General features: G+C 42.4%; 2 protein-coding genes across 5 annotated transcripts; one reads left to right on the forward strand and one right to left on the reverse strand.

Moving 5' to 3' along the window:
- Positions 1 to 13285: 13285 nt before the first annotated feature.
- On the forward strand, positions 13286 to 40197 carry NSG1 (neuronal vesicle trafficking associated 1). The gene is made up of 5 exons (XM_053252900.1): positions 13286 to 13939; positions 14580 to 14731; positions 19581 to 19697; positions 36500 to 36610; positions 39149 to 40197. Exons 2-5 carry the CDS (start codon positions 14603 to 14605, stop codon positions 39347 to 39349), a joined length of 558 nt encoding a protein of 185 aa, XP_053108875.1. The 5' UTR covers positions 13286 to 13939; positions 14580 to 14602; the 3' UTR covers positions 39350 to 40197.
- Positions 40098 to 105389, reverse strand: STX18 (syntaxin 18). Of its 4 annotated transcripts, none has more exons than XM_053252898.1 (11): positions 105293 to 105389; positions 58977 to 59044; positions 57121 to 57236; positions 56957 to 57034; positions 54392 to 54458; positions 53618 to 53733; positions 47315 to 47403; positions 46279 to 46337; positions 45269 to 45338; positions 43768 to 43848; positions 40098 to 42433 (listed from the first exon to the last, which is right to left on the reverse strand). In XM_053252898.1, exons 3-11 carry the CDS (start codon positions 57227 to 57229, stop codon positions 42338 to 42340), a joined length of 765 nt encoding a protein of 254 aa, XP_053108873.1. In that variant the 5' UTR covers positions 57230 to 57236; positions 58977 to 59044; positions 105293 to 105389; the 3' UTR covers positions 40098 to 42337. The 4 variants fall into 4 exon arrangements, with proteins under 4 accessions (XP_053108873.1, XP_053108871.1, XP_053108872.1 ...); XM_053252896.1 differs by lacking the exon at positions 105293 to 105389 and adding an exon at positions 99187 to 99487; XM_053252897.1 differs by lacking the exon at positions 105293 to 105389 and adding an exon at positions 99056 to 99183.
- Between the last annotated feature and the right edge of the window lie 38790 nt (positions 105390 to 144179).

Raw genomic sequence — 144179 nt, forward strand, 5'->3', positions numbered from 1 at the left:
CAGAGAAATACTCTAGCGGCCCCAAATGCAAATTTTTTGTTGCCTTTATCGACTTAAAATCTGTGTTTGATTCTATCTCCAGATATTTATTATGGTCCAAACTTGGAAAAACAACAATAGATAAGAGATTGCTATTTTTGATGATGCAGCTTTACTCCAATTCCTCATTACGGGTTAGATATGCTATCAATGGGGCCCTAACTGATTCTATCCCCTCTACTCGAAGGGTCAGACAGGGCTGCATCTTGGCCCCGACACTGTTTAATCTCTTTATTAATGATTTGGCTCCATTTCTGGAGAGTGTGGATTCCCATGCCCCGAAGCTAGCTAACAAATGAGTGCCCATTTTACTCTATGCCGATGACGCAGCTGTGCTATCTCTCTCCAGATTAAGTCTGCAAAGACTGTTGCGCGCTTTTGCCGGCTACTGTAATGATAACAAAATAACAGTTAACTACAAAAAAACAAAGGTCCTGGTTTTCTCTAAATCCAGGAAATTATATAAATGGGTAACAAATCAGAACCACATTGAGCAGGTTTACAACTATAAATATTTAGGCATATTATTTCAATTTAATCTAAATTGGAAAACCCACAGGCTGTCTTCAATTCATAAAGCCCACAATACTCTCAGTGCCTTTTTGTGATTTTATTACTCTAAAGGGGGCCAGTTTGTTCCCATGGCACTCCAGGTATTTTGTGCTAAGATTGTGGCCCAACTACTTTTTGGAGTCCCGCTATGGATCCAGGGAGTAACAGCTGAACTGGAGAGAGTACAGCTGAACTGGAGAGAGAGTTTCTAAGAGCAATCTTTGCAGTGCCTAGGTGCATGCCTTATTCTGCTCTATGCTTGGAATCTGGGTCTTTCTCTATTGTCTGTAAAGCCTGGGAGCTTGCTTTTGCTAGATGGAGTAAACTCTGTTCAGAGATTCAGGAATGTTCTTTTTTCCAATATTTATGGGTGGATTCTTATCCCAACCCTTGGCTAACATATGTAAATAATAAAATTATGCAACTGGGCCTTTCTCCTTCAGAACTCCTTACTTGGGAATATAATAAGGTGAAGGAAATATTATTTCTCTGGTTGCATGATACTGAACGGCAGGAGCTTATGTCTTCGGCCAATAGGACTTGCTCCCCTTTACATTTTGGGATTTTGCCACCTTGGGGAGATAGAGGTGCTAATTACTTAACAATGCTGCATTTTTCTAAATTTCAGGTTTCATTTGTTCAGGCCTGGTTTAATGTGTTGCCCTCTTCTCTTTTGGAACAGAAGTTTGCTAAAGATCATCCTGTTGCGGTTTTCTGCCCTTTTGGCGTTAGGCTCCTGGAAACTGTCACCCATGTATTGCTATATTGCTCTTTATATTGGGATGCTAGAGAAGAACTTATTTCCCCTCTGTTACTCAGATTTCCCGGAAGGTGTGAGCTCTTTTATACATATTACTGCCTCGCGGATTCAAGCCCCGGGATTACAACAGTTGTAGCTAAATTTTTCTACATTGCCATCAGGTTAAGGTCCCTATTAAGTGCTTAACTGCGAGAGCTGTTTATTGTTTTTAAGTAATTTATTATGAGTGATTGTATTCTATTTTATTGTGTTTTAGCATTGTTTATTGATGGTTGTATTGAGTATATTTGTTTCTGCTGGCCAATGGCCGTAATAAAACTGATGATGACGACGGATGCAGGGGGCTTGACTAGGTTGGATGGGGCAGCTCCACAGGGAGAGGTGGCCGGGTTCTTTGGATCTTTCTGCACAATAGTAGCTCCGTCTCTGCTAACAGCTCCTGTGCCAGAGAACTCAAGAATTAGGAGAAGTGTGTGTGACTTCAAGACTGTCACTGAATGTTAGATTAATTCAATTCTGGGTTGTTATAAAGGGGAGGGATGTGTTGTATTCTGTCTAGTAATATTTTGTTTTGTTGTTGAGAAGTTTGTCCCAGTGGGGATCCTGTTGGGGTGGGTGGGGTGGAGTCAGAAAGGAAAAATGGAAAATGGAGTTGTTTCTCAACAAACCCTTAATTAAATCTATATAAGATTACTTTATGTGTATGAGGGAAGCATCTATAAAACAATGACCCGAAAAAAGCTTTTCTGGATAACACTGTGGATGCAGTGGTGACAGGGAAGTGTAAGCCTTCCATTTGCACAGCTCTTGCTTTCTCAGCATAGTCACTTGTGACTTTGTCCACCAGGGGGCAATGAAATATTCTGTACAGATATAACCAATGGGATATCTTTAAAAGAAAAACCAGTTCTGCTGGTGTGCAACTATGGACACTTTTGTACAGCACAGAACTCTGCACTGGACAGAAATCTGTTCAGCTACAGATAGAGTTAATTAGTACAACTTGATGATGGCTTGAGCAGTGATTCCTTACATCAGCTATAGAAAGAGCCAGGATGGTAACAAATGCAGATAGTTTTGGTCAATGAGGCAGCACACTGCATGATCTCAAATCTCCCCCTATTTCAGAGATTCAGTACGGTGCCCAGCAGAGAACTGGGCTGGAAGCATTGACATATAATGTCATTCTACTGAATTATGTGAATGGGCTTGACAGTCTCCTAGGGAAACTGGGAGCATTTATAATGTAATTGAATTGTTCAGACATTATAGTAGAATCGTATTTAATTGGTCATAACTTCACTTATACTATTTTGCTAGTTCAAGAATTATAATTGTTTTGTTTTAAATTGGGATGGGCGATGGAGAGGTCTCATAAAATACGTTGTTTGTTTTTATTCTTTTATTCATTTTGTTTTCATGAGAAAATCCCTGTTGCCTGATTAAAATCTTTAGCCAGGGCTGTTTCACACATAACATGACAGCAAACCTGCATTCAACAGGGGGCTATAGACGATCCTGACTCCCTTCTGAGTAAACCTACAGGAGACGCACATTTGCTATATGCATGTTTTACATTGTTAGATGTAAAACATCCTGCAAGTATACCACAGAAATGTAATGTGTGAAGAGGTCCTCAGATTTTAAGGTATTAGGAGAGTCTGTCTGTCTGTCTGTCTCTCTCTCCTTATCTATCTGAGCAGCTTTAAATATGTATTTGAATATACACCTGGTTTGCCACCTTGGGTTTGTCTTTTAAGTGTACAGACCACAGAAGTTCAATATCATCTAGGAAACAAACTATACAATATTCAGTTACCTCCAAGCGTCTGTGTGCTGTGCCAGAGAGAGATCGAGAGAGATCTTAATTTTGCCTGAAGTGTGAATCTCATAAGTGCCTTTTATTCTGCTTTACAGTGCAGTTTTCAGTGGACATATTGGCAGTGGGGTTCTGTTGGCTGTGATGCATTTGGGTGTTTTTCCACTGTAGGATCGTAATGGAAACCATATCTGTTTATGGAATTCAATAATACAGCTCTTGTAATGTCTCTGTTTTTACAAGCCAATTACGTTCAATTGATTTTCAGCTGTAGCTGTGATCATTGAAATTGCTGTTATGTTAATTCTTATTTGTACAGTAAGATGGTCATCTGAGTTGAACAGAGTATGTGCTACCAAAAAATAAGGCTCGCTTGCTAGATTGGCCCAGAAGTCCAACTAATCCAGCATTCTGATTGTGAGAGAAGCCAGATTCCTCCTGAAGTGCTCACACATGGCATTAAAGTAATGCTTGTCCCTCTTTTTTGTCCTTGGCATCTGTTACTTGGTTATACTGCCAGGTACCTTATCCAGCTCCTCCCAGCGGAATCTACCTATCTGACTAGATCAGCTGGGAGGGCTCTGCTCTGCATGCCAACACTTGCATATTGTGTGGAGGGGTGGTGTGTGTGTATATTTGTGTGTGTGTATGTACACACACACACACACACACACACACTTTCTGCCCATCTGTTTCATTGAGTGAGCTCAAATTTTATTATGATAGATAAATGTTATTTTTACATCCTTCATATTGTTCACTTTCCATTGTTTGGTTTTCTTGCTCTTGAGTGTTTTTTATTTGTGAAACAGCTCAGCTTTATCTCCCCATCTTAAGGCTAACAAAATGTATTTGTTGCTGCTAATACTACTATTTACTAGTGAGAAGCTTACCCAGTGATGGGAATGCGTATGGAAATGTATCTATAAACATGGCGTATGTCTAAGGGATGGGGTGGTGGTGGATGACCATCTCAACTTCCTCTCAGCTGGCTTTGTCCTATCTTTGTTTTCCTTGGCTTCAGGGGTTGCAGATCTCCCCTGAAACATTTGAAGAGTTTGCTCTTAGAATGATTTTCCACCCCCCAGAAGATATTATCCCCGCCAAGATTGAGGAGTTCCTCCTCAAATTTTCCCTCTCTCTATTTGGCTTGTTTTCTCCCTGGAACACTCAATCTTGTGCTAGCTTCCTCAAGTCCTGTACTGTCAGTTATGTTCTGACACAGTAGCTGTAATGTTCTTGACTCTTAGCTTAGGAACTACTAAGATTAGCAGTCTGTTCCTTTCTTTTGTGTGAATTATATTAATACTAATAATTCAAATAGGCCAGAGAGGAGGAAACAAAGCTGATGTGACAAAAGCAAATATTTCCTAAAGCCAGAAAAAACAGTGCTGTTTCTCTATGCAGTTCCTAAGAGGAAGGGTATCTGCGAGGATCTCTTCCAGGTGAAACACTACAGGTTTCCCAAACACAGTGTGCTACCTTCATCTCTTGCTCAGCTTTCAGATGATACCTCTTCTGTCCATAACAGAAAAATAGTTCAGGAGGTAGATAGACATATTATCATGGCTACAATGTTTGTTCAATCAATCAATCAGATTAATCAATTTAAAAATCCACTTAGCTTCAGCAACAGCACCTGTTGTTCCCATAACATTAGCTAACTTTCTTCTTTATCCATAACATTTGTTTTTATAAAGTGGATTCATAAGGCTGCCAAGCAACTAGTCCTAATTTCTGCAGCTATTCATGTAACTGTGGAAACTTGGTAATGCTGGGCTTAACAAATAGTCAGAAGCGATGAATGGCAGCCTCTGGTTAGAGCCATCATACAGTAAGCTTTTAAGCAAATGCCATGCGGTTATCGGTTGTCCAAAGCTATTCCAAGAAACCCATTTATTAAACCATTCTGTCTCATGCTCTTTTCCCTGGAGACAATTGATTTTCCCTTCTGCTTCTCAAGAAGCATGAGACAAAATACATTTTCCTTCATTTAATCAGGTGTTGGTGTGGTTTTTGGTGTGGGGTGGGGTTTTTTTTGGGGGGGGGCATTATCAACAGTGCTTATGACAATGTCACTGGCACAGCACCAAGAAATCCATTTCATTAGCTAACCCGCCAACTGAATGGCTGTCTGCAACAACACAATTAACCCAATATGGTGTCATGTCTCAGACCTAAACACTTTGGGCAGATATTCTGAGTCAGAAGAGTCCCTTATGGATGTGGGTTAGTGAGAGTTTGTCTCAGGGATCTCAAAGACTTCAGAATGGCTTGAATTCAGTCCAAGGAAGGGTGCTTTGCAAGTCACCCTGATGAGAACTCAAAACCTTACTTTGTTCTAGGGACCAAAGATTCAGACTCCTCAAGCCAAAGAAGCAGAACCCATAGCTCCATTACACATTGTTACTAGCTGAGCTTATTCTGCCCAGCTCCCCAAAGCCTCCCTGTTGTTTACAGCTACATTTCCAGGCTTGGAGATTGCACTTTTGCTATGCTCAGGAGCTGCACTGCAATGCAAGCTCCCAGTTTGTTATACATGGGGACAAGTTGCTTAGTTGGCAGTGGACTGGTCACCCCTAGATTTGGGCTGCAAGTAACACAAATTGCAAAGGGGATTAGCTTCACACACCCTCTCTCCCTATGTGGGGGTCCGGCTAAGCAGATACCAGAACTAGCTAATGCAAGTTATCACAAGTTTTCTACGTAGGATGAACTCTAAAATTCCCCTCATTCTCTTGCAAGAGAGATAAAACCTGATGCTAATGGAGCAATTAGGCCAGGAAGGGAAGTCAGATAAGACAAGTGCAGCAGCAGACTCCCTTACAATAGGGATGAGTCAGTGACATAATCTGGAAAATGCACTCATCGAAACTTTTGATAGAATTATTGGGAAAGTTAGTCTCAGCACAGGATACTCTTATGATGCACCTGCATACCCTAGTTTTCATTACAAGCAGCCTTGAATACAATAGGTGGTTCACACACCTTCCTACCCAGGAAGGACTGTTGGGCACTATGCATTCCAAGAAGCCTGAATGGGCTATTCAGCAAAGTATGACAAAAGAAAGGTTAAAGAAAAGAAAATGTGCCTCAAGGCACATTTTGGGATTTAAGTATCCCTAACTCCATGACCCAGTGTGCTCCCTTGTGCTTTACACTTGGGACTCCCATCAGACTGCAACAAGCAAGCTTGGGGTTCCCCTCTCTATCACACTGCGGACTCCATTGCAACAAGGACTTCAGCAAGACCATCTTCGTGCTCCCCTTGTGCTTTACATTGGGAACTCCATAGCAACAAGAACTCCTGCAGACCACCTTGGTGTTCCCCTCTCCATTGGAACCACCTGTGCTGAAATCACTACCTGGATTGGTCTGTGTGCCCCTCCAGACAAAATCCCTAGCAGGTGTAGGGAGCTGGGTCCACTGAGACACTTATCTTGTGGGCATCCCACTTCTGCAACCCTCCTGCCTTTTTACCTTGATGTCCCTGAAGGATGTGAGTCTCCTGCTGCTCGAAGCCCCGTTGCCTAGAGACAGGTACAGTATAGCGGTTGTCCGGCTCTCAGGACCCCAATCTATCACTTTGATTCAAACTTCCCCCCTCTTAGTCTCTCCTCTTGCCTGACTGGGAATTTACACACAATCTGGAACTTTAAACTAAATGTGCCTCATAACAGTCTGTTTTTAAACATATTTGTATTACTTTTATGCTAGGATTGCCTAGTAACTTAGAGTTATTGCTTTTATATGTTTTTCTTACAATAAACTCCTTTTGTTAATTAGAACCTCTCTCCCAAGACGATTTTCTTGAGTTCAGGCACTTGCACAAATTAAAACTGCTTGGAGCTGTCTCACCCTTTTTGAGCTAAATTCCCCACATTTGCCCGAACTGGAAGTGTTGACCAATCATCTCCGAGGCAGTTCCATCAACATCATTTAAAGTATTCAAGCCCTTTCTCTGCTCTATGAGCAGAAAAGACAACAGGCTCATCTGAAGGTTACCCATTGACATCACAGTACAAGGCTGGGGCTCTGTCCCTTAAATTCTGGCTGAATCTCAGCTATGGAGTAGGGCTTGGGCATGTAGTAGGCTTTCACTGCTGTCCTCCAGGTGCACAAATGAGCTTAGAGCCAAAATACCTGTGACCTGAAGTATTTTGTAGTTGGATTTCCCAATGTTTTTCTTTACTTCAAAGCATCCACAGGGGGTTGTTAATTTGATCAGGAAGCAGTGCTGAGGTTAGCCCCTTCCCCATGAAGTTTCCTTGATTGAAATCCTCCACCAAGCTGCTATCAGCCCTGCCTTGCGGGGTGAGGGGGAAGATATTCCCAAACTTTGTTGCCGGAAACCCTAATACCTGCAACTTGTTGCTGGATTCTCTCCACAGGTCAGTCTCCTCTAGGCCTGGGCTCACAACACTGCTAGAACAGAACATGTTAGCAATGCACTTTATGCATTTTCAGCTGACATTAAGGAAGTGTTTGGAGTCTAAAAATTACTTGATAGGAACACATTTGTTGCCTTAGTCAAGATGTAGAGGTAGTAAATCTATCAGTCACTGGCTGAGCTGTTATTTGGTCAGATAATGTCCATTGTTTTTCGGACTCTGTAGGGAATAACTCTCTCAATGGCTTTAGAGAGGCCCAAAGAGGGCCTAAGGACATAAGATGGTGTTAGTTGTTGGCAGAAAAGAGAAGGGGAGAAGAGACAGGAGACCTGACCAGGACTGACTCAGTTGTCAGTTGCCTGAAGTAACTAGGACAGGTCAAGCAATGGGTTAAAAAGCAAGAACTTGAAGGAAACTTTGGTTGGTACAAGCACAGAGGTGATGAAGGGGAAACTGTGGGTGGTAGAAACATGGAGGTGATAAAAGGAGGCAGCATGAAAGCTAGAAAGGACAGGAGGAAAGTTGTTAGTTCAAAGAGAGTGGACAGAGACCTTTTAGATACTGAAAGGTATTGACTAGGAAGCCAGAGTGGCTTGCCCCCTCCCCTTATGCCTTGTGGTGTCTGAGGCAAAATGGCATTCCTTTTCCTGCTAATTATTCCACTATCCACCAGGAAGGCCTCCTTTTCATGTTTCAATGACATGCTCATGAGCCATGCAAGAGCATCAATGGAAAGGGAAATTAATTCCAACACAGCACTTAATTTCTAAAATGAATGGGCCAGGACCAGAAAATCATTAAATCTGTCTTAGAAGTCCATATTGTCCTCCAAATGTTATATGTGGTGGCTTGTGATTACTCAGTGATGAGAGAAGAATGCTCTGCACATTTTGGACCCCCTTTTAAAAAGAACAATGCCATGAGCTTCAGGACTATGTTCTAACACTGACAATAGATTTTGGAGCTCTGTTTTGGATGCAGTTAAGCCCTGCTCCTAGTGACAAAGTGAAGACCAATCAACAGTTAATGAACAGAAACTGATTTTATTGCTATTGGAATTAATAAGGCTAAACGAGCTCTAATCCAAGTTCTTCGAGGTGGATCAGTAGGGGGCATAATATTGAGACAAACAATCTCTTCCAAAGAACAAATGTATAGCTTTACATTTCCTTTGGCTAGTTCACACTTCACTTGCATATATATCTCTTGATTTTTGTATATGCAAGTTGGAGTGGGTTGGAGCTCCATAGTAGGGCACCTGCATGGCATACATTCAGCCCCTGGCATCTAAAGCAGCATATTCTTTCTAAGTATCTGTAGGCTGCCTTTATCACTGGACATTGTATTCAAAACCAACCTTCCTTACAACATCCTGTATCAATTTGGCAAATTCAGAAGTCAACTAATTGTGCTTTTCTGTTGTGAGTATGCACTTACTTAGGAGTAAATTACACTGGACTGAGTGGAACTTGCTTCTGTGTAAGCATGCATAGAAACATTCTGCAGCCTATAAGGCTTTTCTGTACTGTGATTTCCCCTGAACTCCCTACAACATTGATATGATTGGAGGGTTGCCAACATTCCATTGTTTGAATAAGGGACACAAGGTGGGAGTTTGCAGAAGCCTGAGTGGTATATGTGTTTTTACCATTTTCAGCTTACAACTTAGATTGCTTCTCCCATGCTTATTGATATAACCATGGTTAGTCAAAATGAGTGTGATACAATTTTGTTTTCTAGAAACAGAAGTGTTGTTAGCCAGTAAAAATGGGTTTCACACATGAGCACTATCTAGTAGTCATCACTTGCATGATTTTCATGATTCCAATACCTGGAGAATGGTAAGTTAGCCAATCATTGATGGCTGTTAATGTTTTCATTAATGTCCCCAATATGGGACTGTTGGCAACCCTAAGCCTGCAGGCCATCAGAACCACAGACTACTCTAGTTGGGGAGGAAGCAGGGAAAGAAGTTGGAGCTCATGACCATGACCTTTATTTCATTATTAGTGAAAATAACTGGTTTGATCTCAGCCATAGGTTCTTCCCATTAGCTGAAAATAAAGGACAAATGGCATCCCGTATGGCACAGATAATTTGAAGCTGAAATGAGGGACGGCCCTGCTAATGAGGGTCTGTTGGTAACACAATGTTGCCTCCTATTCAGCACTAATCCTCCCCTTCAGCTCATTTCTCCCTTCCTAGTTCCAATTTATCTCCGTTCGTTTCTGCATTCCTGTTCATCTTTCTCTACTCTAGCTGAATTAATTTCTTTCCCCATTTCCCATTCTAGTTTATTTCCATTATTCTCATCCCTTTTCATTCATCTCTTTCCTCCCACTCCCACCAACATTACTCTTGGTAACACCCTTTCCACATTTTTGTAATATTTTACAATATTATTTAAATTAAATGCTGCCACTCTATTAAAATTAGAAAAAAATGCAAAAATCATTTGTCCATTGAGTGTTCAAGTCAAACCCTCAGTGGGGCTGTAAGCATTGTGTTTGAACGCTACAATACTACAAATGCCACCTTCCATTGTCTGCTATCCATGGTCCTCCCCAAGGACAACCCCTCACTTCTTCCCCAAGGACAACCCCTCATACCACCTCACCTTTTGGAGGATGTGGTAGAAAGCAAAAGAGAGTTCTGAAACCTCTGGAGAAAGCCTGATGAGCCTCTTCTCCCGTGAAAAGTAATGCTATAATAAGCATGTTTCCCCTCCAGTGCCAGCTATTTCCCTAGGGTGAGGTGTCTTATTTGCTTGCTTGTTTTTTGTCCTTGGAAGCAAGTTAACAAAGGTTAGAGGGCAGCAGTGTGAGCAGAACTGACACAACTTTTCAAGCAGGGGTGCTTTCGCAGTTGAACATCCTGCCTTAAATGCTTGCCTTCTCTCTAGCTTACAGTACATTTAAATGCTGTATCAGAATCAGTGGAGGCGAAACACCAGAGTGCCCTGTCTTCCCAAAGCATTTTTTAAAAACAAACAAACCAGAAAAGAATGTGAAGCACAGGCAGTGAAGTAACTTGCCTGGGGAGCAAGAGGTTGCTAGTTTGAATCCCTGCTGGTATGTTTCCCAGAAACACCTATATCAGGCAGCAGCGATATAGGAAGATGCTGAAAGGCATCATCTCATACTGCCTGGGAGATGGCCATGGTAAAACCACAGGGCTATGTGGTCACCAGGAGTCGACACTGACTCCACGGCACAACTTTACATTCCACAGGAGACATGGCTGCTGCTCCAGCTTATCCCATACTAATCGAGTCTCACTTTCTACCCAGCAATCACTTAAATCCTGTCCAGTGACTCATATATGGAGCAGACTGAACAGACCATCCCCTAAACTAATGGTAAAAGAGAGTAATTAAGAGCAAGACTGCCATTTTGCCAGGTAGCATCTAAGCATCACAGTGAACTGCTTGTGCTATTGCAAGGGAGAAATAAGATAACTTAAGGCAAAGGGCCAGTTCAGGTGATCTATCCGCTGCCCCCTTCAAACTAACATGGGGAAGGAGAATGTGCACGTGTGTCTTATCCTACATGTTATCAAGAAAGAATAAGATCCCCCACCAAACAAAACATTAACTATGTGATGAAAAGCAAGCAACAATTTAATCCAGTAGATCTATAATTGAAAAATATGTACAATCTAAGAAAAGACAAAACAAACAATTGGAAATGATATCAATGAAACAAATATATAGCATAAGAGGAATGATGAAGTCCATAGTGGGGAGACTGATGTACTACATAAACAATCAAGTCCACACATCCACAATGGTGACTCCTGAATCCATGTAGGTCTTTCTCAAGTGGAAATTGGTCTTCACAAAGTAGCACTGACTATTCCACATGCTCCAAAGTCCAAAGCCTTATCTTTACAGCCACCTCTACCCCAAAAGTAGTATAGGGCTTGATCTCACAGATCCCAGTATGCTTCATTTATCTTCTGGTTATCCTAAATGTGGCATGCTGTTGTTTTTACTGCAGATATTACTTGGTGGGGGTGAGTGATCTGAATTGCTCCTCTCTGCATTATTTAAATGATACTAGTATGTTAAATCATCCTGGAGAGAATCTATCTGTGTGGTCGCTAAGAGCCGACACTGACTTGACGGCACTTAATCAATCAATATATTAAAATGCTACATTTGCTATATAAACCACATTGAAAACTGGTATATAAATACTTTTGATCACAAACTTTTTAGGACAGGTATCTAAAGCAGGGATTCTCAACGTTGGGTCCCCAGATGTTATTGGGACTTCAGCTCCCATAATCCCCAACCAAAGGCCACTGGGGCTGGGGATTATGGGAGCTGAAGACCAAAAACATCTGAGGACCCAACGCTGAGAACCCCTGATCGAAAGGACTGTATCTGCTCATCTGAAACTCCTCAAATATTTGAGATCTTCAGCAGGGTTGCTGCTGTGCATCCCACCTTCTTCAGCAGTGTTTGGCAGTGAGCCAGGGTGGGGCCTTTTTGGTGCTGGCACCTCACTCATGGAATTCTTTCTCTTTAGAGGCCAGGAAAGCTCCCTCTGCGGTCTCTATCGCCAGATCAAGACTTTTCTTTTTAGAAAGGCCTGCCATTGAATTTTATAACTGACTGCTGCTATTGTAGTCCTTCTGTGTGGTGGTGTCACTGCTGACTTAGTCTTGTATTTACACTGCATTTTAAATGTTTATATATTGCACAAAACTTTGGAATGAATCTAGAAAAGTATGTAAATATAACAAAGTATAATAATATCATGTAACTAAGTGACAGAACAATGGTGCACCAAACTGGCCCAAATACATGGGCTCTATTGAAAGAATTTCAGCCATGCTACTGTGATAGTCTTCATTTATTTGAAGAAGAAAAAATAAAAGTGACATACAATAAAACCCAATAATAGTTAAAATAACAGAAACAAAATTTAGCATAGCAGATTAAACACTAAAAACAATTGTTTCCTAAAGACCAGGGAGAATTTTTAAAAAGTCCTTGCCTCTAGCTTATAGCAGAATAAATAACATTCCAGGCAAACCTCCCTACTAGAGAGGCAATTTAACAAGTAGGCACCACAACCCAGAAGGCCGTCTCCCTAAGCGCCATCTTGTCAGTCAAGGGCACCTGAGGAGGTACTCTAACGATGACGTCACTGTGGGGAATAGGAACATGTGGGTGGAGGTGCTGCTCCTTCCACAGAGGTGCCCCCCCCGGCCAGGTGAGATTAGGCCCTGTAGCAGTGGAGGGAGCACAGATGGCCCAATTCAGCTTCTGTTTACCATTTTAAAAACAAGCATGTGCTTACAAAGCAGGTGTTTAAAGTTGCGGGTCGTCTGACCCTAAGAGTAGGAATGTATTTAAGGTAAAAAGCGCTTCTAAAAACATTTAGAGAGGGGTGATGTGAGTGAACCAGAAGAATTTAAGGAGAAACCCCAGGGGTGTAGCTATAACTGAGCGAAAGGGTTCAAAGCTCCCCCAGTTCCAACCCTCCCTATTTTCTTCATTATCTCCCTCACGCTGAGAGGCCCCCTCTCCTCTAGGTACGCCCCTGGAGAAACCATCCCTGAGGATGGGCTCCCGGCTCTTCTCGCCCATTAAGCCAGCGTGTTCATTCATTCGTTCATTCTTTCCCACCGCCATGCTGAATCCACGTGGAGGTCGCCGGCCCTTCGGCTTAGCAGCTGCTGCATGCAGCCCCAGTAACAAAGGCCCGACTCCTGCCCAGCAGCGTGGAAAAGCAGACGGGTCGCAGTAGCTTCACGCGGTCGGGAAAGCCCGAAGACTTGTAGGGAAGGACTGAACGTGCGCTGAGCAGCGGACAATCTGCTGCTGTACCGTTTACTGCCCGACTGTGTGACTTGAAGGCCTGCCGGTCTGGGCGGGCGGGGGCGGTCAAGTCTTGCACCTCCGCTTCCTCGGCTCTTACAAAGGCTATGGCTCGCGTACACGTGCATGCAGATCCAAACGCACGCGTCTGCACGTTGTTGCCTGCCGCAGCCCAAGCAAGCCGGGCTTCTCTGATTCCCAGGGGCTCCTTTGTGCTACTGGGGCGCTGGGAGGGGGAGGGAGCTACGCGGCGGCTGCGTCACGCTGGAGAAGCTGCTGCTAGCGCCGCGCGCCGCTCCCAAATTAACCCCGGCGAAGAAGAAGCATCCCTTGTTCCTCGCTCCCCTTTCTTCTCTCTCTCGTCGCCAACAGCCAGCCGAACAAGGGAGACAAGAGGCGCCTGACGTGCCGCTCCGCCATTTCTGCCAGAACCTTCCGATTATATTTTTTTGAAAAGCACCGAAAGATTGTTTTTTGTGTGGGCAGGAGGAGCCCCCCCCTTCCCAACTAAAGGAGCAAAGATACCGTCAAGAGGAGCAGGAGGCAAGGTAAGCGCAGAGGGGGGTGGGAGAGAAAACGTCAATGACCACCAGCGCATGCCGGGGCGCGGGCGGGGGCGCTGGAAGCCTTTCTGATTCACATTATGTCTCCATTGTTGGGGAAGGGGGGGGCGTGTGAGGAGGTGGACAGAAGATGCAGGAGGAAGGACGGAGGAGTGCGGGCAAGAGGAGGGGAGGCTGGCTGCGTAGGAGATGGAGAAGGGTGCCCAAGGAGGCTCATACGGAGGGGATGGAGAAAGGAGAAGGGAGAGAAAGGAAAGCCGGCGTGGGGGCAGGGCGAGCACCGGGAGCGCCCAAATGGAGCTTGTCGCCTGAGGCTGCCGCCTTCCCACCTTCGGAACTTGCAGAACAAGCCTCTCGCAAGCTGCCCCTTGGCTGCGCATTAATTGCGGCGTAGGGCTGGATTGTCCTGAAGCGATCGTGTAAACTGTCTCCGCTCCCACCCCCGGCCCCAGTTTGATGACATTCTGGAAAGCAGTACTGATGCCTCCTACGAAGAGAATGCTTGTGGAGAACTAACCATAGTGACCGGGTTTATGTAGTATAGCGAGGCGAACCGGTTTTGGTGCAGTCCTGGTCTTCTTTTGACCCATCCGTTTTGCGTTTCTGCACGTGTGAATTTTTTCAGGACTCCCTTTCATTCAGGAAAAAATGGTGAAGCTGGGGAATAATTTTAGCGAGAAGACCACAAAGCAGCCCCTCTTGGAGGATGGATTTGACACCATCCCCTTGATCACGCCCCTGGATGTCAATCAACTACAGTTCCCACCTCCTGATAAGGTACAGTTGGTTTTCCTTTCTACCCCAGGCAATCACGCCCAAAGCTCAAGCAAACAACAAAAGAACGAGGTGATGTTTGTCACAGAAAGCCTCTAAAGCAACATTTTAAAATCCAGATTTCAAAATGTTGATTTTGTTTCGAAAAATATACTGGAAGCAACAATGATGTAGTTTATTTAATATTTTCTCCTGAGTATTAAATTGATATGATTCTTACTGTGTATCATTTAAACTGCGAAACAATGTCTGATTTATGTTTTGACCTAAAATGTCTCTGTTTCTATCTCTTCACTGCATTTTGCAGTATATGAATCTCCAGTCTTTACTGTGGGTTGTAACATGCAGGCAGCCTATACTTCTCTTTTAATAATAAGGTTATTCTGAACAATGAGGTTATAATCTTCTTTTCAGGGGTGTGCAAGGCAGCTTGAAAAAACTCCCTCTCAAAGCTTTTCTCTAGCTTTCCCTGGAGGAGCCCAAAGCAGAGAACAATCCCATAAGGGACTTCCAAAGCTCTTGCCTGGGGCTGATAGGGAGGCTGCTTTCACAAGTGATACTTTGTCTTACAGTCATGAACTGTGTGATGAAAAAGCTACATTGGTTTCAGTGTCTAAATTCAGTTTTAGAATCTCAGTATTACTGACATTCTGAAGTGATGTGTCTTCTAGGGACTAAAGGGTATTTTGGGGGCACATCTGCACAACATGTTTAATCTTATTCCCCTGGGAACTATAGCACAATCCCAGAACTCGGGAGGAGGCTGTTAGAGAATTCTTAACAACTTCATCACATTACGATTCCCATGATTCTTTGGGGTAAGCCATGACATGTAAAATCGAGATATGTTTGTATGTAACTTGGGAGAAAATTGAGGCTTTTACTGGCTCGTTTTAGCTAGCTTGTAAAGGAAGATTGTAGACCATAGCTGATATTCTGACCAAATTATTCAACAGAAGTCTTATTGACATTAAGTAGTCCTTTAGAGTAACTCTTGAGTAATACTATTATCTTAGCCTGGATCCCAGTTAGGCACTGGAAAAAATACTTTAGTCTGGACCCAGAACCACCAGATTATCAGACCTGGGAGATATTGGTGTTGTAATTTAGGATGCACCAGGTCTTTGTTGTAGCTGTTCTACATGCTTTTGTTCATGGATGGGTGTGACCCTTCAGATAGCTGCTTTATACACATGTACACACTAAGCCAGCTCCTCTATTGTTGTTTTTGCAGAATGGTGAAGGCACAAGCTCTCTTAATTTCTTTCTCAAATAATGAATAGGGCAAGGTAGTATAAGTTCTCAAAATATTTCAGGACATGTGCCTTCTTCCTTGGAAAACATTACTGAGTTTAAATATCTCCTAAAGATTTTCAGATGGTCATTTCTTTTGAGGAACATCACTCTTCCTTCTTCTCCAAAAACCACTATGTAATTTAGTTGGCTGATGAACATAAAGTACATTTGGTAACTATTTCCAGACTGATTTTAATTCTTCATATTATCTTGGGGTTGCAGTTCTTACAACATTAATGTGACTTGAAACCTATAGGGCTAATAAAATGTTTTACAAATGACCTTGCTGTAGTACTGCAAGTAAGACATGAACTACCAGGATACATGTGGAGTCAGTCCTCTTAGGCGTAATTTCTATCCACTGTGTAGTTCACATCAGGAATCACATTGATTCCAACAGTAGAGGCCTTCAGCCATAGTCCTTCCCTCAGTTAGATAAACCCAACTCCAGCTGACTCAAGAGCTGAACTCGAGGTTTTCCCGATCTGGTTTTTAATTTTTTAAAAAATTATTTGCTTGATATTTGTAACATTTTTATCCTTCCATTTTCTCAGATGGCCTCAAGGCAGTTTACAGTAGCAAACTAAAACAAAAGTACAAAACACCAATAAAAAGATGATAAATACAACAGCAGATGAAACAATAAAACCAACCAGTAACCCGCCCCACCCCCACCACCCCCACAAAAAAAATCAAGAAACAGCAGGAAGACAATTAAAAGTGTTGCAAACATTATGAAGAGCCATTAAAGGCATGAGAGACAGGACAGATTTTGCCTGGTGTCCGACGTGGCACATGTTAAGGACAGGAATTCCTCAACTTGGGTACCACCACTGAAAAGGCCTTCAGTAGTCATGTGCTTAACCTTTGAAGGTGGAGATGCTCAGAGAAGAACCTCTGAAGCAGATTCCAATTGGAGGGCAGATGGAAGAGATGCACAGGCTAAATCCTCTGAATTGAGCCTGGAAACAAACTGAAAACTGGCAAAGCTCTTTTTAGTAGTGGCTTGATATTTTCTTTGTGGTTGGTTCCAGTAAACAATCTGGCTGTTGTTTTCTGTATCAGTTATAGTGTCTGAATAATTCAAAGGCCGTCCATATATAATGCATTCCTATACCCTACAGCACTAACAATGGCGGCTTGATTATCTCTCTCCAAGAAGGATTCAGCTGGTACACTAGCCAAATGCCACCTGTGGATTCAGCAACAAGGCTAGATTGAAGAGTACTTTCTAAACTGTGAATATGAGTATTGGGGGGGGGGGAATGCTGCTCTGTCAAGAACAGGTCAAATATTTCTTTCCTGGTTCAGTAGGCCATTAACCAACAGCATCTCTGTCTTGTCCGGACTGAACTTCATTGTGCTAGCTCTCATTTTTAGCCTGTTACTGACTCCAAGACCCTGTCCATAGGTATAGTTGATTCTAATAAAAAGAAGGGAGAGAACGGTGTGTCATTCATATGTTGATGGCACCTAGCTCCAAAATTCTGGACACCTCCTGCAGTGAATTCATGCAGACATTAAACAGGAAGTGGGACACAACTGGTGTTCCTGGTGGGACATTATAGCTCAAGTGTTAGGTGCCAAAGCTCAGTTCCCCAGGACTATCTTCCCCCATCACTCTGCTGCTAAAGGTCATCCATCAGTGTACCCTCAAACCAGGCCGGAAGCTAGACTGAATTTAGTCCTAAACATCCGTGTTATCCACGGTCCGTGTCTGGAGTGGAACAAACACTCAAGTACCTTGCCCAAGCAAAGGAGGTTCTTCACTGGGTCATAACTGGAACAATCAGTGTGGTCCAGTGAGGATTTCTTCAAGAAGGACTTCATAACCAGGGGTGGTGTCAAAAGTTGGCTAGGTCAGACACCAGCTGAAAGTATCTGGCTGGACCAGCTCCTGAACCTCATGATACCAAAGGTGCGAGCTGACCAAGAGGCCTGTAGTGCTAACACCCCATCTACAAATGGGGAGCATCCTCCAGATGCCCTTCAGGAGCCTTTGGGAAAAAGTCAGTTGCCCCTGGGAAGAGGGTTGGGGGAAAGAACTGTTGCTACTGTTGCCAATGGACTTGGCAATAGTGGCAGCTCTTTTTCTGCCCACTTCTGTCTTCATTAGTGAATTGGTAAGCGTGGGTGGGTGGTGGTGGCAACAGGGGTTCAAGATGCCTTCAAGGAACGGGGCAAGAGCCCAGTGCACCATTGGTGGCCTAGTGCAAGGCTTTGTAGGGTAATAATACGAGATGATGTAGACATGACATTTCATATATATTATCTCAGTGGCCCTTAACAACAATGCTATGTGGCAGATCAATTCTGTTATCCCCATTTTTCAGATAGGGGGCTGAGGAAGGGAGGTGATGGCTTAACTAAGGTTTCTGCTGAGTTCATGACATAGCTGAGATTTGAACTGGGGGCTTCCTGGTTCCTTTGCCTCTCAACCGCTATGCTACAATAGCTCTGATTGTAGAAAATGGTCTTCTCCAATACAATTTCCCTAAAGTTCTAATTACGACATTAACACTATATCTTAAATGTATCCTACTAATCAGCTGCGGTGGCGCAGCAGGGAAGCAGCTTGCCTAGGGAGCAAGAGGCTGTTAGTTCGAATCCCCGCTGGTGTGCTTCCCAGACTGTGCCTAGTAAATATATATTTGTAGTCACCTATTTCAGGCAGCAACGATATAGGAAGGTGCTGGAGGTGGATGCTCACTTCAGTGACAACGGCAAAGGCATCATCTCATACTGCACGGGAAGAAGGCAGTGGTAAACCCCTCCTGTATTCTACCAAGAAAACCACATGGCTCTGTGGTTGCCAGGAGTCAACACCGACTTGACGGCACATCTTTCCTTCCCTTTTACAAAGTTCTAAGCCATGCAGTGTGTAAAGCTGTAACCTTAAGCTGGTTAGGTGAAAATAAGTGCCACTGAAAACATTGAGGCTTATTTCCAGTTTAGTGAACACTGAGTGTAAAACATAGTTTATTATTTAATCCCTGACACAGAACTGAATAGTGTCTTGACAACACACTGTGGTACGGACAGGACCTTATGTCAGATACTTACAGTTCTCAGTCTTAGGTGCCCAGAAAGGTAGTTGGGATATATGCTTCTAAAAATAACTTAGTAATTTCTAAATATAAAGACAAGAGAAAGCATTGCTTATTATAACTGGTGGGGAAAATAACTGTGGCACAGACTGGGGGAATTTCTCTTGTGCAAGCTCCATTAAAATAAGAAGCAGCCCTGCTCTTCATTTCAGCAGCGCTTGTGCAGGAGAATTTCCTGGTTCAATAATGCTTCTAGATTACTTTCCTTCCCAGGAGGCAATGACATGTAATTGACTGAGTTACAGTTTGGACAACTTCCCAAATACCTGTGATATGAGTAAATTCGCTCTAGAACTGATTAATCCTGCTGCTTTTGTGGCACTTGGCTACCATTGCACACAATATTTAATGAGCACATTCCGCACTGACAGATACATTATTATGTGTCTAAAACTTTGGCTGCACTGGTCTAGCTAGTTATTGGTCTTCTGTTGATGTTCTTTGAAAAGGTGGTGGTCAAGACAAAAACAGAGTATGAACCTGACCGCAAGAAAGGGAAATTCCGAACTCCCAAAATAGCTGAGTTTACAATCAGCATCACTGAAGGAGTCTCAGAACGGTTTAAGGTAAGTAATATCACATATGATTTATTACCAGTAATCATCCATTACTAACACAGCAAAACCCATGTCAGTTTTATTTTATTTATTGTTTTCATAACTGCATTCCAGGTCATCAAAGCCCTCAAAGTGGCTTAACATAAGCTTTGTCAGATTTGTAAAAATAATGATTATATCATAATGAGGAATTTGGAATGAAGGAATTTAATTTTTCAGTGGATGAATCACAGTGGAATGTTTGCCAGATTATAATTTAAGAGTTTGCTCCATGGAAGAGTCTACGGACCTCTACAAAATTTTATTAAGTTGAATTAAGGCTGAGCCCAGCAGGAAGTTCTCCTGCACAAGCCTAATTGAAATTAATGGGAGCTGCTTGTTTAACATGGTTTGGGGAAGAGACTTTTCCACTGATTGTGGCAATATCTTATCTAGAGCAATATTTTAGAGGTATAGCTCCCCCTGCTCCATTGTCCACATTAACTTTAATTTCCTTAAATGCTGGTCCTCCTTATTTGTTTTCAGTCTTTGCTGAAAATGTTTATCCCATTTCTGATGGTGCATGAAAAGGTTTGCCATGATAGCAAGTTTAACAGCCACTCACCTGGTTTAATCCTGTCAAAATTACTGGACAGTGTTTTGGAATCTGGAAGGGGGTTCATTCTGCCTTGTATTTTGAGGGTGTATCACAAATAATTAACATAGGTGTTTTTAAGAGGTGGGCTAGTACAAATAATTGTGGGCTAGTAATTTTTGTAGAGTGTGTTGCAAGGCAGGTCTAAAGACATTTACCTCCTTCTTGGAAGCCTAGAAGAAGAGGATGGATTTCACCCCTTTCTGACAGTCCTTAGTGTACTGCTTGAGCTACCTGGTCCTGTTCTTGCTTCAGTGGCGTGAGATACCCTCTCCATGTGGTGGATGGGAGGAAGTGGTCTTGCTGCTGTCTGAAAATTGGGGGGATGGGTAGGGACAGGGACTGGAGATGTTTGCTTCAGTGTTGGCATTGTAGAGAAGCATATAGTAGAGAAGCATGCATCCAGGAATAAACCGAAAATTAAAAATCCCTGAAATGGTATGACTATATAAGAAGGAAGTTTATTTATTTCATTTATTTACCATCATATTTATATACTTCCTGATATGTGTATCTCTGGACGGTGTGCACAATTTAAAACACAACAAATATAAAACAGAATAAGAACAATTTTAAAAAATTGAAAAAATAAAAAGTTTAAACAATTTCATGGAATAAAAACAATTAAGCAATTTAAAATTAAAATGTTGTAGCTGTTCTTTTCTTTAAAAAGAAGTTTGGTCTTCTTTTTAGCATTGGGGTACTCAAGGAAAGAATGAGTCCAAAAATACCTAATCAGTGGGCTCAGGAGGGTCAATGTACAGAACAATAGAAGAGGAGTTTTAACCCACCCTCCAGCTCAAAATACCTGCTTTATCCAACAAAATTCCTGGTACCAAATAGGCAAAATGCCTGACAGTTAGCAACCCTTGGAAGGAAGCGATACAAACCTGAAGCTCATAAAAGGGTACAGGTAATGGATAGTGGCATGGACTTTTCCAGTGGGGGGCAAAGACCATCCCTGCCTTTCCTGGGAATATGCCCCATTGAATTCAGTAGGAACTGGCTCAATCAGGGAGCGGCAGGGGGCTGTTCCCTCTTGCCTCATCCCCACTGGATGCCCATGGATAGTGGGAAAGTTGTATTGCTGTTGGTCGACAGCAGTGTCAGGTGTCTACAGTTCCATTAGAGGGGACAAGTGCCCCTGGCCCTCTGGCAAGGAGGATTCCCAGTAGCCTCCAGTAGACTCTCTGCACTGCAGTTCTGGAGAAGTGAAGAAGCAGCAGCAGTTGTTGCTGCTTCTCTTCTCCAAACTGCATCGTCCTTTCCAACCCTCTGTGCTTGTTAGTGGGGAGAGTCTTGCTTCATTGTGCAGAGGTGACCACCTAGTGGCGCAGTGGGGAAGTAACTTGCCTAGGGAGCAAGAGATTGCAGGCTCAAATCCCCAATGGTATATTTCCTAGATTATGGGAAACATGTATATCGGGCAGCAGCGATACAGGAAAATGCTGAAAGGCGTCATCTCTTACTGTGCAGGAGATGGCAATGGTAAACCTAAACCACTCCTGTATTTTACCAGAGACCAACCACAGGGCTCTGTGGCTGCCAGGAGTTGACACCGACTTGATGGCACAACTTTATGTATAAAACAAGAAACAGTGGGAGAAACTCCTACTGTTTCTTCACTTCTCCAAATCTCCATGCAAGTGAGAGACGAGTCCTCTTCTCCTTCAAGTCTGCTAACAAGTGTAGTAGGTCTAGAGGAAAAATGGTGATTTTTCTTAATTGCACAGAGATTTGGATAAGAAGAAATCAGCAGGAATCTCTCCCACTGTTTCTTTTCTTACCTTAACCGAGCCAAGACATGGCTTCTCTTCCAAGCCCTCAGTGCTTCCTGGGATTTAAAGAAAGGAAGAAACAGCAGGATAAACTTGCGGTATTTTGTGCTTCGTACCACACTGAAAATGAGAGAAATCTCTGCCTTTCCCCAAAGTAAAAAAAAATCTGATTCTTGAATTTAAATACTTTAAAGAGCATAGAGGGTTGGTACTCCCCTGTGTGACTAGGTGGTAGCGCGACAGGTGGGAGATGTGTGTACCCACATTCCTCCCCACACAGTTTGATGACCTATGGTATCTAAACAGTCCCCTAGTTGCATTTCTAATGTTTAACTTTTGTTTAATGCCAATGATTCTGTAAGCTGGTATATACAACACTAATGTTGACCTGGTCCTTGCCTAGAGGCTGCCTGCACCCATAATCTGCAGTAGAACCACAAGTGGAGACTATGCCGAAATTCACCATTTAACCACAGTTTGGCATGACGTTCACATTGATAAGTTATGGTTTGCAATCTGTTTGCAAACCAGAATTGAAAACCCTGGTTTGAAGCAGGACTGGCAATCATGGCTTGTACTAACTTTAGTCTGCCATGATTTCCAGATTGGCATGCCACAGTTACAGGGGCAGTGCCACCTGTGTTCCAATATGTCCCGTTGACACAAACATTTGGTTTTGCGTGGCTGCCCCGCTGCCACTGCCTAGAAACTCCACATCTTCTAGGTGGCTGGGTGCCCTAAGTGCGGGTACAGAGCGAGCCAAGTGGCAAGGAAAGTGCAGCAGGGATGGAGGAGGAGCCAAACGTGCAGCCTTTGAAGTCCATACTGCCTTAGGCCCACCCCCAAAGCAGGTGATAGGTGGCTGCCTAGAAACTCCACATCTTCTAGGTGGCTGGGAGCCCTAAGTGCGGGTACAGAGCGAGCCAAGTGGCAAGGAAAGTGCAGCAGGGATGGAGGAGGAGCCAAACGTGCAGCCTTTGAAGTCCATACTGCCTTAGGCCCACCCCCAAAGCAGGTGATAGGTGGGCAGCTGGCGCAGAAGCAATAGAAGCCTGGCACTTGTCAGCTTCTTGGGAGTAGGGAGAGAAAGCAGGGAAGACTCAGAGCCTGCCTGAGCAAGCCAGCGAGTGAAGTGTGGGGTGTAGAATGGAGAAAATTGAGGGGCGAGCAACAGAGCTGGTAAGCAAACGGGAGATGGCATGGGAATAAGCCAGGGAGGGCAATTGTAGCCATGGCTGCCAAGGAGGAAGGGGCATGATGGGTGAAGGCAAAGGCTTTGCAGTAGTGGTGGCGGCAGCTGCCACCCCAAAATAAAATGTAAAAAATAATTTGTGTTCATTTATTGAACACAACCCCACTCCAACCTTGCTACACCACTGCACAATTATGGTCATTGTTCCCTCTAGGGGCTGCCACACCATAGACAGAGGAATGCTGGGAGGACAGAAATAGCATATGAGCAGCTTTCACTGCTTAATCCCTAATCACTGTTGTCTCAGGCCTCGGTTACCCACAGCCCAGCTTATGCTCCCTTTTGTAGCTGACTTCTCAAAACTGCTCATAGTAGAAGATGAAGATTAGACACTTAAAATTTGTTTTAATTGTTTTAAGATTCCGACACTTAAAATAATAAAAACAAATTAACTGATTAAAAGAATACCAGTATTCCAATGTACGTTTGTAAAGCACCCAGAGATGTGAGTTTGGGGCGGTGTATAAATATACTAAATAAATATTAGGGTAAAAACAGAATTTGAGCCTAATCCAGCTCAAGCCACAGCCATCTCAGTCCTCTAGCTTCAACCCAACACTAATGTGTGAAGTGTGTGAAAACCACGCGCCTCCTGTGTTTTGCATGTGGCAGCTGCATGTTCCAGGGTTCTAGTGGCATTTTGGAAAACTCCCCATCTAACTTGTGGCTGCAGTTTGTAGCACAGCAGTTTAACACTATTAGCTCTAGATTACTGCTGAGTTGAGTCTTGTTTGCAGTGGCAGAGTTATCCCAGATACCTGCACCACCTCTGCAACTTCCACCTGCTGATCTCAAGTATCTTAAGGAGTTTCCGGTTAGATAGAGCAGTGGAGGTTTTCTTTGACCCATAGACAAACAACTGTACATAGGAGGGAAGTTGCTGTTCTGAAACAACACTATGTTCAACGGACTGTCTGAGAAGAGAGGCCACGCCTGAAGTACTATCCAGTGGAGACTAAAATGATACCCATTTACAACAAGCTGCCTCCTCTTCTGAAGGACAGGAGATATTACCCATAGACATACTGTGGGCAGCAGTATTGTGCTTGTGGTATATGTTTGCAGTCAAGATACATGTTGCGGACAGATACATGTTTGTGGTCAAGCAAAATTGTGCAACTGATCATTCCACCTGTTCTGCAGCTCAGGTGTACAGGTAATGTCAAGGCAGCTGTTGGAAGCCTTGGTCTTGTAGTGTCTGCCAGTACATTAACAGTAAAGTGCCAGATGTGTCAACCAGAGCTTCAACAGACATCTCAGGTGTGGCAGAATTGGCCATTATGTACCCAAAAGCTTCCACATCTATGGCTCTGGCCCAGCATTGGCAGATGGCTTTGGAACAAGGTAAAAACATCAGCATCTCCAGCATCCTTTCAAGGCAGTCCTCATGTATATCTGCCAAACAACCAGATAGTTTCTGTCCAGATTAGGTTTAGCCCAAGAGTGTGAAGGGTCTGTGGGAACAGCCCTCTGTTGTAAGGTGCAAGAGTGGCTCTTCTGTGAATGGAATGCAGAAATCTTATCTTGAGCTGCTGGAAGAGGATGAATTTCTGCTGCTCCTTCACCCAGTGTTAAAACTACAGAACTCATTAGAGAGCCAATCACCATATTCCAAGGTTTCAGGATCAGAAGTCTGCTTCCTGAGACCACAGCCTCATAGAAACACAGTCTTCTTGGAGACCAACTTATCCTCTTGCTGCCCCATATTCAGATGGAAGTGAAGATCTTATAATTTGCATCCATTGCTAATGTCACAACTGGGTGCCTCCCTGCTGCAGGTGTTAGGATCTGATGATCTATGATGTACTCCGTGAAACATTCTTGGAAAGTACAGGGCACTCATACCACATGCATGGCTGCCTTTCAATTGCCCCAGTGGCCCAACGCATCCAAACTGATAGGAATTTTTCAAAAATGTTTCATAAGCCACCTTGAATGCCTTGTAAAAAGGTGGGATATACATTGATAAATAAATAAATATGCTTGCTACAGGAGTGCACAGAGGTTGTTGTTTTTTTAAAGAAAGGTACATATTGAGTTTTTAAAAACCTCATAACTCTTTCTGTCCATACTTTTTAACCAGTGCGGCAACTACACTTCTCTCAGATGTTTCATGGGATTAGGCATCCCTCCTTCCTCTTATCAGACCCACAGTTGTTCAGTATAGCTGTGGTTATTACATGTAGGGTCCTCTTCTGTTCCTCGTGCTCTATCAGCAGTTGGACAAAGCAGAAGAGCAATTTGGGAGAATCTAAAGATGCTGGTAGGGGGCAGATGAGCTGAAGCATGCCATAGCATGAGGGACTACTTTTGCTTGGCAAGTGAGATCATGGCTTGCATGTTGCATGTCTAGAATCTCAAATCATGGTTTGGTGTAATGTCTGAACTAAACCAATGTTTTGTGCCCAGTTAAGAGTTGAGTTCCATTGATTTCTGGGACTTCTTATGAGGCACCACAGTGATATGGTACAAATGTGAAGATACATAATAATTTTAAAATACAAAACAGTGCACAGAAATCTTTTCTGAATAAATACCTCCAAGCTGCATTGTGTATGTTTACCAAAAAATCTCATTAAAAGCAATTTTTTATGTCAAATTTTACTAAACTGTATATTTCTACAAAACATACTGAACTTTATATACGATAACGGCAGCAAGAATCCTTTATGCTTCCTGTTGGAAACAAATCTGATTCTGACTTTAGATGATTGGCAACTTAAACTTTAGGAATATGTATCAATGGCTAAAATTACTGCATGTTCTAAGAATAAATCTATTTCTTTCAGACATGGGAACCATTTATTCAATATAATATATCGCAGGGTTTGGTACCTCATCTGAGATTTGGTTTTTCTTGGTAGAGAAATTTAATGCAAACTGTTGTTTTTAGATAGCAGGAACATAGATTTTATTATTTTTCAGTGTAGGAGAAAGAAGGGAGAGAGATGTTGGTCGAAAGAATTCAGGTTGATGTAAACAGATTGTAATGAGAATCGTATTTGCTTTGCTTGAGTGTTTTATTTTATTTTATTTCTGTCTTCTTATGACTCTTTGTTTACATTTCTGTTAAAACAATAAAAATATTATTTTAAAAAAGCAAATCAAGATTTATGTGCATGCAAAGGCAGAATTGGGCCATTTTGAGCAATAAATTTTGGAGCTGTATGTAATTGGGGGAACTGTTATATCCTATTGATGACATATGAGAAATGAAATGTCTTTTAGATATTACTTTAAGATTATTACCACTCTAGGATTGCTTTTAGGCTATAAGATAGTTGGTGCTGATAAGTAACCAGCACATAGAAGAGGTTTCTGTAGAATTGTGTGCCTTAGGGGAAAAGCAGGATGAATTGTTCTATGGTTACCTATCTGCTGAAAAGGAAAAGAAAGGGAACAAATCTGTACTTCACCAAATTGAAGACATATTGTATTATACCATTTATTTTGTTTTAACTAAATAAATAAAAATAAAAATGTCAGCAGTTATTTAATTTCCTTATAAGTTCTTATGATTCATTATAGTTCTTGTAGCATTTTAAGAAGGATGATCAATTCTTATTCATGACCACACAATGTAGTAACAACTTGGGAATAAATGTATCTCTTCAAAAACAGTGTTTTTATCTCCTGGACACTTGTTAATTGGGAGTCTTTTTAATGACTACAAGAGAACAAAAGATGTGCTTCAAAATCAAATATAAAGATAAAGCATGTAATAATGGCTTTGGTTTACATATATTAAAAGAAATCCTGAAAATCTTTTGGGTTCTGTAATGCAGTACATCATGATAGTGGTGCAGATCTAAAAAATTTGCAAAACTATAGAGCCAAATAGGTATCATTGGGCACTGTGTGGCTCAGATCTGGTATACAGCGTCATCAGAAATCTGGTATACTTTCTGTTTGATCTGGTATACAGCGTCATCAGAAAGTACGTACAGTGAAAATGTACACAGTGTAGCTGTTTGATATCATTATGCATTGTAGTATGCTTAGTGGATATTCTTGGAGAGCTTGTGAAATGGATCCTAATAGGCTTTTGCCAAAGGTGTCCATGATGAGTAGCATGACCTAAAACACTGGTGCAAAGGAGCACATACCATTCATCTTCTCTTTCTCTCTATTTGCAAATGCAACAGGGTACTTTGGTTTGAGACTGGCTGGGTACTACAGAGTGTGCTGTTGCTAGGAAACCATCCAAATGGAATGGAGATACATTCTCCTAGCCCAGCATGGTTATTTTGCTTCATTGAGGAGGGTATTCTGTAGCTGACATCCTAACAAAGTACTGGTGCAATGGGAGAAGTACCAGTGCATCTGAAGACTAACACTGCAGTGTGTGTGTTGGGGGGGGGGAGATATGTCCCTCAGGGCTGCATGACCCTCAGGGACTTATTTCTGAGTAGCACAGAGTGCTTCTTGGGGAACAGGAAGTTCTTAAAATTTGCCCCCACCACTGACCCTGCTGAGTTAGTTGAATGTTTCAAAAGCACCAGTCCTCCTCCTCCTCCTCCTCCTCACCTTTGTTAGTCAGGATGTCAGTCTGTGAGTTTGTCCTAGATGCCAGAAGGTTTGTACAGATAGGTGGGTGAAATGAAAGGCTTCATCACTTCTCCTATCTGTAAACCAGGAAATGCTGGAAGAGCAACTTACTGCACGTAACGTGTGCAGCACCTTCTGCAGGAGCCCTGTGCATGGATTTCTGTACAGTGTGTCTCTTGCATCCAATTTCATACCAGATCAATTCAGATTCTGAACTATGAAAGATGTATTATAAATCTGTGTTGCCTAGAGACTGCTATTGGCCAGAGAGCTAAGGGCTACTGGAAGGGTGCACTCCCCTGCCTCTCACAAATAATATGGTAGCCAGGGGCTGGCCAGTGTGGCTTCATCCATCAGCTAAGGAATGGAAGGAGTAAATTCATTTCTGTTTTAATTATGATCTTCAGGTTTTATATATGTTAGCCACCTTGTGAAAGGTGGGGTATACCTTAATTGAACAAATTAAGAAATAAGTGTGCTAACTGTGTGGGCACAATACATCATACTATGAGCATGGGATCCCAATGTAGCTGTTTCTCCCTCCCCTCTGCCTACACATGTGTACAGGCAGCACAGTGGGTCACTAGGGGAAACTGAAGCTTTGTATGCCCTGCCCATATCTCCATCCCGCCATCCCTCTCAACCTGAGGCAAATTACTCATGCTTGCAACACAAGTAACTTTCAGAACATGGCGATGGGGATATCGGAGGAGGCAAAGAGCACACAGAACCCCATCCGACCATCACACTGTGTATATGCATGTTTGTAGGTGAGTAAGGGGAGAAGTAGGACTCCATTAGGCTCCTCTGTGTGCCCAGGCTTTGTGCCCGTGGTGTGAGGGGCTGATGCCCATTTTCATATAAATTCATTTTTTGAAATGTGATATCTGAGGTTTTGCAGAATATGACATTTAAAAATAAATGAAACCGTGTAGGAACTTGGCAACATACAGGTAAGATATTAGGCAGGGTATGAGAGCAGGATAAGCACAGAAACTCTGTTCCTTGAACAAGGAAGGTTTTTGCAGATGGTCTTGCTCCCTCCGCCCTGCCTAGGAAGAAACCTGCCATTTCTTTTAAAATGAAAATTGATGGCCAGTTTATAGTTTTAGCAGAATGAAGTGTAAGAGTGTGTGTGTGTGTGTGTGTGTGTGTGTGTGTGTGTGTGTGTGTGTTGCCTTTCCAAAGAATTTCCAAGATGATGAGCAAAGAAGACCAAAAAGAAAAAGGAAAAAATCACAGTTAAAACAGCAGCAACCTTCTACAACCAGTTCAAACAAAATTAAAAAGAATAGCATTGTACCTCACCTACTTAATTTTGCTCCACCTTTGTAGTACAATAATGGATGACAGGGATAAAACTAAGCTGGAAGATTTGTCCTGACCCCCTATTTCTGGATGTGCAGGTAGTGTTTTGGGCTATGGCCAGAGTAGAAATTGGCACCGGTCTTTGGCTTTAGGGCTAGGTTGTCAGGTCTTAGGGAAGGAGAACATTAGTCTGAGGAAGAGGGGAATCCTCCCTTAGAAGGGCTCCCTTCTTTGGGTTGTGTGCCCATATACTCTTGGACAGGGGATACTTCTCCAGGGGTTGGGGGCCTCCTAGTAGTGGGTGATTTGATTGTTAGGGGCATAGGGAAATGGGTTTTGACCCATGTGTAGATGGCATGATGACTTGCCTGCGTGGTGCAAAGGTTGCAGACATCATGTAGTGTCTAAATAGGTTGTTAGGCAGTGCTCGGGAGGAATTGGCTGTTGTGGTGCACATTGGCACCAGCGATGTTGGGAATGCAGTCGGGAGGTCCTGGAAGCAAAATTTGGGCTGCTAGGTAGCATATTGAAGTCCAGGACTCCCAGAGTAGCATTCTCTGAAGTGCTACCTGTTCCATGCGCAGGGCCAGCAAGACACGTGGAGTTGAGGGGTCTCAATGCATGGATGAGACAGTGGTGCCAGGAGGAGGGGTTTAGATTTGTTGGGCATTGGGATACATTTTGGGGCAAGCAAAGCCCCTACAAAATGGACAGGCTCTACTTGAACCAAGATGGAACCAGACTGCTGGTGCCAAAATCAAAAAGGCCACAGAGCAGTTTTTTAAAATGACACCTAGGGGATTGCTGACAGGAACTGGGTGGTATCTGGTTTGGCAAGCAAAATTCACCAAGGCGTGAGGCTGAAAATGTTTCAGATAAACAAACCAGAAGGGGACAGAGTAGAACCAGGAGTAGAGCAGATGGACACCTAGTCAAGAAGATCAAATGACAGGAAGGGAGACAGCACACACCAATGCCAGGTAAGAGACTTGGTGCACAGATATTTATATACCAATGCCAGAAGCCTCTGAGCCAAGATGGGCAAGCTGGAGTGCTTGGTTGCTAATGAAAACATAGATGTACTGGGCATAATGGAAACCTGGTGGAATGGTGAGAACCAGTGAGATACTGTTGTTCCTGGGTACAAACTCTACAGAAAGGACAGGGAGGGAAGAATTATGGGTGGAGTAGGACTATATATTAAAGAAGGGATAGAGTACAAGAAGCTAGCAAACCTAGGGGGATCTGAGTCCTCCACAGAATCATTATGGATAATATGAGGACTGAAAGGAAATGTATTACTAGGGACGTGCTTTCGCCCTAAAAAATGCTGAGAGTGATCTGGAGTTGGAGGAGCAAATCAAAGAGAGACAGCGGTAATAATGGGTGACTTGAATTACCTTCACATAAGACTGAGCAAATTCAAGTGCAGGTATTGACAGAGACACCAAATTTCTAGATATACTAAGTGACTGTGCCTTAGAACAGTTGGTCAATGAACCAACCAGAGGGAAGGTGACCTTGGACTTAATCTTAAGTGATGCCCAGGACCTGGTGCGAGATATCAGAGTTGTAAAACCATTGTAGAACAGTGACCATAGTGCGATCCAATTCAGCATATACGCGAATGGAGAATTGTCACGGAAGTCCAATACAGATACGTTGGACTTCAGAAGAGAAAACTTCTCAAAAATGAGGGGACTGGTAAGAAAGAAGTTGAAGGGGAATGTCGGGAGGGTCAAATCACTCCAGAAAACATGGAACTTATTTAAAACCACAGTACTAGAAGCACAGATGGAATGTATACCAAGAAAGAAGAAAGGTACCACCACGTTCAGGAGGATGCCAAAATGCAAAAAGAGAGTTTGAGGAGCGCATAGCTGGAAGTGTCAAGGGAAATAACAAAAACATCTTTAAATATATTGGAAGCAGAAAACTTGCCAGGGAGGCTGATGGACCCTTAGATGATGCGGGTGTGAAAGGGATTATTAAGGAGGATACAGAAATTGCAGAAAAGCTGGATGAGTTCTTTGTATCTGTCCTCACGGCGAAGGATATTGACCATATACCCACTCTGGAACTGAGCTGCTCAAGCTTGGAGGCTGAAGAACTGGGCAAATCGCCAGGGCCAGATTGCATCCACCCAAGAGTTCTGATCTCCTCACAAAAATATGTAACTTTTCCCTACAGTCAGGCTCTGTACCAGAGAACTGGAATGTAGCTAATGTAACTCTGATTTTCAAAACGGGATCCAGGGGGGGACCTGGGAGTTTACAGGTCAGTTAGCTTAACTTCTGTGCCTGGTAAATTGATGGAAAGTATGCTTAAGGAAAAAAAATATTAAACCTATAGAAGAACAGGCCTTTGCTGAAGGAGAACCAGCACAGCTTTTGCAAGGGCAAGTCTTGCCTCACTAAGCTTTTGGAGTTCTTTGAGAGTATCAACAGGCATGTGGATAAAGGTGATCTGGTTGACAGAGAATACTTGGACTTCCAAAAGGCTTTTGTCAAAGTCTGCCCCCCGCCCCAGGCTTTTGCGTAAACCTAGAAGTCATGGGATAAGGGGACAGGTTCATGTGTGGATTGATAACTGGATGAAGGACAGGAAACAGAGGGCAGGACTAAATGGACAATTTTCACAATGGAGGAAAGTAAGAAGTGGGGTTCTCCAGGGATCTGTGCTTGGACCAGTGCTCTTTAACTTGTTCATAAATTATCTTGAAGTTGGGATAACCAATGAGGTGACAAAATGGCAAATGCGGTTCAATGTAAGCAACTGTAATGCATATTGGGGCAAAACACCAACTTCACATATACGCTGATGAGGTCTGAGCTGTCAGTGACTGACCAGGAGAGGGATCTTGGGGTTGTGGTGGACAGCTTGTTGAAAGTGTCGACTCAGTGTGTGGGAGCTGTGAAAAAGGCAAATCCCATGCTAGGGATCATTAGGAAGGAGATTTAAAATAAAAATGCCAATATCATAATGCACTTAATCCACATTTGGAGTACTGTGTGCAGTTCTGGTCATCGTATCTTAAGAATATTGTAGAACTGGGAAAGGTGCAGAAGAGGGCAACCAAGATGATCAGGGGCCTGGAGTGCCTTTATGAGGCAAGGCTGCAGCATCTGGGGCTTTTTTGTTTGGAAAAGAGGCAACTATGGGGAGATGTGTATAAAATTATGCATGGAGTAGAGAGCGAGGACAGAGAGAAATTTTTCTTCCTTTCTCAACACGAGAACCAGGGGCCATCACATGAAACTGAAGGCCAGGAAATTTAGGACTGGCAAAAGGAAGTACTTTTTCACACAGTGCATAATCAATCTGTGGAATTCTCTGCTTCAGAATGTGGTAATGGCCACTAGCTTGGATGGCTTTTAAAAGGCTTAGACAAATTCATGGAGGACAGTCTATCAATGGCCACTAGTCTGGTGGCTATAGGCCACCTCCAGCCTCTCAGGCACAATGCCTCCAAATACCACTTGCAGGAGATATTGGCATGCCCTCACCTCTTGCCTGTGGACTTATCTGAAGCACCTGGTGGGCCACTGTGTGAAACAGGATGCTGGACTAGATATGCCTTGGGCCTGATTCAGCAGGGCTGCCCTTATGTCAGAGGCCATATTGCCTTGAGACAAAAACCCCTTTCAGACATTCTAGAGGGAGCTCTACACATTCAGTGTAGGATGGGGGGAGGTTGGGATCATGGTAGTGGCCCCATCCTCCCACTGTGTGCAGTCTCTGCTGCATGTCTGCAACATGCCAATGCATGTACCTCTTCGTGCCATGGCCAACCCTCATGTTCCCCATCATGCATAGAGATGCCAAGTATACATGTGCTGACAAACATGGATATGGCGGGATGCAGCCTGCCATACATGTGATATGCATAAGTGGCCGAAACATCTGCACAGGGCTAAAAAATTTGATGAGATGCAGTTTCTGTTTACTGCTTCATAGCCACCTAATGGAGGTGCTTCCAAGTTTGGCCTGATGTAAGTGCCATTTTAGTGGTGTGGGAGCCACGTTTTCTACAATTGCTCACATTTTGTTGTGTAGTCATCCTCTGCACGCTTGGTTTGGTCTTGGTAGAGCAAGCATGGCTCGTGCCTGGCTTGCATAGGCAGAGATTTTATATGCCACCATAGCAACATGGAAGCCACCACGGGAGTGGTAACAGTCACCTCACTTTCTAGGTCATCATTTAAAAGAAACTTGGTTATGTTGAGGGAGGCAGCAGCTGCCACTGGCACTGCAACATATATTGTGAGTAGCTGTCTGACAATAAGTCAGGGCTGCCTCTTGCTTGACATTTTGTTCTTGAGCAGAGATACCAGAGTATGAAAGGTGCATACTTTGTGTCAGTTCTTAATAGCACATGTGATTTCAAAATTACTTCTCTTCGTGCAGAACCCATGGAAGGGGAAGATGTGAATGGATTGGGTCCCCTTTTTCATATGTTTTGCTGACAAAAATGGCAGCATAATAGTGTTCACATGCCATCACTTCTCTGCACCATACTAGAGTATCTGCACACACCCATATGAATCTGCCAGGGTCCTTCTGTGTAGGCCCTGCTCTTTGCCCCACCATTGGCATAGATCCCCTTGTTAGGGACAGGACACTCTCAGAGGAGCTGTTCAGTCTTTCTCCCTGTCAAGTTTTAAAAGGCATTTGGAAATCCTCCCATTGCAAGAGAGATTTTAAAACTGGTTTTAATTGGTTTTCTAGTTTAATCAATTTTCGCCTCTGCATTTTTGCTTTTGGCGGGGGGGGGGGGGCTTTTGTTGGGTGTTTGTTTTATGGTATGTTATTGGTTTTATTGTAAGCTGCCTCAAGCAGCACTGTGGTGGAGGGACATGTTAAAAATGTTTTAGATATCCCAAGTGCAAAATATCAAGTGAGACAAAGTCCCTAGAGTGATTTCATGTTCCATTCTCTGAGACAGGCATCTTATCTACTGTTGGCACCTTTCTGGTGGACCATCTAGTGGTTGCTGGGTTTCTAGCATCTTGTAAAGAACGCTGGATCAGATGGACCTTGGTCTGATCCATAAGGCTCTTCATATGTATTTAAGTAAGGCTCAGTTAACATAAATTAGTTATACCTGAATTGGTACAATATTCTGAGTATGTACTCTTGCTTTGTCAATGGATCAAGTTAATCGTAGTAAAGAAAAAAGTAAGCCACACAAGGTCAGCCCTGCTTTATAAGGTGCCCAGAAGCTACCCATCTGGCTTTCTGAAGCTGATAGGACACCTCATGTTTAAAAAGTGCTAGCAGCCATAGGTCACAAATACTATGTAGTTCCATATAAGGGATATGTCCATGGTATTTGCTTGTGGGAAGAATGACCCCCCCCCCCAAAAAATAGAGCTCTAATAGTCAAGGGTAAAGACAGTAGCTATCTTAGATGAGCCCTTGCAGGGCTCATCTAGATAAATGGGATATAAATAGAATCCAGATCATTTAGCAATAAACTGAGCACATTTGGCTCCATTAGAATAGCAGTAATTGTGGTTTATAGACTTGGATTTGTACATGATTCTGTTTCTCTGTTGTTTTGAAGTACTTGTCCTCCCCACATTGCCTGCATATTGGGAGCAAACTCTCTGCTGAGAGAAGCCGCATGTGTGCCTGCCTCCTTTCCATCCTAGAGATCTAGAAACATGGGAGGAAATGGGAAAGCTCAGTGGTTCATGACGATAGGCTGGCACAAAGCCAGAGTTGCAGTAGATGTAGAAATCTGTTCTGTAGACAGAGAACTCTGCTTGCAGGTACCAACGTTCATCCTTTGTTGGTAGTGTACTGGGAAATATATTACAAGGTGAGTTCTAGATTACCTTTATTTAGCTGTGCTCAGCACAGTCTAGAAAACAAGCACATGTTGTCCATGTGCAGAATGTACTGTAGGCTCAATGAAGACTTAAGGCTAGAATGAGTAGCCATGCGATTATTGGACTTTAAATTGAGAATACACGTTAAATTGAGAATAAACGTTATTGGACTTTAAATTGAGAAAGTGGGGGAAAGTCCTCCTGTGCCTACTGGCCTGGGGAGAACACACTTAATCTAAATTACTTTCTGGTAGCCACCATGAGATTTATAGGCCCAGTTGACATACTTGCCAGGCCAGTGTGCCAATTCATGTAGTGGAAGAATGGCTGAACCTCTTCTCCAACCCAGGTGCACCTAAAGTAACATGGATCCTTCACGTGGAAGCCCAAATGCACAGAGATCTGACTCTCATATTTCCACCCTCTCCTTTGAGAGAGAATTGCATGAGCAGGACTCTTGTCATATGTTGCTTTAGTTGCATGGTGCGGGGCACGCACACTTGCACCTGCACCACATGAACGGAAGTGCCAGAGAGGGGGAAACTGTGCAGCAGGAGAATCCCTAACCTCCTGACCTGGACGCTATTATTTGCTTTGCCTTTCAGTCTGATTGGGGAGGGGCTGCTTGCCCTTTGCCTTATCTCGGTGACCATCATAGCTAGAGCCACCACTGGCATTGGTGAGGGCAAATACCACCCAGCCCGCCTCCTGATAGTGTTCTAACTGCTATCAATCTCTGCTAATCGAACAAAAGGGACACTTTTTAAAGTGGTGGCTTTCTGATACAATATTGAGTGGGGTGTGTGTGTGTGGAACAACTGGCTGACATCCAGACTAAATTACTCATGCATAGTCCATTTGAAATTAATGGGACCTTAGTCATGACTAACATTTTCTTTTAATGAGATTACTGGTAAGTAATCTGGTTGTCAGCCACTGTGTGTGTCCCTATTCAGCCTAACATAGCACCTTTCCAGGGGCTGTTGCTGGTGTTTCGTTTGAATTTTCATTTTTTGGATTGTGATCCTTTGAGGACAGGGAACCATTTTCTCATTTTTTTTGTTATGTACATCTCTGTGATAACTTTTTAATTTAAAAATGGTGTACTCTGTGTGTGTGTGTCTAATATACAAGACTAAAAATAAAGCTGGCTATCTCTGAGCAACGCTGTGTGGTAGGAACAGCCCTCACCTGCTGACCATGACCAAGACATTATCTAGCCTGGGGGTGGGTAGGTTATTCCAGGGAATGCTTGCTCTGCTGCCAAGGTCAAGTATGCCCTTTATTTAAGCATGTTTAACTACTCTTGCTATGTAAACTGCTTTGAGAACTTTTAATTGAAAAGTGATACATAAAATCTCTATACTGGGTCTTAGGTACATTCCCTTAGTTTTCTCAACAGTTAATTTTTTAAAAGTAAATGTGTATTTAAAAAATACATTTTGTCTGTTTTACAGGTAACTGTTTTGGTCCTTTTCGCCCTTGCGTTCCTTACATGTGTTGTATTTCTGGTAGTCTACAAGGTTTACAAGTACGACCATACCTGTCCGGAAGGTTTTGTTTTCAAGGTAAAGCATTACAGAGGCTTAAAAAAACCCACAACTTTATACAGATATGCCGATATGCTTATTGTCAGCATGTCTTCATTATTGTCAGCAGGCTTATTGTCAGCATGTCTTCATTATTGTCAGCAGGCTTCAATAAAAATGTAAAAGAGAGGAAAGGCAAAAAGAGACTCGTTTTGTTTTTATTTTTAGTTTAGAATAAAAGCTTAAAAGTGACATAAGAGGCTTATCAAAGGCATGGAGTAAATAACTAGATATTTTTCTTCCTCTTTGATAACTCTAGCTCTCTCAATTTATTGCTCCATGATTTAAAACAAAATTGTAACAGCAAATGTATGGGGTTGGGGATGGAATTTCTTTTAATAGCACCCTAATCATTTGGGAAACATTTTCTGAGAAGTAGAAATGAATGCAGAGTAGGTTTTCCACCAAAGAGAGCATAGTTGATTAATATTTTGCCTGTTAATTAACTAATCAGATTTAAATAACCATGCACAGTACTGACTCCTTGGTATAGGTACCTTTTTAAGAGAATGAAGGAAGTATGAGAGACGTTACAATGTAATAAACAAAAGTTATCACTCACCATAACAAGGAAGGCCATCTTTAGTATTTTCTTTTTCACACCATAATAGAGCCTGAAACCCAAGCCTTTAACATTTCATAGAACAGTAGGGGAAGGAGGAATGTGGGATAGAAAAATGTGGCATTTTTCACTTTCCCCACTTCGGAAACCTTTCAACTCCTCTGTAAATCCTAAATAGCACTACAAGGCCCCTGTTCCAGAAGTACACCTGAGGATGGAGTTAAACCACATTCCTGTGTGAGTCCTCAGCTTTTCCTAATCTCAAGCTTGATGGTCCTAATTCTCCTCTTTTCCCACAACTCTCCCAGCCACTACAGGAAAGGAAATTATAAATCAACTAGCTGGGCCGGGCGCAGAGCATCTGTGCCTCCACCAGCCCACTTCTCCACCACCACCTCCCCTATCTGCAGTTTCTGACTGGCGGGCCGGCCCGCTGAGAAAGGTTTCCTACTCCTACCCATCTGCTACTCCTGGTGGCTGGGCCGGGCTGCTGCCACCTGCTGCTCCCAGTGGCATGCCTGTTTTCTCCCATCTCCATTGTTAATCGGAACTGCACGGGGAGAAGCACAAGAAACAGGAAGTGGTTCCCAGGGGCAGAGGGGACGAATGAGCTTGAAGGGTGTAAAACAAGCCTCAGCTGCTGCCCGTGATGCTCTCGCCCTGCCCCAACCTGAGTTCAGTCCCCAACCAAATTACCAGCCTGCTGGTCTTGAGGCGGGTGGAATGGAAAGCTCATGGGCTGCACTTGACTCATTTCCTGCCCACTCCCAGCTCCTTCGTAAGCCACCCCTGGTAGTTCCGTAGGACTGGAAGCCCCGAATGTTTGCTACATCTTCAAGAAATGTACCTTCGAATGTACCAGGTGGCTTCTGTAACACTCAGTACAAACATAAGTGAACCAAGAAGAAATGGCATCAAAAGCACTGCAAGACAATAGTAATGGGCAGATATTAGAATCCTGGGAATGTTACTGAGCAAGCTATGGGCAGGGTAGGGATTTTATAAAGTGATCCCCTTCATGAGGTCACCCGTACATTTTGTGCCAAAAACGTATGCCCATAAGCTATAGAACACAAATTATGATGAAATCTAAATTTCCAACTTTTATACCTTTTGAAAAATGTCTTTTCAAGGAGCAAGATAAGATAATATATGCATTACTGAATTTTTTGCTTGAAAGAATGTCAGTCAAAATGAACATTAAATGTAGCACAGACATCTCTCAGCATAAATTACATAATCAACACAATAGGTTTAAATGTATATTTTGTATACATCATCCATTAGGAACTTTCTTTAATGAGTAACATGGATAATGGGGGGCATATAGAGGGTGTCTTGTTACCGAGTGCAGAAGCTCCACCCCCAGGAAACTGATACAGGCACTCACTTAATTCCATTGAAAGCAACTTGAATATGGAAAGGGGACGCATATCGACAGGGGAGCATGCAGAACAAGTTCACCAGATGGTTGACTGAAGTGTGCAGCATGAAAATATAGCACCTGCTTTGAAATAGCCTTTCTGGGCTTAATTCAAGGTGCTGGTTTTGACCTTTGAAGCCCTGAAGACCTTGGGACCAGGGAACCTATGAGACTGTCTTCTCCTATATTAAATCTCCCTCCCACAACTCCTTCATTTAAATCTCCTCCAGCGGCCATCCTCTGGGTACATTTGACAGGGAGAACTCAGGCATGTAATGACTGGGGAAAAGGGTATTTTCAGTGGTGGCACCTCACATATGAAATGTCCTCCCCAAGAGGTGAAGGGAGCATCAGCATATTTTGTTGTTGCATTACCAAATTAATACTTTTCCAAGGCTTTTACCAGTTCATCTGTTGTTTTACTGAACCCTGTTTTTGGGAAACTGAAATAATTGTTGTTCATTTTAGTCTTATGGTTTACTGTTTGTCTAGAAAGGTTTTATATCAATCTAAAGAGTGGGCTGTCTTTCAGAACAATCAGTGCATTCCGGCTGGACTAGAGAACTACTACTCCGAACAAGACTCTAGTGCTAGAGGGAAATTTTATACCGTTATAAACCACTACAACCTGGCCAAACAAACCATCACACGCTCTGTGTCTCCATGGATGACAGTGCTTTCAGAAGAGAAACTTTCCGAACAGGAGACTGAAGCAGCTGAGAAATCGGCTTAGAACGATTTATCTTGCTGATTGGAAGGTATCAAGGGGGGCATTCATGGAACATCTCATTGTTATGGATAATTTAGAGGGTTACTTATTTATGGTGTAAATGCTTCTGTTTGCTGATAACTGCTTTGCAAAAAGGAAAAAAAATAAGAAAATGAAAACTTGGTACAGACCATTAATGGGCTTAAAGCCAAGTGCATATCAGCATTGCTTTAGAGCTTTAACACCAATTTCTCCGTTAATAAAATTCTGTTTAGGTACTTCCTTGCAATTTAGAAGTTTCATCAAGCTATTCAGGGGTTTTGACACAGGAGAGAATTGTGCATTTTACTGTATGTACTGATTTTTTTAAAAACAAATTTTGCAATTTGAATCATCATAGCCATAACTATAAATGATCTGTTGCTTAGCTATGAACTGTATCTAAAATTGGCTTTTAGCTCCAAAATGAGTACCAAGAATCAAACAAATAGTTGGCCTGTTTTTGCTCATTGTACCAGATATGTAAGTGGTAATTAAGTTCTTTGCAACAAGGCATGCTTAATTGTTGTTTCGTTATAGCTGTGAACAAATTTTCACTGCGTTTCCACTGTGGCTAGAGGATCTTGTATATGGACTTGCACTGAAACACAAAATAGACACTACAGAGTTGTACATTTTAATGATGGGTAATGTTTAGTGAATGTGCAAGGCAGTGAGATATTCTGATGAGTAGTGGAGTCTGGGAGAATAAATAAGACAGAAAGTCCTTCACTGTAGCTGTAGCCCACAATGTAATTTGTCCAACAAGAAAGGAGGAGCAATTTTGTTAGAATTTTCTCTTTTTGTACAACATTAAAACGTTTCTCTTTTTATATATGTTTCAAAATGCTTTGTGTTAGCAGCACTGTTTGGCATTTCCTAATCTTTAAATTAGTAAGACTGCAATCCTAAACATACATAACAGGAAATCAATTCCAATGAACTCAATGGGACTTTCACATAAACATAGGACAAGGCGTAAAGGGAGAAAGTGCATTAAATGCATTAGATCTCTCTGCCCCCACTGCAGTTTTGAAATTGGGTGTGTGTGTTTGGGGTGGTGGGGCAGAAATCAGAGACATGCCTTCTTGGTGTAGTGTGGGGTGGGGAGAGGGATTGTAGACGAGCCTAAAATTGTAGGTGCACGTTTGGATTTAAAGCTTTGTGTTGACAAATTTCTAAACAGTTACATGCATTATTTATACATATTTCAAGATACATTACATCAGTGATTTCATTAACCTGGCTTGAGCATTGGTGGCCAATCTGTGGCACAAACAGCAGGGACGTGCCATGCCTTGACTGAAGCAGGATGACTTTGGCCAGCTGGCTGTGGCTTAGTCAGGTCTTTACTCTTGCCCACTTCTCCAGTGCTGTACTACTGCCTGTCTTCTGGCTCTGGTCAATGGACTAGATATAAAAGCCACCTCAAGGTATAAGTGGGAGCAGGCTACCTCTGTACTGTAATGGCACTAGAGCAAGGCTATCTCGGATGCTGAACTTGACTTTGGTACACTTGCCAGAAAGGTTGGCTACCACTGGGTAAACATTAGGTGACTAGTGTCAGCATTTTTGTTCATCTTCTGAATGTGCTGTTTCCTAGTGGACATGTCAAAAGTTTCATTATTTTTGTAGATGCACACTTTACAAAAGTGAAAACTTCTCTTCTTCCCACATCTGTAGTAGAACAAACATGGTCAATTCCACTTTCAGGTTACATTTCAATATCAGACCTGCTCAGAAAATGCCAGTTGCTTTTTCATTTAGAAATTTTAATACTGAACATAGTTACGTGTTGTAAAATATTTTTTAGTAATGTTATCATTGCTGTGTGGAATGCATAAAAGCAATAAACTATGTGCCAAATTTTTTTTGCATTTAAAAAGTTCAATCCCATTTAAACATATTAAACTATACCATGTTTGTATTTCCTAGTAGACATGTACTTTATTGAATGTAAATTCACATGTAACTTTTGACATTTTCACTCTGTGTAAAATAAAGAACAAGAAGTACAAAGATGCCTCAAACTTAATATGTTGACTTGCATTATTGAAGAGAAAAAATGGGTAGGAGTCCAGTCAGTGTTTAACACACAACTCTCATTGGAAAATGTGTTCAATGATGATTTTACATAGTCATGATAAAATAATATGGATTACTTTGTGGTACTTTTGCCGTAAATTGAGATGCCAGCTGTTAATATCTATAAGACTGAGGCAATCAAACCTTTCCTTTACAATACAATACGGTCACAATGGGTTCTGTGCCCTGGGAACAACTTCACGTCGGCCACTAGTTTAAGTGTTGGTAAGTTCATGTTTAAAAGGCATTCTACTTTTTTTGCTATAAAATGTGCTATGCAAGTTCTTATTTTATTACATAGTAATATCCGGTATATGTTCCACACAACCATTTTCCAACCTGCAACAAGTAAACTTTGCTTAGTGCTGAGATGTTATGACTTGCTATGATCTACACACAATAAAGTAGGTTGGGGAGTGCTGCCTTGGTTCTTGAGTAAAGCAACAAATTATATTAGCAATCCATATGTACAATTTTTTTATTTACCAAGCAACTATGGAATTAAAGCTTGGGCCTATAGCGTTTCTTCCATTGCCACTCATGTACTGTAACAGTTTCCTTCAACACCTTTTCACCAGTTGTCCTAGCTCTACAATGGATCACAACTTCCTGTTGCAGTAACTTGTGGCACATTTTCCAGCTACTTGCTCAGCTTCAGTCTGCTGGCTCAATCACATGGTTTAAAGTTCTCAGGCTATAACTTGTTTTAGCACATTCCTGAGTAGTGTTAAATATTTGTCACAAGAGTGTACACCAATACATGTGTCTGATCAAGATATTTCCATCATGGTGATGCGTGTGACACAATATACAGTATCTTGTTTTGTAAAGAAAACTGCTTCAGTAGACATCAGTCAAGGGGATAGGAGGATAGTGATTAGGCCAGGGTTAACTACCATACCAGTCCAAGAACAACAAAGAAAAGGAACACATAACAAGGAAGAAGAGGATCCACACACGAAAGCCGGCATTATTCTTGATTGCCTGCAGAAAAAACAATGTTGTTAGAAATTCTGTAAGAAGATTCTAACATTTAATTCAAGAAAAGACAAATTTCCTCCACCTCCCAAGTTTGGGCCCCAAACACAATTTGTAGAAATAATGACTAAAGATAGGCCTTAAAAACACTACTTACAGATTAATGGCATGCTTTCAAGAGTAGACAATTTAAGCTAGTGGCAGATACTGGCTGAGCTGACATGCTGAGGGACCAATATATGTCATTCAGCATGTGATCCAGACATTTAAGGGTGAACACATAACATCTTAAGAATTGTGGGAGCTGGCTGAAAGTGCTTTCACCATGTTCAAGACACAATATACCCTTTTCTGATCAAATGCAAGCTGTGTAAAATGAATTCTGTGCAGACTCCGCATGGTTCAGTTTGAACTGGGGACAAGCTGGTTATGGAGGACATCAGTTGGATAATGTCTGACATCACCAACACACACAATTCACAGAGTGGTTTTTGCAACTGTTTGCCAAACAAAGTGGGGAAAAGAAGAGGGCAACCTCCACTAAAAAGCACGAAACCAGGGCATGGGGTAGATCATCTACATGGGGTAAATGAGATAGTGTCACAATATTTTTTCAATTTTTTAAAAGCATGCACAGGAGTACTTGTACAAATAAAATATTTGAATTTTAAAAATAAATACATGTTTATATATTGCTTAAAAACAGTGCTCTATAATTATAGTGTCATGCCTCTTTAAGATAAATTCTTGGAGAACATTGGACTTGATGCAGCTCTGCTTTGTGCTCAATGCCTGCATGTGGAGAGATCATGAGGGCTGTGAGGTAGGAATGATTGAAAGGCCGATGTCAGAATTCCCTATCCCATCATGGAGAGGTAGCCAATCACAGGGCAATGGGGATGGGGGTTGCATAGGGGATACTGGGAAAGAGGCAGCATCCCCTGGAGGTGCCTGAGGACTATAGTTCCCAGGAGCAGAATACTACCTCCCCACCATGCTTGCATGAGCACTCGTGCATCCTGCATCCCACCATTAGTCAAGAAACCAAGCAGAAGTTCAAGCTTGCATTTCTTGTTCCAGGGGAGTAGTAGACAGATTATGGGAGGCATTTGCTTTAAAATGACTTAATAAAGAGAGGATGTTGCACATCTTTTACAAGGAAACACTAATGTGTCAGTAGATCAAGATAGGCTGCACATGATCACAGTATATATATAAATAAAATCTTGCAATGGTGTTCATGTTCTCTCACAATACTTGATAGCCAGGCTGCTAAAGTGAGCTTTTCACACTTTGTTTAAGAAGTATTTGATCCAAAGCAAATCCACTGAGAACATTACCTCTCTTATGTCTTCATTGCCTTCCTTGATGTTCTCCGTTGCACCCACAACTAATTGATGGATGTTGTCAATTTCGGTCTCCTAAGTAAGAAATAGGCTCACAGTCAAACTATCAAAGAAGCATGGGGGGTGGGGGTGCCACCAGTTTATAGTTAAGTCACTGAGGTCAGAACTAAGCATTAGAGTACTTATGTGACTGCCACCAGACAGTAATGTCTGATATGAAATCATTGAGGGCATGCCCTCAACTCCTGCCTGTAGGTTTCCAGTGGCATCTGATGGGCCACTGTGTCAAACAGGATGATGGACTAAATGGGCCTTGGCCTTGATCCAGCAGGGCTGTTCTTATGCTAAGGGTTTCTTCACCTCTGGAGTGGCAGCCAATGAAATAGAATAGGGACAGGAAACTTGTAATACTTATCATAATATCCCCAGTGGATTGGGGAGCAGGGAGACCTGGGTGCTGCTTCTGGTAGGAGCGACATATGACCTGATGCACAACTTTGGCCCTCCTGCAGATGTTGGATTACAACACCCATCATCCCTGACTATTGGCCACTGTTGCTAAGGGTGATAGGAGTTGTAATTCCAAAACAGCTGGGAGGACCAAAGTTGTGCAACCCTGTTCTAATGCCTCGTTTTAGCTTTATAGGTTAAGCATGCAGATCTTCCATTTCATAACAAGTGGCACTGAAGCACATGGCAAGACACTGTTTGTGAAATGCAAGAACACTTGAAAGCAGCTTAAATATATGTTTGTGAAACAAGAACACATGATGTAAGCTATCTAATACCCACCTTAAAAATGGAAAGATATATACTATTAAAGCTTGGAATAAGTGCCCTTTTCTCGAATGTATTTGCTTTCTTATCGTGTCTCCTCCTCAATTATAGTAGTGGAAATTAGCTAATAAGCCCACAGAGAAATTCCATAGTTGTTACATTTACATGTAATAGGATGACTTATTGAATCAGGGAGTTCAACTATTTCAGTGCTTTCAATGAGCACTGAAAAGTTTAGAACTCAAGGATTCTATGGCAAGTTGCATATGAAGGATTAAAAAACAACACACCTAGAACATACCTGCACAACATATGACCTTCTAAAGCCAAACACAGCCTCCCAATGACATTTAATGACCCACCAGAGATTTGATAAACCTGTTTTTATTGCCTGCCTGGAACTATGAAAACAGTGGGGTTGTTATATACTTGGCAGGGCCCCAAACATGGCTAGTGAACTCTTCACAGGCTGCCCTAGAGAAATTTAGAAATGTCCTTGAAGCCCATTTAAGTGGAACAAGTCCCCCTTGGCTGCCACCTAGCCTGTAACCTGATGCAATTCACATTTCATTCCCCCTAAACCTTATCCTTCTGTCACTTGGTGCTTGATCACCTAGAGACATTTTGCTTCTGTTCTGGTTCATATTTTGACATTTACCACCTATTGGAAAGGGCCTGGAGTGACAGAACCATCCATTCACTTCCTTGTGGTTTTTACCTGTTGTAAGACTTTTTCTGTGAATATCTCTTGAAGTCTAGAAATTTCAACCACCTTCCCTTCAATTTGCCTACAAGAAACAAAAGGTGACCACACCACATCAGTACAAAAGTGTTTCATTGCTTATAGCAGAAGTATAAGTCATATGGTACACTCCTCACAGACAGATACAAGCCCTAGATATGTAACCTATATTAACAATAAAACCAATTCCAATTGATTTTATGTAAATTATTCAAAAATGTAGGATTTGAATTATATACAGTTAAAAACTACTCTACACACTGTGAAACAAGCCAAGCCTTTGCACTCATGATACGTAACTGCACCAATAATCATGTAACATGGAAGAATCTGGTAACTGTTGGGACAGAACTCTAAACTTACTCAACTAGTTAGGTTAGCCTTAAGAAGGGCTACCTACAAGTGGATTCAAGAATGTTTTGGAGGCTTTTCTGTAAATAACAGTAGTCAGACAACTGGGTTGTCATTAACAGTAAAACAGCAAACATGGAGGGCTGCAATTTTGAAATGGTATGTCACCTTAAGAGGTGCAGTGGGGAAATGCTTGACTAACAAGAAGGTGGTTGTCGGTTCGAATCCCTGCTGGTACTCTATCGGGCAGCAATCTAGAAAGATGCTGAAAGGCATCATCTCATACTGCACGGGAGGAGAAAATGGTAAACCCCTCCTGTATTCTATCAAAGAAAATCCACAGGGCTCTGTGGGCGCCAGGAGTGAAAATTGATTTGACGGCACACTTTACCTTACCTTTACATGCACTCATAAGACTCAGTGGGATTTATCAGTTCCAGCTGTTTCATTTGGATGAGGCTATTGTGCACACAACGGAGATCCATAATACCAAGGCATGCTGCCTGCACTTAACAGACTACTGTCATATTCATAGCATGTTGACATGGGGGTGCCCAATGAAAAGAGTCCATTGCAATGTAAAGTGAGTGGAATATGCAAATACTGTGGCCAGTAAACAGGAAAAAACACCGTACCTCACTTCATCAAACAGGCTGTTCATTTCACTGACAAGGCGTTGGTTTTCCTGCTCAAACTGGGGAGGAGAAAGGTGACAATATGAGGCAAAGATTTGAAGAAATCTACATTGTAACAAAAAGGGAATTATTTGAATGCGTTCTTAATTCTGTAGGCATAATTCTTTTACTTGCACAATATCGATTTATTTTTATCCCACTTTTCCTTCAAAGAGCTCAGACTGTTTATCTTTACAACAAACCTATGAGGAATGTTAAGGCCAATGAGACAGGCCACCCAAGTGAGCTTCATGGCTGAGCAAGATGACCTGAATCCAGGCCTCCCTAGCCCAGGCCCAACACTCGAGCAGCGACACCCCACTGCCTCTTCATAGAGGATCCTCTATGCCCTTTTGAACAAAAGATGCTTCTTTTTCTTTTCCCAGTGATCAGGCAAAGATAAAAGTGGGAACTTCTGGGGCTAAAGTTGCTTAGCTGCTTTAATATCCCCTATGAAGCAGGATGCAATTCCTTCTGGGGCAGGAAATGTCTTTGGATTGCCAAAGGGACTGATACATGATACTTCTCTTTTTTACTCACTGTGCTGCACAAAATTAAGCCCCTTTGATTTGCCCATATGTAATTGTTGAAATGTATAGGTTGTCCAATCTGAGCTATATATAATCCTATTTATTTTTATCAACGTTCATTTTTCTATACCAATAATATATTAAGAGATAAAGTACAGTCTTAATGTAATTCACAAAGGGTGGAATTAGAAGTCACAATATTACTTTTTCTAGAATCTTTTTATTATTCAACGTAGGACTAGCTTTTGCTGTGTGTTGGGTGAAATAACAGTCCAAAAAAGCCATTTAAAGCTTTTAAAGCAATTTAAAAGTTCAAAGGATATTCCCAGTTGTTGAAAACTCATTTTCCACTAGCATAATGGCAAAATATCAGGGAGTTCATGTATGAATTGTGTTTCTTCCATATTCACTACCTGCAGATATTGTTAGGGAAAAATGAACAAAGCAGGTAAAAAATATAAATGTACCATTTGGATTTCTTCAGGTGAAAGTTCATCTTCTCCTTTGCTATCACCCCAAAGTCCAAAATTAGCATGCTCATCTATCAGATTCTTATCTGTAAGCATTTAGAGAAAATAAAGTATATTTAACATGTAGCCAGAATTTGCTAGAAGTATGTAATATCATTCCTAGATAAACAAGCTAGTCCATAAGTCAGTTATGCTGAGATTTGAACAAGCCTTTAATTCTTCTCACCACACTTCCTCCTCTTATGGGAATCCCATAGATGCTCATATCATTACTTGGGAAAGCACCTGCATCACCAGGAAAGGATGGACAGAGTGTGTGAAGAGAAACATGGGTCACTCATGCTTCAACTTTGTACCCTGCTCAACCCCGCCCCCCGCCCCCGTGTGTGCTACAGCAAGGCAACTAATAAGAACATCAAAAGCAGCCTACGATTCTGTTGCATCACCTTCTAAAAAGGCAAATTCTGGGTACAAGTTCAAAGTAAAATGGCATGAACAATCTATTTCAACTGATCTTTTGTGCAAAATGAGATGCATCTACCCTTTTTAATGGAGGTGTCCCTCTCCCAGCAAAATGGCAGGGCTAATTCTACTCCCTAGGTTTTTCTTTACAGACTGTACAGTGTAAACTGTGACATGTAATTAAAGTCTGCCTTAATGTTTTGTTAATTTAGAGTTGACCTTAAGCTTTGATATTAATGACTGTTAAATGCGTTACTGCCTCAAGAAAAACCAAATCAAACTCTGCTTTTTCCGGAGTCCAGAGCAACTGTGTTGACCTTGAGTGAGAATGGTATCCAATGTGGAGTGAAAGTTTGATTTTCTTGAATCTCCCTGCTCTAGAGTATAATATAGCTACTATATAATATAGCTACTATTGAGGGCTAGGAATACATATATTCCTATATTAAGCAAATACAAACATGCTTGTAGAAATAGAGTTTAAAATATCCTCAATTTTAAACCTTCTAGAAGTGGAGCATTGCTCAGAAACGAAAAATTTATACTGCAGAACATTTATGTAGAAAAATTCAAGTTGTTCTCTTTCATTCCCCTTCTCTCAAAGAGAACCAGGGGCTTTCTGATGTTACTTTTTGCCGGTACTGACATCATCAATTAAGAGCTCAATGTACTGGAAGTTCATTCTGCAATTCCACCTGCTGGGATATATTGTTATAAGTCTCAGTGCTCTGCTTAGGTGATCTGTGATTTCTCACAAGGGATGCAAATCTTTGGTGCTTAGTCCCCCCCACCGCCGATACAAAACAAAATAGTTACTGATTCACTTGATTCTGAGTTTGAACTCCGTCATCAGCTTTGACAGCTTTTCCTTCCATATTCTTGAGTAATGTTTTTATTGCTTCAGTTGTACTTGTTTATACCCTCACCAGTGAAAGTGTTTTCAATTAGACTGGCAATATTGTTGTAGAAGTCAGATGCTGACTTCTCCTGGGAAGCCTTTCAGAGAGCTTCTGTTTGAAAACAATTCTGGATGAGGGATTATGCTGAAAGACGCCTCCCATGTTACACTCTAACTAGGCATGATGTTGAATATTACTAGCAGTGGAGCCAATTTGGATTGACTACATTCAATCTAAGCACACTTTTTCTCGCTAGGATTGAGTTCTGGGAGGAAGAAAAAGGTGCGGTCTGCAAATTTGCTGGAGAAGTTCTCTGTACTTGTTGATTGGCCAGGTTTGTAGTTATACCAAGAAACCATACTAATTTCTCGAAGAATTTTGCACTTTAAAAAAAAAGGTTCATTTCAAAAATGATTAATAAAAGTTTAGGCTTGACAAAAAGGTACATACAGCACTTCAAGTAGGCTGTCCACCTAAGGCAAGGTGGAAGGGGTGACAGCTGAACCAGCAGTCGATTTGCCAGTATGCACATCCGTCATTTAAGTGGAGGCAGGGCTCATTTCACAGCAAAGGAGCTTGCTGTGAGCTCTCTTTTTATACCATGTCTCTTTTCACCCCAATATGTTCCAGGCTGCAATAATGGCTTGGTGCACATTGCATAATACATAAATAAATCAAAAGTCTATGACAGTATTCAAATCGTGCAAATTCTGCACTATGAAAACCAAATTCTACAACCTTCATAAACCACGCAAATTAAGAGTTTTTCATATTTTACCTTATTCTGCATAATTTAATCGTTATGGAGGGCAAGAAGCTATCCAGGGTGTTGAAGTCCATCTAACTACTAGAAATCTTAAATAACCACCTGCCTCCTGAGATTTCAGGAAGTTTTGCTTATATACTTTCAATCACGTCTCATTAGTTATAAAGGCTTGAACTTATAGTCTTCTTGCATTAGCCCCTGAAAGATCTGGAGATGATTCATAAAGCTAGAAGAGAAGCAAACCTCTGGCCAGTACAGCAGGCAAAAAACATGATACTGATAACACCAGAAGTGGCTTTTCCCAGCATGGGATAGGCCATTGCTATGAATATACTGTCTGCTTGTCATTCAGAAGCAGATAGTCTCTTCACTAAAAACAACAAGAACGTGGTACAAGCTCTGCAAACCAACACTGTGCAACTGAGTTGTGGGAAGCTATACCGTAGACACGTCACCTAAAAGTGAATCATAAAATAAGCACATTATTTTGTTTAACTGCAGAAGATATTCATGGTCACTTGAACAATATTTAATCATGGAGAAAGCCAATCTGGATTTAATTTTAGAAGTATAAGATTTTACCAGGAGCCTTATGCTTATTCACAAAAACGGAGAGTCATTAGTGTAGAGAACTAATGATAAAGAAACAGTAAGTATTCCCTTCATTATCCCATAGGAACCAATTACTTAGAGCACTGCCAGTACTAACGAGACGTGGCACTTATATCCAGTGCACTCATGGCTAGGCAAATGAAACCTGGACAAATATCAAGAGAGAAAGAGGGAGGGAGGGAGAGTAGACTCAAGTAGCTGCCCTCACTCCCAACACAGTTTCGGTCGCTATAGCATCCTTTCTCCTACAGGGAACACAGATGAAATGCTGTTTTGAAGTTCACACTAGAGCAGATGCTATATATACACACTTTTGGGGGTAGAAACCAGACCATAACCTATGTTCTGCTTTGCAGAAAGTAATTCTGTTTTTAGTCATTACGAGGAGGCCTAATGTTAATTTTCTAAACAGCCTATTACTGAGGGAGGGGGCCACATATTGTAGGGGCACCATGGGAGAGGCACCATGCAAAAAGTACCCCACCCCAAGTGGGGCCAAAGTGAAGGCTGAATCAGGCAGGATTTTCCTCCGTGCAATATTGTCTCCATGTATAGAGCTTGGCTCTTTCTTATAGGAGTTAATGGATATCATCACTTAAAAGGAAGGAAGAAAAGGATCAGTACTCTGAGACACTGCTATACCTGTCCTTTGTTTCAGGTAGTCCTGGTTTCTCGCGGGGCGGGGGCGGGAGCAGAGAAGGTTGTGTCTCCTCAACAATATTACCTCTCTAAATGTCCTACCCCAACAGCTCATCACTAGAGTCTGCAGTCTCTCTGTTTGAGCAATAAGATGTGGGGACAAGAAGATAAATCTGTACAGGTTATTTTGGTAAAGAGGGGAAGTGTCTGGCAAGGAGAGAGAATCAGCTAAGAAAGAGAAACCCTGGAGGCAGCAAGTGAGAGAAGAGGTTAGCGGACTACAGGCAGCAAAGAAATAGAGAATGGGAGGGCAAGATCCCTTGCTAGGATCTGTAAGGGAACAAGACGGAAACCCATGGCAAAGACTGGAGAAGAGAGGACAAACTAGTGGGCAGCTCATCCTTGAGTTTAGAGGGACTTTATTTGTATGTGCTGCCCTTTCTTGGGGCGGGGGGAATATACCATTTAAGGGGTGACTGAAATTTATAATGCTTATAGACTAGATGCCAAGGCTTAGGGGAAATCAAAGTACCCTCAGAAGCCACGTAAATCAGACGCAGTTATATTCCCCACTGCATTCTTCTTATGCTCTGCATTTTCTCCAATTAGGGGGAAGGACACTGTTTTGAGAGGCATGGCAAGTGGCTTGCTGCTAATATATTGTTTACAAAGTGAGTTACAGCATAAACTCACAGATGATCAACAAAAATAAGCAAATGAAACCATTAGAACACATGAAATCACTAGCAGCAGCAGAAGTAAATAAACTCAGTCTAAGCCTTCCTGACTCTGTTATGAAGGCCAAGATCCTCAAAAGCCCAGCAGACTATTTTTGTCTGCTTCCAGAACAAGGAAAGAGATGGAGCTAAGCAAACTTCTTGGGAGAAGACATTCAACAACACTGGCATAACTACTGGAGAAGCCCTACTCCTAGTGCATGAGTGAACGCTAAATGTCCAGGTATAAAAGATAGCATGTCCAGTGGGCTATAAAACTTGCAGGGTGAGATGAACTGGAAATCTTATGGGGGGGGGATGGGACTAAAACTCTTCCTGAAGCTCTTAAAGTCCATGGCTTGATAGGTCAGTGAAAGATATCAGTGAACCAGCTGTGTAGGAACAATGGAGGGGGAGGGGGTTGTATCTTAGCTGTGGGGCTTTGGGGGCTGCCCACAGTTGCCCCCCACTGATTCTTGCAGCATCTCACCGTGCCACTTCCCCCCCTCTTTTTCACTTTTCACTTTTCCCCTCTTCAGAGTGATCAGTGTCTACCTCTTCCCTGCTGTGGGGTGGGCTGACCAGTCAGAACAGCTTGTGGTGCTTTTGCCAAAAACGGCCTGTGTTGTTTTCCTTGACCGGCCATTCCTAACTCTCAGGCCCATTGTTTACTATGCAAAGGGACAGCAGCTGCAAGATCATTCCCATTCGTTGGGGTGGAGAACCTTGTGTTTCTCTTGCTGCTGCTGTCGCTCTCTCTCTCTCAGTCATGGGTGGGCAAGGCTCATTCACCCAGCGCTTTGCAGTCTGCACTTTGGCAGTGGCGGCTGCTGTTCTTGCGGTGATCTCCGTGTGGGGGTAGGAAGGGAGCTTTGAATTGGGGGGTGGGGCATGAGGAACATGGAAAAGGGAGCTGGTAAGCAAAGAAAAGGATGGGATGGGAGCCATGGTGAAAGTGGGTGAGTGGCTGCTCTTTGGAAAGTGAGTGGATAGATTTCTTCCTATAGCTCGGCTGTCTGCCGTGCTGTTCTTAGCCATAAATGTGACTTTCTTTCTAATTCAAGTCTTCCCAGCAGCACAAATGGATTCCAAGTTGGCCCAGGTTGGCCAGTCCCTTAAAGTAAAAGGAGCCAGCATTTTTAAGAAACACAATGAGAGACTTTGGCTTTCTTCTGCGGGCAAAGCATCTAGCAGATTTGCGATTTTTTAAAAGGCAGGCTAAATATAGACCTATTACATAATGATCACAATGAATCACCAATTCTAACTTTTAAGATATGTGATAATCTCCTGAGTAGAGAGTTCTGTGTAATTCAAAGGCTTGAATAATTTCAGATCAACAAACAGTGGGCTCAGTTAAGATGTGTTCTGAACTATTTTATTTATCTTGCCCTCCGACTAGACATGAAGCTATTCAGCAGCTGAAGTTTCCAAAATCACCAGCTACATACACGTTTATTAACTTGTTTACTTATATGCTACATCTATATCATGCTCTTCCTCCAAGAACTGCACATTGTTATGTTTATCATTATAACAATCCTGTGAGGTAGGTAGACTGAGTGATAAGTGACTGGCCCAGAGTCACCCGGTGAGTTTCATGGCTGAATGGTAAATTGAACTCAGGTCTGCCCTGATCCTAGTCCAACACTGTAATCTTTCAAAAGGCTGCACATTTGTGTTTAGCATTATTATGCTTTTCTTTAAAATAACATTTAAAAAACCTGCTGGATCAGGCGCAAGGCCTATCTAGTCCAGCATCCTGTTCACACAGTGACCCACCAGATGCCTCCAAGAAGACCACAGGCAAGGGGGTGAGAACTTGCGCCCTCTCCTGCTGCTGTTCCCCTGCAACTGGTATTTAGAGGCATCCTGCCTCTGAGGCAGGAGATGGCCTATAGCCACCAGACTAGTAGCCATTGATAGACCTGTCCTCCATGACTTTGTCTAGACCCATTTTAAAACCATCTAAGCATGGCCATCACTGCATCCTGTGGCAGAGAATGTGTTCTTGTACACATACAAGAATGTGTTCTTGTTCTTGTGTCAGATACAAGATCACAGGTACACAATATTACACATGTCCTTAAAGATCTTTTGTGGCAAAGACGGGGGGGAGAGGCGGGGAGCATTTTCAAATTTCAAAGTTTGTCCCTCGGCCCACTCCAACCTTGCTATGCCCCTGCAGTGAACACTGAAATCTCACCTTTGTTTTCTTCACAAATCAGTTTCTCCTCAGATTCTTCTGAAGATGCATGAAGAGTTCTTTCGAAAGAAGATGTTACTTTGGATTTATTGCTCTGCTCAGGCTCAAGTCTAGATCTAAAGGAGCAAGATCACAAAATTCAGTATTAAGAACTCACATCCTGAAACTCACTCGCAGTTGCAATGGCACCATAATCTTGACAAGATCTACAAGGCTGTCTGGCAGTACTTCTTCCCTGCCTCTCCCATCCATGGGAAAAAGCTGGAGCAGGTTCATACACACTAATCAGCCACTGGGGTGTTACATTACAAGGCCACCAGTAGCCACACCTCCTTGCCCCCATCTGTGATGTCCAAGTTACTTTATTTTATATTTTTATTTATTTAATAAATGTGTATACCACCCACTACCAGAGTCTCTAGAAATTAACCAAAGTTGCTTTTACGCAGCTAGAGCTGACAGTTGCTACTGAGCTGGTGTCTGGAACGTCAACATCTGCACCGCTTTCCCAGCACAACAGTGCACCAGATAAAAATAAAAATCCCATGAAGACCGTGTAAACTAACTCCATAAAAAGTCAAAAAGAAAACTTTAACACACTTGTCACTCTTTTAATGACAATAGCTAGCAACACCTAGGGCTACCTTCTAAAAGAAGTCTTAAACCGGGAGAAAAACATATATCCTTTCTGAAATGGAGAAACAATGTTTGCACACATATTCAGATTAGGAGTTTCAAACTATGAATAATGGTTTAGAAAGGAATACGACTTACAATCGTTTTTTATCAACCACTCGTTTGACCCGGATAGCTCTTTGTTCAGAATATAGCTTACACACTCCTGTTAAACAGGTAGAAAGTCACATCAATGAGAGAGAGAAAACACCTGTATACATAAATGTAAACACTGCCTTGCTGGATCAGATCAATGGTACACACTCTCCCACATTCTGACTCCAACTGTGGCAGTACAGATGCCTCTGGGAACAGGCACGGCTCGTGAACTCTCCTCCGGGGGGCGGGGGGGGCTGTTTAAGGTAAACGGAGCTGGTGTTCTGTGCCGCCCAGCAGCCCCCACGGCGGGCAATCGCCTCCGCCGCTTGCCTCCGCGGGAGCCAGTTGAGTGGCGGAGGCGATTGCCCGCCGCCGTGGCTGCTGGGCAGCACAGAGCACCGGCTCCGTTTACCTTAAAGAAGCCGCCCGCTGCCTCCCCAGAGGTGCGTTCACGAGCCGCGCCTGTCTGGGAAGCTTACAGGCCAGACATTACTAACAGCAATAGCTATCTAAGATTTGTCCCAGTAGCTATAAGCAGAAGCATACTAATTCTGAACATGGAGGACTCAGCTTTAGCTATGTAATCTGGAGAGGCCTATCTTCCTAAACCAGTAGCCGTCACCACGTTTGTGGTAAATCAATCCCATAATTATGTGCTTCATATCGAAGTAATCCAATTTTGCCTGTTCAGAACTTACTGTCAATCTATTTCATTGGATAGTTTTAAGTTATTTTTAAGAGAAAAATAATAGTCTTCTCTATTCACTCTCTCTGCACTGTTCTTAATTTTATAGATCTCTTTTATAACCCCCCTAGTTTGTTTTTAACTCTTATTTTATTAGGATTTTACTAGGAAAAGATTTGGATCTTAAGAACATGTCATTATAGAAATCTATGCACACATTTAGTATATTGTGTACATTTCTGGGCATTTCATCTCAAAAATCACCACCAAGGAGTGGAAGAAGTTATATAAATGAATAATGTAAGTGGTCAAGGAGTTAAAGCATTTTCCTACAGAGAAAGGATGAAGATGTTTCAACCCCTTGATCGTTTTAATTACTCATTTCACATAACCAATTTTTGAAATGGAATACCTAGAAATGTGGACACCGATTTTTTTTCTTTAAAAAAAAAATCAATTTCAAAAACTGAATTGATTTTCTCTGCTGTACCATCATTTTGAACTTCAAATCTCTGACATTTTGAACTCCAAATCTCTTTACTGGATGGTTACTACCATCAATGGTTAAGTGGTTAGGATTTCTTTGTCCTACTTTGCATCACTCTGCATTTATGCTCAAACTTATTTGGTATTTTGTTGCCCTTTCACCCAGGGTTCTTCAAAATATTATTCAGATTTCAGCATACTGACTACACTCATTTTCAAACTTGGCTAATTTATTGTTCACCCCCAATACCAGATCATACAGAAATATGTTAACCATAATTGGTTCAGATACATATTCTACCAAAATGTACTGTTTATTTTTCTCCATTATCAAAATTTTCATTTATTTCTTCCTGAATTTTAACCAGTTACCAGTCCATTTTTGAAAAAAAATATAGTGGTTAAGAGGATGAACTGAAAATCTTTTGCCTTAAGCAAAAAAATCTCTCACCCCCCAAGTTCTAATATGGAATCTATCTAGTACTGGTCTACCTTTGCTTGATTACTGTAAGGATCAGTGAGATAATGCACTGAAAGTACTATGGGCACTAAGGAAAATAAGACCTGGTGCAGAACATCTGCACTCCTAGTTTTCCCTGTCTCTCCCCACCATCCCTTCAGTCGTTCTCCCCGCCCCCACCCTGCTGCCCTTCAGCCCCAATTCATTCTCCCCAAACAGCCGGCCCAGCCACCATTTTCTCTTGCTGGCTGCTAGCCTTCCTCTCCCCCTCCCCTCGCTCGCGTGAGAACTGCCACGCATGGGATTAGCGATGGGTATGCCTTAGAGAAATATAGATAGATAGGGAGTCTATTTTTCACCCAATAACTGTTAAGTTTTTAAAGGACCCTTTCAAAACTGTTTTGTAAATCCAATAATTTGATTCCAGATTATTCCTATATCCTTGCTGAAATCCTCAAAGAATTCTAGAAGGTTAGTAAAACATGATTTTTCTTGTTCTAGAACCATATTGCTGTTTTTAAAATCCCAAATTTGGCTCATTATTTTAAGTGGGCTCGTTGAGGACACAGAACACTCAGACAAGTTGTCCAAAACTAGATGTTCTTCAGCTCCTGTTGGCTTTCCTCCCAAAACCAGTTTAATAGTTCCTCTACAATCTTTTCAACTTATGCACAAGCAGACTATTTTCACTGAAAGCTCCCAAAAATGTTCCTGTTCCTAACAACTCTAAAACTTTCCTCTCAACTCCACTGCCTCACCTGTACACTGAGACCCTACAGCCAGCTTTGCCTGTCTAGTTGGCCCAGCATCCAGAACACTTCTGAAACTGCTACCCTGGCGACAATTAGGGTAACATGCTTTTAGTATGGTTGGAAATAAACAATTCTTGCAAGACATTATAAACACAAATATTGTTTCAAGAAAATAATAATACTTTTTAAATAATCCTCAATGAAATCCAAGACAGCTTCTCTGTGCTGCTTCACTTGTGGGGAATGGATGTCCTTGTGTGCTAAAATGAAAAGATACAAAAATATTACACTTCTGAGAATTCTTTGAACAATTAACACAACTCACACACAAGATTAGTACATTTACCTTCTCCTCGGAGTTGCTGAATGGCATCAGCGCATGTTCTCATAAATATTTGGGCATCTTGGTCAATCTGGTCTCGCTCGGTGTCTGTCATTCGTACATATTCAGACATTACATGACTGAGGAAAATAAGCCAACATGACTTTATTTTTTTATTTTTTGAAAGCTCCATCAGCTGCAACAAGTGCCACTATATCACTCATACAAACCTATTCTTCCCACAAAATAAACACCACCCTTAATTTTCAGAAGAAGCATACCACCACCTAGTGGTCAGTTCTAACCATTCCACCACACTCCTAAAGGAAATCACAGGGTTCAAAGAGTTACTCTGTGGCATTACCACACAGGAAAGGTGAGGTGGTTTTCACACATTCCAGCTCTGGAGGAGATGGAAAGAAAGAGAGTTGGGGTTGGTAACACACAAGTCCAATAGCACTCCTTGGGGCTTTAAAAATAACTTTCTGAATTGCTAGTAGTATCACAAATCAAATTTTCCCAACATAGGACAGAATGGAATGTTAAGGGGAAAGTGAATTGTAGCCAACATAGTAGGCTATGCATTCAGATTAAAGGTAAAGGTAAAGTGTGCCGTCAAATCTATTTAGACTCCTGGTTCCCACAGAGCCATATGGCTGTCTTTGGTAGAATAATACAGGATGAGTTTACCATTACCTTCCTATATTGCTGCTGCCTGATATAGGTGCTTCCCATAGTCTGGGAAACATATCAGTGGGGATTCGAACTAGCAACCTTCTACTTGTTAGTCAAGCATTTCCCCACTGCGACCGATTAAAGAAGATATTAACTTAAAAGTTACTTATAAAAATGTCTATTTGCTTAACACCTACAGGTCATTTACAGCAAAAGCAAGTCTTGCTTTCTGAGAAGTATTCAGAGGAGCATTAATATAGGAAGCTGCCTTATACCCAGTCAGACCATTGGTCCATCTAACCCAGGATTATCCACCGATTGGCAGCAGCTCTCCAAGGTCTCTTAGGCAGCAACAATTACAACTAGAGAAGACAGGGTTGAATTTTTCCGATGCAAGGCACATACTATGCTAATGAGCTATGGACCTTTCAGTTTAAAAAATGATCGGCAACAAACTAAAGCAAGGGTGCTTCACGCAGGCAAAAAACAAAAACTGAATTCAAACAGGTTTCTGCAGAAATGCACACGTTAAAAACTCTATTTTCAATACCAAATATGGTGATTCTTTTTATTACCCTCACTTTTCCTTTACTTATTGTGTGCAATAGTAGGGGTGTGTGCGGACTGAGGGTTTGTGGTTCAGTCCAAATTTGGTCCGTTGATCCTCAAACTGGTTCGGTCCATTTCGGCCCAACTGTGAACTAGTTCAGTGGTTCGAGGGCCAGTGAGGGCGGCGCCAGGGGCGGTGGTGAGAGGCAGCTTTTAAAGTTAATAAGCTGGTCTTCATCGGCGCTCCCTCCACTCCCAGCAGCTTCCTGTTGCAGTGGTGCTCCCCTCTGCAGCCTGGGCACAACAGCAGCACCACTCCAGCACTCACCTGGCCTCTGCGCATGCGCCACCACTGCAACAGGAAGCTGCCAGGAGTGGTGGGAGTGCTGGGAAAAATCTGCTGATTTACTTTTAGAGGTGCCTCTCACCACCCTCCCCTCAAACTGCCAAACCAGTTTGCGGTTGGGCCGAAATGGTTCACGGACCAGTAGCTTTGTCCGAATTTGGACCAAACAGCAAGTCCTCAGTTCACGCACACCTCTATTCAATAAGCAAATGTGGAATTTGGCATAAGAGCTTTTTAAAGCGGAGACTGCACCAGTCCACACACATTTAAACACACACTCCGATTTCCACTGTTCCAATTAAATACAGACCTGTAGGCATTAATGTAATCTTTCCTGTGTTGCAGAAGAAAATCTTTCAGTTTCCCAATGTTGTTAACCTAAATCAGAAAGTAAAAAAGGTAAATATTAAATGCAATTGAAACTGGGCAAAAGAAGTATTTTTAGCCTACTTTCCAGTAGGCTTGAGATCTCCCGGCGTTCTGTGTGTGTCCCCCACCATCAACTTCGCAACACCAGGACCAACATGAACCAAATTGGGTACAGTTGTACGGACCCCTCAATGGCATAGTTTGTGATGATGTCATCCACCCTGATGGCAAACACATGAACATTTGAGGTGCAAGAGTGCTAACTTATAGACCTCAATTTGAACCAAATATAATCCAGTTGTAGAGAAAGTGAAAGGAAAGTAGGCTGAATAGTTCTTACTAGAAAAACTTGTATGTTTAAGTTATATATCCTTGGATATAAAAAGCAACATTAAGCCTATTAACAAAGAACATTCATATTGTTCATCATCATATTTATTTGCTGCCTCATACATACATCTCTGGGTGGTGTACACAATCCAAATTACGATATAAAAACAAAAACCAACAATTAAAACACTTTCACAGAATAAAAACAATTGAGCAGTTTAAAATTAGTTTTAATTAAAAGCCTGAGAAAAGAGGTGTGTCTTTAGGTTCTTTTTAAGAGCAATCAGAGATGGAGAAATTCTTATTTTGACAGAAAGTGCATTCCAAAGACCTGGAATAGCCATAGAGAAGGCCTGACCCCAAGTCACCTCCAGATGACCTGGTGGCAAATGTAACCAAACCTACCCAAATGATCTTAATAGGCAGCAGGGTTCACGACAAAGGGTTCACGACATAATGTTTACAGGTAACAACCAGCACTTTGTATTTTGCTCAGAAACATATCGGCAGCCAGTGCAATTCTTACAGAATCAGTGATATACGATCCCTTTGAGTTGTCCCAGAGACCAGCCTGGCTACTGCATTCTGTACCAGTTGTAGTTTCCAAACTATGTACAAAGGCAGCCCCACTCAGAGTGCATTACAGTAGTCAAGCCTGGAGATCACCAGCATATGTACTACCATATTAAGGTCATTTACCTCCAGAAATGGGTGTAGCTGACCTATCAGCCGAAGCTGATAAAAAGCGCTCCTGGTCACTGCCTCAAGAAAGCAGAGAGAGTTTGGGATCCAGGAGCACTCCCAAGCTACATACCTGAGCTTTTAGGGGGAGTGTAATCCCTACGAGAAAAGGCAGATCTAAACCACTTCTCGGAATCCTCTGTCCTATTTGGATTCAACCTCAGTTTGTTATCCTTCATCCAACACATTACCGCCTCCAGGCAGGTTTTTAGGGAAGTTATGCCATTTTCTGATGCAGTTAATAGGGAGAAATAGACTTGGGTGTCATCAGCATATTGATAACACCCTGCACCAATCCTCCTGATGATCTCTCCCAGCAGTTTCATGTAGATATAAAAAAGTATTGGAGACAATATGGAGCCTTGTGGAACTCCATACAGTAACTCTCGCTTTGCAGAGCAACGGTCTCCCAAGTGACACCATCTGGAATCTACCCAAGAGATAAGAAAGGAACCATTGTAGAACAGTGCCACTTAATCCCACCTCCCTCAGGCGACCCAGAAGGATACCATGGTTGATGGTATTGAAAGTTGCCGAGAGATCAGTATGGTACTGGCACACTAATTTCAGTAAGGGAGACCATCTTAGATCTACCTTCTGTCAACAGCTGCCTCCTCAGTGGATTTAGCACAGTAGTGCTGTTGGGAGAGCTCTCCAAATACAGATCATGAAGACCTCCCCGGCTGGACTGCAGCCTCAGTCACTATGACTCTGGTAGCAATGCTCTGTACGTGAAAGTACCTAAGTACACTGAAGATTAAATGTGATTGTTTAAATATCACTTTAGTATTAAAGCTTGAAGAGAGGAGACAGCAAAAGCTATTTGGGCCTCACGTTCTATATGAAGTAATCACATGAAGAACTAAACGAATTATGTGAAACAAAGTTTCTTTTTATTGGCTTTTACACAGTCTGGAATTCTTTAGGAACAAACTCCCCAGTTATAACAGTCAGCTCTGATTTTCACAGCAAAATTCTAAATAATTAGTACCCAAGCAGATTATACCAGAACTAATGCAATAAAGTCAACTATACTTCGTTTAGTGCTTGTGGGTGGCCAGCCTGCGACACAGGTGCCACAAATGGCACAGAGAGCAGAAATTTGTGGTGTGCCCAAAGAGAAGCAGAAGATCTGTGGATACACATATTCAGAAGATTCTGCCTATGCTCCCACATAGCTAGTCTGCGCCGTATTGCTGCCTGTTCCTCAGCTCAACAGATAAGAGGCAAAACGATCCCAAAGCAAGCAGGGTGCTGCATACCTATGGTAATACACACTCATCATATGCAAGTTCTATATTAATGGACTGGTTATTGCTTGTATTTGCAGTTATTTGTGGCATTAATACAGATTCTTTTTCTTATGTTTGCTTGTATCATGGTTTTTGACTGAGGTTCCACAGTCTACTGTTTACCTTTGGAATCATTTCTGACACACTGGCCTAATGTGATGCTAAGACATGGAATAGCGTTTAAAAAATACCTAAATATGCTAATATTATATTTCTATGAAATTCCAACCGCCCAGAGACAGAATGGTATTAGCTTCCATTAGCTATTATTAAAAAGGTAAAGTGTGCCGTAAAGTCGATTTCAACTCCTGGCACCCACAGAGCCCTGTGGTTGTCTTTGGTAGAATACAGGAGGGGTTTACCATTGCCTCCTCCCAGGCAGTATGAGATATCTTTCATATCTTTCTATGAAATTCCAACCGCCCAGAGACAGAAGTTTGGGGTGGTATACAAGTTTGATGAACGAATGAATATTTTTTAAAAAAAGTTAAATATTGTCTCCAGGAATGCCACACACCCCTCTTGCAGTTGCCTAATGCAGAACTTCCAAAGCCTTTAGAAACCAGATACTGAAAAATTACTATCACAACACTTGAGGAAGGTCCACATCATAAGATATGTCCTCTGGATCAATACCTACTCCCCTTACTATCCAAATACAAATGGACTGATACTGTACTATTGTTGTTTGTTGCGATTACTGGTCATAGACCAAAATAAACCATTCATTCACTCAGTCACTCACTCCTCCTGTTCTTCAGTCCTCAGTGGACAGTGTTATCCAAATAGAGTGGGGAAGAAACTATTCTGCTGGTACCCAGAGCACTTGGAATAAATGCTAAAAGGTGCTTCCAATGAAGCCTGCAGGGGTAACAGGACAGACCTGGTATTAGCTTCCATTAGCTATTATTAAAAAGGTAAAGTGTGCCGTAAAGTCGATTTCAACTCCTGGCGCCCACAGAGCCCTGTGGTTGTCTTTGGTAGAATACAGGAGGGGTTTACCATTGCCTCCTCCCACGCAGTATGAGATATCTTTCAGCATCTTCCTATTATTAGCAATATGTATATATCACTTTTCAGCAACAAAGGTTCAAAGTGATTCATATAGCAAAAGGGATAAGAAAAAAGTTCTCTGTTTCAAAGGGGCTCTCAATCTAAAATAAGGGAGTATTTGTAACAGTCACTGGGAGAGATGCTATGTTGGGCTGAATTGGGACAGTTGCTATTTATCTGCTAAGTATGAGAGCCACCTCTTTAAAAAGCTGCCTCTTTGCCTGGTTAGCAAGGGTACTGTGCAAAATGCTCCAGAACTCCCACTGAGCCGAGTTCAACTGGGCAAAGAGGCACCTTTTAATGTGGTGATTCTCTTTATTTAGCAGGGGGAGAGTAACTGGCCCTATCCACCCCCAGCACAGTACCTCCAGTGACTGTTGCTGGTGTGTGTCTTCTGTTTCTTTTTAGAATGTGAGCCCTTTGGGGACAGGGAGCCATCTTATTTGTTTGTTATTTCTCTTTGTAAACCGCCCTGAGCCATTTTTGGAAGGGCGGTATAGAAATCGAATTAATAACAACAACAACTATGGGTGAAGTGAGGACACATCACCTTTCTGGTGATCCTGCTTGCTGACAATGCAGCTGCCAGCTACCTGGAGAAAGAACTGCTTCCTCAGGAAGGCCTGTGCAATCTATTCCCAGAACTTCTCCTTCTATCTTGTCATATGCAAGTTTGAGCTCAGGCACAATGCTGGAAAGTGAAGAAGAGACAGAGCTGAGAAGTGGCAGAAAACGGCTTATCCCCTCAGATGAAATTAGGCACTAGGATGGGAAATAGCAGAACAATGTGTTTGATGGGCTATAGAAACAGGCGAGTACAAAGAACCTCCCATAAAAGTGCTCGTCGCCTTCCGAGGCAGCCCTCATTTAGAGTGGGGGGGAGGGGGGTCTAGAGAGAGCTTCTCTAAACTCAAAAGGATTTCTGAACAGAGCAAGCATTGAGAAAACGACGACTTAGAGACCTTTCCCTACTGAAAACCTACCAACTTCTGCTAAGACAGAAGATGTGTGGGAGATAGTAGTAGGTGGTGTGGCACAATCAAAGACAATATTTAATTCTTGGCTACTCTGCCACTGTCTGAGTAGAGGAAACTGGTGTGGAACTGCAGATAAATCTAGAGATGGTTAGTTTCCATAGTCAGCCAGTAATACAACAGCAGCCTGCAAACAATGGAGTTACCCACTAGATGGCAACAAAAGTTTCAAGATTGTCTAATAGGCAGGATTCAGTTCGTCTGTCCATGACTTTAGTGTACTGAAGTTTACCGAGTATGAACTTTTAAAACCTTACACCTTGCATCAGCATTGTCATGCTGGCAAACAAATGTGATTATATATTTGGGGGAAAATGACACCCCTCACTGGTTCTAAAAGTAACAGAACAAATGTGCCAGTGCTGCGGATTGGATACAAAGGTTGGACAGGCCGTTTGCCATCTGCTACAGTCACAGGTGGCAAGCAATGCAGTTTTCACACTTAATGCCTTCCTTGGGAGTGGAAAGCTTAAAAGGCTTTGATTTCCCCCTATTATTCGACAAGACAATATTTAAACACCAACATAAATACAAGACAGCACTTCAAAGAAGTGATACTTTATTATAAACTACTAGTCAGTGAGGCCCATCATTGACCGGGCAAAGTCGTTTTGCATAGATTACACTGCTAAAGAAGTTTAAGAAAAAATCCAGAAGGTCCTCTGTTCAGGGATGTGCACGGGCTGGCCGGGTGGCGAGTGGTTCCTTCAAAGAGCCATTAAGCAGGTCCTTACCTGCTCCGCTGCTGCCTTGCCACTTTTCCGGGCGCGGCGCTCGGCCTAGTAACAGTCGTGCGGGGCTGTGGCACTGTTCCCTGCAGCCTGGGCACACAGGCGGCACCATATGCGTGTGGCACCAGGCGTGCAAGCTGCAGGGAACAGCGTGGTGGCCCCAAGCAGCCATTGCTAGGGTGAGCGTCATACCCAGAAAAGTGATGGGGCGGCAGCAGAGCAGGCAAGGACCTGCTTTCCGGCTCCTTAAGGAAACCACTCCTTGCACCGGTTTGCCTGCAACCGCCCAGGCCAGTCCGGTGCTTCCCAAAGGAGGCCCCAGCCCAACTTGTGCACATCCCTACCTCTAATATTGCAGGAGTAACATTTGTGGGAATCGTGATAGTGGAGTGCTTGAGCTAACCCCTCAAATGGGGTTAGGTTCCTTATTTAATCCACTTAATCTTGTGGCAAGAGTGGAAGGAGCAGCCTGTGTGGGGAAGAGTGGCTATTTAAACCTCCCTGTGCATCAGCTGAGAACTGCAGGGATGTGTAAAGTTGAAATAGCCACTCTCCCCGCTTCTCAGCTGACGGGCAGGGTTTAAAGAAAAGGTGTAAGAGGAGAGAATGGAAGGAGCAGCCTACATCTCTGGTGCCACTTCTTTATCTCCCCAGGTGCCTCTGAGAAGCAAGGTACAGCAGCTATGTAAACTGTCTACCAATTTAGTTGGGGAAGCAGAGAACCACAACACACCAAACTACACCCCACAAGAACTAAATTGGTATACAGGATGATAGTGAAATCGCTAGTCAAGGTATATTTCATAGAATTCTTTATTAATGTGCTTGCAAAAGAGAAGTAAAAGGACAGTTTGAAATTTGTAGGATTTCAACTGCAAACATTATTCATTTTATTGACTATATGGTAAATTTGAATCACAGTCAATTTGAATCTGGGAAGCATCTTCTTTTCTTAAATATGTCACTTTGGAATTACTGATATAATTATTGAGCGTCAAAATTCTGTTGAGAACAGCAGCTAAAATGATTATATTCAGAATTTCTTTTAAAAAAACCCTACGAAAGAGTATTTAAATTTCAAACATATTCTGATGTAAAAAGTGGTACATTCAGCAAATTTTAGTGGCAGGATTGTGTATGCAAAATTTGGTATCTGTAGATCCATTGGAAAGTATGAGTTCATTTCACATAAACCAATAAAAAAATTCTTCAAAACATGTAATAGATATGTCTTGCCAAAATACTTTGACACTACACAATTTTAACATCTGACCCTGGAATCCTAAATTTACCAGCAGCCTATTCTAGACAGGTTACTCAAAATGAGTTCAGCAAGACTTAATTGATAGTATAAGTATTCTTAGGACCACATCCTTTCTTGAAAGTTCAATCCATTGACATAAATAGGACTTATTTTTAAGAAAATATTTTCACAATCAGTGAGTCAGTCAATCTTTATTATGGCCCTAGACCAGCACAAGAATAAAAAGCATACAAGGGCATGGGAAAAAACCAAATGCTAAAAATACATCACAATCTAAAATATCAGTATTAGCCAATTACTGCCCTACAAATAAAATTGTGTTATATATTTATAAAATACGCTATAAGATATACTAAAGGGTAAAATCAGAATAGCTAAAAATAAGGGAAGACAGCAGATAAGACTAATAAAACTGATAAAACAAGTAATATAAGCAATCTATATAAAAATTGGTCTATAGGGAAATACAACTAACAGGATGACTGGTAAAATGGAAGTAAATCATAATTAAATATATAAGTACATATATAACAATAAGTTAAAAGCAACTAAGATAGTAAAAGAATTTTAAAAAGACATGTTAAGTAGTTAAAATCACGGGTTATGGGCTGGCAGTCAGGGTCTGACAGATCTTGCATGCTGCCGCGCAGAACCTAGCAACATTGTATGAGAAGGTTTGCTTTTCATCCGAGTGCATCTTACTGTAGACTTGACTGGAGCAGCTGGGGCAGTTGCAAAGTAGCTGAAGTATGAGCTTCTCCCGGCTATCTTTATAAAACGTGCAAGACAAGAGTACGTGTTCAGTGGTTTCCACCTCCCCAGGAGCACAGGGGCAAAACCTTTCTGTAAATGGGATCTCCCTGTATTTAGCTTCCAAAAGAGCAGCTGGAAGGGCATGACAGCCGGCGAGGGTGAACGCACTTCTGTGGCTTGGTATTTCCAGCTGAGTCAAATATATGTGGGGGGGGGGGTACCGTGAACCTAGTGCTGTCCGAGACCTGATAGCCAGGAACCATACACCTGGCGTTCCATTTCCAGGACCCTCTGTTTGATGGCCATTTTCGCCTTGTCACTGCCCATAGCAAGGAGGTGAGATGGGGAGAAGCCCAATAGTAACACTTTATTATCGACTGCCCGATCCATGAGGATTGGAAATTGTCCTGCAGTGTTGATGGGGACAGGTGCCGTGGGCAAAGAGCTAGTTTGAGTCAGTGACTGAAAATAGTCATCCAAACTTTAGCCTCAACCTTTATCATGCCAGTTTTCAGACGCAGAGTGGCGCTGGGGCACTTTTAAGGCCACTCTTAGAAATTTAGATTGGACATGCTCCAATACACTAAAGTTAGAGAGGGGTCCTGGGTGGATACCATAGAATAATTGTTCCAGCGACTTGGCTTCATATAGTCTAAGTGCTGCAGGTACATAATGACCACCTCTAGTTTGAAGGAACCTCAAGATGGCAGTGGAGCTCCTCTGTGCCGCTAGGGCAACATGTTCACAGTGGGCCTTTCTTGCGCCAGAAGCCTGGAGAACCACCCCCAGATATGTAAAACAGGTGACCTGTTCAATTCTATGACCATCGATACTCCAATGGCAGATCTTTGGTCTCAGGAAGTTAGTCATCACTTCACAAAGGTTACAGTTGAAATACTCAAGACACCGATCTTTCTGCTCATCTGAAATTTTCAGAAACCTAACGAAGATGCACTTCACACATGATATTTTACATATACAGGTATACACAAGGAATGTACATTATTATCCATAGGATTGCGCATGTGCCCATTTTGCCACACGTACATACTACGTGAGCCTGCCACTAACTGCAGCTTCCCAGTGCATGGACATATGGTAACGTAAGTATGACCAAGCTCCACAGGATGGTGGACATGGTTTTCCCTACACCCATAAAGTGACTTATGAGAGGTCAAAAAACAGGCTATAGATTGATAAAACTGGTTACCCTGACAAATTAATGAACCACAACTGTACAATTGCAAGAATTTATATTTTAGTGAAAGCCTGTGCTACTAAATGATTTTGTAAGAACACGTCCATTTCCTGTCCAAACATTTTATTAAATTTCAAAATCAATCTTGTAGGCTTGTGGCTATTACAATGGAATTTAAAAAAGCAAAAATAGAATACCACATCAACATTAAATTAAATCCTAAAGATTCAACCACTGAGTACACAATATCATCTCAAGTCCTCAAACCATGCCAGAGGGTAACCCACAGTGACCAAAGTTCAATACAGAAAAAGTATTTATAAAAGTGAGGAAGGATAATCAGGCTTGATTGTACGTAAGCCATGTGCTGAGTAACAGTTTAATTGAACATCCTCCCCCCCCCCCGATTAGAGAAAGTGCCCCGGAGTGTGAGGGGCGGGGGGGGGGGGGTAGGGATGTGCACGGAACCGCAGAGCTGCGGTCTGGCACTGGGGTGGGGGTCCCTTTAAGGGCGGGAGGAGGATGAACCTACCCCTCCCTCTGCTTGCCCCCCACCAGCACGCGTCCGTTTAGCAAGCATTTGGGGCGGCAGGATACCTCCCTGCTGCCCCTTCCCCCTTTGGCAGCAAAAGGCTTCAGGAAGCCTTTTGCGCATGTGCACGACGCGGAGACGTGACGCGTGAGCATGCACAAAAGGCTACCTGAAGCCTTTTGCTGCCAGAGGGGGAAGGGGCAGCAGGGAGGTATCCTGCCGCTCCAAATGCTTGCTAAATGGACGCGCGCCAGCGGGGAACAAGCAGAGGGAGGGGTAGGTACACCCTCCCCCCGCCCGTAAAGGGACCCCCACCCCAGCGCTCGAACCGCTGAACTGCCCCAAGGTTGGACCGGTCCAGAGGCCTGCAGAATGGCCTCCGGACACATCACTGGGGTGTGTGTGTACATGTTCAAATACAGGTGGCCTTCATTCTCCGTGGTTTTGGCACTCACAGTTTCATGTATCTGCGGTCAGGCAATATATACCTGGCCTCATTATCCGCAGTATGCAGCTTCACATATCCACGGCTTTTGGAAGCATAGTTCTGCCCTTGCGTGACCGAACTCTTGCTGCACATGCTCATGGGTTGTGAGAGGAGTCTGGAGGACGACTGTGGAGTGCAAAAAACATTTAGAGTTCTTTGCGCTTCTAAAAGCCATTTTGGGTAGCATTTGGTATCTTTAGGGAGCCACTGGGAGCTTTCAGGAGCTATTGCTCTAGAGCTTTTGGAGGCTTCTTGGAGCCCTATCTTGGAGATGCCAGGGAGGGAACTTCTTCCCAGAGCAGCTCCATCTCCTAAGGGGAATATCTTACAGTGCTCACACATCAGGTCTCCCATTCATATGCAACCAGGGCAGACCCCTCCTTAGCTAAGGGGACAAATCATGCTTGCTACCATAAGACCAGCTCTCCAGCTTCTTGAAACCATTTTCTGGAGCCTCTTACAGCATTGTGCTACCCTTGTAAGATGCTAATTATCACTTTTATAAAATTTTAATTTTGATGAAAAAAAATAATTTTAATTTTCAATTTTTTGATAATTACAGTACTGTATTTAAATTGAAATTAGAATTCAATTTAAATTAAAAACATTAAAAATTGAATTATCCATTGAAAATTAAATTTTCCCCCATTCCTTGATTCTCACACCCTCCTGGGTGTGTTTTCTTGAATTAGATTTAATTTTGTGTTGCTTCTTTGGCCAACCTACCAATCAGGCCAAGGAGCTTGCGCTACTAAGCTCTGGTCTTCAACACTGGGGTGAAGAAATGTCATGCTTGTGCATTACTGGAGAAGCAGGGAGGGGGCATTGCTAGAGGAGCTGGAGAGTGGGAAAGACGATGACCTGAGATGGCCAAGGTGTATTGCTGTGCTCCATCTTTTTTCTGCTTTTACCCTGCCTCTTTGGTGATTTTTCGACCATTTTCCTGGGCTCCAGATCCTAAACCCCAATTCCCATTGACTTAACGTTTCATTATCGGCGAATGGATAACATTCTGGAAGGCCAGAACGGAACCCCCTGCAAAGAATGAGGGCTGCCTGTATGCACATGTCATTATATTTGTTTGGCTGGTGGGCAAAGCAACATCCAAACTGGCTCTCAGACATTATGTTGTACATTCGCTCAGTGATCTGTACACATGTATGGGACTGTACTGGTGTTCATTTAAGAAGTGAACCTGGATACAGGTGACCTCAAATGAAGGGTACAGATAGGAAGTGTACAGATAGGACGAGCAGCCAAGAATGGGACAGGGCAGCTAAGCCCAGGCGTGGCTGTCTATTAAAACCCATGGGAGCCAACTGGCTCCTGGCGGCAAACCCGCCCAGGGAGCCTGCCCGCCTCTTAAATGGGGTTAAGGGAGCAAGTGCTCCTTTAGCCATGTTTACTTGACTGTGTGTCAGCATCAGCTGCTTTCAGCCAGTGCTGACACACTGATGGGTGCTCACCCGTCACTGGGGGGATCTCCACAATGTACTCATGCAGTGCATTGTGGGATTTCCGGGGCCTGGGACAATGCATCCCAACTCCTGTGTCTCCACACTCCTTGGGACAGCAGTGGACTGTCTGGTAGCACAATGCCCGCGCCAAGGTAGTCCGCAGCGATTGTCTGCAGGGAAGGCGGGGTTCTGCAGCCTTCCCTACCACCCCGCCTAGCTGTAAGAATGACTTCTGTTTGTGCTTACAGATGTGTATGTGTGTACACAGATTGTATGACTAGAGCAGGGGTTTCCCAACAATTCTCATTCCAGCTTATATTCCCAGTCTTTTTCATTCCAGTATGCTCCTATATATTAAAATATATAGGGGCACACCACCTCCCAACAGACACATCACTATGTGATTTTTATTTATTTATGCTTCCTTCCTCCACTCTTTACTATATATTATTCTTATATAATCTTTTTTCTTATTTGTAGCCATCCCCCATGTCCCTCCTGGAGCTGAATTGTCCAATAATGCACTGAGATGACATGTTCCTCCTGGTGCATAAGGGAGAGAGTCAACTCCAAAAGCAGGAAGATTAAACCCCCCACTTTTGGAGCTGACTCAGAGCAACTTAGCACGGCACACTGGCCAGTGTCTCATGGCACACTAGTTGGCAAATTGGTTGAGAAACACTGGAGAACACTCACTTCCTGGCCAAGGCCAAATGTCCAGTTCAGTCTGTGTTCAGACACAAGTAATGTCCAGACTTAATTTAGGATAGATGCATAATGGGTATGGGGCTCCAAAAGCACTGAACCTATCCTGAAACTTCAGACACTGTATACATGTTGAAATCACCCAGAATAATAAAACTGAGTAGGTATCAGACATAGCCCTTGTTGAGGACAGGGCAAGACAAAGGCAAGGACAAGTGGTACTCAGACCACAGAGAAAGTCTAATTTGGAAGCCTTTGAGTTAGCAAGTACCATCTGACTTGCCCCAGCCTATTGATACAAAGAAGCTTTCTTGCTAGTTTGACTAGTCTCCCTGCTCATTCCTCTCCTCTGGTTAAAGTTGGGCTGAATTCTCACCTGACATTCCTCAGGTTGCAAGCTGCAGACTTGAGAACTACAGTAACTTTCACAAGCAGTTCAGTAAGCTTGGTCAAGAAGCTGCTGTGAGGTGGGCTGATCAATGAAAGGCTCTCTAGAAATGATTAATTAATGATTATCATTAAATGATTAATTCATCATTAATCACTAGAAATGCTTATTCCATATCACAAGCATTGAGCACCAAGTAGCTGAGCATCACAGAGTTCCCAAGCTCGTTTGGGTAAATTATGCTGTGGCATAATTCAGAATTTAGTGTTCTTAAAAAAAAAAAAAAATCATTAGCAATTGGCAAAGAACTCATGGAAGAAGAGCTAATTGTCACTCTGAATCCCATTCAATTCACCTAAAACTTTTGAGCTGAAAGTTAGAGGAGCAGCAGCTGGGACATTCAGGTTACGATCCAATACACACTTCCCTGGGAGTAAACTACATATACACAGTAGGGATGTTCACGGAACAGCAGCGGGGAGGCTCAAAGGTGGCGGGGGACTCTCTTTAAGAGTGGGGGAGTGTGCACTTACCTCTCCCGCTGCTTTCCCCTCGCTGGCACCCGTGTTTTACAAAGCTGATCGGGGCGGCAGCGTACCTCCCTGCCGTCCCATTGCCCTCGTCTTCCGGATATGACTGGAAGTTACGGGCGCACACACATCATGCCTGTGCCGGAGCATCGGTGACTTCCGGTCATATCCAGAAGACAAGGGCAATGGGGCGGCAGGGAGGTATGCTGCCACCCCGATCAGCTTTGTAAAATACGGACGCCCGCGGGGGGGAAGCAGAGGGAGGGGTAAGTGCACCCTCCCTCGCTCTTAAAGAGAGACCCCTGCAGCCTTCAAACCAGGGGAACCGCCAGTTCTTCAAACCAGTTCGGAGACCCATAAAGGACCTCCAAACTGGTTCCGTGCACATCCCTAATACACAGCGGAACTTATTTATAAACAAACATGCATAGAATTGCAGTGTTAACTTCTCAATTAACTCCAAAGCTTTTGGCAATGTATGTCTTAACAGCTACCCCCGTCCCACGCACCATACCCCTCAAGTTTTTATACAAATCTCAATTATAGTTGTGGGTTATAACAGAGAATTATGATTAAGATATGCTTAAACACTGAAAGGAAAATAACATTAAAAAATTCATCCCAATAGCTCCTCATCAAGACACAAAGATTATAACAAATTATGGAGTTGTGTGCTGGGGGGAAAAATCGCAGCCACAAAATCCAATTTCAGCAAGATATTGTATAATTGAGTGAGGTGCCACAGAGTTCCCAACTTGGTTTGCGTAAATTATGCTGTGGCATAATTAAAAATTTAGTGTTCTTTTAAAAAAAAATTAGCAATTGGCAAAGAAGGGCTGAGCTCATGAAAAATGAGGGGGGCAGGTTGTATGTGGTGTCAGAAAACATTTTAACTTGGAATAAAACCAGCTTAACCATTTCTGTGTGAAGAGGGTTCAACAGTATTCATTGCCTATTATATCAAAGAGGTTATTGTGCCTTTAAAACTAGTGATTTTACTAACCACAATTCCGGCCTTGTTGATATATTACAATTCAGGGTGCAGGACTCTGTAGCTAGGAAACTTAGCCATGTAACAATTTTCTTCCAGTTTAATGCCAAAGATAAAGTGATGCAGAGGTGGTTAATATGTGACCCATTGAAATGTTAACATATTTTAGTTTCTCCCACCCCTAAATCTACATAATACAGGCAGAGATGAATCTGAATATATATTATGAAAAAAAGGAAGGAATCAAAAAGGAGGCCACACACACACACACACACACTTTTTAAAAGAGATAAAGATGTTTTTAGAAACTTGAGCAATTATTTTAGCAGAAGAATACTGTAGAATAAGCACAATATACCCACCAACTGCAGTCATTAAGTACAAGCATGGAGAACTAAATTATGAAAAATAATTTTTAACACAACCATTATATTTTGAGCAAAGTTACTCACCCTGATGTTCCAAACCTTTCAGCCCAGTCCCATTTATGCTTATTTGGCACTGTCCCACTGAGTTCTGTTAGAACAACTCCACAGAACCGTGCAATGGCTGCTGCATTTGAATGCCGGAAGATGCAAATATTCAGTAGTTCTTTCCATATTAAATACGTGTATTTGATTTTAAAGGGGAAAGGCCTCAGAAGCAGTGCTTTTACTTCCAAGGATTTTAAAAGCTAAAAATTCAAGCATTTGACCAAGTACATACACGATTAGCACCTTGCTCCCAAGCTTATGATCCCAACAGGTATACAATTCAAGGGTCTGAGTTCACAGCCAGATGAAACAGAATAATCCATGTACTATACAGGCTCTCTGATATAGCAGCTGTGGAAAAGATTAGAAGAACAGATCCAAATGCTTACTCTAAAGCCCTGAACTGCTGCATTTGAATGGACACAAATGAGATTTATTCCCCAGCGTTTTTACACAACCAACGGCTCACAGTGCTATCCTAGACAGGTTTATGGAGAGAAAGTACAGTATGTCATAATGACAGCTGACCAGTTTTTCAGATGATTTGTCTCTTGAGGCTATACATTTGGTTTAGGTTTCCACTGCAATGTTCAAGTTCTTAAGATAGGTCACACAGATCAATTGCTCCAGTAATGTGAAACTCCAAAAAGCAAGCGATATCTAAACAAAAGATAGGGGTGGCCGTGACTTTAAGTGAGGGAGCAGAAAGCCCGGAGACAGTCAGCCTGGCTGCCTCTAATCTCATGAAAATTGTTACCTTGTTCAGCTTCTGGTTTACATCAACAAATAGGGAACAAAAAATAGTCTAAAAGTAGACAGTAACTCAGGACCTATATCACTTGTATTAACAAGCATAATTTGCACATTTTATTAGGGGCAGCTATTCTACAGAGTGCTACAGTAAAAATCAAACATATATAAAGAAATACACACACTCAAAAATGTAATCCAAAATTTAAGGTCAAAGAAGTGTGATGGTCAATACATTCTATATAAAAGAGGTTTAAAGATGCACCGGAATTTTATCAACTTTAAATGTTGACTAAACAATACTCATGTTCTCTCTCTCTCTCTCCACCGGCCCCCTTCTCTTCTTTTGCATAGTAATAAAGGAACAGAAATAATAAAACATGGAAATAGATTGCTTACATTTATTTATATGCCTCTAGTTTTAAAGAAGTGGGGTTGTCTCTTATTAAAATACTTTCAGAAGATAAAGACCATTATCATCAAATGTTTCTCAGCTGAAATGAAACCTAAATATTTAGTACATGAAATGCATAAATTCCTAAAGTGTGGGCTGGGGTGGGTGGGGGTGGGGAATCTAAAATGCTGAAACAGATTTGATGCAAAACAGAAGATATAGTTTTAAGAAATCAACTTAATTTAAAGGACTGTAACTGGTCTTGTGACACCTTTGGGATAAATGACAACCTTAAATAAGTAAATTCATTTTAATTAAACATTACAGGGATGGAATAGAACTCGACAAGTCAGCAGACTACATAACAAAAAATAAATTCAATTGGAACAAAACAATTATCTAGTTACAGACACAAAATATTGACTCAGGAAGCATCTATTTTATTCTGCCGTGACAATCTAACACACAAAATTAAAGCACATTTGAAAAGGCAACTGACTACAAGTTTGTTTTACAATGCTTGCTTACTTTACTGATTGTGCAATTGTAAATTGCACAGATTGTAATAAGACTATACTGTAAAGAAGACACATCATATTGCCTGACAAAGTTTTCATAGTTATGCTTTAAAGCTCAATTTGGCATCCTTGCATTCTTTTTTCAGGATACTCCTTTCTTGCTCATCCTGCCTTGTTGCCAAAACACCTGCAGTAAATGACAACTCCTCTCTGGAAAGGGGGACAGTACGAAGGCCTACAGTGTGAATGTCTGCACAACTAAACAGGAAGAGAAATCCTGAAATTTCAGTTTATCTGCATCTAACATATCTTCTCACCACTTTTTAATTTGGCCATTATTTGATGTCAAAGTAAAATTCTGATCTTCCTGATTCAAACTTTCAAAACCAGGGGACAACTGGGGACTGTTTTACAAATATTACATTACATGGATGTGTGAAAGTTTAGAAGCACAGGACACTTCTCTTCTATAGGAACAAACATTCTGAAACAAAAGATATATGTAAAAATAAGGCAGGACTGCACAACACCAGCCCTCCTCCAGATGCTGGACTACAACTCCCATAATCCCCTGATTACTGGCCACAATGGCCTGGGATGATGGAAGTTGTGGTCCAAAAACAGCTGGAAGGCTGTGCAGCCCTGAAATAAGGGATATTGTGCAGCACTGTTCACTCTTCAAAATCATACAATTTTCAAATAACATTTTCTACAACTGCATTCTTTTATCTTTGAGTATATTTTTCCAGTTTCATTTTTGAATGGTGTAGAAGACAAGAGGTATTTAAAGTATATTTTTCCACCAAGACAAAAGCTACATTACTATATAGCAACAACATGGTCAAAAGGAAGCTAGGATATTTTGTAAGGCTCAAACTTTTATTTTTAAAGCCGAGCATTTTATTGTATTTTCTTTTTAAAGATTAGGTTTTTTTAGGATCAAGACGACAAAAATGACTGCCTAAATGTCAAGTGACAGAACATCCTTTACTATAAGCTATGGGGATTGTTGTATGATTTGGTGCTGCTGTTTAATACTCTGGAATTATAACTTAAATCCAAAGATCCCACAATCATGACTGGACGACACTTTTCCTTACCCAATAGAGAGCTGCTGGGTTTTTGACGCAGTCACACATATCCCACCACCCCGTACCTTATTCTCCTGAAAACTGGCTCCAGGCAGTCTGGGGAACCCCACACTATTTTTGCAGGAACAGGGGAACTGCAGATGCAGGGGGAATCAGTGACCCCTCCATTAAGTAAGTCGAAGTGCTTTTCACTTGTGCAACAGGATCATTAAATCCAAGCCCCTGCCTCAAACAAAACTTTATAATATCGCGACACTTTCACAGCTTCAAATCATGCATGTTTACAGATGCACTGAGAATAGCTTTTATGCAAGGCCTGCTGAAATGAGTTAAGATCCTGTAGGGAAAAATTACCTGACAGATTGTCCCAAGTCTTTATCCAAAGAAATTGATTAAATATATCCTTATCATCATACATAAGGTTGGAGAGAGAGATGAATACTTCACATACCCATATGGAGCACACTAACAGGGAAGTGTTAACTTCAAGATTAACCTATGCAAAAACTAATACAGCTGAGCATTTTAAGCAATGACAGACTGCTTGAAACACAATTCATACATTAAAAAAAACACAACAACTAAGCTTAGAATGAATGGGTTCATTAGCCACACACATGTATAGAGAGGCTGAAATAAGTCTTCTTAGGCTCAACTGAAAAACAAGAAGAGCCCAACCAGATATCAGCCTTATCTGCTGAACTAACAAATGGAAGCGCCCTCATTCAAGCCAGCCAAATATGCAGTTCTGCTGGTGTGCACATTTTCTTTTTCACTACAGAGCACATCTGATTTCAATAAAAACTTCCCTTTTTTTGTTTTATTGCCCAACTCCAATCATAACTTTCTTTAATATTTATATTTTCACACAACTATCCAAAACCTCTTTGACTGAAATACAAAAGCCACAACAGTTATGGGGAATGTTTCGGCTCAGAAATAAAAGCAAATTGGTCAAAATACATGTTTATTGAAACTGACCTTTACTTCTGCTGATTAAACGCACACAATTTAAAACAATTCTCAGTAACTGCACTGAACTTTATTTGTGCTTTTACGTAAGATATTTTTCCCTTCTCCTTTTCTTCTTGATACATTTAAGATCTTTATCATATGTCAAGTAAACAAAAATGAATGCAACTAATGGAGCTTACCCTTATCTCCTTAGCAGAGCCCATATCTATTTTTACAAGTTACCTCAGCACACATGAAAGATTCATTACAGAAGATGGTAACTGGAACAAGGTAGACAGGACTATACTTAGGAAGAGAGCACACATCTTCAAATGTTTTCCCTGAATACAGTTTTTTCTTGACCAAAAAAAAAGTCAGGCTTTCTAAAATAATTATGTACGGCCTGATCCTTACTTGAAATTACTTACTTTAATTTCCCACTAAGTTAAACTCGAAGTTAATACTCCCAAGTAAGTATGCATCAGTTAAGAAAGTCGGATCTATACTGGAGATTAGGTGCACCTACTTCTACATAGACCCATTATGAATAATCTTACACGAAGTTACACAAAATGTACCAATTCTGCAACACACATTGGATTACATCTTTATAATATAGTATGCTCAGTACACGGTAGAATTTTCTTGACACTTCATAATCTGAATACAGCATACCAGATGCAAAATTTGATTAAAGTGCCAAACCTATGAAGGCAAACATATTTTCCTATAAGTAAAACACCACAAATTAAATAAAAAGTTGCATATAATATATACAACCTCCCTACCCACCCACCCCCACACACACCACCAGCACCCCACTATAAACCGATATCCTCTTTCACAAAGCATTCTTTTAAAACTGTCAATATTCAATATGGTGTTATAGTTTTAATTCGTATATCTGTCAATTTCATTTTACCTCCACTCCTCCCCACCCCCCAAAAAGCTAATTTCCTAGATACAATTTTATAGATAAATTTTATACTTCAGAGATGCTCTCTCTTTCCTCTTGAAATTCTGTCATAACAATTCTGTTCTGCACAGTGAGTAATATAGGGCAATCCCTTTAAGTTAAGATAATTAAAAATAAGGCCCATCTAGCAGTTTTACTCTCAAAAAAGCAGAAAGTGGGTGGGAATGGTTTTTTTGACAGAGAGAAATAGGTCTTACTGATTACCACGAGGGAATTAAAAATTATACAGTCTCCATGTGGAAAACACAAACAGTTGTGTGAACCAGTCTTCCCATCCCTATATGGACAATTTTCCAATCTGGCTTGTATATCAATATTTGCTAAATATACACAGAACACACACTGATGATAGAATTATCTTTAGGGGAACAAAATTATGGGCAATTTCCCCTTCTGCTCAACCAAAATAAGTGGACATACAAACATGTTTTCTCAAGGTTACAAGAACTGCATTATAATTATGTACTTATAAATATTTATAATGAAAAGACATTAATAAGTATTAGTTATGCCTGACTGCCAGCTCTGTATGTATAGGAAAAGTATGTAAGCTTATAAGTCTTGGTGTACAGTTAAGATTTTCTCTTTTGTTTGCTTAAAACCATGAATTCCACTTAGTATTTTTTTTAGTGTCTACTTTCTATAGTTTTTATTTCAGAGTGTAATCTTTACATTATTATGATGCCTTTGGGGTCCTGCCCCAACTACAGCTACACATTTGAAAGGCAGGAAAGTAAAAGTAATAGATTATTTTTTTAAAGGAGGCGGCTGTCGGTCTTGTTATGAACAAACACAATCATTCTTAAAAAGCAAGCTAGATTTATATCCACCCGTAACCATAGAAATTAATCTTGAGCTTAGACAAAATAGCAGAAAACACCATTTATTTAATGAAAATCAGAGTGCTGTTACTGCAAATGAAGCCCCGTTTATTGAACAGTGTCTTTTTGTATGCAGCCACAGGATTGTAGTTGATGGGCCACTTCTTACAATGTAATTATACCCACTTAGCCAATCGCCCCTTTAAAAAAAAAAAAGTCAAGTTGCTGTTCAGCTTAATTTTATTTAAAAGGGTGCCAATTGGAAAGGCACACATCATACACAGCAAATAAATGCTGTACTGTCTAGAGCATTTCTTAATATTCTCAAGTATCAAGGAAAAACACCCTCCCCCCCCCAACTTCCAAAGTCAGTAAGGCAACAGAGATACATTTAGAACATAAAAATACAGGAAGCCAGTGTGGCATAGTGGTTGGATTACAATGGAGAGACCTGGCTTCAAATCCTTATTCAGCCATAAAGCTGAATGGGTGACCTTGGGCTAGGTACTTACCCACCACAACCCAGCTCACAGTAGTGTTGCAAGGACAGAATGCGGTGGTAGTGGAATAATGTGTACCACCTTGAGTTCCTTGGAGCATGGATGCAAAGAAAACAAATACATTAAAAGGGAGGGATTTATTGGTGTGGAATCTCACTGAAGTCACTGTGACCACTCACACTGGGTAAACTTGTGAGGGTACCCATTTTATGCAGGACTCCTTTGCAACATAGAATCTCTATTCACATGTTACGTTCACCACATGTACCATCTGTGCAAAGTGAACACGCATACAGACTGAATGCATGTACAGTTATTAATGCATGTTCAATGAATATACACTAGTACACTGAAAGGGAGACTAGAAGTGTGAGCACTGTAAGATATTCCCCTTAGGGGATGGAGCTGCTCTGAGAAGAGCAGAAGGTTTCCAGTTCCCTCTGTGGCTTCCCCAAGGTAGGACAAGATTTTTTTTTTTTTTAATAGGACAAGATTTTTTTATTGGACCAAAGTAGGGCTGAGAGAGATTCCTGCCTGTAGCCTTGGAGAAGCCGCTGCCAGTCTGTGTAGACAATACTGAGCTAGATAAACCAATGGCCTGACTCAGTATATGGCACTTCCTATGTTCCTATGTACTCTGGTTCAGAAGGCAGGTTGGAAGTTAGATGTGACACAAATAGGGTAAGAGTGAGCAGCCAATACAAAGCTGTCAACAGCCACTTTCCCAGAGTTCAATGCTGTTGATAGGCAGGAAGCAGAAGCAGCTAACAGCAAACCTAACTGGTCAGATAACCACTGTAGGTTCCTCTATCATTCTCTGCACTAAGCAGATTGATTTTATTGTGTAAGTGACTACACTTCTGCTTCCCATGGTGAACCAACATACGAATCTTTAAGAGTGGAATAGCTCTAGACAAACACCCAATTTGATTGGCTTGTTTCTTTTCCTTTTTAGAAAAACGGAATGTGAATGAGTTAAAAGGTACAGGCAAGTGTTCAATAAAGTAAAGTTGTGCGGTTGAGTCGGTGTCGACTCCTGGTGACCACAGAGCCATGTGGTTCTTTTTGGTAGAATACAGGAGGAGCTTACCATTGCTATCTCCCATGCAGTATGAGAGGATGCCTTCCGATATCACTGCTGCCCAATATAGGCGTTTCTCATAGTCTGGGAAACATACCAGTGGGGATTCGGACCGGCAACCTCTTGTTCCCGAGGCAAGTTACTTCCCCGCTGTGGCATTAGGTGGCTAAGTGTTGGATGGAGATACTAAATTACATCTATTGCTCATTCATTTTATTTGATTTATATACTACCCTTCCTAAAGTGGCTCAGCATGGTACAATTTAAAAGCATAAACTTCATCTTATCCATACAATCGAGCCTGTTGGAGACAGATATCCCAACTAAGCTGTGCAGGGGCTACTACCTACATTATTTGGATGTAGTTCAATAGGCATTTCCTGGTTACGCCATTGCCTACACAGCCATATATCACAAGAGCTCTCAAAGTTCTCATTCACCATAAAAATGAACCCCTGACACTGTGGTGTCTTCATGATGTGGGACAGAAATGAAACTGTACATTTCTCAGTAAATATTCCACTGCACTTCTGTGGAAATTTTTCCATTTCTAAAAATACTAATTATTTGTATGAAACAATGCAATGTAACACCGATCAAGGCAAGTTCGGCAGTTTCAAAGGCAAGTTCGTCAAGGCAAGTTCGTCAGTTTCAAAGCTGTAATCAACATTTTTTGCTGAGTATAACTAAGAAGAGTGGGAAGTGCAAGAGGGAGGGAGTGTGTGTGCTCTCTGCCCACCATGCAATGCACAGCTTCCTGACAAAAGACGCAGATTTGTAGTGATATACATAGACTTCAGGGGCGTAACTATAATAGGGCAAGGGGAGACAGTTTTCTGGGGGCCCATTGCCTTGGGGGGGGTCCTGAGGCAAGTCACATGACTGACTCCCCCAGCCATGCACCCGCCCGAGCTTCCTTCAGTTGTATTCATCCTCTGAAATTGATGCGAGTGTTTTTATTTGTACTTCAGTGGGGGGGGGAGGTTTAAAATCTTGTCTCTGGGCCCACTCCAACCTTGCTACGTCCCTGATAGACTTATCACATTATGGTTCAATTCAAACACTATACCCAACTATGATTTACACCAACCATAATTTAGAACCCAAGCCATGGTTTGAGCTTCCAAACAATTAGGAAAACTCATAATTTAGGAACATAAGAACATAGAAAGCCATTTCATACCAAGTCAGACCACTGGTCCATCTAACTCAGTACCGTCTACACTGACTGGCAGCAGGTCCACAGTTACAGGCAGGAGTCTCTCCCAGCCCTACCTGGAGATGTCAGGGAGTGAACTTGGGACCTTTTGCATGCAAGCATGCAGATGCTCTTCCACTGAGCAATGGTCCCCTCTCCTAAGGTAGGGGTTCTCAACCTTGAGTCCCCAGATTTTGTTAAACTTCAACTCTCATAATGCCCAGCCCCAATGGCCTTTGGGGCTGGGGATTATAGGAGTCCACTTGGGGACCCAAGGTTGAGAACCCCTGCCCTCAGGGGAATAACTTGCAGTGCTAACATGTCCCCCATCCAAATGCAAAGCAAGACAGATCCTGCTCAACAAAGGGGACAATTCATTCTTGCTACCACAAGCCCAGCTCTACTCACTAAGCAATGCTTTTATGTTTTGTTTGCAGTCAAATCAGCATCCCCATTTCTAGGTACTATGACCTCCAGAAACAGAATTAAGGCTGGAACTATGGTTGGTCTATCAGACACCATGCCCAACCAATTTTGCAAACCCATCTCAAACCACAGTTTCTGATTTGTGGACTGAAGGCAAACAATGATCTGTCAGTTCAGAACATCACACCAAACCACAATCAAGTTTCCTTAGCCATGTTTTGATATGATGTCTGAATTGAGCCTATTTGATAACTGTAGTATATGTCACTTTGGGCACAGCTTTGGCAGCAACTGGGAAATTGCTCTGCTCACATTGTCTACAAACTCGGCTCATGTTGCAGGAGCTATAGTGGTGGAAGTGGCTGTAATTCCAACCCTCCCTCTGGTGACTGGGAGCAGAAGTTTTGACCCTAGGAGTAATCCTAAGGTTCTATATGTTAAGAAAACAGTGACTTTTTAGAATTGTTCTGAGCATGCACTGTTCCCTAAGGCATCATAAAAAAGTACTTGAACTCTAACATGAAACCTACCTTGCATTGGCACCACAGGGCATAACTCACATCACTGACCACTTAGGCCTTTGTGTCCCTAAATACTGCGTGGCAGCTCTTGCGAGAGTTCACAAGTGAGCTGCCGATTAGCAACAGAGACAAGTGGCCTGGCTGCCTGCTAAGGAGAAGTGGTAGCCAGCCACGGAGGGGAAGTGACCACTGCCGGGCTGGCCGGCAGTGATATAGAAACGGCCACTGCCAGGCCAGCAGGTGACTGTGGTGTAGAAGTGGCGGTGGCCGCCAGGCGGTTGCAGTGCAGCCAGCTGGTGGGCAGGCAAGGAAAGCGCCAGCCAGGCTGGTGAGGGAAACTACCGTCAGCTAGCAGGGAGGGAAAGGAAAGCGCCGCCAGGCTGGCTGAAGGGAGGGAAAGGAAAGCAGAACAGGGACTGGGGCTGAAGGGGAATGAAGATGGGGAGGAGAGACCGAGAACTAGGGCCTCAGATGGTCTGCGCCGGATCAGCTTGTTGTTGTTGTTGATTCAATTTCTATACCGCCCTTCCAAAAAGGGCTCAGAGTGGTTTACATTAAATATTTACTGTGGCTGTGGACTTGTACACAGGACTTCTATGAATGAATTGAGATAAATAGCTGAAAGTATATTCCAACTATCCAAAGCTAAGGATCCATTTTAACTTTGTGCTGTTAGATCTAGGCACCTATGCACTCCAGCCGTATTTTGCCATTGAAAAGATTCTAGGAGACCACTTACTAAAAAAGAAGAAGAAAAGACGAGACTAGGTGAGAACACAGGATCCTAACTATTCCAATACTCCTCATAGAATCAATCCCAAACAAGAACAGCATCCATTGCCCCCAGTTGATTTTGGAACCTCAATGAGTGATTAGAAAGGTACTTCATTGTTTATAACCAAGTTTGAAAATTGTTTATTCTTTCAAATCATAATTCATACACATTATAGGCCACAGAGTATTAGCAAAGAACCATAAAAAAAAACCCCAGGGTTTAAGAAATAAAACCTTAGCTACTTCCCAAAGATGTAAGAGTAAACAGAGGGAGCTAAAAAACCCTAAATCTTTACCCTGCAGAACTCCAACTACTACTCCCACTGACTTGTTTTTTAAATACATGATCACATACAAGTCCAGCAATAAGCGTGCACCGAGCCTATGAGTAAAGGCTTCCAAGATCTGATAACTAAGTCACAAAATAAATCTTTTAAGAGCTATCAAACTGAACAAAATAAAATAAAATTAGATATAAATTCCCGTTTTAGACTGTGGTCAACTGAGGTCTAGACAAAACCCCATGCGCATTCACTGCTTAGTCTCCAGTCTGCTCCAAGTTTGAAAAGGTAATTGAACTCAGTCTGTAATTACTGGATTAGACACAGATGGGCTCTATACATTTCAGGGGGAGAAGCACTGTTTGCATTCATTTTATGATTGCCTGTAAGGTCAAACTTTTCAAAATGTACTTTCATCTGTTAAATGGTTTCTTAAATTCCCCAGGGTAGATCTTCAATAACTGATGTTTTAAGCAATTTGAGCCTATCAGATCCTGTCTTTGAATGTAATAAGCTGCCCATTTTCTCGTATTATATACGTACATGTAGGTTAATTGCTACATCTTGCATATTTTTAAAATTGCCTCTTTTTTGGGGTGGGGGACATGAAAATTTCATTCAACAGATACAAAGAGGGCCATGCAATGCCTCATATCTCAGCATGAGGGCCAACCTAATAAAGAATAACTAAAACCTAGAATAATATTAATTGTTTTTATGATTAGCTAAACAAACAAAAACCTACAAATAGCAATCAATAAGCCCCATTTTACAGCATGGGAAGTTGCTATATAGAAGTGCCAACAAAAAGAGATTAATCAATCACAATTAATCAACAAAAACTGATTAAAACAGTATGGATGTTATTGTTGGAATTCCTGAAAATACAACTGTAGTTATTTTTGTCTTTATAATTTCAACCAAAAGCAGTTAAAACATAAATTGAGATATGGTGATGTAGTAGCCTGAGTATTGGACTTGGACCTAGAATCAAATTCCCATTCAGTCATGGAACCCCTGCTTCCCTTCTAACTGAGCAAAGAGGTGCCTCTTTAAAGTGCTGATTCTCTTTATTTAGCAGGGCCCTATCCTGCTAAATTATTTAGCAACTGGCCCTATCCATCCCCAGCACAGCATCCCTCAGTGGCTGTTGCTGGTGTCTATCATGTTTATTATTGAGATTGTGAGCCCTTTGGGGACAGGGAACCATTTTATTTATTTATATCTATGTAAAGCGCTTTGGGAACTTGTGTTGAAAAGCTGTATATAAAAATATTTGTTGTCTTTGTATTTATGAAGCTCACTGGGTAACCCTCAACCTCGTAAGACTGTTGTAAGGGTACGATGGCATGACACAGTCTCCCCCATGGATGCTGCAAGTCCTCACTATACAAAGCTATTTCCAGCATGTCTTCCTGATGCTGATAAAGAAGCCTAGTCTCACTCAAGCAGTAAATCTGTGTCTGGGCAGTACAACCTTAAAAAGCAGGTAGAGATTCACATGATGGAATGTTCCCCCATGGTGCTGGTGGTGGGGAGACCATTCTTTTACACACACACACACCCCTAGCATGTCAAGGAGACAGCTAGGCTAGAACTCTTCCCAACATCTACTTTTCTATAGAGAGAGCATTTTAAAAACATATTAGAAGAGCATCTGAATGAGCCCCAACCTGCTGTCTGAAGAGACAGTCTCCAAGCCCAGGTTTACCACATCTGGGAGAGCTACTAAGCCACAATTTCAGCCATTGCAAGTGTAACTCACTCAAATTCAAGACAAGTCAACTTGCAGCATTCATTCTTGTCTGAGGTAAAGTATCAGCAAAACAACAGAAAGGGGCAACACAAAGCAACACGAGCCTGTTAGAAGTCCCCATATTTGCAGTTCTCCAGTTTCCTTCCATTTGTACTGGGAACACTTGCTTACATTTCACATAAATCGGGTTTTTAAATTCAGATAAAATGGTCTGAAACAAAATGAAACACGTTTATTTTTAAATGTGAGGAAAATGTGGAAAGGCTTCTTCACAATGCATCCACAGTATGAAAAGAGTATTTAGTGTTTTACATTCCAGAACAGTTATATCAAACCTGGTTTTAAGTAGACTGTGCGAACCCACAGACCACTCCTAAAGGCTACTGCAATTTTCCAGACCAGGGATAATATAATGTCAAACAATCCTACCAACCATAATTATACCATAGCAGGGCATAATGGGTTCTAACTATTCAAGTACAATATATTAAAAGAAAAACACAAAAGGTTTATTTTATTCAAATTATTGACAATGCTTATTTGGCTGTCTATGCTCAACTTAACTACAGCCTCTAAAATGTATGTGTGTGGCGGGGGTGGGGGGCAAATTGAAAATGGATGTTAAGCATGTGAAATTTGGTCTTTGGATAAGGTCTTCTTAATGCATAGCCTTTGTAGCTGATATAAGGTGAATACAAATAGCTACTTATCAAAAGGTAACTTAAGAAGACCTGCACATAGCCATGATAAGCCAGTTGTCTGTAATGTCAACCTGTCTGTTGAAGATTATTTGATTTTACCACACACTTGCATCCAGTCAGAAGTCTGGGACTGCAGAGGAGTAGCACAACTCCAACAAAACACATAAGCAGGATGATGTAGATGACTAGCTTACTAAATTTAAAAACAACCCAAAAAACCTACCTAGACAAGTTACTACCTGGTAGGTGGTCATCTATAGTTACTCATAGTCATATCTAGGTCAGGAGACAAGAAACCATGAAACTAGCTCAGCAAGTCCACTGGGATTTTAGACTTAAATTTCACATAGCAAACATTTCTGAAACTGAGGGGAGTTTCAAAAGCAGTTTATAATATTGCGGGATGGGGGAGAGAGGTCAGCTGTTCAAAGAAAAAAGCAAAGAATTCCACTGACAAGCTCTTTGTGCATGTCTAAGCAGCTCTTGGAATGCCAGCCTTAGACTCTTTTATGTTTATTTTAAAAAATATAAGTAGGGGTGGAGCAACTGAGGCAAATATTTTGTAGTCTGGCAATTCTAAATCCACTAATCATGTCTATTCCTGGAGAAATAAGACAGTGGTACCTTAAGACACATGAGGAGGGCACGCAGAATTTGAGGGAGAGCTTGTAGAAATTTCCCATGAATCTGGGAAGATGAAAGAAGTTCAGAAGGGAATACTTTAATTTCTAGCCATCTTAATTGTAATATTTATGATTATTTGTTGTGTACTGCCCAGAGCCTTTGGATGGGGGCGGTATAGAAATGTAATAAATAAATAAATAAATAAATACTTGTTCTTCACACCAGGATAATAGGAATAAATATTGTTTCAGTGTGACATCATTAATTTATGCAAAAGATGCCCACAACAACATAATTTGTGGGGAGAGGGGTGGAACCAACCATGGGCAGCCAACTACTAATATAAAACAAAAAGACACTGAGTGTGACACTCGTTCGAAACGAACTTCTGTGATTGATCACATCATTTCCTGGTGGTTTTCTTATGATTAAAAAGGAAGCAGAAGTATATTGAACTAAAATTTAATCTAAGAAGTCTAATGATTTTCTGTTACCTATTATAAACTATCTTCAATCAACATGGTTCTAAGTGGACCAAATCCTGCTCCCACACACATATCAATTACACAAACAAGAATTTAACATGCACAGTGAAAGTCAGAATTTTGCCTAGATATTGTAAACCAGTCATTCAGATAAATGGGTACAATTTTGATTCCATATCATGAGTTAAGATTTTAAATTCATTCAACAACATCTCAGTATCTGAGGGAACCTAACCAAAGCAAAGGAGCATCTAAAGTAGAAGGAATTAAACATTAATAAAAAATCATGTTGCTATCTTTAAAAAAAAAAAATCTTGGCAACAAGGTTTTGAAAGAAGACTATCCCAAGAACATGCACATCTGTTTAATATTACAAACCAACTGTCAACATCCTAACTGAAGTTTTAATTTAATATTTTTCCTTTCTTGATGTTTTACCTTTAATCAATGCCTTGTGAGAGTATCAGCTTTCTATACGAAACTGTTAAATATAAAGAAATGTTATTGCAGCATGTTTATAAAATCATAGTTCGAGAACTTTGTATTTTTCTAAAGCCTGACCACAACTTAATTATCTGCAGGACATTCCAAGCTTGCAAATGTAAGATCCAGTTCCCAAGCAATTTGGAATATCTACTGTACAGGACATTGGGCTTTCCAAATACCACAGCACAGTTTGGTTTCCAAAAGTCAGCATTAGGACTCTTAGGCATGGCTTTTATTTTCATTAAACATTCGTTTCGGTGCTAATCATTAAATTGTTTTCATGCTTCTCTTTCATGTTACTTTGCTGTCTTCAGTTGTTTGCCGTTACCACAAAAGTGTGGGAGCTATTGTGAAGGAGGGAATATCAACTCATGTCCAGTAGAATGAGATTAGCAAGAGCATGGCCATATTTGGCTCCCATCAACTTGCACTAATTCAAACACAAAATCTACAATGACAATTCCAGGGGAAACGATTAACTACAAGTTAAGAGGGGAAGATTCTAACACTTACTAACCATCCCCCTCAATCTCACCTCATCTCAGCATATAATCTTCTTCAAAGACAGGAACATGGAAATTTCAGTCGAAGCTCTTCTGTTTCTAGAAACCTGCCAATCTCATGGCCATTTTGAAATAATAATGCAATTTGGTTGCTGAAACTTTTACATGTAACACAATGGGACCAGTTAGTCTACACTAATTGGATGAAAAAGACAGTTATTTTCAGATATCTTTATCTATGAGACACCGATACCTCCAGTGACCAAATAACGTAATTGGGTCAAATAACAAAAAACCTTTCTATATTCCGGTGTGTCCCCAAGTTAGTCTGGCAGGCAATACTTATGAAGAATACCTGAATTCCTTTGTAATTTAAGTACAACATTATGCATCAGAAGTACTAGGACTTTAAGAGTTTGACCAAGAAACAGAAGTGCAGCCCAGGGCACCAAAACACTGCCAAAAGGGCCAACACAAAGGGAACATCTACTCTGTAGGTCACCAGCAGTGTTTCCCTTTCACAGGGATTCCCAGATGCTGTTGACTACAACTCCCAGAATCCCCAGCTGCAAGGGCTTTTGCTTGGGGATTCTGGGAGTTGTAGTCAACAACATCTGGGAAGCCCTCTTAGAGGGGATACTGGTTACCAGCTTTCTTTCCGGCACAATTCTGCCTCTTCTTAGAGAGGGCTGGTAGTTTGCCATTCTCCAGCACAGAATTCTGCACAGAATGTGTCACAGATTTGAACAAAACCCTAGCACACAATCTTGAGTTCCTAGGCTTTCATTTACCTTAAGTTATTAACCCTCATGATTGTAGACACATGTCTGAAAACAGTCAAAGCCTATAAAAGGCTTCTCTGCCCATTCCTCATGGCTTCCCTAGTCATATAAAGCAGCCAGTTATCCCTTACCCATACTTCTCTTCTTGCCACTTCATTGTTCTGCGCAAAAACTAAGCATTAAAAAGAAATAAAAGTTGTACAAAGATTTTTAAGAGGAGATTTAGAAGATGACAAGAAACTGAAAACAAAATACAATATGCAGAGTTGCATGTAAAGGTAAAAAGTAAAGTGTGCCATCAAGTCGATTTCGACTCCTGGCGCCCACAGAGCCCTGTGGTTGTCTTTAGTAGAATACAGGAGGGGTTTACCATTGCCTCCTCCCATGCAGTATGAGATGATGCCTTTCAGCATCTTCTTAGATCACTGCTGCCTGATACAGTACCAGTGGGGATTCGAGCCAGCAACCTTCTGCTTGTTAGTCAAGCATTTTCCCGCTGTGCCATGTAGTGTTGCATAAATGGCAGAGTGCTGAACTGGGTTATTTCTTGGAGAAGAATTAGTCTTTCCTTGGTGCAGAATACCAATGAAATGAAAAAAGTCTCTCTATCTGGAGTTCCACTTGTAAAACCATCTCCTCCTCATAGTTTTCATTTGATGTCTTTCATAGCTAAGGCGTCTTTAAAAAGCTAGCTCCAAGTATCCACAATTCTGCTTGCGATGGCAAATATTGCACCACCCCCTGGCAAGCATGACAACAGGCCCAACCCTTTCCCCAGGGTGAATAAAAATTGATATTCTAACTCTGATTTTTTTTCTTTTTAACATTTCAGCTATAGTAAATGTCTCTTTTAAAAATAAGCTGATTTAAAATGAAATCCAAACTTAATGCAAACACTCTTGTAAAACAGAATGATGAAAGGCTGGTTTTCTTTGTAAAGAACAGTCTATCATACAGCACAATAATTCACATACGTATTGTGGCTTATTGAGGCTAGGCAGGAACTAGCAGATCACCACATCATCTGCTGCTCCATCTTGATAACATTTTACTCCTATTTTACACCTATGTGAACTATGTGATCTCTGCAACCAGCTAAGAATCAGTACTCTGATTATAAATATTACAAGTTTACTTACAAATCAATCAATCAGTAAGCACTTTTAGAAAGTATCTAAACACTACATAGAGAAAAATTCTCAAACTGGCCTTGTTTTCCTTGGGGATTAAATTAAAGATCAATCCACCCTGCTTCTTCCCAGTCTTGGAGAGAAGGCAGAGATTGTTCCCCACAGCTGACTGCACTGCCTCCGAGGAGCATCGTAACTGTGGGAACAATCTTCTTTCCCTCCCCACTTCTAAGGCTCAAAGAAGTCCTGGGTGTGTTTTGGCTCCGTGCTTCCAAGGTGCTTGGAGCAGCTCAGGAGCACAGTGCCCAAACAACATGCCTCGGTACTCCTCTACAGCTTGGAGCTGGAAAGTGGGGCAGAGATCATACCCACAAGTACACTGAGCTTATGAGGTGCTCCGAATGGATCCACAGGACAACTGTGCCAACTATTACCACCCCCTCTCTCCAGCAGCTGGAGAAATGCACTGGGGCTTTTCATGCTACACTGTGCAGCATAACGCCTCATTCCCCTACTCAATACCAAGCTGAGAGCTGGAGAAGGGAACAGGGGGCTGGCCATCCCTGACTTCATGCTGCATTTTGGAAGTGCAGTGCAAAGTCAGGAAGAAGACCATAGCCCATGGGGAAGGACCTGGCTGTGACCATCCAAGCTAGCCAATATTTGTGGGCCACTAGCTAAAACCATGTTTAAAATGAGCTCAGTTTGGAAAAAGTATACTGGCTGACATGCAGACTAATGCTGCGAGCACTGAAAAACATCTCCTGCAACCCAACCCTCGAGGATATATTATTTAAAGGCATGGTGAGTAGGGATGTGCACAGAACCGGTTCGGAGGCCCTTTTACAGACCTCTGAACCGATTCAAAACACACCATACTCTTCTGGCTACTTCCAGCCAGTGACACACCGAGGCGGCAAGGAGGTACACTGCTGCCACACAGGACCAATTTTGCACACAAAGCCGGGGTGGAGATGGGTGGTAAGGGCACCCTCCCCAGTCCTTAAAGCAACCCCCCACCTTCAAACTGGCAGTTGCCAGTTCCATGCACATCCCTAATAGTGAGCTACAGAGGGAAGAAAAGACAGACAAAAATCACCCCTCTCTCGGTAAGCACATGAAATGCTTTTTGGCATGCACAATATTAGTCTGGATGTTGGCCACTATTTGCACAGTCTGACTTATTAGCATATTTGGGAGCATGCGCTGATACAATGCAACCTGTCTGGTGTCAGATACTGCAAAAAGAGCTTCAAAATGGTGCTTGATTGGAAGATTTATCACAGGTCAAAACTATTAAGTGCTCAATGCATTTCAATTCTTAGAAAGTCTTATTTGGGACAAAGGGCTCCAATGGTCACTCCTTGCAAAGTTGGGCACCCTTTCTATGAAAAACAAAATATTACTTATTTGACATAGGGACATCAAAGATCAGGTGCTTGGGTGAAGATGACCTATAGATTCCTAATAGATAGGTTACCATTCTATATATAGCACTTTGTCAAGGGAGCAACCAATTGATCCCACATGATAATGCAAACTTCACTCTGACAGTGACAGTCACTACCCAACAGTTTAAAATACATTAAAAATCTTTCAGATATTGCTCAGCCAATCTAATAAATAATGTACAACACTGTTCCCTCTAAGACATGCACTTGTGCATGCGCGCACAAGTTTTTGGATGTCCACTCAGTTAATTTTAGATCTCGCTCAAGTTGAATCAGTAAGGCCCCATTCTGAATGCAAGTGTGCACACACTCCCTTGACACTTGCGCTCAGAACAAAACTCATTCCGCACAGAGATAAAAAAAATTAGAGGAACCGCTGATGTACAATGCTTGTGTTGGCGGGGGGGGGGGGGGGCTGACCATCCATTGGTACCAAAGGAATCAGCTGACTGATACTAGGAAATGGAAATACAAAGTAAAATTTGGAATCTCCACAAGCACGGTCAAGGGCTTCTTAAGTGTTCAGCCTATATGGATCAGTTCTCTCTTGATTGGAGAAGACTGAACCATCCTCCTATGAGAATAGCTGATTTCATCTAAAGCACATCCACACCACAAATATAAGCTTGTGGCTCACATCAAGAGCAGCACACCATGGACACACCATCAGACACATCCATGCTGCAGAGAGCTTTCCTAGCTGCGTAACATCAAGTGTGCAGTGGGGTGTGGGGAGCAAATTTCAGTGATCTGTATTGCCTCCAGAAGTGCCCTGTCACCCAAAAATATGACCCTAAGGTCAGACCTCAGTGACATATTGGCGATACAGGGCACTTCTGGAGGCAGCAGCAATCATCAAAATTCCCCCCCCCCCCCCACTAACCCTGCATTCAACCCTGGCTCAGCAATAGTAGGGAAACTCTCCACCGCACAGATGTGTTTTCCTAGCATGTCCAAGAAGTGCTGCTCTGGATGACAGCCATCAAAAATTTAAGATTTGTGAGGTTGCTGAGAATGTCCTAGTCTCAGAAGAGGAGTGTATTTCCAAGGGGTTTTAAGAAAAAGGAAATTAACAGGAAATTTAAAGGAAGACCCGCCTTAAACAAGACTCTTTATTACTTAGAATATGTTTACACCACCTTTAATGGAACAGTCCCAAAGAGGCTGACAATAACAACACTAAGCTACAATAAACATAATCCAAACAAAAACAGCAGATAAATCAAAGATTCTAAAAATAGAGGTTAAAACCAAAGTAAAATGTAAGATAAAAAGCAAATAGCTAAAACTCCAATATCATTAAAATCCACTAAAAACTTGTGAGAACAGGCAAACCTCACCTGGCATTTTATCTATCTATCTATCTATCTGTCTATACTGCCTGATATGTACATCTCTAGGCGGTGTACAAAATCTAAAATATTAAAAAGTTACAAATTAAAATACATTAAAAAACAATAGAATACAATAGATATTAAAACAAGTTTTTAAATTATTAAAATTTTAATAATTTGAAATACAGTAATGATGGCACCAAGAAAATATGGCTGGGAAAAGAGTTCCATAGTTTGAGAACCACCGGGAAAAACTTAGTTGGCTAAATTTATCAGGCAAGCTGCTGAGAAAAATTCAGCAACACATCCAGTTTAAAAACACGGCAACTCTATCTATGGAACAGAGATGTTTGGGAGTTGTAACTATTGAACAGGATTAAAGCTAGTTTATGCTTGGGAAGTAGAGTGCTCTTTGCACAACTGTTCATTCTGAGTAACAGCAGTTATATTTAACAAATAAAACTCTGTCCTACATTGCACATACTTCAGAAAAAAGTACAGGGAGTTCTTGCCCTTGTGATATCAGTTTGTGCTGCCTTTTAGGGTTTTAGCCTTTTAGCCTCTGAGAGACTTCATTTTTATGCGACTTCAGAGAGATAGGGTTACTGTAACTATGACCTGCAAATCCAAATTTCTCACCTTTAATATATCCAGACTAGTAAAAAAACAACTGGACTGAACCTAGCATTTCCAAATGCTTGTCTTGCACTCACATCCCCATTACTTTGGCTGACTTCAGAAGCACTCCCCAAGGGACTATTAATTGATCTGGAACCTAATCTGCTTTTAACTCAGGCACGCTCTTTATATCTGAATTAGAAATAAATGTAATGTTCCATATCATTTCTTTGCCATTTTCCGTCAATTTAAAAAAAGCTATCTTCATGAGTTAAATTCTAATAATTATATTAGAAAGACTTGGCCTTTGACTGTACAGTTTAAATGTATGATATGGGAATTATTCCAAGAAATAAAATAGATGTGTGCAAATATAATATAAAACACAGCAATATCAACTAGTGTGTTGTAAAAGAATATATTTAAATTGGTACATGAGAGAGACCAAGTGAGAATAACTTCTTATGACCTCATCTATGAGCCCAATTTATAAGAACTGGCTTCTCGTTAAAATTATGAACTGCAAGTCATTTTGAGTTCCCAGACACATGAGCATTAATTTCTCTAAAGAGCACCACTGACAATACTAAACCCACTAAGTTTGGGATGGTGCAGATATGCATGCTGTCCTTTCCAGGGCTCTCAGCGAAGTTACTGAAATGAAAATGAGAATTCCTAAATAACATTGTCACTAATTAAAACAAACCTTGTGAACTTAAAGCAAAGCACGTTGCCATATCTCAGCTTCTGTGCAAGTTACGATCAAAGTAAGCTTTGCATACTTGATGGGAATTCTAGTTTACGCCAACAAGATTTTAGCTTCTCTACAATTTGCAACAGGGAAATGACCTGATTAGCAAGCCTAGAGTTGCCGGTTTGAATCCCTGCTGGTATGTTGCCTAGACAATGGGAAACACCGATATTGGGCAGCAGCAATATAGGAAGATGCTGAGAGGCATCATCTCATATTGCGCGAGATATGGCAATGGTAAACCCCTCCTGTGTTCTACCAAAGACAACCACAGAGCTCTGTGGTCGCCAGGAGTCAACACCGACTCAACGGAACATTTTACCTTTACCTTTCAGAAAAGTCCAATCCCCACATTCCCTTTTGGTGTGGAAAAACTGGCTCCCCAACAATGTAAACTCTGGGTGTTGCCAGATGAGTCTGAAAGAGTCACCACGAAAAACTAAGGAGATACAATCAGGCTGTGATAACTTCTTAACACATTAAAAATGGACATGGGATCTGGCGTAGCTGAACTTGCAGAGAAGCCATCATCCTGTGTTAATTAGTTTTACCGGTTTAAACTTTACAGCTCTGAATAAGCCTCTTGGAATCCCTATCATTCACTTCTATATCCCACAATACACTTTTACAGTGGTGTAACAGAAAGACTACACTTTTCAGCAACTTTCCCCAATACTCCATGGTTCCATAAACGACTTGTTGATGAACGCCCTCAGAACTAGGACTGACATCTTTTACTGGCCCTACCCCTGTGCCTTTAGCAGCAGCTCAACACAAATAAATGAAGGGAGGCAAGACTTTCTTTGGAATAGCAACAAAATGGTGGGAGAGGGCTCATCTGCTGAATTCTTTTGTACACAGCTATTGTCAAAGACACCGGAGAAGGGTTGCTTTCACACCAGGCATTCTGCAGAACTGCCCGTCTTCACTCATTCACTTTTTACAGGGCATCTACAAACATCTCACACCACACTTTCGCCATGCACTTTCCACTGTTTTGGGGAACTCAGAAAATCTGACTTTAAAGCCCCACACCCATATAGCATGGAAACAGAATTAATATTCCATTTATGACATGAAGCAGAAAAGCAACCATTGAGTGCTCCTAAAAGTCCCCAGTCAGAAGCTTATGGTGAGAATGTGGCACCCTGATCACAACACAGCATCTGACTTGCAATTATGACTTCAAAGAAAGCATAGCAAAGCGTTTACATGAGTGAGCACATGAAAAGCATGGGGAAATGTCTCAGTTTCATGGTGAGCAGAATTGGCTGCATTCAAAGGCCCGTGACCATGTTTTCACATGACACAGCCACATGAAGCAAGCAAGCAAGAAATAAAAGCAGTGGTTCATTTGAACTAACCATGAGGAGCAGGTTATTGCAAGGGATCAGTAAGAGAACTCTCAAAAGCAAACATGATTTGGTGTGAATCTGATTTTTCTTCAATTCTGAAGTCAACCAACTCTATAGACATTTATAACATTAAAATACACAACAGTTTTAAAAGTATTTACATTTTCACAAGAAATTGCCTGATGTCTCAATGGCTGACTACATAACTGACTACAAAGCTAGAGTACAATGGCTGACTACATAACTACTACAAAGCTAGAGTACAATTTGAAAGCCTTCTCTGTCTGTGTAACCAAGTTTATAGTTTAAGCAAGAATTCATATAAATGTATTCAAAAATGTTTTTTTTTTTTTAAAAAAGATAATACTCTGTCTTAGACAGCAATTTCCCTTCATGGGAAATTATCCGAAATAACTATCCTATGTTGAGGGTTTATTATTAATGTATCACTTTATAGCATTGTACAGATAACAGTTTTACAGAAGCATCATCAACAATTGTCACACAACTCAAGGCGTATGAAGTCACTCAAGTGCTCCATCTAGCACAAGTAGCACAGTCTACTTCAGCAGCTAGCCGCTTCCCAAGGTTGTAGGCAGGGGTTTTCCCCAGCCCCCTTCCAAAACATCTTTTTAACAGAAGATGCCAGGAACTGAACTTCTGTGTACAAAACATATCCTCTGCTGTTGAGTTATGACACCTTAGGAAAAGAGTGAGCAGCTTGTTTGCAAAAAATAAAATCTAAAAATCCAAAGAAGTATTTATATTAGAATACTTGTAAATATTTCAGCATGTTAGATCCTTGGCAGAACAACTATTCTTTCTGGAAATAATTTTTACAATTTCTAGGGTGAGAGTAGGGGTTTATTCACACTAACAGACCTCCAAGCATTATTACAGAGGTGATTAATTTGGAGAGGGTGTGCTATCTTAGCTCAGTACAAGGAGACATTCCAAGGGAGCTGTCTGCAACAGTTTTCACATCTAATATTAGAAGAAGCAACAAAGAAAATAAAAGACACTAAACACATAACAGTTTAGGAAACATTTCGGTTTAGGAGAATAGCTGTTGGGGGGGGGTTGTAAAGACAAAGCAATTAGGAGGGGGGGGAAATTCCCTTAAACGGTTAGTACTTGCCCAATGTTGCTACCACCAATGAATCACTTCTACTGACTCATTATGCAAGCCATAATGAAATAAAATGCCATTGCACACTCAAATATTGGCACTAGTATGGGCATTACAGCTCAGTTATGGTCTATTTTGTCTGCATTGATCTTTTGCCTTTTTATAAGACAGAAGCAGCTATCAGCCACACCAGCACAAAATAAAAGCAGCCCTCATAAACTGCAGAAGAGAAGATTGGAGAGGGAGTGGAAACAGTCTAGTACTGCATCCAAGGAGTTGTGTGCTGATAAAACCACTGGTGCCTCAAAAATATTTGCTGTTAAATGGCTAAAAGAAAAAACATATTTAGGGTAGCTAGCTGCTTCACACAACACAATTGGCCACTGAATTAGGAATATCTATCATAAAAAGGAGGGCAGAAGTGCATGTTCCAAATAATTATCTCTTCCAAGACTGGCTCCTAATTTTTGACAGGTCAATATCAGTGATGAGGGGCAGAATTTATTTATTTTTAAAGAATTTCACACATACCTTAAAAATTCTCTGTTTAATTAGTAACTTGATCAGCTGAAACACTACTAGGAAAAGTAGTAGTTTCAAAGTTGTAAACAACTTTTCTCAGATTATTATACTTAAAAAAATACCCACATATCTAGTGTACATTCTTTGGACAAATTGAAATTAAGAGTTTTCAGTATGCTCCTTTTTCTCTTAAAAATTTAACCCAGGAAAGGAAAGGGCATGCTACTGAATGGTTGTATCTTAAAATATTTCCAAGTATTCCAATAAAAATAATTTTTCAAATAAACTTTCAAATTTGTTTGAATATTCAAACCATATTAATCCTAAATACACTAGTTGAATGGAACTTTCTTAAGAGTAAACACATTTAGAGTTGAACTACACATGTACTTTATTGCATTTTCTTCTTAGTTAAAAGTTTTCACATCAAGATTTTGGCTATTAGAAAAAATACTTTGAGGTATTTACACAGCATGTAAAATTAACATTTTTTAAAAGATTTGTTTATTAAATATAAATAAAACAAACACTGAAAATCAAATCACAATCTATTTAGGTCATCACAATTTTCCAGAAAACCTACATCATTGGGCCAGACTCTGTCTAGACACATTTGGAGGAGTTTAACTAAACAATTGAAGCTAAACGTAAGCATTTATCATAAATGGGATCTCAATCAATACAATCTCTAAATGAGCGCCTATAATATTTGCAGTTTAAGCAAACAATCCTCTCCCTCTAGAGGTGAAAGTCTGCTTTCTAAGAACAAAGCAGGAATTGCACCAAGGGGAAAGGAAGTGCTATCTTCAAGAAAGCACTGCTATTCTGCACAGTGTTTTAGTGCTTTATAATCCAGTACAATGCCACAACTGGAAAAGAAATGGAAGTAAGGAATTCACTCCGCAAGCAGCATGCTCCAACAGACGTATTCTGGTAACATTAGTGCGCTCAGAGCTTAATTTGTGCCAGAAACTTCTGACACGAGCTACAACTCCTCTTTTCAATGTCAGAGCTTAGCCCAGGGCCATGTGGGGAAAAACCCAATGAGTACTTCAAGCATGTGCAGAGTGCTCTTTTTTCTCTACTAAATAATCACATTCAGCCACCATATTTGGGATCAGAAGTAATACTTTTGAGCTCAGAGAGAATGCCTATTTACAGAGTCCAGAGCCCCAGCATGCCATTTTAGAACTCAACCACTGCCAAAACCAAAACTTTGTAATATATCTTTCTACTTAAAAGTGTGCTAACCTTTACAGTTATGAGATTTTATAAAACAGACCTGAGCATTTTGCTGGATCTGAATAATTTTAGGGAGTACAATTTTGAACTAGGGACACTCCAATTCCTGTTTCCTTGGAACTGCCAGAGAGTTCAACTGAATTTACCCTCAAGCATGTCCGTCTAGGATTTCAGACTTGCAGCTGAATCCTAGGCACAGTTACATAGGAGTAAATCATAAGAATATGAATAAGAACTGCTAACGGGACAAAAGAAACAGGTTTTAGTGGTGGATCTCTAATAATGATCAGTGGGCATAAAAGCTGTGTCTGTTATCCCAGAATAGTGTTTCTCCCAGTGGCTATTGCCTCCCTTGTGCTTCTTTTTACACTGTGAGACCCTATGGGACAAGAAACATTTTTTTCATTTATTTTATTCTTTATTTTTGTATGAACCACGTTGTGAGTTTTTAGTTGAAAAGCAGTATACAAATATTTTAGCAATAACAAACGCCCTGAAGAATCATGTTAAGAATAGCCTAGTATACCGTTTCCAACAGGGGCCAGCTCCTTTTGATAAGCTTACAAGCAAGCCCCAACATTGTTGCACGTCCCCAACTGTACCGATATACACACTGCTTCTGAACAGGGACCAATCAACAGCTCAATGGTAAAGTATTTTTAGGATTGCAGCCCGACACCTTCATCCTGACTAGGTATGTTCACTTGGAAGCAAGTCCCTGTGATTTCTGCGGAACTTACTTCTAAGTAAATACACTTAGGATTGTCACAGAACCCTAAGCGTGTTTATTCAGAAGGAAACGCCACGGACTTCAGGGGAGCCTTAGGTTTCCTTCCTCAGAGTGCCGCCGCCGCCACCACCACCACCACCACTTCAGTTTGCCGGTTAATTACGAAATGCCACTGACTTTTGACGGGGATCGTCGCTCGCAGCCCCATCAAACGGCCGCCTGGGTGGTGGGAGCGGTTTCCATCCGCGGATTTTGAAGCGGGGGACACTCGGAGCACGTCCTAATCCCTCCGACCCTCCGCAACTCACCACTTCCCGGGCTCGGGCGGAGAAGTCGGTCTTGGGGCGGGAGCTGCTGCCTCGCTTGAGGAGAAGGAGGTCGTCCCCGCGGGGGCTGTCACTGCCGCCCAGCGGGACCCCCAGCGCCTTGTTCCTGGTCTTCACCGTCTTCACGCTGGCCTTGAAAAGCAACGTGATATCCACCGCCATGGCTGAAGCGCCTCTCCTGCCAGGTTGTAAGTGGCCGCCCCTTCGTCCTTCCAGAAAGCCTTCCCCCCTGACAACTAGGCCCGCGTGCGAGGGTTCCGTATCCGCCTGACCGGCCCTGAAAGATGGGAGGACGCGGCGACAAATTTCGGAGTCGTCTTCTGTAGCAAAACCAGCAAAGGCTACTGAATTTATTGTGAGACAAATGTTTGTGGACTAATTTATCGGCGACTGTGAGCAAAGATATTATTTGAAATAACATTTGGTAAGGCCTGGTTTCCCTGTTTGGGGGTTTTTTATGTGGAAGAAACTGCTCCCAGCAGGACGGGGGGTGGGCGGCTTCAGAGGGAGGTGGGGAAGAGCCCCCTCAAGAAATTTGCTTCTGTTTCAGAAATCTGATTTGTAGGTATCACAGGACGCCCTCCCATAAACACACGTGGCCCGTTCTATGTCCCCCGCCCCTGGTGCCCACTGGAACAGGGTCCCTTCTTCGCAGAGCTGTACAAGGTAGGCTGCCTAGACCGGTGCGGATGACCTGCACCGCCCCCGCTCCTTGGAGGCAGACAGCAGCAGGATCCCATTTTGTCCTCCCTCCCGCTGCCATTATCCTTCCCTAGGAGAAAATAAAGACTTCTTGCTGGATTACACAAAGCGGGAGACATTCAGTTTCCAACAATGTAAGCCAGCCAGATTTTTCTTGATTCAGAACTTCATGACTAGGGGCAGCTGGTATTTAGAGTTGCCCGATCTCCATAGAAACGCAGAGGGTGTGCCCAGGAGCTAACGGGTGATTCCAGCATAACAGGAGGTGGAGACTAGTTCGACGGGGCGGAGCCCAGTTATTAATCTGGGGCAGAAAGGGACAGAAGAAGGGGTGGGGGGCAGAGTGAATAGCAAAAACACTGAAGGCAAGCAAAAAATAACACCTGTTTCTTGAGTCGGGCCCTCCCTCAGAGTTTCTGAAAAGGATAAGGCCCAAAGTTTCATGTAAAAACCCTGAGATCTTGCAACCAAAGCAGCACACTTGTGAATATCATATAATGGAGACAAGCCTTCATACCTTCCTTTGGAAGCTTTCCAGAGAGAGAGAGAAAGAAAATATGTAAAAGTTGAGTCAGATGGCTATGAAATTCAAACAGTATAGTCTGTGAATCTTAAATGTATAACATAAGTACGACAGCTATCCCCAAGGTTGAATCCAGGGTCTGGCTGAGTGTCTTTGATTACTGGTTAAGGCTAAACTCATATTGTGAGGGAGGAGGCAATGGTAAATCCCTCCTGTATTCTACCAAAGACAACCACAGGGCTCTGGTCGCCAGGAGTCGACACTGACTCGACTGCACACTACCTTTACCATCCTACTGGCTTGGCTCCCCTAATACTGGCAGACAATTTGACTCATTTTGGAAAAGAGCAGTTCATCAAAAGTTGAATCTATACGGCTTCAGCCCAGAGTCTTTCTTAAGAATGGGATACGCCCAAGCTAAAGCAGCTCTTAAACAGCGTGTCTCTGAAATGGATGCACAAACAGAACAAACTTTGATCCCCAGAAATGTCTTTCTTGGAAGCCAACCATTTAATCTCAATCCTGCTAGATATTTATTTCAAATCACAATTCCCAAATATCGGAAGATGTTACATTAGCCTATCGCAGTGCTAGAAGAAAAGTTTAGGAAAATCCCATATGCCCAAAGAGACTGCCCTTGAGCATCAGGCATGGCTGAAACTACCGCTCACATTTTACTGTATTGTGATCTTTACAGGGATTTTCACCACCATTATATCTCCCCACTTTTAATCAGCTTCCAAGGCCATTCAGACCTCTTTTATGTAATTTTTCTTTTTTACTCTCTCACTAGAAAGATGAGATATCTCTAAATGTTGCCAAGGTTTGCTAGACCGCTAGCAAAATCTGGCACAAACAGTCCCCGCACAATGAAAGGGGCTCAAATTTACTATGCATAGATGACATTGTTGGATACAGTATTAACTATACTATGCGTAACTGCTTTGTTTTTCTGCTACTTGTTTTGAGTATTTGCTGCTCTGTTACCATATCAATAGACTGAGACTGACTGACTGAGTACAGTGACCATTCACAACAGCACTCATTGAGAATAACATCTTCCTAGCCTTGCTGAATTCATTAGCACATGTAATGTGACAGGCAGCCATAGTTTCCACCCAGTGGTACTGCAAGGAACATCCATCTGGCAAAACTGATGGGAACAACTGACATACCTGGCAAAACAGTTTCCTTCAAAATAATGTTCTATAGATCCCACAGATGTCCTACTGATGGGATGTGCTAGTGCCATGGAACAAGAGCCTTTTGCCTATCCCATTCCTTCCATTCATCTTTACCTGCATGGTGGGACGAATCTCCCTGGCACAACCTGGTGACAAACAACCTGTGGCTCCCAAAAGGTGCATGTTTGGCCAGGCAGCTGGGCTGTAGCCCCAGCAGCACTCCCAATCTCCTCCCAGTCACAGCCAAGGCTGGGTGAGCAGTGGAACACAAGTCACACACATGCCCTGCATTGGACACTCAGTCCCTGTCAGAGCCTGAGCTAGTGCAGCTGCCGGGTGCAGCCCCAGGCACAACTGAGCGTTGTGCACGCTCTGCTCTAGTCCTGCCCTTCCTGTTTGTGCCGCTGCTGCTTCCAGCGCAAGTCCTTGGCAAAAACACCTGGGCAGCGGCAAGTGAAGAGGCAGCATGGGCAATGAGGTCAGGCCTCACACCAAACAAGTGATCCCATTGGCGCCCACCCCCAGTCAGTAGCAGCAGCAGCAGCACTCTGGCCAGACTGACCAGGCAGAGGAGGAATTTCCTCTCCAAGCAGAGGTAGGAGCTGTGTGGCATCATGACTCACTCTCTCTTCTTCTTGTGGAGAGGGATGAAGGAGGCAACAGCACCTTTAAAAGGTTCTTTTGAAACCTTGATATTCTAGATGTTGTGCATTAATTGCTTAATGTTACGCATTATGTTTTTAAAAATACTCTGTGGGCAGGGTATGCTTAGCTTGTGGGCAGGGGGCCAAAATGTCATGAGGTCCAGGCGCTAAAATTACCTACAGGTGAAACTCGGAAAATTAGAATATCGTGCAAAAGTCCATTAATTTCAGTAATGCAAATTAAAAGGTGAAACTGATATATGAGACAGACGCATTACATGCAAAGCGAGATAAGTCAATTTGTTATAATTGTGATGATCATGGCGTACAGCTCATGAAAACCCCAAATCCACAGTCCCAGAAAATTAGAATATTACATGGAACCAAGAAGACAAGGATTGAAGAATAGAACAATATCAGACCTCTGAAAAGTATACAGTGTACTGTGCTTGATTGGCCAGCAAACTTGCCTGACCTGACCCCATAGAGAATCTATGGGGCATTGCCAAGAGAAGGATGAGAGACATGAGACCAAACAATGCAGAATTGCTGAAGGCCGCTAATGAAGCATCCTGGTCTTCCATAATACCTCATCAGTGCCACAGGCTGATAGCATCCATGCCACGCCGCATTGAGGCAGTAATTGCTGCAAAAGGGGCCCAAACCAAGTACTGAATACATATGCATGCTTATACTTTTCAGAGGTCCGATATTGTTCTGTTCTTCAATCCTTGTCTTCTTGGTTCCATGTAATATTCTAATTTTCTGAGATTGTGGATTTGGGGTTTTCATGAGCTGTACGCCATGATCATCACAATTATAACAAATTAAGGCTTGACTTATCTCGCTTTGCATGTAATGCGTCTGTCTCATATATCAGTTTCACCTTTTAATTTGCATTACTGAAATTAATGGACTTTTGCACGATATTCTAATTTTCCGAGTTTCACCTGTAGTTGCACCTCTGGGTAGAACCGTATAAAAAGCTTTCTCTCCCCCCCTACTCCCCCGATGGGTGTGGTTTTTGTGAAGCTTTGGTGAGATGTCTTCATGAAGCCTTTGGTCTTGGGAGCATGGTGCCCAGAAGCCTGACTGGCTGAGCATCTGCCTGTGTGCTGAAACCCTTTCCCCCTCAGCTGAATCACTGGATGGCTGCATCTCTAAATTAGAACACTGGACCATGGAGTGCAGAACGGCTGAGCTGAACTGAAATTGCTGTCCTTGTGTGGGCCTGCTATGGGAAGAGCTGCATTGGGCTTCCCTGAACACACTTGGAAGTAAGACTCCTTGCAGGGGCGTAGCAAGGTTGGAGTGGGCCCAGAGACAAGATTTTAAAATGCCCCCCCCCCAAAGTCCAGGGCCTCCGCACACCCCAGGCCCCCAAGGATTTAAGTCTGATATTCCAAAATAAGTATGCTGCCTGCAAATACATTGCACTGAATACACACACACACGTCACAATATATAGTGATATACATTGAGTACTATACATTTGTATTACTTTTAATGCCTAGAACACACTAGAAAGATGAATTATTAAAATGGGCCCCTCGCTGCAGATTAGCAAAGGAGACTTTCAACCATGCAAGGTGAACCTATGTTTGTTTTCTCAGAATTCTGAACAAATTCAGTCAAGTTTGATTGCAGGAGGTTTTTCACAGGAGGCTTTTAAAGCCCTTTAAGACACCTCTCCTCTGGAATGGAGGTGCTGCATTCACATGTTGGCCAGATTTACCCTGAAGTCCCTGCAAGTTATTGGGGAGCAGTTCACACACAAGAAAAATAAAATAAAAGCACCACACATGCTTCACAGTTCTCACTCAGACCTTCTGGGTTGCAAAACAACTTGAACATAAGTGCATTTATCCTCTCTAATAAAACGCTTGGTGTCCGTCCGTGGACGGACACCAAGCGTGCGTTCGTGCCTCAACTGTTCTGAGCATGCTCAGAACAGTCCAAGAGAGACACGACCGCCAGCACCCGGCGGCCATGTTGGGCGGCCACAAACGGCTGCCCCGAAGAAGCCGGGACTGCGGAGGAGGGAGAGACTGGCTGAGGCGGCGGCAGAGCCGCCGCCTCGGCCATTAGCGGCGGCAAAGGACCGAGCGCCAGGAGCCACCAAACATCTTGGGTGGCCAGAAAGAGCCGCCCCAGGAAGACAGGAATGGGCCCGGGCAGCGGAGGGCCCGGCCAGAGCCGCAGGCCGCGGCGGGTGGCGGGCCCGCCAGAGCCCTGGGTGGCTGGCCCGGCCGGAGACACGGGCCGTGGTGGGTGGCGGGAGGGGGAATGGCGGCGGGGGTCCAGACCGGCCCAGGGAGACGAAAATGCTGCCGCCGCCGAAGTCCCACCCTCCCTCCCTCCCTCCCAACTTCCGAAACCACCTTACCCCGGCCCGTGACAGTTGAGGAAAGGAAGAGCTCAATTGAAGAGGGAAAGAGGAGCTCGCAAGCAGTGCTCCTCCCTCTACAAAGCCTCTTTCCGAACTGGCGCTTTAGGCGGAAAGGACGCAAGAGGCGTCCTTTCCGCCCCAAGCGCCAGTTCGGAAAGAGGCTTTGTAGAGGGAGGAGCACTGCTTGCGAGCTCCTCTTTCCCTCTTCAATTGAGCTCTTCCTTTCCTCAACTGTCACGGGCCGGGGTAAGGTGGTTTCGGAAGTTGGGAGGGAGGGAGGGAGGGAGGGTGGGACTTCGGCGGCAACGGCGGCGGCAATACTTTTAAAAAAAAAAAAGGGAGAGGAAAAGGCTAGCGCCCGTTATTATAACGGGCTTCAAAATACTAGTAAATGAATAAATGAATAATTAAAATTAATAAAATACTGTTCCAGAAGTTTTTGCAATTTTCTGCCATGAAACAAGCCACTTATAGGACTTTTTAGATAGTTTTTTTTAAGTCAGCAAATTTTCCAAGCTGTTTCAAAAAAAATATTCAGAGACTTCTCAGTCCCCGTCCCCCCCCCATATCCAAGCCCTATGGCAAGCAGATCCCTATATGGGGGGGGGGCGGGAAAGGTAACCACAAAAAGGAGTTCACGCTCTACCTGGCAAATGCTGGTCTGGGTGAAGCAGGGCAGCAGGGGGTCTTCTGCTGCAGAGAACAGTGGTAGCCACTCTGGCTGCTTCCTCCTTCCTGGCTTGCTTGGGCCCTACTCGAGTTCAGGCTTCACTGTGGCCTACACGGAGGCCTCCGTGGAAGCCCCGCCCACCCGCCGATCAGCTGAGAGGCGGGAGAAAAGGAGCTCTTTGCAGCTTGCCTGCTGCTTCGATTGCGGGCCAGCAGAACAAGCAGGAGAGACGGCGAAGAGGGCAAGTGGCTGAGGGGCCTTGGGGCTGGGCAGGGGGCAATGGGGAGTCACATGAGGTGCCTCTGGGGTGCCCCTCCAGGCAGTGGGGCCCCCAGACAACTGTCTCCCCTTGCCCTATCATTGTTACACGCCTGACTCCTTGGGTTCTTTTCTGAATGGGTCTACCACAGGCTCATCCCTGTGCTTGGCTGCCTAGGAGTTCCCTGAACTTCGAAGCAAAATCCTTTAACCACTGAGGCTGGGCCATTCCTTATTGGGCTTGTCACTGGCTAACCACTGCACCTGACTGCCTGAGAAATCCCAGTGCTTCCCTTTGCTAGCCGTAGACACACAAAGTGCCAGAGGCTTTGGAACTGGGTGCCAAGCCAACACTGTGCCTTGCTTGCTGCTTTGGAAAAACCTTTGCAGCTGATATTCTCTAAACCTTCCCCAGTAGAAGTCACTCCTTTGTGGCTTGTACATTGAGGACATATATCAAAGCTGCTCTTTTCTTAATTTCTTTCTCCTCCATCTATCCCCCTCTTTTCACCCACATTCCAACATCCACCAACCACTAGGCTTTTCACCCACATTCCAACATCCACCAACCAAAGTCTTCACTTCATCATTGTCTTTGCTTCCTGTGCAACTATGATTGTCCCAAGGTTGCCAACTACCATAATTTACCTTGTGCCTCTGCATTTTACAAATAAACTTTATCTCTTGTTTTCCTGTATCTAGTTCTGTTACAAGACTTGTATCTAAGTCTGTTGCTCTTTCGGTTACAATGCCATTTTGCCTCTGACTGGACTGTAGTCCATTTGTTGTTCACACTTGCCAATTCAATTTCTGAGCCAATTCTCCCAAGTTAGTCCAAATGCATCGATAGACATGTGAGCAAGCGTGGTAATACTGCCTGATGTGTGTCTATTTAATTACTACTGCACAGCCCTTCTTGTTTTATAAGATAACATTTCTATGACTGAGCAGAGGTACTTTTCACAGTGGTAATTCTCTCATATTTTGCAGGGGGAGAGCAGCTGGCCCTGTTCAGACTAGCACAGCCTCCCTCCAGTGGTTGTTGCTGGTGTATTTCTTTTTTTAAGATTGTGAACTGTGGGGACCATTTTGGGAACTTTTGTTGAAGAGCAGTATATACATATCCATCATTGTCGTAGTCCTTCTAGATCATTAGTCCATTTAGCTCAGTATTGTCTACTCTGACTGGCAACAGTTCTCTAGAGTTTCAGACAGAAATGGATCTTTCCTAGCCCTAGCTGGAGATGTCAAGGATTGAACCTGCTACTGAGCAACAGCATCTTCCCTAAGGAATCAACAGTCTAGCTTCTGCCTTTTAGCACCAACTGAAGTTTCCAGATTTTTTCCTCACAAGAGCACCCTATAAGTGCACCAGCTTCAGCAGGTTCAGAATGCTGCCGCAAGGATGCTCGTAGGTGTGAGTCGCTTCATGAGTATTACACCCATCCTGCGTCAGCTTCATTGGCTACCGGTCTGCTTCCAGGCTAGATTGTGGTTTTTAATCTGACAACTTTTTTTCCTTTTATCTTTTCTTGTTTAATTTAGTTAATTTTATTACTTTTATTGTATCTTGTGTCTGTCGTATTGTTGTGAGCCGCCTCAAGCAATAGTGCACTGGAGGGGCGGGGTATAAATATTTTGAATAAATAATAATATATAGAGCACATAACAATAGTCTAATCTGAAAGTAACCAGAACATGAATAACTATGGCAAGATCAGCCTTCTACAAGGAAGTCCATAGTTGGTACAACAGCTAAAGCTGTACAAAAGTAAGTAAGTAAAGTATGCCGTTAATTCTGTTTTGACTCCTGGCACCCACAGAGCTCTGTGGTTTTCTTTTGGTAGAAGACAGGAGGGGTTTACCATTGCCTCCTCCCGCACAATATGAGATATCTTTCAGCATCTTCCTATTATTAGCAATATGTATATATCACTTTTCAGCAACAAAGGTTCAAAGTGATTCATATAGCAAAAGGGATGAGAAAAAAGTTCTCTGTTTCAAAGGGGCTCTCAATCTAAAATAAGGGAGTATTTGTAACAGTCACTGGGAGAGATGCTATGTTGGGTTGAATTGGGACAGTTGCTATTTATCTGCTAAGTATGAGAGCCACCTCTTTAAAAAGTGCCTTTCAGCATCTTCCTATATCGCTGCTGCCCAATATAGGTGTCTCCCATAGTCTGGGAAACATACCAGCGAGGATTCGAACCGGCAACCTTCCGCTTGTTAGTCAAGCATTTCCCCACTGTGCCATTTAAGGTGACCTGTACAAAAGTGCTCTTGGACAAAATCACCATTTGGCTATCAAAGAGCAAAAGAGTAGTCCTTTAGAGGGAGTGTAATTCAGAACAGGCTGAATACCTATTATGTAATTAGAAATCCCTCCAACCAACAGTACTACTGAACAGTCTGGCTTAAGTTTCATTTTGCTAGCCTACATTGAGTCCTTCATTGACTTCAGACAATTATTCAGAGCCCTCATAGCTTCCCTGGAATAAGATGGACAAGAAAGTTCAAGCTGGGTATCGTTGACATATTAGTGACACTAGACACCAAATCTCTGGATGATCTCTCTCAACAATTTCATATAGATGTTGAAACAGCATGGGGGACAAGATTCTCTGCAGAACTCCATAAGCCAAAGGCTGCAAGGATGAACCATAGTCCCCCACTGTAACACCATTTGAGACCTACCCTTCAGGACTGATTGGAATCACCATAAAATGATATCTCAAAAACTCCAGGAAGCTCAGGATTACATGGTTGATGGAATCAAAAGCCACTAAGAGGTCCAAAAGAACCAACAGGGATGCACTTGCAGAAATGTAGTGTCCATCCTAAAAAACATGCAAAAATCAGATCTAAAGCAACAGATTCCTAAAGGGTTGTCATCTAGTATCAAGTACTACAAAGAGTTCTGTAGCTCCTTAAAGTCTAATCTGTCTGTTTTGGAATCTTGAATATATCTGCCTTCAGGTTGTGTTCATTCATTCCTCTTTTGGACTCACCTTGGAAAACAGTTTTCCATTACCACTGGATCCATGTGACCAATATGATCACTTTTCATGTCATGCATCTGATAAAATAGCCTCTTATCTTTAGAAGTTCAAGACACAATATGTGTTATTTTTTTAATGCACAACCAAACTTATTAGTTTTGTAGATTTATTTAAAATATACCCCGCCCCTCCAGTGCACTACTGCTAGGGGCGGCTCACAACAATAAAACAGATACAAACACAATAAATGTCTTGATATTAAGAGTTACATCAGAGTTTATTTCCCAGGAACGATGTGTGCTTTCCTATCTGGCTTTCGGAGTTTATCAGAAGCTCCTCTCTTGAGTGAAATTAACATCTCCTTAGGCTGACTGTAAGACATGCACACCCATTGCTTTTTAAAAAAATGTCAGGAGCCACCCTTTCAGGATTTTGGAATGAAAGATGTATCAAGCAGATATTCGGTATGTGGGCATAGTGCATTTTACATTCATTTACTGAAAATAATCCCATGCAATGTTATAAGTTTGAATTCAGATACTACAGCAGCTGCATCAGTTTTAGATTTTAGTGGCAGGCAATATAGTGCTAAAATCCTGTCTAGCTTATCTCATCAACCAGAAATGCACTGAGTAGCAAGTCTGGAAGAAGAAAAGGTTTTTAAAAAATCAGTCCACAGAGGAGACTACTGAAATGGTCTGCCTTATTAGGTACATAATACTTTCAGCTCCCCCCACTCCCATAGAGATAAATAGATAGCTTTCAAGACTGCAGCCGCTTTAAAAAGTGCTTCTAGGAACTGGTGCCGAGATACATTTGAACTTGATCTTAGCTTCCTGTGTACAGTAACTGCATTTACTCAGGGGTGATTTGCATTCCACAGGCACCTTGTTTTGAAAGTTTAAAGCTTAGTTTTAAGGAGATAGGTTTCAGGACTTCATGCTATAGCTTTCTTTATAATGGCTAAAAAAAAGTCTAACCTTGAAATTTAAGATTTTCAGTTTGGACTATATTTCTACAACAAACACACACACACAAAGAACTACATTCTTTTCCAAAGGCACTGCAGGTAAATGTATAATCATGTATCCCCAGAGATCTGTGCTACAATACTGTAGTGACAACCCCAGATGTTCAGAAGTCATGAGTCAGACCAGCTGAAGCAACTCTCTTTTTGTAGCCCCTTACTAGAACAAGCATAATTTGGCTGAGGTCTGTAACTACATCCAGTATATTTTATTTGTTTAATACTTTTCTTCCATGAAAAGAAGAAGTGTGTGTGTGTGTGTGTGTGTGTGTGTGTGTGTGTGTGTGTGTGTGTGTGTAATGCAAATGGTGAAACATTTTAGAGGCAGTTTGCTCCTACCGCTCCCTTGCAATCAAGGCACATCAACAAAGGAAGTCATCACATTTGAAAATGGTTGGGCTGATTGACTAAGCAATATCAGAGACGTTAACTGGCCTGCGTTCAAAATAAATGCCACAACTTTATGGAAATCATCTTTACATTGGGCGGGAAATTGGCAAGCCCTGTGCAAAACACTGCCTGAAAAGAAAGAGAAGGCTACCTTTGATTACCTCAAAAGTAAACATTTGGGACCCAATCCACTGGGTTTCCTGCAAAAGTCCCATTGAAAAGAATGGGAGCCGCACAAGACCTCTCACTCATATCAGCGGGCCTTGCTTATTGTGCTCCTTTATGAACCTTATCAAGGGGGCTGGTCCATGAGACCAGAGTTCTATGCCACTTGCTTTTCTGGGCTACGTAGACCATGGGTTTTTCTCATGATCAAGCACGAGGGCAGCTGGGTGAGCAGGGAGGAAGCTTTGGAAAGCTTACTTCCCCTATAGACGATCATCCTGTTGGTGCTGGGCGTACAGATTGCACATCCAGATGTGGGAAGTGTCATCCCGCCCCCTGAAAATCCCACAGAGCACTGTGCCAGTGTGCAGTGCATTGTGGGGATCACCCCAGGGATGGGTGGCTGCCCATCAGTGTATCAGCGTTGGCACATGGTCTGGTAAACAGGGTTAAGGGAGTGTGCTCGCTCCCTTAACCGGTTTTAAGAGGTGGGCTCCCTAGGTGAGTTTGCAGCCGAGGCACCACCAGGAGCCTGCCAGCTCCTAGCAGTTCCCATGGGCAGCCAAGCCCAGGCTTAGTTGCCCTAGCCCAGACTGAAACAGACAGCACTGACATTAACAATGAAGCCTTGTTCCTTGACTCAGTGCTTGATTTCAAGTATTTACACCCCAATAGTGGCTTACAAATATTAAAAAGACACACAAAAACAATAGAAAATATGGGAAATAGTCAATAAATGCAGCAATTGAACAATACAACCCACAATGTAGAACACGATGCCACAGAATAAAAAGGCTTTTGGTATAAAAATGTATTTATGAATATGACAAATATTGATATATCACTTTTCAACAAAAGTTCCCAAAGTGGTTTACATAAATATAAATAATGGCTCCCTGTCCCCAAAGGGCTCACAGTCTAAAAAAGAAACATAAGACATACACCAACAACAGCCACTGCAGAGATTCTGTGCTGGGGATGGATAGGGCCAGTTGCTCTCCCTGCTAAATAAAGAGAACCACCACTTTAAAAAGTTGCCTCTTTTCTCAGTTAGCAGGGGACATTTACTTGCTATCTAAAGGCGACCAGATCTTGTAACCAGACCCAGGCCCAAGAAGATACAGAGACATTTGTAGTGGGAGAAATGAGCCACGCTTTATTAAATTAACATCAAACATGGCGGACTGAAAAGGTGATGAATCACCTAAACGAAAACAGTGCGGGCACCTAGGCCTGGACTAGGATTCCTTCATCCTACCCATCAGCCCCAAAGGGCGACACACCCTGGCTCAGGAAAAAGGCAGGTACATCCCGCCTAGTTCCTTCACAGCCAACCACCCCCTATAAAGAGGGGATCTGGACAGCTTCGGATCTTTACCCACCCCGGACTGCACAGCCCAAAGGTTGGTCAAGTCCCAAAGCAGGTTTCTTGGCAATCGAAGTCTTCCCGTGCCACACAGGCCACAAGGAAGCGATTGACCAATCCACCTTAAAATATCCAAGGGTGCTCACCGATAAACTATAGCAACTTACCCAAAAGCCCGCACTGTTCCTGCCACTAAGGAAGGTTAGCCCACACTTGACCTTCCTGCCCCACGCCAGCCCAAACTTTCAGCAATAGCCCCCTGGATGTTGCGAAGATACAGGTCGCAACCTTTTTCAGAAAGATGAACCCCGTCGGGCCGAAATAACTCCAGGAAGCGAGCAACCAGATCCGGCTGCCGCAAAACTGACTCCCCAACGGCTATAACTCTTTTCCCAATTGCCGCTGAAATTTTCCTACGCGCTTTTTCTAAGCTCAAGCAAGATTGAGCCCCGCGCCATACTCTGCGCTGGAGCCAGTTGGCCCAAATTATTCGGACTCCAGGCATCCACCTGCGTAACGTCGCTAAATCCGAGGAGGCTTGCTGAAAGATGGCCAGGCCAGTCCGCCGGCCCAGATCATTCTCCCCCAGATGTAAAACTAGAATGTCAGGAGTTGGGAACCTATCTAAATGGTCTCTCAAAGCCGGTAGCAATTGATTCCAGAGCATGCCGCGCATGCCCAGCCAATAAACCGCAGCCCTGCCACCCATTCCCAACTGGGAACCCCAGTGGGAGGTGCTGGCCCGCTTGAAAGCCCAGAAGACCAACAAATGGCCACACATCAGGACTCGGACCGGGACCGCTGCCCCACCAGCACCTGCCAAAAGAAAACAACAAGTCAACATTGTAACAGAATGTCCGCTGTCAGCGCACGTAACGCCTGACCGCCACGGACCTCCACCGACCTATTCTACGCACTTCGGACTCCTGCAACCCCATACGGGTAGCAGTAGTGGCCGCTCCAATGCAGAATGAATGCAGAGTAAGCCCCTGAATGGGAACCCCCGCGGCCTGCCAGGCCCGCCGTAACACTGCAAGGAATTGATACTGGGTGAGAGGGGACTGGTTTTCATGTGAAAAAAGGCACCCACCTGTGAAAGGGCCTAACGCCACGTAGCGCCTCAAGGCCGTGACTGGGCACACACCCGAATCCCTAGCCTCAGCCAGGCGCACCGACTGTCCCCCACCTCTCTGATCAGTCTTGGAGCGGCAAAGCAGCAAACAAACTTCGCCTTCCCAAAAGGATAAATCCGAAAACTGCAAACACAAGTCCTTGGGAGAGGACGCGTTGTGGGGAAGTAATTCCCCAGGGCGAAAGGCCCCAAAGAAGGCGACCAAAATCGCTGCCCGAAAAAGGGCCACCTCCCATTGGCTAGAACAGCACCCTGCCAGGCGGCCCAAAGTGGAAGCCACCAAGTCTAAAGTGCGACCTACTGTCAGGTCGCACAGCCGGCGCAAAAAGGCCCGGCTGGGGGCCACAACCTTACATGCGAAATTAAGGTGACCCAAGACAACCTGCAATTCCCGCAGAGTAGCCTTACGCGAGCGTCCCAGCGATTTAACCAGATCTAAAAGGACCAACAGTTTACTAGAGGGCAGCCTGGAGCAACCGGCCACCGTATCCAGCTCTATCCCCAAGAACGATAGGCAGGTGACTGGGCCCTCGGTCTTATCCTGCGCCAGAGGAATGCCTAGCTGGTCAGCTAGGTCAATGAAAGAACGTAGCAGGTGATGGCATTCCCTAGAATTCCCACTGCCTACAAAAAGAAAATCGTCTAGATAATGCATTGTGCCCAAAAGACCAGCCTTCCGCCTGACTGCCCACTCGAGAAATGTGCTAAAGGCCTCAAAGGCTGCACATGAAATCGAGCAACCCATAGGCAAGGCCCTATCAAAGTAGAATTGGCCAGCAAAGGCAAAGCCCAGCAGCTCGAAATCATCTGGATGGACGGTAAGCAGGCGGAAGGCAGCCTCTATGTCGCACTTGGCCATAAGGGCCCCAGGGCCCTTACTCCTGACCACTGTAACAGCCTGATCAAAGGAAGTGTAGTACAGAGCAAAGACTATCAGGGATGCCGTCGTTTACTGACGACCCCCTGGGGTGGGATAGATGATGGATCAATCTAAACTCACCCGGTGCCCTTTTAGGGACCACACCTAATGGCGAAACCCTCAGGCTGGGGAAGGGGAGGCTATCAAACGGCCCCATCACCCTGCCCGCAGCCACTTCCTTGTTAATTTTTCTAATGACTACTTCTTCCTTCCCAATTACGGACTTAAGATTGTGGGGACTACTAAGACCCCTTCGAGCCGAAGAAGGAATCCGGAAACCATCCCTAAAACCGCATAGCAAATAAAAGGCAACTGATTGGTGCGGGTAGTCCAGCAATAGCTGCTCCAGAACCCCAAGCTTAATAGGACTAGGTCCCTTTACCCGCAGGGGGTGCGGGAGGGGCACCTTTCTTATTGTCTGCCTGCTTGGATTTAAACCCGAGGCCCCCAAACTTGGCCCTAGGGCAGGAGCTACTCAGGTGCCTGGCCCCACAGACACCACACATGTGCTTGAAACGGCAGGGGGATCGGGAGCACTTGCCCTTGGAATTATATTCCCAACAGACGAGGTGGGGTTGAACCCAATGCTGGCCCATACCGGCCGGAGTCGAAGACCCAGCTGCCCTAGATAGCAGATGTCCGCTGTCGGACCTATCGCCATCTACCGGTCGGGCCGGTGACATGGTGACTAACCATAACTCCTGTAAAGGAGCATCCCAAGGTAATGTGGGATCCAGGGCAGCCCTCATCCGAAAACTTTCATCATAACGGATCCAAGAGGATCCGGCGAAGTTGGAAACTGCCCTGTGGATGATATCCATGTATTTCAACAGGGAAGGACCCCGTGCGGGCTGAGCCTGGACTGTCACCCCCATGTATATCGTGAACCCGACAGCCAGTTATTCCAAGTCTTTTTGACTGGCTTCCTTTTAGTGGCTTCATGTTCTTTACACGATTCTCCCTCCTTGTGCTTAACTTCAGGTTCCCTGAACAATAAGCTGAAGATGTCCACATATTCCCCTTTAAGAATTTTTTCTTTGGTGGACGGGAGCAGGTGACCGCCCAGGGGAAGACCCATGCCCCCATAGGGAGCATGTTGTGGAGAGGGTAAGACCACCATTGGGTAATAACCGGGCAAGCTACCCGCCTCAGGTACTGGAGCGGAAGAAGACCTGGGAATAGGGAATGAACCGCTGGCAGGACGGTTACCCAACCATACTTGCTCGGCAGCGCCCTGCAAACCCGCCATCACCCCAGGAAAAGGAATTGGAGAACCCAGGCCCCAGGTTTGTGTGTATGGGGACCAGTACGAAGCTGGACCCCAGACACCCATGGCATGCATCGGCCAGGGAATGTAAGGCCACTGGCCGGTGACGCCAGGTGGTGTAGGTGTTGCGGTGGCTGATCAACCGGTACCACAGGTGCAGGTATCGACGGCGAAGGCGCCTCCGGGAGCAGAGCCTCAGGAGCAGGAAGCGGCAACACAGGCGTGGCCGGATCCGGTCTGGTAGGGTTCAGACCACTTTCGAGCGCATCCAGCCTGCTAGAAAGAGAGGTTAGCAACTGATACTTCACAGACCCCCATGTCCTCCTAGGAACTTTAGGGGGTGGCACCCTGCCTCTGCCCGAGGGGCCAGCCCCCTTATCGGAAGGGGTGGCTTTCGCCTTTTCCAAGGCCTCCATTCTGCCAATTAACCCCCAGATGAGTGTCATTTCTTTGTCTTCCTCCTCAGACGAAGACTGTGGAGGGGCAGGCTGCTTGGGCTGCCTAATAGGCCGCCCCCCTTTTTTACCCTGGCTTTTCCTGACATGTCGCCTAATAACCGAGCCCCTTGAAATCAAAGGCTAGATTTTAAAAAAAAAATTAGTGGGCCAGCAGTGAAGAAATACCAGGCCCAAACCCACCACTTAACCAATGCAAGCCAAACCCCCGCTGCGATAAGCACAAATTCCCTCCAGTGCAGGAAGCCCAATAATCCCCAACTACACAGAAGCAGGCTGTCCCCGAGAGCCCCCAGGAGCAGCAAGGAGTAAGCGCACCCAGAGAGAGATAACCAAAAGAGCAATAACCCGGCCGCCCAACCCCACCAGGCCAAGGAGACGCTCCCACAAACCAGGGGGCTAATGCCCCGTTGCAACAGACGCCGCGACAAGGGAGGTCCCACGCCGACTAGGTAGGCCCGAAAACGCCGCCGATGCTCCGCCCGAGCCCCGGGACCGAGAAGGGAGACCCCCAACAAACAGCAAGCCTATGGCTCCAACGATGGATCAAACCGCTGATTGTGTGCCTCACCCGCTTTCGGGCGCACCCGACCCACCAGGCCTCCAAGGAAGGAGCTCGGCAAACAAGCTCCTTCCCTCTCAGAAGCAAAAAACGCTCTGAGAAGCTGAGCGGGCAGACGCTCGGCAGAGACCTAAAGCCCCGCCCCCACAGGCCGATTAGCCAATCAGGCTGCTTCTCGGGCCTGCCATAACGGGGCTGGGACAAACACCCTCCCACTTGCATGAGGCAAGGGGAGGGGGATTCTTGGCGAGGAAATTCCTTGAGCAAGGCTCTGCTACTGAAAGGCCCTGTCTGGTACCCAAAAGGTAAATTTCTGTCTGTGGCAGACAACAGGACCTCTGTGGCAGATCTTAAAGCCTGGGAGACCTATATGAAAGAAGGCAACCCTTAACATAATCTGCTCCTAGACTGTTTAGAGCTTCCTTGGCATTCAAACCACCCTTGTGCATACAAATGTACAAAACCAACCACAATAAAATCTGTTTTGCAAATGTATTGCCTTAAGGGGAAAAAAATCTGTGATATTTTACAATAAATGAAACATTGGAAAAAGATGTGGGAAGAAGCCTGGTTTGATTCTGATTCAGTTTTTAATTTTTAAAAAAGTTGTATCACACCCTCCGTTTGGGAAGCTCAGAACAGCTTACATAAGGTACCTAGGCTGGGACCAACCAGATTGAAACTGAGACTTGCTTTGCTTTAGCAGTAGCATCAGTATAATATTCTAAGGACCAAACTGCACATCCATGAAGCTTTAAACACATTTTAAAGAAGGTGCTGGAACTTGGAAGTGCCTCTTCTTGGACAAAAGAGGGGCCTGATCCTGATTGGGACTGCAGTACACGGCAAGGGGCGGTAATTCTTTCCCTTCACAATGTTTTCCCATTGAAAATGACACACACACCACTGAAGCTGCATTTTGCCCCTATTTATTGCAAAGACTGCTCTAATTGCATTGGAAAATGAAAGTTTGGGTTGGCTTTATTTAATTGTCAGTGGGCTTGTTGCCTTCTGAATCATATAAGTGATCATTAACTGCTTACATATTTGGCTTTTAATGTAGAAAAAAAAAGTTCACAAGCCAAACCTTTTATGTGCTGGTTGCTTATAGACTTTTGCAAAAGGCCTTGTCTGATGATCAGATGAGGACATCAGTCTTCAAGAGTAAGAATGAGTCAAACTTCAATAGAAAATGCAATTACAGTTACCATTAACTTTAACTTTTGGCAATCTCACTAGAGAACCAAGAACTGAAAAAACATGGGATTTAAAATTCATTCCTCTAATGCAGGGACTGAATTGCAAAGCAGAATCTCTTTCACCAAAACGCCAATGTCATATTCTCTTTTAACAACACAAAAGACTTTCCTTGTCCACTCTATGTAAGCAATTATTTTTTTTGCACTTTTTAAAACAGAGTTAATTGGATTTCACAAGACTAGATGGTCTTTCATAGGTTGATGGCTGCGAACAGAGGTAAGAGGTGAATCAGTGAACTTAATAGAAGGACAAAAGCAAAAGCAACATGAAAAAGAATGAAATGTGAGAGCAAGAGTACAAACCCAGATATGTAGCAAGAGTGTACATAGGTCAAATCATATAATATGTGCCAGTGAAGATCAAACAAATGAATAGAGATCAAAGAGGAGGCCAACATTGAATTAAACAAGTGATAACTTATTGTGGATGGTGAACAGCTGGAGGACACTGGAAGATAAAATATACATTTAGGATTAGGGATTCATAAAATACTTTTAAAAATCAAATCAGCTTTCTGAATTTTTCTCTGGAAATGTGTGTGAATAAAAACAGAAACACAAGAGTTATCTTAAAAGACACTGGGGGAGGGGGGCACGTGACTTGCTGCCAAGCAAGATGGCTGCCTAAACTGAAAGCTCTGAATATCATCAGTCCTATCTTCTAAAAACTAGTGGTAAATATGACAAAACATACTCCCAAAAGTTTACAAAATATGTGGGAATGAGCTCTGGTCACTCACTGAGGTGGGAACCGAGTCTTTGCAAAATCCACTGAGTTCCTCAGGGGCCTCAGAGGGAGAAGATTGTTGCAATATGAGTTGGGGCTCTGGAAAGAACTCCAAAATCACCGAAATGGCTGAGAGTAGTTCTGCAGAGAGTGAACTAACTACGCTGATTAGGCAATTAAGACATGATTTATCAAAAGATTGGAATGCTGAGCTCCAGCCCATTGAAACTAAACTCAATGAAATGTCAGAGAAGCTGGCAGATATAGCAAAGACAGCAATGAACTTAAACTTGAAGCACCAGGAAGAGAGAGGGACTCACTGCCATAACCAGAGAATGCCAGATTAAACTGGAAAACCTACAGGACAGGAGTTGATGAATGACCATCCAAATTAGGGGCCTGGAGGAATCTGCTGAAGGGAAAAATATGGAAAACTTCTTAGTCATATGACTGAATGAAGTTTGCCCCTCTCTGGAGGTCTCTCTGAGCAACCTTGAAAGAGTTTACCGTGCCCCAGGCTCTAAAAACCCTTTACAGCCAAGGGACATAATAACGTGTTTCACAAGATATGCCACCAAAGAAAAAAATCTTAGAACATTAAGCACCTTGCATCTGCTGGAATGTCAAGGTGATGTGGATGGGGCTCGTTCCTGGGTCTGCTTAGCCAATCAGTCAGACAAGGATTGGGAATTATTAATTTTGAGGTTTATTACTCTGCAGTCAGCAATAGGTAATCAATAGGCTCACGCTCTCAAACCAATTACAGTTTGGTTACAGGTGCATCTTACATTTATACATTTACATTTTATACATTTAATCTAAATGGTGCTGACACCCTAGACACAGTATACGTGGCAATAAAATGGTGGTTTAAGTATCTAGTACGCATGTGAATGATTCATTGTTCATCTGGTGATTACTCCTTATTTGGTTATATCCTGTTTTCTGGCAGTGGGAACCTTAGCTGTCTTAGCAAGTTTCATAGATACAATTTAGCTGGAGAGAGATAATGACGTTAATCATGAGAGGCAGTGATGTCCCTGAGCTGGGCTGGGGTTACTTTAAGTTAGAATGAGGTCTTCTGGGCAAACATGGAGTTTCTTTGGTTTTCTAAATACATCAAAGGCAAAACAATCCAAATATTTCAAGACCTGTGTTCAGAGTCCAGAGACTCTCCATAGGCTCAAATTCCTCAAACCATTTATACAGCAGCTCAGAAAAGCTGGAATTAACTACAGATGGGACTTCCCATTTAAGCTCGTGATACGCACAATGGAAGAACCTCTGTGGCAACAACAAGAGAGCAAGTGATTGAAATATTTGAAGCTCTAGACATTGTGATCCCGCAACTGACAAGTGTTGAAGAAGGAGAAACAAAGCGGGGGAAAGCCCCATCCCTGAAATGGCAACACAAACATGCAAAAAAGAAGCAGAAACCAGACCCATAAAGAGACAACTTTCTAAAATACTTTCCACCAAGCTGTCTACTTCTGGGGCATGAAGATTAACCTTTATCCATGACTATGTTCCCCCCACCCCTCTAGTTGTTTAACAGAAGCCATACAGTGATTCAAGTATTGACACTTTCCAAACCAGCCCTAGGCCAAGTAGACCTGTCCGGTCTGATTGTGTGAAGCTCAGTTTGAGAGCTTTAGTTCTCTGGTTGGTTTTGTTCAGTTCCAAGTTATTTGTGTTATCTGGTATATGCCAGAAACTGCATTGCAATTCAAGTTTAAGTAGAGTATCTAAAGTTAGTCCAACTGCTAACAATGGAGGTTCTGTTATCATAATACCTATATGGATAAACTTAAAATAGTTTCTTACAATGTGAATGGGTTGGGGTGCGCAGTTAAAAGAGCCCGGGTTGAAACAGTGTTGAAAAAAAGAACATCCTGATCTGATCTTTCTACAAGAAATGCTCCAGAGAGTATCTGGTTGCAGAGTCCTAAAATATGCTGGGTTTGGAGAACAATTCTCTGCAGCTGGCTCATCTAAGTCATGAGGGGTTGCTGTGGTAGTAGCACACACAAAAAAAGTCCTTTTATAGTGCAGGATGTACTCAGCAACCCACGGGGCAGATATGTCCTGGTAAAAGACAATCTAGGGAATTATCCGCTAACTTTGGGGTGTTTCTATTGCCCTAACAAACAGCAGCAGCCATTTCTCATGGACTTCTTAGACAAATTTGTAAGGATTTAAACATGGGTCAGTGATTCTTGGAGGGGATTTAAACCATGCTCTAGAACCTAAACTAGATGCTCCAACCTCTGAAACAAAATATGTGCCTCTTTAAAGGAGACAGTTAAGCAGCATGGCATTTGATGTTTGGAGTGAGCACAACACAGGGATAAGAAACTAACCCTTTTACTCTAATAGACACAAAACATATTCTAGAATAGATCTTTAACTTTCCTCAGCTGAAATACTACCTAAATCCGAGGACATTGAAACAGGTGTTATCTCTGTCTCTGACCATGCCCCTAATTTGGCTTCACTAACTGTAAGAGAAGCAGAGCCATGTTCTCCAATTTGGCATCTTAGACCCAACCTGCTTCTTAAAGTGTGGTAGTTAACAAGCTCAGAGAAAACCTACAGCACTTTTTCTCCTCTGGGACTCAATGAAAGCAGTTATGAGGAGTTACTTAATTCAAGAAGCTAGCCTCTTGAAAAAGCAACAAGTGGAAGCTAAGCAGACTTTGTTAAAGGAGATAGAAGAATTAGAAAAAGCTCATAAAATTACAGGGAATCGGAAAATCTACAGGAAATTGTGTGGGAACAGAGCAGAATTAAATGCATCAGAAGTAGATGAAATACAAACATCCCTAGCATATTTAGATCAATGTTGTTATGAATCTGGCAATAAAAGCGCTAAACTTTTAGCAAAAGCCTGGGGTGGGGGGAGAGAGACAATGGAACTTTATACCCAAAATAATAAATACACATGGAGAAACCTTTTGGCATACTAAAGATATTAATGCAGCATTCACTAATTTTTTTAAAAGAATTATATACTTCCACTAATCCAAACCTAAACCACATTGAAGCCTTATTAGGAGAAATAACTATGAAACCACTTACTAATGAACATAATCGATCTCTTAATATGTTGGTCTCAGAAGCAGAAATCTAAGCTGCAATACATAACCTAAAAAGAGACCAAGCACCTGGGACAAATGGCTTTGGAGGCATTTTTTTTAACAGAACTTTTGCTGAAATTCTAATCCCTCCTTTGAAATCCCTGTTCAACAGCATTATGGAGGGGGCTGAGATCCCAAGGACTTGGAAACAATCTAGAATAGTTGTTATACCGAAGCAAGCCAAGGACGCCTCATCCCTGGGATCTTATCGCCCCTCGACATTATTGAACCAAGACTGAAAAATTTGACTGCTATCTTGGCCAATAGGATCAACCTTTTCATCACTGAGTATATTTCTAAAGACCAGACAGGCTTCATGCACAACTGTCAAATGGCTGATGCATTTAGATGAGTGCCCAATGTAATTCATTATGGAAACAATAGCAAAACACCTATTGCTCTGGTGTCTTTAGATGCTTTTAAAGCATTTGACACCTTGGAATGGCCATTTTTAATCAAGCTATTGAACAAACTCAATTTTGGGGATAAATTCTTAACAGTCATTAAACAATTATATGACAGATAAGGGGCAATTATACACACAAATGATCTAGATTAAAACTAATCAAGGTATATCGGGGCACAAAGCAGAGCTGCCCCCTTTCCCCAGTGCTCTTTGCCACTGCAGTTGAAGTACTAGCTGACTTAATTAAAAATGACACACAAATTAATGGAATCCAAATTAATGATAAAAAACACACAATCAACTTATTTGCAGATGACATGATATTATTTTTATCTAATCCATGGGAAGCAATATCGGCAGTCAAGGAAATATTAACAATTTACAAACAAATAGCTGGTCTAGAAATAAATTATCAGAAGTCAGAACTTATATGCATCAACGTTTGTATAGAAGAACAAGGAAATTGCAGCAAATGTATAATTTAAGCTTACAACCTTCAAGTTTCAAATAGGGGTGATTATCCCAAAGGATCTAAAGCAATTAAGGAAAAGAAACATAGACCCTCTTTTTCAACAAATAAAAACGGATATTAAAAATTGGACTCAACTGAATCTCTCCTGGTTAGGGAGAATATCAGCCATAAAAATGGTAGCACTGCCCAAATTCCTTTTTCTTTTTCAAATATTACCAATTTAGATTCATCCCAAACACTTTAAAAAGTGGCAGGGAACATTTGAAGCTTTTTGCAATAATTATAAGAAAGCAAGATTAAACAAAAGTTCACTATACGGTTATAAATAAGGGTGGATTTGGGGTCCCCAAACTTAAGCTTTATTGCCATGTCTTCCAACTGAAGCAATTCATTCGTATCATTCGAAATGATTAGGTGATCCCATGGGTTTCTATTGAGCTTTCCTCAGAAGCTTAAACATTTTGAGATCTCCCATTTAAACAAGTTAAATTCAGGGGCGTAACTATAATAGGGCAAGGGGAGACAGTTGTCTGGGGGCCCATTGCCTTGGGGAAGGGCCCAGAGGCAATTCACATGACTGATTCTCCCAGCTGAAGACCCGCCCGGGCTTCCTTCAGTTGTATTCATCCTCTGAAACTGATGTGAGTGTTAAGACCTGGAGCTACCAGAATAGTATGACTTTCTCTAGTACCGTTAAATGGCTTGCATCGTTCACAATTTACAAAACCTTTTTAAAAATAATTTAGGATGATGTTCTATTGTGGCACATAGGAGATAGATATAGATATAGATATATAAATTTTACTATGCTTTTCGTTACCACTATTCAGCCTCATTTAAGATTTCTTTACTTCATGAGCTGAGCTTCAGTAAGGGGGGGGCATGTTAAAATCTTGTCTTTGGGCCCACTCCAACCATGCTACGCCCCTGGCTAAATTATCAGGTTTGAGCAACCTCTTCTTGGCCACCACACTGAGAATCTGGCGTCCCTGGGCTAAGAAATTGGCACCACCCACTTCAACACTATTCCCTATTTTAGATCACCCTGGGTTTGCAGACCCAAGCAAATATCAACAAATGAGAAGTGGGGGTCAAAAGGGATTTACAGATTGAAGGACATGATTGAAAAAGGAAAACCAATGTCAGAAGCTAAACTTGTTACTATGCTGATTGGCAATCAAGAAAATTCAAATCCAGTCCTACAGAAAGGAGAGGCTACTAGATCTTTGACTATCTATGAAAACTTGTGTGTCTCACCAACTAACAAAACAAGGGGGATAGCCTCACTTATATATATTTTTTAAAAAACCTCCGCTCCAGATCATGTGGTTCCTCAGAAGGGCTAAAAGCAACATGGGAAACTGATTTCAATCAATCAATCAATTCCTTTACTACGATCACAGACCAGCACAATTTACAAACAGAAGTCCAACAAAAACCTACATAACCTTCAGATTTATAATACAGTGTTTAAGCACATACTTTAGCATACAGATCAGCTAATGATTCTTAATGAACTCCTGGCAGATTTTACTGGCTATCAAAAAAACTTTAGTCACATTATAGGATCTCAGGTCATTCTGGTCATTTAAAAGATAATCAAAAAGCATCTGTACAACCTGGATGGCAGTTAATGAAAGGGTTATATGCAGGGGTGTGCAATTCGGGTTTTTGGTTATTTGGTTTGGGACCCGAACCGAATCACCCCCGATCTGTTCTGTGCCCGAATCTGGGCCACCCGAATCACCCCTGATTCAGTTCGGATTTGGATTGAATCTGAATTGATTTGGGAAGGAAAAATGGGTCCCAGGGGCAAAATAGTGGGGTGGGGTGGTAGTGCCCAATGGTTGGAGGCTACCACCCAAATTTCAGGGGAATTGGGCAAAGGGCTTATTTGGGGGGAATTTTTGAAGTTTTAGTGTCTTTGGGGCAGTTTGGGGGCATAGAGTGGGATCTGGGCAAAAAGAGTGGGGTGGGGTGGTAGTGCCTAATGGGTGGAGGCTACCACCCCAATTTTAGAGTGATGGGGCAGAGGACTGATTTTTGGGGAATTGTTAAAGTTTACGCGTCTGTAAGGTTTTCCCCCATAGAGAAGAATTGAGGTGTCAGCAAATGGATAGCTTCACGCGGGGGGCAAAGGGGTGGCCTAGAGCAGTGTGGGGTTGGTGGTAGTGCCAGGTAGGGTCAAGGAAGTTACCTGAATTTTTTCAAAGGATTTGGGCAGAGGGCTGATTTTTGGGGAATTGTTAAAGTTTATGCATCTTTAAGGTTTTTCCCCATAGAGAAGCATTGAGGTGTCAGCAGCCCCATAAGTGCACTTGGGGGGTGCTGGGGTGACCCAGAGCGAGTGGTAGTGTAGTGCACATAGGGTGCCAACCACCCCCATGGGTTTCTAACCCATGGGGTACACGGTTCTGTTGTTTCAGAGGTATTCTGAGTGTGGATTCTATGATAGCTAATAAGATTTCTCTATGCCCCCAAACTGCCCCAAAGACACTAAAACTTCAAAAATTCCCCCCAAATAAGCCCTTTGCCCAATTCCCCTGAAATTTGGGTGGTAGCCTCCAACCATTGGGCACTACCACCCCACCCCACTATTTTGCCCCTGGGACCCAAAATTCAGGCTGACATCACTTCAGACCTTTTTGCATTCAAATCAATGGATGCAAAAAGGCGGGAAATTCAAAGAGATGTCATCCTGAATCACCCGAATTTTTCGGGCCCAAAATTCGGGTGATTCGGCTTAGCCCTGAAAAATATCGGGAGACATCGGGGGTGATTCGGTTCGGACCCGAATCACCCGAAATTGCTCGTTTCGGGCACAGATCGTTCTGTGCCCGAAATTTTTTGCACATCCCTGGTTATATGTATATGCCGTATATTTTGGTAAAATTGGCAGTGGAGGAGCACATGAGCCGGTTTTTCAATATTACCCAATTTTTAGAGACAAGTACGTTCTTTGTAGGGGATTTTTTGATATCTCCCTTCCAGGACTGCTGATTACAAGGCATTGCATTGCCCTTGTGTCAGAGCTCTGTGGTATTTTGGCATGATTATCTGGTTTAGGTATCTGGCAGGGTTGAAACTCAGAACTTGGTTGCCCAAATGGAAACTAACAGGAATTAAGCCTTGATCAATTTTATGCTCCATATCTTATATTCATCCAGCTCTCTTTTCCACCTGGAAAAGCTATCCAGGTGGGAAAGAGAGCTGGATGAGCTTTAACACAAGCTAGAGCTTTAACACAAGTGGAGCTAGGCCTGCAGGGTGGAAAACCAGCTTCAGCCAGAATGTAAAGATATTAAGCCATGCTCTGGCCTCTATTTTAAGCAGTTCTGCTTCCAGACGAAGGACAGCACTGGGCACACACTGGGGTACCAGAAAAATGTTCCTCAGGAACTTAGATTGCATTGCTTCTACCTTAGAGAAGTTAGAGTACATGCCAAGTTGAGCTCCATATAGGAGCTGTGTTCGTACTTTGGCCGAAAAGAGCTTTATTGCAGAATGGGTAAATTGGGCACCCCTGGAATGATGGAAAAATTGAATTGCTTGTGTACTCTTGTGAGCATTCTGCCTTACATATTCCCTGTGAGCACCCCTTCTGCCTGAGGACTGGAACATTACACCAAGTTATTTGAAATACTTAACTTATTCTAATCTGTGCCCATTTAGTGACCAGTTCGGAATCTTTGGACTCTTCGCAAACTCCAGGATCTTAGTTTTGTTATAATTTATTTCTAAAAGTTCTTCATGATAGGTAGCAATAGAGCACAAAGCTCTTCTTAGACCTATCAGAGTTGGTGAGATAATTTACAGTATTTTATTTTATTTATTCTCTTTCTATACCACCCTTCCAAAAATGGCTCAGGGCGGTTTATACAGATAAATAACAGATAAATAAGATGGATCCCCAAAGGGCTCACAATCTAAAAAGAAACATAAGATAGACATCAGCAACAGTCACTAGAGGTACTGTCCTGGGGGTGGATAGGGCCAATTACTCTCCCCCTGCTAAATAAAGAGAATCACCATGTTAAAAGGTGCCTCTTTGCCAAGTTAGCAGAATGACAGCATCATCTGCAAATAAAAGTACAGCAAGATGTCTGTCTGCTAATTTTGATAGATGATGGTCTAGATTATCTAAATGGGCAACAAGAGTAGTTAAATAGCAGTGGAGCCAAAATACACCCCTGTCTGACTCCCCTGAATGTTGGTATTTCCTTGGTGAGGTGTCCTTGAGCACTACAACACACTCTTACACGAGAGTTTTTGTATAATTTGAATATCCAAAGATGTAAATGGTGGTCAACTGATGATCTCAATAGCTTGCACCAAAGTTTCTCTCTGGGGATCAGGTCAAAGGCAGATCTAAAGTCAATAAATCCTGCATATAGAGCAGAGTTGGATTTGGAAGTATATTTTTCTACTAGATGTAGTATTAAAGCAGGGTCCATAACAGAACGGCCTGCACAGAAGCCAGTTTGCTCTTCAGTCAGAATATTTTCAGAATCAATCCAGTCCAGTAAATGCTCATATAGGTGCCCTGCATGCATCTTGCTCACTATACTAAGAAGACTAATTGGTCAGTAATTTCCAGGTAGCTTCCTTTCACCCTCTTAATAGATTGGAATTATTATTGCCACTCCCCAGTCCTTAGGGACACATGTAGTCTTGTCTATAAAAGAAAAGAGAGAGGCCAGGACAGGGCCCCACCATGCCATATTTTTTCTGATTACTTCTGCAGATATGTAATCATTGTCAGGGGCTTTACCAGGTTTAAGCTGCCTTGCCAAGGATTCTATTTCAGTACAAGACACTGCTGGCCATTCTGGCAATTGTCCTGTATCCAGATTTGGTAATACTCCTCCCATAGAGGTGCAGGTATCATACAATTGAGGTGGGATAACCCATGTGATGGATGGGAGGCAACCATACACCAAAACAGGGATGGACTTTTGGATCCTGATGCTGCTATCAATTGTTGCCACAACAGTCTCATGGTGTCTCTCTTTTTAGTTTTCAACAGCTGTTTGTATTGCTTTTTCTGTTGTATAAATACTCGGGGGGGGGGGGAAGCGATGGATGATCCCTGTAAGTTTGATATGCATTGACAAGTTCCTTTTGGGGAAACTGATTTAGGAACCTCTTTCGAAGATAATGAATGGGGAGCAATTTGGCTGAAACAACCACTTAGAACCACATCTGCCCAGATAAGGGAGGCAACATTAAAGATTATACATAGGTGGCATCTTGTTCCAATCAAGATGCACTATATCGCCAAAATATCTTCCCCATTTTATTGGCGGGGCTGTAAAAACAGAGATACTCTCCTTCATTTATGGTGGGGTTGCCCATACGTAAAAGGCAGCAAATTTTTCAAATAATCTCTGAAATAGTCCAGCTTGATCTTCAGCCTGATCCAGTGTGTTAGCACTTTTATCAATTTACAAAATACTCACAAAGATCTACCTCATAAAGATCTAATAACTCTGCTGCTAGCAACAGCCAAGATAGAGGTAACTAAACACTGGAAATCCTCAAAGGGTCTATGCATTGAAAATTGGTTCAGTAGGGTCTGGAAGATCACATTATCTGAAAAGCTAACCCATCAAATCAGGTTAGTTAGAGGAGTAACAAAACAAGACATGTTTTTGGAAATATGGTTTCTATTCATTGAATATGTCAGTAAGGGATGGTCAGTTTGTAACCCTCCATCCACCCAAATAAAAATTTTGGAATGATGTTCTTTCTTGAATTTTGTTTTCAACTGTCTCCTATCAAGTTGTACCTGTATGCTCAGCTACCAATAATCTCTTCTTAACACTGGACTTGTGTATAACCTCAAATGGCTCTTAATTTCTGGCTAATATTCAAGTTTTTATTTTATTTTCCATTGCTGCACAGTTTTTACACATGTGCTGTATTTGTTGAAAATAAAATTATTTAAAAAAAAAAAAAAGACATAGAGGTGGCCCTCACTATCTGCGATCTTGCGGATTGAGGTTTTCTGTATCCACGGTTGGATCTTAAGAGACCCAGTTTCTTTATCCACTGTTTAAAAAATAGCAAAATTTGCCTATCCACATTTCCTGGGTGGCTGGAAATGCCTTCCAACGTCATTTCTGGCTGCCATTTTGCAGCATGGAGCCATTTTGTGGCTCTTTAAAAAAAAAACACCCAACAAGAATTTTTACAAAAAATAGAGGATTTGTAGGTTTTATATGTCCTTGCTGGAGAGCTGCCCTGTTTTTACCCGAAGGAACCTCACCTCTGGATTCCCATGGGACAAGGTTTTGTTATTCAAGATTTCTGTATTCGCGGCTATAGGTGAGAACAGAACCCTCACGAATAATGAGGGCCACCTTTACTGTCTGGACTTCTGGCTTACAGTTAACACTGCACACATCCTTTGCTTCTCAAAGAATGTTGTGGCTTATTCTTAAAAAGAATTTCACCATCATGTTATGCTTTATCATTTGCACCAACATTTAGGTTGAGCTCCAGCCTTCACAACTTGGAACCTACCAGGCCAAACGCAATCTACAATCCACGTATGGAAGTCCATCAGGAATTTAATACATCTATTTCTACTGCTTGCCTGCGACTGCAAAAACAAGGAGCTGTCAAACACAACAGCTGTACTGTACTTGGCTTGGTGAGACATAACTTGCAGAGATGTGCACGGAACCGGCTCCGTGAACACCCAGGAGGGCAGGGGGGGTTCCTTTAAGGGGCAGGGGAAGCACTGACTACTTGCCAGCCCCGACCCCACTGCTTTCCCCCTGCTGGTGCTCAGGTAAAAAGCAGCCATGCAGGGCTGCTGCATGCCTCCCTGCAGCCCTGGTCTGCAGCGCCCCAGAAGGGAAGAACGCTGCAGCCCTGCATGCCCGCATTTTACGAGAGCGCCGACAGGGGGAAAGTAGCAGGGTGGGGGCTGGCAGATAGGCGGTGCCTCCTCTGCCCCTTACCGGAACCCCCCTGCCCTTTGAACTGGATTGAACGCCAGTTCACAGAACTGGTTCAGCGCTCCCAGAATAGAATGCCAAACGGTTCCATGTACATCCCTAATAACTTGTGCAGGCCTGGCTTAGTTCAAGAATATGTTTGTTGGGGGACAGAAATGCTTCTCAATTTTCCTTCCAAATTTAGCAATTCCAATTTACCTTGTTCTGGTCATGAAGAAATACCAGTATGTTTGGTTTCCAGCATTCTTCCAGCTTAGATTCTCAGATTTTCATGTATGTTCAGCTTCCTCTTACTGCTGCCTTCTGTTTCTTCTGCTCAAGGGATTAATATAGCAATCTGTATTTGTATATGTATGCAGACATATAAATAGAAAGAATTCCTGGTAGGGAATATTTCAATTATTATCATAAGTAAAGCAACTTGGTTGAACTAATATAGGCGTAGCAGTGATTAGCAAAAGAAACATGTATAACACCACCTTAAAACTGTAGACAAAGTGAAAGGGGTGGAAATAATATATAGTAAATAAGGCACAGGTACTAATATTGTTGTAGAACTTGTCATTCCAAAATATTATCTAATGTGGACCATCATGTAGTAAAGGTTTAAAGAAATATATTCTCAAGCTTGCAGATAATTTTCTGATGACCTGCACCAAGTTTGGAGGGATGGAGGTGCCTATCGCCTAGTTGACGTGTACAACATTTCAGTGGGATTGGATGGTTACCACAGAATTTATGAGCAATAGAATATACAGGGCTTATAATGGTGGAAAGCTGTTTTTACTCCTTAACTATGCAGGCACTATTGTATTTAGACATTAGTTATGTCTCAAATGCTATAAAGTTACTCTGCTGAAGAAGGAACAATAGACTTTTTCAATAATAGGAAATAACAAGCTTTGTTAATAAATTGATAATTATTTCTTAATGATTGATCAACAAATATAAGGAATGCAAAAGTATATACAGATGATATGCAAGAATTTAACATCCAGTTATTTACTCTTTATATACGATGTCCTGCAAAATCTTTTAATCTTATAATACCTCTAAAAGAATGTGTGAGATCTTTCACTATGCCAGCAGTGTTCATGTACCAATGGATGTCAGTGTGAACAGAGTAAGGTACCATTGTTGATATATTTTGAAAAGGTTCATTCATATCACTCTTTTATTTATAAGGTTCCACAGCCATGCCAGTTTTCTGCTACCCCAAATCTTGTTCCCTTTTGTTTGGCAGACTGCAAGCAATTATTTTAATTTCTAAGCCACATTCAGGACCAACCATGTACACTGGAACCTTAAGCAATGTGTGATTATGATGTTGGCATCTGATCACATCAACGTTCCATTTAGGCAATGGAAAATGTATAGGCACATGAGCATGACGAAATATAAAGCTTCTTTTACCATCCTTGAAATCTCACAGACAAGTTCTTTCATGAATATATGCATGAGATTTCAAGGACAGTAAAGGAGATTTAAATTTAACTTATTGCTCATGTAAATGTATATTTATCATTATCTATAGGGGATGCTGATGTAGTCAAGCACAACAATTACTGTTTTACTGCCCCCCACCCCAAAAAAGAGCTGTCACTGCACCTGTCTCTTTCTATTCCCCCAACTTGGAAGCATCATTCAGATTTTAAAGTATTATCATTCACACTTTTAAAAACTCAAGGCGGGAGAAGGAAACTGTCCTAGTCCTCAGTACAGCTGATTAGGCATTAAAATGTACATTCAAACATGCCTATCGTTGAAAGCTATGCAGTGCAGATAGATTCTGATGTTACCTACCTGCACTACATTAGTTTTGATGGAGGAGAGCTTAACATTCCAGTAGGCATATGGCTGGATTCAAGGACAATTTCCAGGCTAACACCTTTCTCCTTGTCCTAAATATGTAAATTCCAAATACAACACTTTCAAATGTCAGTGATACTTCAGAATGAAAATAAAAGGGAAGGGTGTAGTGACAGCCTGACCTTGATTTTTGTGACATTAAAATATGATGGTTTAATGAGCATGATCCTTCTTGTGCATGGCATAGCTTCAGGGGAACCCCAATCCATCACAGTGAACTGAATGAATGGAAAGCTGTAGCAAGAGGAACCGCGCCTGCTCAGGTTCCAAAATCAACTGTAGTGGAGACAAGAGGAGCAGAACAGGAGGCATAGCCAATCCTTAGAAGCCAATCCTATTAAAAATGGAATGAGGAAATTCATCTACCCTGTTGAGGATGTGAACTGAAGTGAGGAAGGTTATCATCACTGGTCAAACAGCATTTGCATTTTTAAAAAGCACTATGAGTTAGTGTTGCCAGGTTCAGATGGCGAAAATAGTCAAAGTCCACTCCTCTTGGAGCTTCCCTCAGTGCTGCTGCTGCAGTGCTTCCTCTGGCCATCATCCTCTAATCGACAGATGAGTCATGGCAGCAGCAGTGCCACAAGATAGCAGACTATTGCCATGGGCTGTGGCGTGGCTGCCAGGCAATCAGAAGCTCTCCTGCCCACATGGGGAGCCCTGCTCCTCCCTCACCTGCCCCTAAAACCAGCAGCTCAGTTGTGCACTTGCACAGCATGATGAACACGCTGCTGAGAGCTTCTGGAGCCACACCGCGTCGAACCTGGCCAGCCAGTGCCAGCGAGCAGCAGCCAGCAAGCAGCCTCTCCCCGGGCGCCGCCAGAAGTGCTCCCACCACTCTGTGGTGCTGCTGCTGCCATGACTCATCTGTTGAGAGGATGATGTTTGGACCAAGCATTGCAGCAGCAGCAGCTCCAAGGAAGCTCCAGGAGGAGTCACTCTCTGGGCAAGCAGAGTGGACCGACCTGTAGTTCCTGCACTGATCAGGTTGGTGGTCAGTGATGAGCCCTTCAGCCCACAACTCTTTCTCTTCTGGGGTCACCTTGGCCCCCACAGGGCTGGCAAGTTGAGATTTCCCTGCCCCCCTCTGGCAGCCAGAGCATAGTGAGAGATCAGTGCTACCATTTTGCATGCTTCCTTTTGGCCTGGAAAGCAAATGTGCAAAACGGGGCCACCTTTGGCAGCCACCAGCCTCAGCCGCAGAGCTGTTTAGAGCTCCTCCCAAGGTCTTGTGCTAGGGATGGTCAAACCAAACAGCATATGCAGATTTTATGCAAATTCTTATGCAAAGTGGAGACTCTTTTTTAGTGAATACCAACTATTTCCACTTTTTTGCTGATGGATGTTGTCTGTTTTCACCATCTGGACCTGGCAACCCTATGTTGCATGCAGATGCAAGTCCATCATCGCTCTTTTACAACTGGAAAACCACTTCTGAGGAGGCAATCAGAATTGGATTTGGGAAGCAGCAGGAGTGAGGAAGCACTTAACTTCCCATCTGCCACTTCCCCACTCCATAGAGGTTTGAGTTCATGTTTTGCAACATTTAAACTCTTGCAGATTTTTATATTGTTTAGTAGAGTTAATAAGTTACATTCCTTTTTTTTAATGCCTTGACAGTCCACAATTAATACACATAAAGATCTCATATGTCATCCCTGGGCCTTGTTGCTTTCCTATTCATATGAATGGTAGAAGATGCTAGTCTTTTAGTATTGCCATTCTCAGATTTATGCCCAACCACTTCTATCTACCTAATGCCTATTCAACTTGCAAGTGTTTTACTTTCTGTATTTCTCAATCTCTTCTGGGAAGTTTCTCTATTTCCTTCCTGGATATAAACTCTATAGAAAGGACAGGTTAGACCTAGGTGGACTGGAGTCCTCCAGAGAAATCCTGTGGGTGACAATACAAGGCCTGAAAGGGAATGTGCTACTGGGGACATGCTATCGCCCTCCGGATCAAAACGCTGACAGTGACTGGGAGTTGCAGCAGGAAATCAGGGAGGTGTCAAGGAGAGGCAGGGCTGTAATAATGGGTTACTTCAATTACCCACACATAGACTGGGTAAATTCACAGTCAGGTCAGGACAAAGAGGTCAAATATCTAGATACACTAAATGACTGTGCCCTAGAACAGTTGGTCTTTGAACCAACCAGAGAGAAGGCAACCTTGGACTTAATTCTGAGTGGCACCCAGGACCTGGTGCGTGATGTCAGTGTCATCGACCCTTTAGGGAACAGTGACCATAGTGCCATCAAATTCAGCATACATGCAGGGAGAGAATCACCAAGGAAATCTAACACAGACATTTTGAATTTCAGAAGAGGAAACTTCTCCAAAATGAGGAGTATGGTGAAAAGAAAGCTGAAGGGGAAAATCAGGAGAGTCACTTTGCTCCAGAGTGCATGGAGTTTACTCAAAATCACAATACTAGAAGCCCAGTTAGATTGTATAGCCAAAAGGAAGAAAGGTACCACTAAGTCCAGGAGGATGCCAACATGGCTAACAGGTAATGTCAAGGAGACCATAAAAGGGAAGAAGACTTCCTTCCCAAACTGGAAGGCCTGTCCAAATGAAGAGAACAGAAAGGAACACAAACTTTGGCAAAAGAAATGCAAGGTGACAATAAGGGAGGCGAAAAGAGAGTTTGAGGAACATTAGGCAAAAGTATCAAAGGGAATAACAAAAAACTTCTTTAAATACACTAGAAGCAGGAAACCTGCCAGGGAGACAGATGGACCATTAGACAATGAGGGAGTGAAAAGGATTATTAAGGAGGATATGGAGGTTGCAGAGAAGCTAAATGAGTTTTGTGCGTCCGTCTTCACGGCAGAGGATACTGAGCATATACCTGTTCTTGAACCAGGCTTTCTAGTGATGGAGGCTAAAGAACTGAGTCAGATAGAAGTGACAAGAGATGATTTTCTAAACTGTCTGGAAAATCTGAAAACTAACAAATCACCTGGGCCGGATGGCATCCATCCAAGAGTCCTCAAAGAACTCAAATGTCAAATTGCCGACCAACTTGCTAAAATATATAACTTATCCCTGAAATTGGGCTCTGTACCAGAGGACTGGAGAGTAGCAAATGTAACATCAATTTTCAAAAAGGGATCCAGGGGCAATCCGGGAAATCACAGGCCGGTTAGCCTAACATCCGTTCCAGGCAAATTGATGGAAAGCATCCTCAAGGATAAAACTGTAAAGCACATAGAAGAACAGGCCCTGCTGGGAGTGAACCAGCATGGCTTTCGCAAAGGTAAATCTTGCCTCACCAACCTTTTGGACTTCTTTGAGAGTGTCAACAAGTGTGTGGATCAAGGTGATCCAGTTGACATAGTATACCGAGACTTCCAAAAAGCTTTCAACAATGTTCCTCTTCAAAGACTCTGGAGAAAACTTAGCGGTCATGGGATAAGGGGAAAAGTACATGTGTGGATTGCTAACTGGTTGAAGGACAGGAAACAGAGGGTAGGTATAAATGGAGAGTTTTCACAATGGAGGGAAGTAAGAAGTAGGGTCCCCCAGGGATCTGTACTGGGACCGGTGCTTTTTAATTTATTCATAAATGATCTAGAAGCAGGGGTAAGCAGCGAGGTGGCCAAATTTGCAGATGATACCAAAGTCTTTCGGGTAGTGAAATCCAAAACGGATTGTGAGGAGCTCCAAAGGGATCTCTCCAAACTGATGGAGTGGGTGACAAAGTGGCAAATGCGGTTCAATGTTGACAAGTGTAAAGTGATGCACATTGGGACGAAAAACCCCAACTTCAAGTATACACTGAAGGGATCTGAGCTGTCGGTGACTGACCAGGAGAGGGATCTTGGGATTGTGGTGGACAGCTCGTTGAAAGTGTCGACTCAATGTGCGGCAGCTGTGAAAAAGGCCAATTCCATGCTAGGGATCATTAGGAAGGGGATTGAAAATAAAACGGCTAATATTATAATGCCGTTATACAAAACTATGGTGCGACCACACTTGGAGTACTGCGTACAATTCTGGTCACCACATCTAAAAACGGACATTGTTGAACTGGAGAAGGTACAGAAGAGGGCAACCAAGATGATCAGGGGCCTAGAGCACCTTTCTTATGAGGCAAGACTACAACACCAGGGGCTTTTTAGTTTAGAAAAAAGACGACTGCGAGGAGACATGATAGAGGTCTATAAAATCATGCATGGTGTGGAGAAAGTGGACAGAGAGAAATTCTTCTCCCTCTCCCATAACACTAGAACCAGGGGTCATCCCATGGAATTGATTGCCGGGAAATCTAGGACCAATAAGCAGAAGTACTTTTTCACACAACACATAATCCACTTGTGGAATTCTCTGCCACAAGATGTGGTGATAGCCAACAACCTGGATGGCTTTAAGAGGGGTTTAGATAACTTCATGGAGGAGAGGTCTATCATCGGCTACTAGTTGGAGGGCTAAAGACCACCTCCAGCCTCAAAGGCAGGATGCCTCTGAGTACCAGTTGCAGGGGAGTACCAGCAGGAGAGAGGGCATGCCCTCAACTCCTGCCTGTGGCTTCCGGTGGCATCTGGTGGGCCACTGTGCGAAACCGGATGCTGGACTAGATGGGCCTTGGGCCTGATCCAGCAGGGCTGTTCTTATGTTCTTATGTTCCCTAGTTGCAAGTGACTCCTAAATATGCTTTCTCAAATAATTTCTGTCTTCAATTTTCCTTTTTCTTTATCTGATATTTCTCTTTCAAGGGGTCTTATTTCATAACGGAAACCAACATAAGAAACTCTTTTTGGTTTGCTTGCTACCTGAGCCAATGTTTTAAAAATTGAGGTCAGTAAAGAATCAAGCCAATATCCTTTAAAAATATTCTGTATATAAGCATTTGATTCATTTCTGCTACGGCCTTTATAACCAACAGTTTCTCTCTAGTTGTATCATAGTGACAGGGACCCTGGAATGCATATACTTTTGTTCTCCTTTGACCCTCTCTATCTTAGTCACATGGCCATTCAGTTCAACAGCTTTACTAATTTATGTGAACTTATCAGCAGGAGTCCCATCACTGATCAAAATGGTCCTGTATAAAATTAAAAGCCGGAGGGAAAGGGAAGAACCTGTACAGAAAACCTCAAGGGTAAACAGAAATACATTTATTAGGACTCAGTGTGTTTTGAATCATGAAACTCTTTTTCAGAAGCAAGTAGAAAACCACAATATAATTTACTTAGCATATCACAATCAACCAATTAGAGATGCCTTCATATCTTTAAAACACAAACATATCCTGAATATTTTACAGGCAATCCTTGGCCCCAAACATCTAATGAATTAGAGGCAGATCATTGGAAAGCAAACGTATTTAAGTGTATAGTAAAAGTAAGGAAGTAAATATTTAGAGGTATATATTAGATAGTAAGGTCATTCACAGGACCTCTTACCTAGGTGCCAGCGAGGGAGGGCACGCCCTACCTGTCTCCCCGCAGATGATCAACTGAAACACAAATATTTGCAGAATTTGTGCATCCACACCGTGGGTGCACAAATCCTACACCCTCACACATAGCAGAGTGGTGATCAGCAAAGTGCCAACAGGAGGAGGAAAACTCTCGCTGGGTTCTCCATGAACCCAGAATGCAGTATGCGAGCAGTGGAGTGGCTGCTTTTCCTGTTCTACATGGCCACTCTTGCCCCACCCCAGCTTGCTGCCAAAAATGGTGGTGGGCCAATAGCAAGTCCAGTTACCCAGGGGCTTTACCAAGGTTTATTTTACCTTGGTAAATCCCTGGGTAGAAGGGGGGGGGCCTCCTCAGGGCTGGAGCAGCCAGGACTGCAGGGCTCCTGGTGCTTCAGACAACACAAACTGCCTGGAGTAACTCAGGCAGCTCATGCTGTGTGAATAAGCTTAATAGGGGTGTCTGTTGGTCCTATATAAACCAAATCCAAAGAGTTTCCATACATCCATGGAACCTATGAAATATGTACTTACTGACAGGTACATATTTTATTTTATTTTATTTTATTTTATTTTAAATTTAAAGTAAATGCCCGCAAGAAAATGTTCAAATGAACACATTGAATCCAAAGAGAATTCATGGTCCATGGAGATATTTGAAAGAAGAATATGAAAACAGCAGCAATCAATGTAATGCAGTATAAATAAATTTTAACTTACTTAAGCTGCAAATGTTTTTCAGCGATGAGAAGAAAACCAGGTATGGATGTCTTTAAAAATAAAACTGGAAAGTGAAATTTGTGTCATATTGTTCAAGGCTCATAAGAGCACCGCAGACATCCCCCTTGTCAGGAACTGACCACTCTCCCCACCCCCGCATCAGTTTTCCCCCCTATCCGTAACCTTTGCTTCAGAAAATTGTCCCAATTCTTCTCTTCCTGGCTGTGCAGCTTCCTCCAGTGCTCTGTCCCTGTATGAGAGATCTTCATGGTGAATTGGGCTGTTATTTTATTGAAATAAAAGCTGGAATTCTCAAGCCATACAAAAGCGGTGGGGGGGGGGAGAAGATGCTCCAAGCTACTCATCTCTGAATTCATCAAATATAGCAAAAAACACACCAATACATATATGAGGCCACTAGAGGGAGCTGAGAGAAAAAGTAAGTGGACCTAAAACTGGCAAACAAATACTATTTTGGCAGCTGTCATGAGAGTCTTGACAACTGCACTGCACTCCTTAAAGCATGAGGATTTGGGCTCTCCGATTATGGGAAAGATTAATGTGTTGGGTTTCTTAAAGGAAAGTGGAATTATTCTAAAATAACTTTTTTCCTTTTTCTTACAAAGAGGGTTTTTCTTTTCTTTCAAAAACATTGGGGCATAATGCATCTGTAAGCTACCTATTGTAGCTAGGCATTACAGGCAACACATGGCTGCCACTGAAAACAGCCTCCTGCCTCCTTCCCAGTAAGTTGTCCTCCCAGTAATACAAAATATGTGATGCGGTATACCACACTCCACTTCACTGGCTGCCTCTCTTGAGGGCAGAGAAACTCACAGTGTAGTCCTGTCATATTTATATTATGCCCTATTTTATGTTCCTGGGCATTAGGCTGCTGGTGTTGGTGGCAGCCATGAATCTCCCATAATGTCTATCTGCACCTTGAGAGGTATACACAAGAAGCCAGTTGTAATGGTATTTGATTGTGCGTTTAAAATACTTCAATTGGTCAAGTAAAGGTAAAGTTGTGCTGTTGAGTCAATTGACAGTACCGTTAAAAAAAACCTGTAGAATGACCGCTTGTTCGTTACTTCTTACATATATAATCTGAAATAATAGAAAGCAGAACACAGAAAGCAGAACAATTTAAATGAAAAAATAAGACATTTCTTGCTGTCTGTTATGTATATTCTTTATAATGAGAAATGTTAATGATACTGGACGTATGAAGAAATCTATTGCTTTTCACCATAGATTTCTTCATACATCCAGTATCATTAACATTTCTCATTATAAAGAATATACATAACAGCAAGAAATGTCTTCTTTTTTTCATTTAAATTGATGTTTATTTGTATTATTCTGTTACTAGTAATTTGGCTTGATTCTCTGAAGTATAATACCTCATCTAAAATACTGGAAGAGAACTGTGAGAGGCTTTTGGCAAACTGTAGTTATACAACCCCTAGGAAAAGACAATCATCTTTGGTAAATATAATGAGGAGGTGTCTTATTACATAACTGAAGAGACAATGTCTTTTATATGCAGTTTCTTTCACTTTTCACACTAAATTAATGATAATAAGCATCTGCTTTGAATAAGGAGAGGTTTGTGATAATTCAACCATGACCTCTCTGGAAGCCCAAATGATTTTGCTTCACTTTCTCAGACTGGATTACCCTTTTGAAATGTTCCACTTTTACTTTATGATAATCACTGTGTTAACATGAACTGATTAATCCCATCAGTCCAACATTGATATTGTGGCTCAGAGGGACTTTCCCCAACTATCCCCTGGCTATAACACCATTAGTTTCATCACCCACAGCTGATGAAATTCAATGGTGTTTACAGTGTCAGCCAGTCTGAAGACTGAACCAAAGATCACAAGAAATAATATATGACATTCTTATATCCAATGGATGAATGGTGATGCCATTACCAACAAGAGGTTCCACATGGAATGGGACCATGAAGCACCTGCCTGAAAAAATGCATGTGGATCAGGATGAAATTCTACAGAGTGAGTCCATTAAAATCTGGGGGACCCACCTCTGAATAATGAGGTTTTCATACCTTATTCTTCCCTTACATTCATTATTAATTATTGTCTTAACATCCAGAAGTATCCCGATAACTGGGGCACACTCTGCCTCTTTCACTATTAATTATCTATCTATCTATCTATCTATCTATCTATCTATCTATCTATCTATCTATCTATCTATCTATCTATCATATTTCTATGCCGCCCAAAGTCTGCATCTCACTAACACTGGGTTCATCTGAGAAGTTCTCCTGTGTGCCCCTTCAAAATGAAATGGAAATGTACAAGAACATGATAGATTCTGTTCCAAGGAGATCTAGCTGTCTCCCAGTCTATTGCCCTTAATGGTGCCTGAAATCTGTCACCATAGGCAACAGCCTCATCTTTCTTCAGGGTGGGATCATCTCTGTTACAGAGAAATGTGTGAGGCAATCCTTTGTTGTTTCAGTAGCATATGAAGGTAAAGGTGCTTCCAATGTAAAAAATAAAACTTTCAAACTTTGTGTTTTGTTGTTTTTGAACTTTGCCAGCTTTTTAGAAGCATGTTTTGCAAGCTTGCTTCATATCCATAAAACCTAGGCAAAAAATAATAAAATGTAAAAAAGAAGTTATGGCCCCCAGAAATGAAGACAGATCTCAAGCATTGTGACACAACACCCCTTGGCTTCTTACTAGCAAACCAAACATGCCCTTTGTTTTTGGTGCTGATGTTAGTTTTCACTGTTGTTTGAGTGACCTTTTATAGTCTCCACTTTTGTTGTGTGGCTGCCCTGCCCTCCCACTGCATTTAATGGCACTAATGTTAGCTAGGCTTCCCAACTGTTGCCCATCAAGCCCAATCATTGCTTAAATCAAGTTTTCCAAAGAAAAGGAATGAGTTATTCAGTTTCGGGTTCTGATCAAAACATCAGTGTTAAGCCTCAACTATAAGATCCAAGAGGGCCTGTTCTGACTGGGCTGCTTAAAAGGCAAAGAGCAAGATGGATGGAGTCAGTTGTGATCAGCAGGCTGCAGTATCCCGCTGAGGGCCAGTCTCCGTCATTGTCCAAGCCTCTGGGTACCAGACTTGCCAGGGTCCTCTCCGCTCTCAAAGGAAAGTGGGCTTTGTTTGCCTGTAAGCATCTGCAAACTCTACTGACACATGATCTACCCTCTCAGCAAGACCACTCATTAGGCTGATTATCACTTCAAAGTTTGCATTATCATCCATCTCTAAAGGCAATTAGGAATGGGTGGCTTTGAGTATCAGACACTGGGTGACACTAAGTGACTCATCTTTATTGATTCTTTTATGCCAAGAGACAGTGATTGAGATGATAGGATTGCAGCCTACCTGCCCCTTTGACTGGTAAAAGCTGAAGGAAAAAACGGTGTATAATTAACTGACAGTTAATATAGGTTCTGTTTAGTGTTCTGAGAACACAATAGAGGAGGTTGCCCAAAAGGAACAAAGTAATGAAAACTCCTTTGACAAGTTAAACTCTAAAGGCAACTGTGTAATTATCTGACAGTTTAAAAAGAGGGGCAAAAGAAGACCTTCTTTCGTATTAATGAGACCAAAGGAATTCCTGGGTGTGGACAATAAGGAGTTACAAACAATAACAAGAACAGTTGGGCCAGGGGAATGAGGGTGGGTGGGGAGTGGAGTGTGTTTGTATAAGTACATAGTGAAAGGGCCATGCCCATTTTCATAGGGGAATGTAAATGAGAGTGAGAAATAATTCTAAAATAATTCCTAACCCTACTTTAAAACTTGTTTAGGTAACTGGAATTTAATATAACAATCATCACCACAAGCCAATTTTATCACATCTGTGAAGCAGAAGGCAAAATTGATATAGAAGGATGAGGTGGGACACCCCTCCTCAAAAAGTACAAAAATGTTTCTAAAGGACTAAACCAAGGGCAAACCAGAGGTCTGTAGCAGAGTGAGAGACTGATCCAAAGACTCAAAAAGGCCACTGAAGACATTTTCAGCCTCTGGGAAGCTATAATACAACCATTTACGAAGGTGCGAGGTAGAAGAACTTTCTCAGCTGTGGTAGCATTTGAATTTTTGTGTAGGGGCTACATCACACTAAGAATATAAGGATCTGCCCAAACATAAAAACCACACAGCACAGCACAGCACAGCACAGCACAGAAATGCAGTGGAAGGGGCTACATCCAGTTCAGTAGTAGGGCATCAGCTTTGCATGCAGGAAGTCCCAGGTAGGGGTCTGCGGATGCGCTTGAAACTGAATTCAAACTGGGTCTGGTTCAGTTCTAGGTTGAGCTGAATCAGTTGAGCTGGCTTGGGCCCGGTTTGGAGCCCCTACTACATAGTAGAAAGGGTTTAAAAGGGATAATCACAGTGGTTCCCCCATCCCCACTGGCCTCCCCACAAATCTCAAGGGCTGGTCAGATCATTAGTTCATCTAGCTCAGTACTGTCTACTTAACTTACAACAGCTTTCCAAGATTTCAGGCAGGAGTCTTTTCCAGCCCTACCTAGAGATCCCAGGGGTTGAACCTGGGACTAGGGGTGTGCACAAAACAGGTTTTTCTGGTTCAGATTGAATCCGAACCAGATTTTAATTAGACCAGACTGGCTCGGCACTGCCCTCCCACTGCCCGAACAGGGCCCCCAGCTCGGTTTGAAGCCCCTACTGTGCAATAAAAAGGGTTTTAAAAGGTTACTCACAATGGCCTCAGCTCCCCTGGCCTCTTCATGAGTCTCCGGGTCCAGTCCAGGCATTCTTTGGCCCGTTTCGGGCCTCTGCACTTTTGCAGAGGCCATTTGTTTGACTTCCACACATGCGCAACGGCCATTTGTGTGACCCACATGGGCCATTTCTGTGACAATTTAATGGTTCACAGGTCATCTGCATGACAATATAAACATATTGAATCTTTATCCTCTTTGCTTAATGCAAGAGTCTACAACCTGTAGCTTTTGTGCCACATGTGGCTCTTTGAACCACATACAAATTATACTTTGTTAATTTGACTCCTAGTAAAAAAAAAATTAAGCCATCTTGAATTATCCATACCAACATCAAGCATTTGTTCTTTATTTAATTCTTACATTTTTAAATGCACTACCTTATATGTGCAGTGAGACACACACATACTACCACTAATATTTATATACCGCTTTTCAACACAAGTTTCCAAAGCGGTTTACATAGATAGAAATAAATGGCTCCCCCTGCTCAATAAAGAAAACCACCATTTTTAAAAGGTGTTAAAAAGGGGTCAAGCCTTGGCATAGTGCAACAAATGATCACACTGTTTGCCAGGCAGCATTCTGTCACTGGCAACTAACTCGTGTATAAAACCAGTACTTGGAAGTAAGTCCCAATGATTTCAGTGGAGCTTATTCCATGTATGGTTCAAGGTTTAATGGTTTTTAACTGTGTGTCAGAATTTTTATTTCACCTTGGAAGGAAAACGGTTGGCTCTCTATATATAGTACCTGTCGTCCCCTCTGTCCAAATTATTAAATCATGAAAACTCAGATCTGCACAATGTTTTCTGAATGCTTAAATAATTGAAGCCCTATTCAGACGTTATGTTGAATACTTGTAGAACAACTGTACTGTGTGCACAAGTACAGATATGTTCAAAGGCACAGTTATTCCGACATTATGCTGAACACAATTATAGCAGTATACTTCCTATCTGTAGCATGCATTTGAGTGGCCAGTATTCAAATCCAGGTTCACTTTTAAAATGAACGCAAGTACAGTTCACACAAAAACATGTACAAGTGTACAGACATCTGTACATTCACACAGCTTAATGCTGAATGGAGCTACAGTCACATGGACACTTACTGGGAAGTAAGTTTAATTGAACTCAGTAGGATTTCTGCATAGGATAGTTTACACAAGACAGACAGAATTAACAAGAAACTCAAAATAATCTACAATCAAATGCTTCAGTAAGGAATCTCTTGGCCTCACGTGGATGCTCAGATTACTGGTGCTGCTTTTTCCAGCCAGCAAACCCCACCACCACCCTTTGACCTTTTTTGCTGTGTTATCTGAACTAAACAAATTATAAGTAAACTGTTGTTTTCATTGGAGCCTTGTTATTGAGACACTTAACATTGGATCAATTGATTAACAAGATAAGGATAGTAAACAAAGATAAAGTATTCCTTAGATTGGGGGAATCACAGATAAGGGCCTGTTCAGCAACAGCCTGCACAGGATCACAATTAAACAGCATCTTTCGATGTGACCTGTCCATTCCCTCTGGAATTCTGTTTATCTGTTAGTCTTGTGCATGTATTCTCATTTACATAAATATAGAAGTTGATTCATTTTAATTTGGATTTACCTGTGCACTTCTTCCCCCAGAGAACTCTCCTTTATAATAAAGACATACATCCCATCATGGTGAAGATGTCAAGGCTGTGTAACTATACAAAAGTGGTAAGGCAGAGCTGGGATCCAGAGATGGAGAGGCGATAAAGACCTCTAGTCATTTCTGTACCTTCCTGGGATTTTTTTTTCTAGATAAACACTAACAATTTCAACTTCAGCAATAACACCAAATTGCATCAAAGCAATTATCTCATACATCTGAATGAAATATTCTAAAATATTACTGAAACTGGCAACAGAGCCAACAGTGCCCCCTCTTCCCGAAATGAGGAGCCTTCCCTGGGAGTTGCATAGGAATTTAATTTAATTTAATTTAATTTAATTTAATTTAATTTTAATTTATTCATTCATTCAATTTCTATACCGCCCTTCTAAAAATGGCTCAGGGTGGTTTACACAGAGAAATAACAAATAAATAAGATGGATCTCTGACCCCAAAGGGCTCACAGTCTAAAAAGAAACATAAGATAGACACCAGCAACAGTCACTGGAGGTACTGTGCTGGGGGTGGAGAGGGCCAGTTACTCTCCCCTGCTAAATAAAGAGAATCACCATGTTAAAAGGTGCCTCTTTGCCAAGTTAGCAGGGGTTAACTGCTATTAATTGAAATGTTTGCCTTCTTTAAGTTGGTGAATGGAGGTGGTTTCCTAGATGTGTTCAGTTCTGACAATATAAACCAGGTGTATGCAGCATGTGCTTCAAACTAGTACTGACCCAAATCTTTAAACACACAAATCAGGCTACACACTTAGACCTGCTCCTCAATACATGGATGAAGAGGGGGCCAGTGGTTTTTCTATTTGATAGTTAAGTAGCTAGCTGCTCCAGATGCCCATATGTAAGCATGCAGGCTACAGAAGCGTTTTTCACAAACAGCGGAACCTGAGCCAAATATTTCCTGGAATTGCTGTCTCCATAAGCAA

The sequence above is a fragment of the Hemicordylus capensis genome, chromosome 5 (assembly GCF_027244095.1).
Source record: "Hemicordylus capensis ecotype Gifberg chromosome 5, rHemCap1.1.pri, whole genome shotgun sequence".
Lineage (NCBI taxonomy): Eukaryota > Metazoa > Chordata > Lepidosauria > Squamata > Cordylidae > Hemicordylus > Hemicordylus capensis.

Coding starts and splice junctions, on each gene's coding strand:
- NSG1 (XM_053252900.1), top strand. CDS start 14,603: ATGGTGAAGCTGGGGAATAATTTTAGCGAGAAGACCACAAAGCAGCCC. Junction 14,732..19,580: donor AGTTCCCACCTCCTGATAAG/GTACAGTTGGTT, acceptor TTCTTTGAAAAG/GTGGTGGTCAAGACAAAAAC. Junction 36,611..39,148: donor CGGAAGGTTTTGTTTTCAAG/GTAAAGCATTAC, acceptor GCTGTCTTTCAG/AACAATCAGTGCATTCCGGC.
- STX18 (XM_053252896.1), bottom strand. CDS start 99,366: ATGGCGGTGGATATCACGTTGCTTTTCAAGGCCAGCGTGAAGACGGTG. Junction 59,045..99,186: donor CCGCCCGAGCCCGGGAAGTG/GTGAGTTGCGGA, acceptor TTTCTGATTTAG/GTTAACAACATTGGGAAACT. Junction 53,734..54,391: donor GTGGTTGATAAAAAACGATT/GTAAGTCGTATT, acceptor TTGCTCCTTTAG/ATCTAGACTTGAGCCTGAGC.